General features: G+C 42.9%; 3 protein-coding genes and 1 pseudogene across 3 annotated transcripts in view; 3 read left to right on the forward strand and 1 right to left on the reverse strand.

Annotated features, from left to right (window-relative positions):
- Positions 1–3,722, forward strand: part of LOC113201459 (Fc receptor-like protein 3) — a 13,741-nt gene extending 10,019 nt beyond the window's left edge. The window contains exons 10-14 of the mRNA XM_026415217.2: positions 1,078–1,105; positions 1,917–2,035; positions 2,585–2,653; positions 3,463–3,494; positions 3,579–3,722. Of these exons, the coding sequence (XP_026271002.2) occupies positions 1,078–1,105; positions 1,917–2,035; positions 2,585–2,653; positions 3,463–3,494; positions 3,579–3,722 (392 nt within the window). The remainder of the gene's footprint in view (positions 1–1,077; positions 1,106–1,916; positions 2,036–2,584; positions 2,654–3,462; positions 3,495–3,578) is intronic.
- A 39,153-nt stretch (positions 3,723–42,875) lies between these two features.
- On the forward strand, positions 42,876–58,441 carry Fcrl4 (Fc receptor like 4). Its single transcript, XM_077791624.1, has 11 exons — positions 42,876–42,909; positions 43,117–43,353; positions 44,401–44,655; positions 44,953–45,237; positions 46,446–46,733; positions 51,756–51,869; positions 53,309–53,336; positions 54,235–54,302; positions 54,535–54,618; positions 58,204–58,235; positions 58,325–58,441. Exons 1-11 carry the CDS (start codon positions 42,876–42,878, stop codon positions 58,439–58,441), a joined length of 1,542 nt encoding a protein of 513 aa, XP_077647750.1.
- Positions 58,442–77,854: 19,413 nt separating this feature from the next.
- Positions 77,855–78,860, reverse strand: LOC113201464 (hydroxyacyl-coenzyme A dehydrogenase, mitochondrial pseudogene; annotated as a pseudogene).
- Positions 78,861–80,157: 1,297 nt separating this feature from the next.
- Positions 80,158–116,262, forward strand: LOC113201460 (Fc receptor-like protein 5). The gene is made up of 17 exons (XM_077791625.1): positions 80,158–80,287; positions 82,989–83,177; positions 85,117–85,371; positions 85,605–85,889; positions 87,427–87,666; positions 88,392–88,670; positions 91,845–92,123; positions 101,769–102,047; positions 104,506–104,784; positions 108,367–108,645; positions 111,654–111,932; positions 112,386–112,502; positions 113,192–113,219; positions 114,157–114,239; positions 114,437–114,505; positions 116,064–116,095; positions 116,173–116,262. Exons 1-17 carry the CDS (start codon positions 80,158–80,160, stop codon positions 116,260–116,262), a joined length of 3,192 nt encoding a protein of 1,063 aa, XP_077647751.1.
- Positions 116,263–144,179: the final 27,917 nt, after the last annotated feature.

Consider the following 144,179-nt stretch of genomic DNA (forward strand, 5'->3'; position numbering starts at 1 on the left):
ACTTTTTTTTTTGTAGTTATAGATGGACAGCAGGCGTTTATTTTATTTTTTTATTTTTATGTGGTGCTGAGGATTGAACCCAGTGCCTAGTAACGTGCTAGGCAAGCACTTTGGCACTGAGCCACAACCCCAGCCCATAACTTACTTGCTAGCTTCTTGATATTAGGAAAGTCACTTATACTCTCCAAACCCCAGTGTTTTTCATCTAGGTAGTGGTCATAATAACAGTAGCTACCTTTGACAATGTAGGCAAACTGCTTAGTAGAGTTCCTGGCCCACATGTCCTCAGGGAAGACATGGTCAATAGCCACCTCTTTACATCTCAGTTTTCTTTTTACAGTGAGGAGATAGACTTCCAGACCCATCCTTACAGACAAACTGCCCAGGGAAGACACTGGCTGTGGGTGGACGTGGGTTCTCATTGTCGTGAGGACAGAGACACAGGCCTAAGTCATGATCGCACACTTCCAGCTTCTCTTTCCTCCTTTGCATCAGAGCGTTGCATCAACTCCACCTAGATCCAGGCACATAGGACTGGGTAATATTGTAATTAGTCCAGATAAGTTGAAATTAGCCAGTGAAAGAGATGGAAAGAAAAGGGATGGAGAAACTGCCGAGTGCCCAAGTGATGTGCAGTTCAGCGTTTCTTCAGAGGATCTGCAGGGGTCACAGAGTAAAGCAGACAGCGTGTCTACCACCTACCGCGAGAGTCGCAGTTTGGTGTCAGTGTTAAGCTGCAGTCACAGTGAACAAGTGGGTGTGGAGGAAGACCTGGGCCCCGAGTTAAATATCGCCTCGTCTCACTTCTGCTTCCTGGCCACAGCTATTTAGAATTTCTTTTCGCATGGCTGTTACGGATTGAAAAATGATTCATAACGAGTGTGATTCTGGGCAGATGTCCTCCAAGACCCCGCCTTCCCTAGGTGTAACATGACATGGGGGCATGGAAGGTTATTCCCCAAGCTTCTCCATGTCTGAGATCTTACAGTGAATCTGACTTCGAGGAAGGAGTGTTCTGACGCAGCCCACTGTCCACACAGCTCTCTTACCCTCAGTGTTCCTTTGTTCCTTTTGTAGGGAGACTTCCGGCCACGGGGACACCTAGGTAAGGTCTCGGATTCTTGTGCTGCTTGGGTTCATTTGCATAATTTGTTTACAACTAGGATGATGTTCATTTTTAAAGTTTTGAATGGACTTCCTACCAACCTTGTAACGTTCTTACAAAATTAAAAAAAAAAAAAGTGATCAGAAAACCAGTCCCACTCCTCTTTGGGGACAATATTATGTCAACTGACATACGGAATGCATGCTGTTGTCTGGGTTTATTTATCGACCTCCGAGCTGCAGTACAGAACTGACCACTGACGTCTTAATGACGTCACCCTGCATAGGGCCACCGTTCATTCACTCCCTGTTTCTCTCATTCTTTCACTCATTTAGGAAGTGATACTAAATGCCAGCATTAAATTAACAGTGCACAAGGAGGTGATTTTTTTGAGGAAACTTTATAATATCTTACAGGGAAAGTGGAGTCTTACCACACGAGGTAGAAAATTTTTAAAAAAGACAAAGGTCAAGTTACATGGGAATGCAGAAGACCTTGCGTATCAACGTTTAAACATTAATATCTTTAAAAATAATCTTAACAATTAGACAAATATAAGTTTTATCCTCTCAAAGGGACCTGAAGACTGTGTGGCTTCTGCCCTTGGACTTGGCCTCAGCTAGCTTCCCCTGGGGTCCATCTTGCACCACACTTTTTCCAATATTTTCTTGAAAGAGTCATGAAAAAGTGTCCGTGATAATTTTTTTTTTATGTAAATCCTGCCAGGCTCTAGGTCTTCCTGGATACCAATTTCTCTGAGACTCTGTGTAACTCACAAACACTCTTCGTCCATTGTGTCTTCTTGTCACAGTTACAGTCCCAGTGAACATCAGGAGACTTCCGGGTTTGGGCCCTCCAGCCTAGATGCCCAGGAGCCCCCCTTCTCTGAGCAATTAGTCCAACTGGAGCTGCAGCCAGTGTACAGCAATGGTAAGGACTTCTTAAGGGACACAGGGTTCTAGGGAAGTACCAGTACAGAGGAAGGACTGAGCAACAACTCAGGGCCCTTTCATAGCCAATTTAAATATGACATACCTAACATTATAGGGATTAAAAGGCAGCTATAAATTTGGTGGCTGTAAAGGAGTATTGGTCTGATTTTCCTTACTATGATGAAACACCCGAGACTGGGTACTTTATAAGAAAAAAAGTTTTATCTAGCTCATATTTCTGGAGGTTCAAGAGCATGGCACTGGCATTGGCTCTGGAGAGGATGTCATGGCAGATGGCATCACAATTTCAGGAGTGCACATAAGCAGGGAGATCATGTGGCAAATAGGAATCCAGAGTGATGGGAGGTGCCAATCAAGACCTTTCCCTAGACCCCACCTCTTAGAGGTTCCACTACCTCTTCACGTCACAACGCAGGGGACCACTCTTCTGATAGATGACCCTCTGGAGAACAAACCAAATCCCAAACTAAACCATAGCAGGAGACTCTCAGATGGGGGCCATGTAACATCTTCTGTTTTCTCACAGTGAATCCTGAAGAAGGAAACCTGATTTATTCTCAGATCAGGAGCATCCCGAATACAAACGGAATTTCAGGTGAGATACCTTTCAGACAAGTAGAGGCGAGGTGGTAGGTGGCAGTGCTCTCAGATCCAGACAAGGGTCTTTGATCAAAGAGTCGTCTCAAATGTGAGCTTAACATGGGAGACATGGCCTGCTTCTCCTGGGCCCAGTCCCTGTTATCTGTCCTTGCCGACCTTTCAGGACGTGACTCTCATCATCTCTTCCCACGATCACTCTTTGTGGCAACAGCAGAGTTCAATAGGCATTTCTGGAAACCTGTTGCGTTGGTTTCGATGTCCGTTTCTCCTTTTCGAACTCATGGGCTCCTTGGTCATATGGACTGAGCTTCTGTCATCTCTGCCTCCTTGTAATGTACCTAATGTTTAATAAGAAGCCACTTTTCAATGAATGCTTGTTGGCTGAATAAATAAACAAGAGAGACACAAACAACTCTCTGGAAGGACAGAGGAACACACAGTGAATTTTCTTAATGCTCCACTGCAAATCTTTGGCTTCCTGGGGGAACTGCTGTGTGGTTTAGACGGCGGGTCTCTCCTCCAGCCTTCTCCAAATTCCCTGTGCAAAGAGAAGTGAGTGCTGTGGGCCACTTCCTCCCAGATGGTCAATACGGCCACAGAGGTGCCTTGTTTTTAGTGTGCATATATCTTGTGTGTGGAGGGGAAAGAGTGCTTTTTTTTTCTGTGAGGACTTAGAAAAAGTCAGCAGAGAAAACAGTCAAGAGATGAGCAGGAGAGGTGGAGTGGACTGGGAATGCACTGTGAATAGGCTGTAAATTTGAAATGTAGAACTTAAAACTTTTCTTTGCTATTCCCATCCAACAGCCAATTCACCGCGGACGCCTAGGAACAGTAAGGTGAGATACATTTCCTGGCCCTCTCTCTTCTCTGCTCTTCCTCATCTGTATTTAGGTACTTAAAATTTGTGGGTTTTCCACCAGGAACCTGTGGTCATTTATTCAGAATTGAAGAAGGCACACCCGGAGGACTCTGCAGGACCGGCCAGCCGAAGAGGCAGTGACCACGAGGACATTACAGAAAACTATGAGAATGTCTCATGGGCTCCAGCAGCCTCAGAGCACTAGCTCCTCACCAACAGTGGCCCACAGAGAGCCCAGGGAACAGCTGTGTGCCGTGGACTAGAGGAGGAGGACCGTCTAGCCAGGGTCACAAAGGCTTTACCTATAGAATTGCAGTAAATACACAGAAATAATTCTAAGGCTTAAGCACTATAATTTCTGTTTTGCAGATGAGTCAGAGGTCCATAAAGGTGAAATAGGCCCAGAGAGGCTATCCAAGGTCATATGCAAACAAAAGCAGGATCCAAATGCAGATGTGATCAGCTCTGAAATCTGTGCTCTTAACTACTGCTCTACCTTGTTTTCTCGTCAGGAGGATGACAATAGAATTCAGAAGGATCATACATGATACGGAAGGTGAATTACATGCTATTCACCAAACAGATGGCTTAAGCATGTATAAGTGATATTCAGAATGGACCGTAAGCCTGTAGTCCATCCCACCACAGAGTATTCGGCTTCTGTTCTCTCATTGTCTTGGTTTTGCATTGTTCATGGGTCTTTTTTCTCTTCCCTCAGTGATCACTCTGTGTGCCTTTTGCATCAAAATGTTTTTTATTTTTTTCCCCTTCTGTCAGTATCTGAATGTTATTGGCAAAGTTTTCAGTCACTCTGGTTGACAGTGTTTAATGTACTGAATTCGTTGATCTCCTGTCACTGGATCAATCATGCTGCCTGCCTGTAGTAGCTCAGTTGTGCCACTTAACTGCAGCACTTACAGTTTGAAGCTACTGAAGCATCAGTGCCAACCCCAGAATCTCAGGAAATCCAATGATTCACAGAACTAGAGCGCAGCCGTCATGTTCCTCAGGAATTCTTTTTTTAAAAAAAAAAATTGTTCTTTTTAGATATACGGGACAGTAGGGTGTATTTTGACATATTCCATTGTTTATAGATACCACATCTTCTTTATCCATTCATCTGTTGAAGGGCATCTTGGTTGGATCCATAGCTTTGCTATTGTGAGTTGAGCTGCTTTCAACCATTGATGTGGCCACTTCAGTGCAGTATGCTGACTTTAAGTACTTTGGGTATAAACCAAGATGTGAAATAACGGGTCAAATGGTGGTTCCATTCCAAGTTTTCTGAGGAGTCTCCATTACTGCTTTCCATTCACTCAGGAGTCCTGGTTACCTGAGCTGACAGTGGAGCAGAAGTTGTCAAACATTAACTTGTAAGCTCAGACCAGAACTTCTCATCTGTCCCCCAGTTGGCTGAGAAACATTGTCTATCAAGGACTCGGAATAAAATAACAACATGCTGTTGTGCTTAAGTTTCAGGAGAATGGACAAAATCACTTAAAATTTCTTCAGAGGCAGAAAAGGGGTAACTGAAATGGTTAGCCTTGATCACCTGGCATTACACTTCTACAGCTTTCAAAACAATAGGCCTTAAGAAAAAGAACCTAGTGAATTTCTTGATGCATATGAATGGATCAATTTAACAACATCATGGATTCTGCAACACCCATTGTTCAATACTTTATGTAAATAACACAAGAGCACTTTGAAAACCTTGAAATAGTTCAAGCATAAAAGTCCACAGTGTATTTCAGATTTATGCTTGGGGTGTCAATAACGTAGACAATAGAAAGAATAACATGCAATCTAATTTGAAGCTTTTAATCTTAGCCTAATGAATTCAATCAGCAACTGAAGAAAAAAATCCATTTTTTTCTTGTCGAAGAAATGTGTATTTTTTATTATGAGAGAAGGGCTTATATGTCTTTTTTCATATTACTAGGTGCAAAACACAATCCAGGACAGGGGCTGGGCCTGTAGCGGGGATCAAATAATCCAATGGGAATCTGTGTGTGCTTGAGTTTTCTCCTAATGCCTTTCTACTGGGGGCTCCAGGAAGGATAAATTGTTTGGTTTGAGGGGGAAAAGACATGTCAGTGGGCGCTTGTTGTAGGAAACCTATGATACAAGGAGAAAAATTCTCCCATTGACTTTTGAGAGATAAAAGGTCTAGGGGAGGAAGTTAGGAGAGAGGCAGTGTGCTACGGACATTCTCCAGGGGAACGTGTTGGTGGTGCAGGTAGCACCAAGGACAGCAGCCCTTGGATAGGAGAGAGTTGGGGACAGGTGGTGGGGGGCAGCTACTGTGCACAGAATAGTTCTGAGCATAATGGGGAACGTCCCTACCAGAGCACCTTATTCAGATCCCCCAAACCAGGGAAATAGTGGTACCTGTACATAGTCAGGGGGAGTCTAAGGAGTGTTAGTGGAGGATCTAAGAGGAAATTGTTTCCAACTAGTCAAGAAGGTGACATTAGAGATTTTGGTATCTGGGGCATTATTAATTTCTTTCTTTGCATTCTATTTATTTTGTTTATAATTTTATTGAATAACAATTTATGCAAAATAAATTACATGTATTTAAAGTGTACACGTGGATGAGTTTTGACAGATGAAATCACCGAACGAACGTAATCAAGATCCCAAACACTTTTATCACCTTCACAGCCCCTCCCCCTTGAGCAAAGATTGTTCCCTTTCATCTCCATCCCATTCAATTACTGCCATGCTTTCTGTTGTCATTATAGATTATCTTTTCTAAAAATATACATAAATGGAATCACATGGCGCCTGGCTTCTTTCACAAAGCAAAAAGATTGTGAGGTTCATTCATGTTGTTTCATTATTTATTTTTTTTGCTGAGTAATATTCCATTGTATAGACATATTTGACGATGTATTTACCTGTTGATGGACGTTTGGGTGATTTCACTTGTCATTGTTAAAAATAAAGCTTGATATATATAAGTCATTTTGTGAACATGTTTCCATTGCCCTTTGGCAGATCCTGTGGAGTATAACTGCTGGGTCACATAGTAGATTCATGTTTAGTTTTCAAGGCTGCATGTTGTTTTCCTAAATGGCTGCACAATTATACATTCCCATGAATGGTGCATAGGCTCAGTTATTCCACATCTCTGTCAATACTTGAAATTTTCAGTCTTTAAATTCAGTCATTCTAAGGAGTATGGAATACAGTATAAGGTGACATTATGATTTAAATTCTCTTTTTCTGGATGTTGAGCATCTCCCAAGTCCTTATTGACTTTCTGTAGATCTTTTGTGATTTTTCTGTTACAACCTTTCATCACTTCTTTTTTGGTAGTCTTTTTTTATTATTTGAGTTGGGTGAATTCTTTATATATTCTGGTCTGATTTATGTATTTATGTATAGCTTGATTTTTATTCACCTAATGGTGTCTTTTGATGAGCAGATGTGTTTAGTTTTGATGTCATAAAATTTATGAATCTTGTCTTTTCTGAGTTATGCTTTGTGTCTCCAATGTGAGAAAATTTGTTAAGCTCCAAATCAAAAGATTCTTTCTAGAAATTTTTCATTTAGGTCTAAGATCTCTATATAGTGATTATTTTTGTGTGTATGTGTTGTGTGCAATGCAAGGAAAATTATTCATTTTTTTTTCTTAGAAGTTTCCACCACTTGCCTTGGTAGGTGCTCATAGCTTTTTGTGTGTGTGTGTGTGTGAGATTTGAGGGAATAGCAAATGCACATTTTTAAAATTTAGAATGCATTATAATTGTATCAGATCCATGCTTATCAAGTATTTTCTCTCAGTTTGTGACTTTCAAAGTACTAAATTTGATTGAATTTACCATTTTTCACTTATAGTTCATATTTTGTATATCCTGTTTAAGAAATACTTATCTGCCCAAATGCCATAAAGATTTTCTTCGAGGCTGGGATTGTGGCTCAGCGGTAGAGCACTCGCCTAGCATGGGCGGGACCAGGGTTCCATCCTCAGCACCACATAAAAATAAAGGCATTGTGTTGTGTCCATCTACACCTAAAAAATAAATATTAAAAAAAGATTTTCTTCTAGAAATTTAATATTTTTATCTCTTGTGTTTATATGTGACACATTTCAAGATATTTTCTGTATACACCTGAGGTCAGGGTTGATACTAATTTTTTTTCCTATTCAGATATCCATTGTTACAGGAGTCTCCTTGAAGAGCATATCATTTTCCCTTTGAATTATCTTACCACCTTTGGCAACAACCTATTGATAATATAGGTGTGAGCCTACTTCTAGACTATTTTGCTTTATTTATTTTATCTTGGAGTAGATCATAAGGCTCTCTCCTTAAGCCAAAACACACAATTTCTTGATTACAGTTGCTACATGTGAAGCTTGAAATCACTTGGTATAAATCACCGATTTTGTTCTTTTGTTTTTCCCAAAATGATTTTGGGTAATCTGAGTCTCTTGCCTTTCCATATACATTTTTACATTGACTTGTCAATTTATTTAAAAAAATTTTTGATTAGCATTACACTGAATTTCTACATCAATTTGGGGAGAATTTCCATCTTAACAAGACTGAAGCTTTCAATCCATGAATTTCACATGACCTTTCCATTTCATTAGGTCTTATTTAATTCTCTTTCACATATCTTTCAGTAAATTTATTTCTAATGATTTTATGTTGTTTGGTATTATAAGTGCAGATTTTAGTTCATTTTTTAATTGCTTATTGTTAGTGTAATTTGATAACTTCTCTCAGTTTTTTGAGAGAATTTGCATAGGATTGATATCTTTCTTGAATATTTGATAAAATAAATATTTGATAAAATAAACCAATGAAGCTGTTTGAACTTAATTTTTTTCTTTGTGAAAAAAAATTTGATATGATGGTGTGAGGCGGAAGAGAAAAAGAGAGAAATGTGTCACAGTAGATTGGGTAGAGAGAGGTGAGAGGAGGGGAGGGGAGGGGAGGGGGGATAGGATAGAATACAACAGACACTAGGATTGCCGTATGTATAAACGTGGCTGTATAACCAATGTGATCCTGCAATCTGTACACGTGGAAAAATAAGAATTCATACCTCATTTGAATCAAACGTATGATATGTCAAGATCATTGTATTGTCTTGAGCAACTAATAAAATTTTTTTTGATAATGAATGCAAGCTCTTAATAGATATACTACTACAAGTGGAGCATCCCTAACCTGAAATCTGAAATGCCCGCCAAATCTAAAACTTTTTGAGCTCCCACAAATGGAAAATTTCATATCTTGATCTCATGCCGCAAGTAATAGTCACAAAGAAAGCACACCAAAAATATTGCACACAACACTTCAACAACTGAACCCAGGGACGCCACCGGGGAGGAAATATCAGAGGAAGAATTTCGAAAGTTCATAGTTAAAATGTTTCACAAGTTAAAAGAGGGTGTAAGGAATGAACTTAGAGAGGAAATGCAGGAGTGAAAGATCATTTCAATGAAGAGAAAGAGATTCTGAGAAGGAATCAAGTAGAAATTCTGGGAATGAAAGAGCCAATAAATCAAACACAAAATTTAATGGAAAGCATCATCAATGGATTAGACTACCTTGAAGACAGATTCCCAGGCCTAGAAGACAAGATATATAATGTTGAAAACAAAGTCAACAAGAAAGAAAAGATGTTAAGAGACCATGACCAGAATATTCAAGAGATCTAAGATAATATTCAGAGACCCAATTTAAGCACCATTAAATGGGTCAGAACAAAGCTTTGAAAAACAAACTAAAGGAATGCACAATCTTTTCAATGATATAATATCAGAAAAATTTTCCAAATTTTAGGAATGAGATGAAAATTCAAATATAAAAGCATATAGAACTCCAAATAGGCAAGTTCAAAAGAAATCCTCTCCAAGACACATTATAAAGAAAATACCTAACATACAGAATAAGAATAAAATTTTAATAGCTGCACGTTTAGAGGCAAATCAATTCAGATTTCAACTGATATCTTAATCCAGACCTTCAAAGCCAGGAGGGCTTAGAATAATATATGCCATGCCAACCAATATTAAATGGAGGCCAACCAATATTACTGTGCCCATCTAAATTATCCTTCAGAATTTAGAATGAAATAAAACATTCCATGATAAGCAGAAATTAAAAGAATTTAAAAAAAACTAAGCCTACACTGTGAAACATACTCAGTGGAATATTTCAGGCAGAAAGACTCCATTTACAATTTCTTATAGTTTTTTGGCAATGATTCTCTAAGGGTTTTGTTTTGTTTTTAGTTTTCTGCATTTGTATTTGGTGTTTTGTTTTGGGGTACTAAGGATTGAATTCAAGGGCACTTGAACACTGAGGCACATCCCCAGCCATGTTTTTGTATTTTATTTAGAGACAGGGTCTCACTGAGTTGCTTAGTGTCTCGCTTTGGCCAAGGCTGGCTTTGAACTTGCAATCCTCCTGCCTCAGCCTCCCGAGCTGCTGGGATTACAGGCTGCACCAGCACACCAGGCTGGATGATACTATTCTATGTTTGAAGATTTTGTTGCTGCTATTATTATTATTATTATTATTAGGTACTGGGGATTAAATTCAGGGTGTTTAACCACTGAGTCACATTCCTAGCCCTCTATTGTATTTTACAGGGTCTCCCTGAGTGGTTTAGGGCCTAGCTAAATTGCTAAGGCTGGCTTTGAACTTGGGATCCTACTGTCTCAGCCCCCCCCCCCCCCCCGCCCAAAACAGCTGAGATTACAGGTGTGCAGCCACTGAGCCCAGCTGAAGATGTTGTTTTTGCTGTGTATAGAAAACTGGTTTGAAATTTTTTTCTTTCAATGCTTTAAAATGTTGTTCCACTATCTTATTGTGCCAATGTTTTCCAAGAGAAGTTTGTGTTATTCAAATCATTGCTCTAAAAATAATACAGCATTTTTATCTACTTTTAAGATTTTGTATTTAGCTTTCAGCAGTCTGATTATTATTGTCTTGGCTTGGTGGTGTTTGAATTTATCTTCTTTGGAGTTCATTAACCTTTTCAAATTGGCAAATGGATGTTTTCCACAAAATTTGAGAATAGTTCAATTGTAATGTTTTAAATTTATTGGTTTTTAAAAAAATTATACATGACAGCAGAAGCCACTTTGATATAATTATACAAGCATGAGATAGATCGTATTCTAGGTAGGACCTCATTCTTGTGGATGTACATGATGGTGAGATTCACTGTGATATTTTCATGTATATATATATATATATATATATATATATATATATGAAAATTATATTACATTTATTCCAATGTCTTTCCTTTTCCTATTCCCCGTCCCTATTTTATGTCTCTCTTGCCTCCTGCTTCAATTCCAATATGTATATGTTATACTTTTTTATATTGTCCCACATATCCCTAAGTTTCTGTCAATTTTTTCGACTTTCTTTCAGATCAAATAATTTTTTTTAGGGGTGGTGCTGGGCCTTGTGCCTGTGAGGCAAGCACTCTACCAACTGAGCTACATCCCCAGCCCTCAGATCAAATAATTTTTATCAATACATTTGCAATTTCACTGGTTCTTTCCTCTGACCTACCCATTCTGCTGTACACCCTATTTGATTATTTTTTTAAATAATAACTATATTTGTAAAATCTGTTTCTCTAAAATTTGTGTATCTCTACCAAGATTTTCTGCCTTTTCATTCATTCTGTGTGTATTTTCTTTCACCCCATTGAGTGGCCGTTATTAAATTCTTGTCAAATCATTTTGACCTCAGAGGCATTTGACGTTGTTGTTACAAGTCATCTTTATCCTAGAAAATCGATCACATGTTCCGTGTTCCTTCTACATTGTATAATTTTTTATTACATCTTGGATGTTACAAACTTTAGGTTGTGTGGCTTCTGGGTTCTGTTACCTTCATCAGAAGAATGTTGGTGTTGTTGTGTTAGCCAGCATTTAATCCAGTTAGACTCTGTCTTTCCTTCTGTTGGTGGTAGCTCAAAGCTTAATTCTGTTCTTTCCATTCTTTGCTGTATTGGGGCTCTGAGACTGTCCTGCACCTGCGCACGGAGTCAGCCTGGACTTCAGCACTGTTCATACAGAGAATTATGGGGCTTCCTCCGCTTCTCCCATTCCAGAGTCCTACCCTCACTTCCCAGTATCTGCAGTTGACAAGCCTCCTTTCCTTCGTTCCTCCAGCTAGAAAGACGGTGGGATTTCTAGCAAAGTGTGACTCACCTACAGTGTGCTTCCTCATGCTACAACCTGCACGCCGGTGAAACCCACTAGAAACCATAAAACTCATCTGTGTGCCAGTCACTTCTCCAACATTCAATTCCTCTCCACAGTCTGGCTGCTCTTTTTAATTCTGCAGAATCCCCAGGTATTTTCTGTTTATCCAATTAATAATTGTTACCAGCTGTTGGGCTTATCTGTAGTTATTTGACAAATATCATATCAGAAATGGGATTCCAGCTTGAATATAAATGAATATATTCCTACTCTCTGGTTAATAAAGTGGTGATTCAGGATATATATTTACATACCCACTTGGACTTCAACTGTGTTAAATACTTGTTCATTTAATGTGTCTGGACATGTTTCATGCTTTTAAAATCATTTTCTAAAACATAAACAATAGTTTTATAATACTATATCATCTAGATGTACCCCAATTTACCATTCTCCTTCTTTTGTATATTTTATTTTCTATTTTTATAAAAAGTTTAAGATGAAATCTTTGCATCTCTTCACTTCCTCACAATAAAGTTTTATTGAGAAACAAATTACAAGGAATTTTAAAGATTCTTTTTTTCTTCCTTTCCTTTTTAAAAAAATTTATTTATTCTAATTTACTATACATGATAGCAGAATGCATTTCAATTCATAGTACACATAAAGAGCCCAATTTTTCATTTCTCTGGTTGTTTAAATACCTTTAATCCAGAAAACTTTTACACTATGTAGTCCCAAAATATTTTTGAAAGTTCCAACACTGTGTGGTTTTTCTTAATTTTACAAAAATGTTGACAGAAATTAAATTTAATTGCTTAAATTTTAATTTATTTGGTGGTTAGTAAAGTTTAAGATAATTATATGCATTTAAGGCAGTGTACTTTATTAAATCAATAGTTCAGCATAAGAATTTTTTCACATTTCAAATAAGTGAAATATTCTTTTCCTAAAGAGTTACACGGGTTCTTTATGAACTTAGGACATTAACCCTTTATCTGTTAGGCACTGTGTCTTATTTTCCATTTTGCTGATGGTATCTTAACATGCCAAAGTTATCCAGTAGATCACAAATTTGTGTTCATGTACTAAGACAGCTCTCCTAGCTCTCCTCTCTTAGTTAAGGGACACATGGACGTGAACCAAGACTTCTCTAAACATGAAACTAAGTCTCCATCTGTATCTGAGAGGAGGAGAGGATATCCCGATCGAGTACCATGGAAGGCAAGTCACTTGTCAGGTTGTGCTCTCAAAAGCAGAGTATTCTGATGGCCAGAACAGCCTAATGTTAGGTGTTGGAGAGAATGGATTAAAGTAGGGATTGCTAACAGCAAAGGACCATTTCAGAACCACAGACTAAGGTTTAAGAAAACCAGAAACCTTGGCTGCTTCAGTCTAGAGACAGCTTCATTTTTCCAAAAGTGAGTGTAATGGAATATAGATTAAAACACCCACAGTTTATTTTAATGTACTGTACACTTAGGGGAGAAAACCTCTTAGTCTACATGGTCAAAGCAGTGCCTTGCTGATCAATAAAGAGACCGGCACATGGAGACATAACTGACAATGCTGGATCCCCTTTCAGGTCCCCGCGAGTCTCCACTTCCTGTCCCGACTGTCCTTTTTTTTTGTCAGTGAAATACTATTTGCACACTATTTTTTTTTTTCTCTTGACAAACGTAAATTCTTCACTCTCCCGTCCTTGGACTGAAGGAAGTTGAATGGGCCTCTCTGTGCCAACTGCTCTTGACGTGAAAATGTCCCCTCTTCCCTGTCAGTGGGCAATGAACAGGATTCTTCTTCAGCAGCTCTCATTCCCCAGCCTACCAGTAGGACAGGGCTGCTTTACATAGGGTAAGAAGAGTCAAAAAGGGACCGAGGGAAGTAGTCACCAAAAGAGGAAATAGTGGTTAGTGGGTTCTTCAGACAGTCCTCAGAGGTTACAGATGAAAAATTCTGGAAGATTAATGGTTCTGTGCTCCTCTTTAGTTTTTTGCTTTCCTCTCTCTCTCTCTCTCTCTCTCTCTCTCTCTCTCTCTCTCTCTTTTCTTTACAGTTCCAAGCAGAGGAAACACGTCTGACTTCCTCTGCCACCTCTTCCATGACCCGGCTCTCTCTGGTGGGCACAGGGGAGGCTTGTGAACCTGCTCTACATCTCTCCTCCGACAGGTGCAAGAGTGTGGTCCCCATGGCCTCGGACCACGGAAGCTCTGTGGTTACACTCGTCTCCCTCCTGGTCACCTGTTTGTCATTCTGTGTGATCAGGGCTTGTCCTAATAAGGAAGTTGATCTGATGAGGAATGCCCGTGAGCGACAGAGACGAGATCTTCAGGGGAGAGGACAGACTTTCTAGGTGGCTGCTGATGGAACCATGTCTGAGCCCTAAATGTCTTCAAGGTACAGCAGTTGACCAACCCCAGTGAGATGGTCCCTGAACACAAATCTACTCAAGAAATTCATATTCCTTGTTTAGAAAAAAATTAATATGGTGCTCATCATCTGTGAAGCCCTGTTACTCAGCTTCAGATTCCAGTTGACTGGGTCCCTCAACCATTTCTTCATGAACACTCCACTGTCCCTCGGTACCTGACGGAAAGAAAGCCCCCCCACGCCCCACCCCCAGTGCTAATTCTTTTCATGCAGGTTTAAATCTCCTGAAGGTGGGAATTGCTCTTTTATCCATTATTTATCTATCTATTTTCTGGTAGCAGGGGGCATGGGCCAATATCTGTGACCTTAAGTAGAAATGAGAATTGATCATAAAGAAAAGGGGGTGGCTTTTAGAATACCTGGGCGGAAAGGTGAGAAGCAGAAGGTGGAGTGTTGTTGGGAATCTTGGGACTACTCTGCCCTTGCGTCCAGACAGACTCCTCTGCCTGCCATCTGTGCCCTTGGACAACCTTCTCAACCTCCCTATGCCTCGGCTTCTTTATTTGTAAGATGAGAATAATGATGTCTATCTCATAAGACTGTTGTGAAGACTGAGTGCATTAACACAAATCAAGGGTGTGGAACTACACATGGGATTTCCCTACCCCTCGAACCACCGTTGCTGCTGTCTCATTCTGTGTGACCAAGTGTCTTAATTTCTTTTTTTCCTGTTTTTTTTTTTTTTTTTGCCTTTGCTTAAGGGGAGATTTTGTTTTGTTTTGGGTACCAGGGCACCAGGCGAGGGAACTCAGGAGCACTCAGCCACTGAGCCACACCCCCAGCCCTCTTTTGTATTTATTTAGAGACAGGGTCTCACTGAGTTGCTTAGTGCCTTGCTGTTGCTAAGGCTGGCTTTGAACTCGCAATCCTCCTGCCTCAGCCTCCTGAGCTGCTGGGATTACAGGCGTGGGCCACTGTACCCAGCTACATGACTCAATTTCTATTTTATTTTTAAGCACAGAACTTTCCACTTTCTGAGATTACCTTGTTGATTTACTTGTTTGTAGAATCCGTCTTCTCCACTGGCTTATGACCGACTCCCTTCAGCACCTTTGTTATGGTTTGGGTATGAGGTGACCTGCAAAGCTCCTGTTAATGCAGAAATATTCAGAGGTAAGAGCATTAGATCATGGGAGCTGTAACCTAATGAGTCCATCCTAGTGTGAATGGACTAACTGGGTGGTAACTGTCAGCAAGTAGAGGTGAGGAAGAGCTGGCTCACTAGGAGTTCCTGAAGGGTCCGTCTTCCCTCTGCTCCTCCTCACCCCTCTCCTCTCTGCTTCTCCACCATGCTCTTCTGACATGATGTTCTGACCACCCAGGCCCAGAGCAAGGGACTCAGATGGCCATGGACAGAACCTATGAGACCATGAACCAAGGTCAACGTTCTCTCCTCTAAGTTGTTCTTAACAGGTGTCTCGGGCACAGTGATGCAAAGCTGACCAACACAACTTCCTTTCAAGAACCATCTAACCTGGGTTTGTGATGCTGTTGCAATCTGCTTCCATTTCTTGCCAGTATATCATACAAAACCATCAAGAAGCAAGCCCCAGGGCTGGGGTCGTGGCTCAGCGGGAGAGCGCTCGCCCAGCACACGCAAGGCCCTGGGTTCGACCCTCAGCACCACATAAAAATAAGTGAATTTTTTAGTTGTGTCCAACTACAACTAAAAAATAAATATATTTATATATAAAAAGAAGCAAGCCCTAGTTTTTCTTCTTTAGTTAACGAGTTCTGTGAATATTGTTTAGCCATAAAGAAGAATGAAATAGTGTCATTTTCAGGGAAAAGGATGGAACAGGAGATTATGTTAAGCAAAATAAGCCAGATGAAAAACGAGTATTGCATGTTTTCTCTCATATGTGAATTTAGAAATTAAAAAAAAAGTGGGGGGACTTTAGGTAAAGAGAAGGCTAGAGGGAAGGGAGGAGAAACAGGGAAATATGCAGGTAAGAAATTGTCACAGTGAATCTCCTTATTTTGTACAATTAATATACACTAATAATCATAATTTTTTAAAAAAGAAATTCTACATGAGGCTATAGGTGTGGACTGAGAGAGGAAGGCTATGCAGCCTATGTATGTATACATACATACATACATACATACATACATATCTATTTCCTTTTGAAGAACTGCCACTCTTCATGCACAACCTTGTGGCTAGGTAGCACCTCACTCAGGACAAGCCATACAAGTTACACGGTCACTTGCTATTCCACGGCTAAGCATTGAGTTTCTAGTAAGATAGTGTCGAACTAGATACTATTTCTCAAAAGAATGTTTATTTCCAGAAAATAGAAGAGTTTGTTCTGAAACTCTAGGAGTCTGCGCTTTAATCCTCCTCCGTTCCTCCTTTCAACAGGCGTTGACGTGACACTTCAGGTGACACCATATCTGCCGTATCATAAATCTCAAATGGTAAGCTGCTTCCGTGGCAATCTAGAACACTGCAGAGCTCTCCCTTGCCCCAGGCCTCAGTCAAAACTGAATCAAATGGGTAAGAGAGCAGTACACTTAGAATATGTTGCCTCCAAAAAGACCTTCCGAGTATTGTACCTCTTCTTTAGCAATAAAGGGGCACAAGGCACAGCAATTTTCTTTAATTTTGGAGATGTCTTGACATAGGAATATAATCTCACTTGTGGGAGTTTATGAGGGGGAAATGAGATACTTAGTTCAACCCATGACATTAAGTAAGTGCCTAATAGATATTAACTGTGATGATGTTTATTATTGTTACTATATCTGAAATTCAAGCATGACTACATAGAAAAAAGGACTTTCAGACCTTCAAAATCTCCCTTCCTCCCGCTCGCTCCTGACTGTAATTAGCAAAGTCAGAGAGGAACAGACCTAACATCCAATTTACAGATAACTGCATCCGTATCTCTTCATCAAAAGCAGTCTTCAAATTCAAGAAGCCAGCTCATACCTGTGCAAACAGCTCTTAGGTGTCTGCATCGTTTTAAATGTAGCAATCTGTTCCAGGGAAGCCCTGGACTGCTTTATGGTTTCTACAAGAATCCGACAGGAAACATCCTCAGTCCATACCTGCTGCATCCATGCGTGTAAATGTGGGGCCGGGCTGTGAGGGAAAGGAAGGGGGAGTAGTGATTTTCAGGAAGGAATACAGGCTTCAGGGTTCCTAGGACTGAACCCTTCCTGATCCGAGAAAGAACAGACAGGGCTCTTGGGTTTCTTTGAATTAGCCCCTCTGTTATGGTGTGGATCTAGAAGGTTCTCCAAAAGGCTCATATGTTGAGGGCATAACCCCCAATGCAGCAAGGCTCAGAGGTAGGATTTGGGGATTAGAGCTCCAACCTTATTGGTGGATTAATCCATTGGTTGAATGAACTACTGAGCAGGTAGGGTGTCGCTGTGGAGAATGGATCATTGGGGGGCATGGCATGGCCTTGGGGGCTGTCTGTCCCTGGCCCCTTCTCTCTCTCTCTCTCTCTCTCTCTCTCTCTCTCTCTCTCTCTCTCTCTCTTTCTCTGACTCCTGACTGCCATGAGCTGAGCAGCTCTCCTTAAGAGATAAACTCAAATTTGGAGAAGGGAATGAAGATCTCAAGTTCAGAGGGCACAGGCAGTAGTGGAAGGATCTGGAATGAGACTCAGGAAAAGAAAGGGAGGCTTTAGGTCAAGGAGGGATGTGATCATCTGCTCCTGAATAGATAGAACTCTTCAGTATCCTCCTGATCCTGTTTCTAAAGACCCACCTGTGTTCCAGAAAGTTCTAGAATGAGTTGACTGTGGACTCCACTACTGGGAAGGGCGTTGTACATCCAGCAGTATGCCTAAGCAGAGGACCCACCCAGGGGCACTGATTCCCAAGGAAGCTCCCCTGATACTGACTGGGATCAGTGTCATTTACAGGCTTCGGGTATGGAACACTCATTTACTGTCCAACTGACACAGGACGCACCCTGGGATACTCATGAGACCTATGGGACCACTGAGACCCACTAGGTAGACAAGGAGCTAAGTGCATATACTCTGAAAGTGGATTAGAATAATTTAGTGCATGCTGAGTTTGAGACTGGTGGGCATGTCTTTTCATCTTTTTATTACTTATATGTACCAGTCACCATTTTGAGCATTTCAAATATTAACTCAATTAATAGTGATGAAAAGGTTAAGATTTCTGCTCAAGGGGAAAGCCGATGGGCTTTAGAACATATGAGTCAGTGTGTTTGCAAGGTAGGGGCAAAGTAGAAACTATAGAGAACGGACAATGGCAGATAAGAAATACTCTGCCAAAATGCATGGTGTTAAGGTTTTGGATGCTAACGAGACTGCAGAGGGCATGCTGTTCTCTGGAAGTCTTTCTTCAGTCAGTAGTGAGCATCGAAAGAGAGCAGAAATCAAGTAAACTTTGGACAACACTCTACAACCAGTGAAGTGAAACTCAACTAAATAGCCCAGCACACGATACAGGAAACACTCAATAGATAATAAATGTGTGAGTGAACGATGTCCTTTAGACACAAAAGCTGAGACTTGAACTGTTAACAGAATAGTAAATCTTGAAGTCCCAGGCTAGCCATAATATTGCCCTGTATTTAAGCAGATCTGAAAATATTTCCTATCCTTCGGATCCATAATAGAGGAAGTGGCAATTAGCAAACACCAAAACCTTGACTTCTCTTTTAAAAAATTTCTGGCAATGTCCATCGGTCCCACAGAGGATAGCTTCTGTCCTCAGACTTGAATTGTATGGTAATTACCAAAAGAACCTTGCTGGGAGTCTCCTGGAGCAGCACACCATGCCACTGTATTTGTGGGTGGTGGGGGTGCTGGTTCTAGGTGAGCAGATGCCAGGGAGCAGGACCTGGATTGGGTGGACCCTCTGCATTCCCCAGAGCACGAGTCTCACTCAGACGCTCCTGAAAGCTTCCCTCCTGAATCTTGCCCTCAGGGCATCTTTAGGCTTGGGGAGGGGGGGGACTGGGCAAGCTTTCCTTAGATGATGAGCTCCTAACCTCTTAAATAAAAAAAAAATAGCAGCACATAAGAGTAAAAATAATAGTGATAATAGAAATACTAACATTTATTGAAGGCTCACTAGCAATGACGAGCTAATCATGTTCATCTCTATGCTAACTACCACCAAGTAAGATTCATACTAGAATTGAAGAATATATGGAGATCTGCTGTTATTCTATAAAATCCCACATCAAAATGCTGGATAAAAGAAATCGTACGATGTCAACAGGTGCCAAAGATATTGTAATAGTTATTAAAAAATCAGTATCTAGGGGCTGGGGTTGTGGCTCAGTGGAGAGCACTTGCCCTGCATGTATGAGGCACTGGGTTTGATCCTCAGCACTACATAAAAATAAATAAATAAAGCTATTGTGTCCATCTGGAACTAAAAAAAAAAATTTAAATAAAAAAATCAGTATCTATTCCTAAAGAAATCATCTCATAATTTGAAAGAATATTTACTTAACATGATAAAGAATATGCTTTCTAGGGCTGCGGTTGTGGCTCAGCGGTAGAGCGCTTGCCTAGCGTGTGCGAGGTGCTGGGTTCGGGTTCGATCCTCAACACCACATAAAAATAAATACATAAAAATAAAGATATTGTGTCCAACTACAATATATATATATATATATATATATATATATATATATATACACACACACGCACACACACACACACACACATATAAAAGAATATGCTTTCTAAATTGATATCCAGTGTTACACATAAAAGGATAGAATTTAAAAATGCTGTCTAAAATGGAGGGAGCTAGGACCAAAATGTTTACAATTATCATATTCAATAGCTTTTACATCCCAACAGACACACTAGAGTGGGAATAAAAATAAAAGGCATGCCTAGTGGAGACTAAGATTTTAAAAATCGTTATTCATTCTTTATTCATCTCACCACACTTCTTTAACACTTGCTTGTTTGCTCTTATTGCCATGAACCACCTGCTCTTGACCATGTCATCTATGTGGAATAGTTAAAAACACATGAATTATGCCCGATGTGGTGGCACATCCCTGTAATCCTGTGACTCAGGAGGCTGAGGCAGGAGGATCACAAGTTCAAGACCAACCTCAGCAACTTAGTGAGACCCTGGCTCAAAAGTTAAAAATTAAAAGGGCTAGGGGTGTAGCCAGCAGTAAAGTGTCCCTGTATTTGATCCCCAGTACCTCCAAAATCTGAAAAACAACCAAAGAAAGCACAAATACACATTAATTAGAAATATTCAAGATAAATATAAAAAAACAATGAAATCCTTGAATATTATCCATCACCAGTTTTAGATTATAATAAAGAAGTTCCATCCAAAATAGCAATGAAAGTGAAAAACAGTGGAAATGTTATAAAAATGTTGGTTCATTTCAAGTACATTTGTACCTTCTGTAGAATTTTGAACTACCTGCAGAGTTTTCCTTAGAACTCAATAAAATATTCAAAAGTCTATCTGGAAAAGAACATGGGTGAGAATGTCAAAGGATAGATTATCTTAAAAGAACAATGATGAAAATCTACTTCCATATAAATATACATCCATGGAAAATAATCTAAACCCAGAAATAATAATATGAATAATATAAATCTAGAAATAAATCTAATTATATATTCCTTAATGCATGATAAAGAAACATCACCAAACATATATTTTCAGGCTCTACTATAAATTTAAAAATAAACTTTGGATGATTATAAGATAAGTAAATTCTTTTTTTAATTTTCTAAAACCTGATGGAAAATTAAGGCTATTTTAAAATAGATTATCTTCATAAACATTGATGTTGTAGAAAAATCAGAGATTCTATAATATAAAAACTAAAAAGTTATGTATTAAAATAACAGAACTAAAGTAGAAACTAATTTTGTGTTGGAAAAAAAATTTACAGCAAATAAATCAAAGAGTTGAGATAGAATATAAATAATTCATATAAACTGGTAAGAACAACTTGAAAGTGTTACTGAGTAAATGGATAAAGAGCATGATTATATAATACAAAAACACTCCCGCCAGCTGCTGCTGAGCTGACAATGAGCTTCACACGAACCATTTTTTATCCCCCAAACCTATCAAAGCATCTAGCACATACCTTACAGTCAATAAATATTTCTTCTATGAATGAATGAATCCATTCAAGAAATAGGAATGGAGGTGCAATCTACCGTCATTAAATTTACAGCATCAGCAACCACTCCAAAAGGCTAAGTGCTATTTAACCAGTGTAGGGAGATTGGCTGAGACTGGCAGGTTGCGACATTGCTGCTGGCAGTGCAAACGGTAAAGCTCATTTGGAAAGCCAGTGGGCATGTATTTTGACCCAGTAATCTCCGTACCGAGAATCTAAAATAAGTGTGGAGAAAAAGATGTACATAAGGATGTTCATTATAGTTATTATGATAATACCGAGGAAATAAAAGCAGAATCCTGTATCTTAACACTCATTAAAACGAGATTAGGACAAATAAAAATTTTTAAGAGAACTAGGTTATAGGGGGAGATATGGTTGAGTGGCAGGGTACTCGCCTAGTGTGTGTGAGGACTTGGGTTCCATCCCCAGCACTGCAAAAAATAAACATAATCTAGGTTAAAAATCATACATATACAAATAGCAAAACAGTTCATGAAACAAGATGAGCTGCAAAATTGAGACTGTTTTACTTTTTAAATGTAACTAATATTTAATGTACAAAAAAAAAATGGTCTCAAACTTCATCATATTAGGTTTAACATTTGGACTCTATGCCTGTAATATCCAGGCTGCACAAATGGTCTTTTCTTAAACAGTCTAAGAGCAGTTGCGTATTCTCTTCAGTGCTCTTGAAACCCCCTGTTTCCCACTGCCGTCATTCTATCACACTGGATTATAACTGGTTTCTTACTTTGAATTTCCTTTGTTAGAATGTAAGATTCTTGAGGGTAGGGACAGTGGTTCACTCTTCTTGGTAACTACGATATTCACACCCGGGATGGCACAGTAAGTATTCATCGATCTATCTGTTAAAGAATGAAAAAACATGAAAATTGTCTCCACTGAGTTCTCTTGCAAAGTTGCTGTCCAAACCCTCCTTTGGACAGTAAAGCCAACCTGCAGTGAGGGAAGATCACCTGCCAAGAAAGGCGAAGGACTGGACTTCATTCTCCATTGTCTTCCTATCTCTGTGCTATTCCACATCAGTGCTGGGGACCAAGAGAGGGAAATCGGAGGAGCCTAGCAGTCCTGCTGATGGACTGGGGAAGTATCCGTCAGCTGTCCCCTGCTTCTGGGTGAAGGATAAACCTAGAAAGGAGAAAGATGCAATGGTCTCTGGGGAAGCCATGAGCAGGTGAGTTTTGTGGGGAAAATGGGTTTAAGATATCATCCACTGTGGAGAGGATATCAAGCGAGATATCTGTGCAAGGTTTCATCAAGCAGGGGAAATCAGGGAGAGAATTAAGTGTCCTCCGTTACACACCTGCTGGTTCTCCAAGTCCCCCTTCCTAACTCTGAAGGAGACAGAGCGATTCTGAGATGCCAGGCAAGAGAGAAAGAGAAAATGAATGAACTATTATTTCAAGAAAGGGAGAAATGATGTTTTTTTTAATAAGAAACTCAAGTTTCAACCTACCAATAGATCCTCAAGCAACATAGTGGCCTCCCAGCTGTGACCTGTGTGTGTGCACTGCTTCTTGGGCAGGTTTATGTATGGAGCAGAACTTCAGATCTAAACAGATCCAAGTTCAAGGCAGTGGCTACCCGCTAGGTGACCGCATTAGATGCAAACAAAGCCTATAGAGGGTTGGACGACAGAGTGCCCATCAAGGTCTCTGAATGTCCAGTTGGGCCACATCAATGGCACATTGATTTGTTTCTAAATGACCTTCTTGCTGATGCTGACTGCACCAGGCTTCCTTCAAGGAATTCTGAGCCTCAGTGTCTAGGGATGGTCTCTTCTTTCTTCTCTCTTGAGCTGTTTCCACCTCCAGTCCTGAGGCCAGCCTCAGGTCTACCACGGGGAGCCCAACGTGACCCTGAACATGAGATTGGTTTTTCTCTCTAGGTCAGCTCTCCAGTTCCAATTCTACTTCTTCGGCGATGCCTGAGCCCTGGGATCAAGCTGAAATAACTCCCTGGTGCTCCTGGTCACCACCATACTGGGTGAAGACTCAGGGTCCCGCGGGTGTGAGGCTCAGAGACTTCCATGTCCGGAAACATATCAGAGAGCCTGAATTCTTGTGCAGAAGGAGTTTGATGTAAAAGGACATTGAGACTAGAAAGAGAAGAATAGAGCAGGGCTCTCACTTGGATGTTAGTTCTTTCTTTGCCTGGAAGGTGAGAACAGAGATTTATTCCAAAGATTAATAAGTTTAATTGGGAATAAACACATTTGTTTATTTTTAGGAATACACATTGCAATGGGAATACACATAATGTAGTTTACTATGCGCACATTCAAGAAAGTTGAAATGGGAGAGACTTTTAAAGGTAAAATTGGGAATTACATAAATTGTTTTGAAATAATGATCCTTGGCTATGAGGATCAATAACAAGGGTAATGTGCATGTAAGGGTGAACAGGCCTTTGCTGGTCAGATGTCCTTGCAGAAATAATTTCTGTGTGAGATTGAAGTGGCCTTTGTGCAGGGCTAGGGTTCTAGGAGAGTCTTCTGTGATCACTGTTATATGTGTATAAATTAAGATCTTCTCGTTTATAACCTCCCAGCTTTAGTTAGTTGGTTAGTTAGTTAGCATTTGGCATAAGCAACTCCATTTTTTTCTTTTTAATGTTGGTTGTTCAAAACATTACATAGTTCTTGATATATCATATTTCACATTTTGATTCAAGCGGGTTATGAACTCCCATTTTACCCCGTATACAGCTTGCAGAATCACATCAGTTACACTTCATTGCTTTACATATTGATAAACTCATGTCTGTTGTATTCTGCTGCCTTTCCTATCAACTCCATTTTTGATTTTGACATCTCTCACACCCTCATGAGTCCCATGTAAATAAATACACTAAGCATAATAATATGGAGTAAGTAGTTTCTAACTGGAATCGGAAAACTAGTTGTGAAGGGCAAACAGTTGAGGCCACACTCCACGTCCACAGTGGCCTTTTATATCCATCCACTTATGCTATAGTCATGGAATGACATGTGCTGTACTACATCAACATAGCTTGATTACATGAAGGATTACTCAAAGCCTTTGGGATCCTGGTTAAAGGGTTTCCCTTCCTCATTCTGCACCCTCTGCTTCCCATTCCTGGAAAAAAATTCTTTTGTTGTTGTTGTTGTTTGCTTGTTTGTACTAGGGATCAAACCCAAGGGCACGGCACTTTACATCTCCAGTCCTTTTTATTTCTCATTGTGAGACAGGGTCTTGCTAAGTTGCCTACTCTAGCTCTGAACTTGAGTTCTTCCTCCTGCTTCAGCCTCTCGAGTCACTGGGATCACAGGTGTGGGCCAGAGCACCAAGCGGGATAAGTTAATTCTTAATACAGCTTCTAGATTAACTTTCAACTTGACATCAACTTAAAAGGAAAAAAAAATGAGCATTTGACTTTCTTAGGCAATGTGGGCCTGAATATTTTTCTTTCTTTGCCTCCACACTCCATCCAGCAGAGTTTGTCTCTGTGCTTTGAACTTAGCGATCCTGACATACTGTCACTGGTCAGCTCCAACCAATAAGTCATGAAAACAAGATCAGGGGCTGAGAACAGCTAGTTACGGGTACAGCGTTAGGAAAGACACCACAGAGTCTTGAAGATACCATGAGGTCTGTGGTGTGTACTTAGGGATAGATTTTTTCCCCTCTCTGTTTTCAGAAGAGTCAAGATGTGGCAGAACAAAAAGAAAACAGGATTTAAACCAGCAAAAATGCCAAGTGTTGCTTACTAGTTGTTTGATCTTGGAAGCTAATTGTCTCTCTGAACCTCAGTTGTCTTATCTGTAAATTGGGAATAATTGCTCCTCTCTCATCAGGATTGAAAGATTGCATGAGACCCTCCAAAACATGTCTGTTGCAAAAGCAGTAAATGATAACTGGTACCTGTAATATCCAATCATTATAATCATTATTATGGAAAATACTGTTCCTTATAGAATTTCTAAATTCTATAAGAATTTAGAGATTGCTAATGACTTTAACCATGTTGCTGCCACCACATTTTCTTCCATACTGAATCTCCAAACTCAGAAACACAGGTGGGGTCCTCATATGCACTCATAGTCCTAATCAGGGGAACAGACTCTGCAGATCTTCAAATCTTCAGGATATTTTAGTTGGGTTTCTTGGGTCTAGCAACAGAAACCAATTCTGGCTGTCTTTTTAAAAGGGGGATAATTTACTGGAAGGACCTCAATGACTCAGAAAATTGGAAGAAGAATAGGCTTTAAAAAATGAATAGAACCCAGAAGGAGTTGACAGCCCAGGCCACAGGAACCCTGCAAATGTCATGCTGCAGAAAGTTGTTCTCCGCATCGTGCAGAGCCATGCACCACAGAGGCTCCACACCCTGATGTCACCAGCTCAAGCTGCAAATTCCTGGGATAAAAACCTAACTGGCTGAGCCAAGGTTCCATGCCCAGGCTTTGACGGCATTTGGGTGGGGAGTGGAAGAATCTCACAGGCTACACTATTTTCCACCGAGTCCACGAGCAAGGTGATACCGCCTGAAAACAAATAGAAGTGCTAATTGGAGGGCTGTTTTGTTCCCAAGACACGGAGTAAGTAAATGACAAGAATCTGCTAAAGACAGTGACCTGGGCATCTAATACTCTAAGTAAATCAGTAGTTTTAATTATATTCTTCTTCTATCCCTGGGCACCTTAATGAAAGTGCTAAGCTATGGCTAGTTTCAGTTCCCAGTCTTTTTTTTTTTTTTTAATCCACAATAACCTACTCATTCCATGATGTGGAGACGATGCTGCAAGGGAGGTTACTACAAAAAGCAGCCTGGGAGTCTGAGGCAGGAGGATCCCAAATTCAAGGCCAGCCTTAGGAATTTAGTGAGGCCCTCAGCAACTTAGCAAGATTCTGTATCAAAATAAAACAATCAATAACACAAAGAAAGAACCTACAGAATGGGAGAAAATCGTTACCACACACACCTCAGAGCACTAATCTCCAGGATATATAAAGAACTCAAAAAACTTAACACCAAAACAAACAAACAAACAGACAAACAAAAACCCAATCAATAATGGGGTAAGGAACTACACAGACATTTCAAAGAGGAAGAAATACAATCGATCAACAAATATATGAAAAAATGTTCAACATCTCTAGCAATTAGAAAAATGCAAATCCAAAACTATTCTCAGATTTCATCTCACTTCAGTCAGAATGGCAATTATCAAGAAGACAGGAGCAGTAAATGTCAATGAGGATGTGGGGGGAAAGGTTCACTCATATATTGCTGGTGGGACTGCAAATTGGTGCAACCACACTGGAAAGTCTGGAGATTCCTCAGAAAACTTGGAATGGAAGCACCCTTTGGCCCAGCTATCCCACGCTTCGGTTTATACCCAAAGGACTCAAAATCAGCATACTATATTGATATAGCCATGTCAATGTTTATAGTAGCTCAAGTCACAATAGTTAAACTATGGAACCAACCTAGATGCCCTTCAACATATGAATGGATAAGGAAAATGTGGTACATATACACAATGGAATATATTCAGCCTTAATGAAGAATGAAATTATGGCATTTGCAGGTAAATGGATGGAGCTGGAGAACATCATGCTAAGCAAAACAAGCCAACCCCCCCTCCAAACAAAAGGTTGAATGTTTTCTCTGATAAGCAGATGCTGATCCATAATGGGGGTGGCTAGGGAAGAATGTAGGAACTTTGGATTGGGTGGAGGGGAGTAAGGGAAGGGGAGAGGGTGAGGGGGTGGGAAGGATGATGAGATGAGATGGACATTATCACCCTATATACATATATGATTGCACGATCCGCCTATGACTCTGCCTCATGTACAGCCAGAGGAATGAGAAGTTGTGCTTCATTTGTGTAAAATGTATCGAAATGCATTCTGCTGTCATGTATAATTAGCAGGAGATTGCTAATGACTTTAACCATGTTGCTGCCACCACTATTCTAAAAAATAGAATAAAATAAATAAATAAGTAGAATACAGAAAGGGCTGGGGATATAGCTCAGTGGTGAAGTGCCCAAGTCTTCAGTATCAAAAAAGGGAGACAGTCCAAAACTTTAGGTTCCGGTGGCAAAGAGATTCTCTATTCAAGCGGGAGAATAGCTCATCATGCTGGGCTGAGGAAGCTTTGGAGAGAGCGCTCTTTTGAAAATCTCCTTCAGAACACCTCTGCCTCTGGCCTTTCTGCCATCTGTCTTCTCCTTTTCTTCCCTGACGTATTCCACAAATCCTGAAGCTGGGCCAAAGGCGAGACATGGAAGGGGCTTGTCCTTCCCTACCTATGCCCCTATTAAGGATCCTATTCTATCATTTATTCAAGCATTCACTCAACTTGTCTGCATTTGGGCCACTTTGCTTATTACTCTGTATTGACACTGGGGAAAATATTAAATTCCTACTACACACATTTTCACAAATGACCACATTGCTGGCTCATATGATAATTCATAAATTATATACAAATTAAAAGTGAAGAGGTTTAACATTAAAATACATACTTTGAACTTCTCTTTAAAAATCGGAAAAATCAGGTAATAGCTGATCTTCAGAACATGTGCTATTATCAGCTATGGATAGCAATACTCTGTAGCCAAATCACAGCTGCTACCTTTAAGTGGAGCACACGTTCTCCAATTGGCCATAGTCTCTGCCACTCACTATTGTCTCCCAACACTGAAGACAAGTGACAATTACCGCTTATTCTCACTCATGTCCAAGTGTCTGACTTTCAATAGATTGAAGAAGACAATGAGCTTTTATCTGTACCTGTGAGAGAATAAAACAAAAGAGAAGAACTTGTGGTTTCATGAAAAGAAGGGAAGAGATTGTTTCTTTGTGAAAGCAGAAAAAACGTTCATATATATATATATATTTATATATATATATATATATATAAAGTGATTATTGTTAAAGAATTATGACTAGAGAAAATAACTGTTGAAGAGCTTCATGAACTAAAAAATAAAGAATTGAACTTTGAACTGGGTTTCTATAAAGTGTTTATATATTAAATATAGCTATGATAAAGTGGATTTATGTATTAAGTAAAAAAAAAATTCCACAGAAGGTAAATCTGTAATCTATGTCTGTTTTTTAATTTTTAGTGTTTATTTATGACACAAAGATTATGCTTTAATATATGTATGCATTTTGAAGTGGCTAAAGCAAGCTAGTTAACATGGGCATTATGTCATATATTTAACTTTTTTAAGGTGAGAACCCTCAGAACCTATTCTCCTAATGAAAACAACACAGTAAATCCCACCATTGTGTACATCCATAAGAATGGAGTCCTAAATAGAAAAAGATATATTCCATACTTGTATAAATATATCAGAATGGACTCTGTTGTTATATATGACTAAAAAGAACAGATAAATGAAAAACAAATTTTCAAGTATACAATGTATCATTACTAACAGTCACCACGACGTACTGTAAATCTCCAGAATTCATTTATCCTATTGTGAAATGGTGAAGCCTTTGAGCAACATCTTCCACCCTCTCCACCCCAGACTGGTACCATCTTCCCACTCTCTCCTCCTCCTATGAGCTTGAATGTTTAGAGTCCATATATGGGTGAGACCGTGCAGGATCTGTCTTTCTGTGCCTGGCTTGTGTCACTTAACAAAATGTCCTCCAGGTTTATCCAGGTTGTCACAAAAATGACAGGATTTCCTTATTTTTTCAATAAAAGGCCAAATAGTTCTCCATCGTGTGTTTTTACTACATTTCCTTTACCTGTCTCTCCATGGACAGACAGACACATTGATTCCACAGCTTGGCTGTTGCAAACGATGCTGAAATGAACATGAGGATGCAGATCTCCCTTCCACAGGCTTACTTCACGTCCTTGGCCACACACCCAGGAGGGAGACTGCTGGGTCACAGGGTCATTCTTTTTTTTTTTTTTTTTTTTTTTTTTTTTAAAGAGAGAGTGAGAGAGGAGAGAGAGAGAGAGAGAGAGAGAGAGAGAGAGAGAGAGAGAGAGAGAGAATTTTTAATATTTATTTTTTAATTCTCGGCGGACACAACATCCTTGTTGGTATGTGGTGCTGAGGATCAAACCCGGGCCGCACGCATGCCAGGCGAGTGCGCTACCGCTTGAGCCACATCCCCAGCCCGTCACAGGGTCATTCTATTTTAAATTTTTCTAAAAATCTGCACATGTGTTTCTACCATGACTGTACTAAAGAATGCCAATCAGCAGAATTATGATTCCAGGAGAGAATCAACCATTGGCTGATACTCGGGAAATTGAAAATGTGACTATAGAACTGAAAGGCTAAGTGTGTGAAAATTTTAAAGTAACTCATTTCATTTTTCTATTGCAATTTATTAGAATATAAATATAAACAATAATGCTTAGGTTAACTATGTTTATCTCAATATCATTAACACTCTAGATGGGACTGAATACTTTGCTCCTGGTGACCATAGCATAGTAAGGTAAGTCTTTCCCGTTAATAACTGTGTGTAACCACACCAAAATTTAGTGGCTTTCAACAACAGCCATTTGTTTATCTCATGATTCAGCCATTTGGCAATGTGGGTGGGGCTCAGCTGGACAGTTAACTGGACTCTCCTGGACTCACTCATGCATTTATGTTGTCAGCTCACAGGTTCGAGCCATCTTGCTTGTGATGGCTTCCTTTGGATTGGCTGAGGTGACTGGGTCCTCTCTCCAAGGCTTTTCATCCTTCAGCCTGCTAACCCAGCTTTATTCACATAGTAGTCAGTGTCTTCCAAATAGTGAAAAGGAGGCATGCGAACCCTCCTGGGCACCACATTCAGAACTTTCACCACATTGCTTCTGCCACTTCTATTGGCGAAAGCAAGACTGGAGGAAAACTGTTCCGTTCATGCACTTCTTACCCCAATTGTGTGGGTTTCTACACCAAGCAAGCTTCTAGTTCTCCACAGAAACAAACCGGGTGTCCTACAATTTAATCTACCTAGAGTTAATGCAGAGCCCCCAGGTTAAGTGTTCTGTCCAGTGAGAATGCTCCGCACATCAGATGCTATTCACCTATATTAGTTGTCCAGAGTACCCACACTTCTGTCCAACATGGCTACAAATCAGTTTTTCATCGCTGTGACCAACAGATCTTACAGGAACAACATAGAGGAGGGAAAATGTATGTTGGGTCACAGTTTCAGAAGTTCAGTTCCTGGTCAGCTGGCTTTGTAGCTCTGGGTCTAAGGTGGGCAGACATCTTGGCAGAGGGGTGTGGTGGAGGGAAGTAGTTCAGGACGTAGTAACAAGGAAGCCAAGAAAGAGCTCTGCTCGCCAACCAATGGCATACCTCCCTGTGACCCACCTCCTCCGGCCACTCCCCACTTCGCTACAGTCACCATCCAGTTAATCCTTGTCGGTGCATCAATCCACTGATTAGGTTGCGACTCTCATAATCTAATCTTCTCGTATCTGAATGCTCTTGCATTATCTCACACATGAGCCTTTGGGGAATCCTGCATATTCAAACCATGTCAGATTTCCACAAGCCCCTCATAATAATTGTTAATTTGCTAAAATGGCTCATAGAACTCAGTCAGGGAAGCACTTAATTTACCTTCACCAGATTATTATAAAGCATATGATAAAGAATACAGATGGAGAGCCAGATGAAGAGGCACCTAGGGTGAGGTCCGGAAGAAGTCAGAGCACAGGAGCTTCTGTCCCCGTGGAGTGGAGATGGGCCACCCTCCCATCACCAAGGTAGAGGCTCTCTGAACCCTGTACCAAGGGGGTTTCTGGAGGCCTCACCACATCACGTGATCTACTATTAACTTCATTTCCACTCCCTCTTCCTTTCCTGGACTAGTAGGTCGTGTAAGCTTGGGAAGGTAGAATTGAAAATTTAGGCTTCGATTTATGACTCAAGGCTTCTAACTAGATCCTTTCCAGATACCATCCAAGAACCCATCAAGAGCCACCTTCCTAGAACAAAAGGTGGTCCCAGTGTCTAGGAAATTTCAAAAGATTTAAGACTTTGGTGTTGTGAGCTGTAGTTAAAGAACAAATATTAGAATAAAAGATGTTCCTAGCTCCCCTGTCATTCAGGAAATTATGAGTTTCATAAGCTGTGTACCAGAAACCAAAGTATATTTATCATGTCACAAAAACACAAGGTCAAACCATGTTTAAGAACTATAAAAATGGATTCAACTTTTTGGGAGAAGCTGCAAAATTACACTGTAAGCATATGGATACAGGGAGGGAAATAACTTATGGCAGAATCGAGATGTACCCCTACCATGATCTGTATTAACATTGAACGTGTTAGGAAGTTTAAATTCAAGATGGCAGTGTTTTGCCATGACAGAGGATTTAAATCCATCGTCACATCATCCAAAGCCATCACTCTGTGCTAACACTTTAGATATAGAATACATATATATCAAACTCAGTAATAGAAAGGGGGCATGAGCTCGATAAGTTCTCGATGTTACAGAGAGATAAACACTTTATGTGATGAACAAGACGTAGAATATGGAGATCAGCCACACAGGGAGTTTAGGAGGTACTATGTCACTATGGCTATAATTTGAGGTTAGTCAGCTTTTTATGGCTGTGATACCTGCACAAAACAACTTAGAGGAGGAAAGATTTATTTTGGCTCCTGGTTAATGGGTGTCAGCCCGTGATGCATTGCTTTGACTCTGAGGTGAGGCAGAGCATCATGGTGAAAGGGCACGGCGGAAATATGCTTTCAGCTCGCAGCAGCCAGAAAGCAAAGAGAGAGCGGGGAAGGGCCAGAAAGACGACCAACCCTTCCAGGGCCCACCCCCAGTGAGTTTTCTCTCAACTCGTTTCCACCTGCTAGAAGTCCATTCAACCATCAATAAATGAATCCACTGAGGAGCCCAAAGCCCTCATGATCCAGTCGCTACCCAAAAGCCCCACCTCGGAGCACATGAGACATTCCAGATCCAAGCCACAAGAAGTGTCTTCCACAGGTCCAGGTTGGGAGGACTGGGGATATAGCTCAGCACCTGCTCAGCATGGGAGAGGCTCTGGATTCGATCTGCAGTATCAATCAATCAACCAATCACAAAGGTATATATATGGGCTTGGTCTCCAGGGTGGAGATATTGGCAAGTGCTGTACTGGGAAGCAGGTCTCTCCAAGTGGGAGGTCCTTAGGTCACTAAGGAAGTACCCTTGGAAGACAGTTTTCATGTGACACATTGGTAGTTCTCATGAGAGGACTGATATAAAAGCCCAAGTTTGGCTCTGCCCTTCCTCTCTCAGTTCCGGGCTTAAGGTGTAACCAACCTTTCATTCTGACACAGCTGTCCCTGTTGTTGTCCTCTGCCACCCTGACCACAAGCAAGCCAGTGAGGTGCTGTGCCTTTGAACCTCTAAAAACTGTGAGATAAACAAATCTTTCCTTTACAAGTTAGTTGCCTCGTGTATTTCTTTGTAGTACAGGTGGCTTACTTGCAGCATGGTGAATTAAAAGGAAGTAAATGGTTTATGTCATCCACTGAGCAATCTTCTTACCAAAGACCAAATAGTGGGACTTTTAGCGGACAGTGCCTCCCCTTTCGGCACGTTGACTACTTCTGAGATAAGCATTTACAATTACCCCAAATTATGATCCTCTTCATTGAAATCAGTTTCCAGAAATAAAAGGAAAGGATTGAACTACATATCCCAAATTGTGGAATCGAAAAATGAGTTCAGAAAGGAAAGATCTGAAAATAAACCAGTAGGGTTGAATTTGCTTTTTTTTTTATCAATTAATATTGATAGTGAGCCTGAAGAGTCACAAATAGAAATAATTGAGGAGTAAGGCGACACTGAGGAACAATATGGCAATGGAGGACTGCCAGGATTCTACAAAGAAGAAGTCCTCCCAAATATAAAAACGATTGTGCGCAGTTCCTTCCCATGGTCAGAAGTGCCTACATTTGCAAATAATTGTTTGCCTTTATAAAACAATAAAACTAAATATGGCAACCGTTTAAAGAACACAAAGCTGAATGCTACGTTGCATATACAATATGAAATGTAAGTTCTCACTCACACTAATTTCTTGGTGCAGAAGAAGCGATGTCAGGTTTCCAGTTCCTGACTAAAAAATAATGACTACCGAAGGAAAAACTTTATGTCTGCATGACAATCTGTACTTTTCAAGTTTGGATTGAAAATATAGTCTCTAATACATTCCTATATTGTTACAAGCATATCCAATAGTTCAGTAAAAAATAATTGAATTTCATTGCATTCTGGAAGTTGATTATTCTAACATGTCATTCCCTTCTCTCTACATTGCTGATCCGGCTCCCACAGGCTTTGAATTTGCAAAGCCTATTTGAAATAGACTAAGTCGGATTAAAACAAATGCCAGCGGCACCAATCTATGAAAAGCAATCAAACCAGAATAAATCGGTAAAATGTGAACTCACTCCACTCCCATAAAGTAAAGAGAACCCTCCAGTGTAATTTTTTAAAATAGGCCTTTCTAAAACGGGCTTTTTGTTAATTTTTTTTTTTTTTGTGGTGTGCAGTTCAAGCTAAAAATGGGTTGTCACAGACAGCATTCAGACGTCATTTAATGCACAGTTTAATGTTGTGTCCTGGTGAATTGGTGATTTTACTTTAGTCTCTAAAATTTTAAGTTCTTTTATATTCGGTTTTCCAACAAATTACCTGATTTGGTAAATCATAAAAGCTAATGAAGGTTAGAGTTTTAAATGTTTTATTTTGGTGATCCTTTTTCAAAACTTATCTTTTAGCCAAAGGAAGAGAAGTAGTAAGAAAGTCAGTTGCCCCATTAAATAAAAGTTCATGGAAAATCAGCACCACCTCTTTGCTTTCCTGTAAGTGTTATGTGCCTCCCTAACTTTTGAAAGGGGCCAGGGCAAGAGTAAAAATGGATGTGTATATGCATGTGTGTGACAGTATATATGGCTGTCATTTCATAGTTCTATTAGGAAAATACAGAGTGCTCCTCATTTGCTTCTAGGTCCATTATCCTTCCTTACAAGAAGGCCAAGGGTCATTTATTTGGAGACATGTAGGATGATGGTAATGGGGATGGTGACTGCCTTCCTCCTTCACCCATGCTGACTCCCAGTTCAAGAATGACATGCCTGCAAGTTGAATGCCACTTCCACTAGGAAGGCTCTCCTGATTCCCCATCCCAAGTCAATTTCCCTCTCATCAGAGCACTTTCACTCTGTGTCTCATTCCCTATTGACAGTCTGTCTCCCCCACTAGAATAAAAAGCTTGTTGAGTCCCGATTTCTGCTCTGCTCCCGGCACCCGGCACTCTAGCTGGAATACACTTTTATAAACAACGTATCGGTCAAGACATTCCTGTAGCAAAACTCAGATTCTAGGACCTGAAGTGGAAATTCACAGTCTCGTAATCTAAGAAGAGCAAGATGGGGCTTAATTTCCTTTTCAGTTCATCTCTTACTCAGATCACAGGTTGTGGCTCCCCCTGGGAGAGATGAGTCAGGATATTTTCATACATGTTAGAGGTTAGAGTTGTCTTGTGACTAAGAAATTCACTATGTGTCTAGACAGCCAGCTGAAGGGGTGGGGCCAGCAGAAGCAGTAAGGGTCAGGGGAGGGCATTTCTGACCAAATGGAATGTTCTCCATCTCGGGGTGTTTCAGGTACATCCTTGGATGATGCGAACCTCAGGAAGACTTCGGTCTTGCCTGTTTTCTGGTATCAGAGAGGATCCACCTGTGATCTATCTCCTGGAAACACAGAGCCAGAAAGTTTTGGAAATGTGACAGCTGCAGCTGGAGAAACTCCCCCTACCAGGATGTGAGTGACAGCAAACTCCTCACACCAAGACGCCAGAGCAAAGCTTCAATCCTCCTGTCAAATACTGACTTTCACTTTCTGGGTTCTCTTGCACTGGGCAACATGGTATTTTAAGAACGATCGCTCCACTTCTGTTTTTCACTTCATTAAGCAACTAGCTCTACTCAGAGAACCACTCCTGAACTCGCTTCTGGGAGCACACAGTGTGGATACACGCTGCTTTGACCGTCTGGGCTGACCGGGCGTGTCTCCTGAGATCTGCTCCTTGTCCAGCTGCTGGGGCAGGACTCCATGCTGCTGTGGATGTCCCTGCTGGTCCTCGGTGAGTAATGAACAGGTGCCTGGCCTGAGCCTCCTCCCAAGCAAAGGGCCCCCCCTCCTGGCTAGTGAAAACTGCAGAAAATGAACAAAAGGGAAGGTATTGAATTAATGCTATGAGGGAAATAAACAGAAATTGATTTCCAGAGATGTGATCTTCATCCACTTTGGCTTGTAGTTGCCTGTGGGAAATCCCTCCCCATTTTTGTTTTCAAATGAAAACAAAACAAACAAACAAAATAACTAGATTTGGTTACCCCCTTCCCATGCAGCTCATGAAAACCCAGAGAAAAATATAATCTGAGATTCTAAGGACCATATATATTCTAATTGTGAGCTGGGGCAATTGATGCTTTGCTGAGAATAGCTATTTCCTTCTCTGTATCCTACAATCAAACCATGAGAAGAGAAAAAAATAAAATGGTTTCCCTTGGCCTGCCCCGACCCCCGCCCCTGCTTCTGTGTTATTTGACAATATTTGTCCACATGAGACACTGAATTCCTAGTAGTTCACACTTGGGAATTTTAAAAGTCAGTCTTGTGTATTTGTTAAGTGTATTTGTCTTGCTCCAACTTGGATCCCCTGGACTCTAACTTGGGGAAGATTTATTATTAGTGTGATATGCACCTCATGGGATCAGCAAATAAAGAATGGATGGATGGTGTCAGCACAGCCCAGAGCGGAGCACCTCAGAGAGTAGAGAGGCCTGCAGATCACAGCCTCTGCCCTCAAGAGCTGACACTGATTAGAGCATCAAAGTTCCAATGCAAGAACCTTTGACCTGCCAATATCAGAGAAGTATTACATACTGGGTCACGGCATGATGGGTGATGATGACAATTGCTTCTTGCTAACCCCTATGTCTCAGACACCCTTCTAGGAATACCCCCATGTTATTAATCTATCCAATTCTTTAATGACCCATAGCTTGGAACTATTATAACTCACATTTACAAATGAGGAAACTAAGGCACAGAAACTGTGGTCTCAATACTTAGATTCATGCAGCTAGAATTAGTGGTGGTGTCAGGATTCAAACCCATCATCTGACTTCGGAGACTATGCATTTAACCGTCACCCCATACTGTATGTTCAGTTCTGAGCTTCAAGAAGCTCCAATTGTCAGCGTCCTGAGTCAAAGGAAGAGAGAGCTTGCTTCAGCCTCGAGACACCTGATCAGGCTTCATGAGGAGGGAAGGTTTCATTTGGACCCTAATGCATGGATGTGACTTGACTTAACTTGGTACTGAAGGAGAAGAATACTCCAGGAGTCAAGATCAGCAGTAGCCCCATACTTAAAAAAAAAAAAAATGACAGCAGCCATTAATTGAGGACTTACTAATTCAATTCATTACAATAACACCACGGAGTCACTTTTATGGTCCTCATTTTTCAAAAGAGGAAACTGAGATTTGGAAGTCTATGTGGTTTGCCCAGGGTTTACATGGCTAAAATGGAAACCAGGTTGTCTGAGTCCATGACGTGAGGTTTTGGCCACCATGTTACGTGGAACTGCACGTGTTTCTCTTCCTCTTGTTTCGTCATAGAATGTGGCGTGCGGGTTCTCAGGGAGACATGGTTGGGCACACCCTGCCTTTATTGATACCTGGCTTTTTACTCTCTTGCAGCTCCAGCCCATGGACAATTTGGTAAGTCCCCGTTTCTTTTCTCTTTCACATCTGCAGGTACTCTAATAACTAGCCTCTAACTCTTGTAAGAAAGACCACCTTGTCTCCTTCCTTTCTTCTCTGAGCGCTGCAGGGACTTAAAAATACCAGTTGTTCTGGTGATTCTGATGCTAAGCATTAGACTGTTTGGAAGTACCTTTCTCCATCCAAACCCGCCACGTGTTGGATGAATGTGGAGGGTTGGGGCACGTGCCACCAGAGTTCACGGGAGGTGGGGGCATCACCTCACCTAATGTGGGATTCTGGCCAAGGCTGATGTTGGAATGCATAGAATTTTGAGAGGGAAAGATTTTTAAAAGCCATTATTACAAAGTGGGAGGCTGGAGCTCCAACTCTGTCCCTACCCATGTGTAACTAACTGTCTGTGGACACTATTTTCTAGTAATAGCTCAAATTATGATAACTCTGAGCTCCCATCCATCTGCTATTCAGCAGAAAGCCAAGTCTGTCTGTCTGTATTTCCTTTCTCTGTCTTTCTTTTTTTCTTTCTTTTATGCTGGGGATTGAATCCAGAGGTTTATGAATGCTAGACAAATGCTGTACCACTGAACTACAATCTAGTCCTTTCCAATATATATATTGGAAAAGATATATATATATATATATATATATATATATATATATATATATATAGAGAGAGAGAGAGAGAGAGAGAGAGAGAGAGAGAGACAGGGTCTAAGTTGCTGAGGCTGGCTTTGAACTGGAAATCCTCCTGCCTCAGCCTCCCAAGTCTCTGGGGTTACAGGTGTGCACCACCGCATCCTGATAGAAAGTCCAGTTTTTATAGGGAACTATCTCACAAATGTTTGGCAACCACCGTGGGATTCCTTCAAGTGTTCCAAGCACATCCTGGGAATCGCTGGTGGTTGTCCTGCTTGAGCCAGCAGGAGCCAGAGCCCCCCGGGTATACACTGTCTCTGTTGCTCTCCCTAATGATGTGATGGACACAAACCATTTCCCTGTCAAAGTGAGACAGGATTTTAACTCAGCAAGACCTTGCTAATGGATCTAGGATGAGGAAATAAACCAGAAGTTCTTACGTCAGCCCCTGAGTGTGGTTGATCTCAGGACCCAGTGCCAAACGTCACAAAGGCCCTGACGAGGGATCTCCTCCTGGTCACCTGCCAAGGCACACCAGACGGGCAGTTTACCTGAACCAAAGAAGAATCCAGTTGAACCCATCAAAGGAGGGAAGGTCTTCCTTCCTTCCAGGAAAGGACCTGCTGCCCAAGTCCCCGTTCCCTTGCCCCAAGCTTCCTAGGCACATGACAGGTGTTCCCTAGAAATAGAACATTGCTCTTCCCTTCAGGAGAAACACAACACATTCCCATTGAGCACACAGGGCACGCTGCCCAAATATTTAAGATAAAACATTTTATCTTGTTTTATTGGTGCATAATAGTGGAATTCATTGTGGTGCATTTGTATGCATTTTACATAATCTGATCAATTTTATTCCCTGGTACCTTCCCTTCAGAGAATTTTTTTTTTTTTTTTGGTACCAGGGCATGAACCTTGGGGTACTTAACCGCTGAGCTACATTCCCAGTCCTTTTATTTTATTATTTTGAAATAGGGCCTCTCACTAAGTTGCTGAGGCTGGTTTTGAACTCTCTCTCTTCCTGCCTCAGCTTCCTGGGATTACAGGAGTGTGCCACTATGTCTGGCTGAGAAATTTTTTTTTTGTCAAAGTCTGCAAAAACTCTCGAATGTTTCACATTACCAAACAGAAACATTTAACCTCTTCATCTAAAACATGCATTTAAGTGACCTTACAGGTTATTTCCCCCCTAAACACAAGAAAGGCCTTTTTGTTACATTTGGATATCATTAAAAGACTTATTTGGGATGTTCTTCTAGGAAAAAAGGTTAATAATACTTAATATCTCAAGCTTTAAAAAAGCAATTGCTTATAAGCCCTTAACTCTAGACACTTCCCCCTTATCTGAGCATGAAAAGGTAACAAGACGAAAATCCATGTAAAGCGATTCCACTGCAAATTGGATAGTAATTAGCGGCACCCCAAAATTGAGATTTTTTTTTTTTAATTTTTGAAAAACAAAGTAATCCCACTATAATTTGTTTTATTTTCTACTTCACAGAAGTTAGACTATCACAGGCCCTGTGTAGAGCGAAGCCTGGACCTAGTATTGGGTTTTCAAATGTGGCATCGAGGCTGTGTTGGAGACAGGAAGGGGGGAGAGGCAGCACAGGAGGGGACTGAGGCTGTCAGAGGATCCCCACGTGCCTCCCTTCCTTCAGCGTAAAGGCAGACTTTCCCCGGAACCCACAGTCCTTGATGTCCCTTAGTTTTATTCCTCTGACAGCTTTTCCCCCAGACCTGGATGGAGTAGCGAGGAAAGCCAGCTGCTTCACTTTTCCAAGCCCACGGGGGTGGGGGGCAGCAGTCTAGAGGGGGCATCGGGACCCACCTCCAGGAACCAGACCACTGCTTTCCTTGTGATGCATTTCTGCTTTTTCATTGTCAACAGATCTGCTTTTCACCTCTGTGTTTGTTGCCAGCCATCAGAACAGCGGTTCCACATAACTTTTCCAACTTCATGAAATACTGCATCTTAGGCAGAATCTGCAATAGCGATCCATTTTTCACTTTATACCCATCGAAAGATTAGCTGACCAAGCCACTCATCTTTAAGCAAGCCAGAGAAGAGCATTGCATCCGGAAGGATGTTTCTAATAATGGGTAATTTTGTTGTTAGCTTCACCACCTCAAAACTACAGGACTCAGAAAATAAACATTCAGGTTAAAAAAAAAAAAACCAGGAAGCCTCAGTAATAATTTCTTGTCAGGGAATTAGCATTAAAAATGAAATCTCCTCCCAACCCAGAAATCTTCTCTATAAATGGTAATAGATAAAGGAAAACACTTTATTATTGAATAAGTGTTAAGCCAGAACGGAATGCACCTCATAGGAAAACCACTAAAAGAGCAAAGACAGAAAGGAGTTCCATTCCTCTATTTAGTCAAGCAGATAATCCAAATATACGTGTTTTCAACATAAATAATAATTGGTCTTCCAATAAAATAACCTGACACGTAGTTTATCTTAACTATGATAATTGGGAGGACCACCTGTGTTAGCGGATTGGCTTTTATCATAGGAGAAAACATTTTTATAACAACAGGTAGTTTTGCATGTTGGAGTCGGGGGAGCCCAGCAAAGTTAGACTCAGCCTCCTACAGGAACCAGGAGACAGAGGAGCGTCTTTCCATATGCCCATCTCCCCCAAACCAAAAAGATAGCATGTCAAGTTCATGACCCCGTTGTGTCAGGGCAGTGGGGCAGGTTGTGAAAAGGCCAAAGAAGATGTCCAGAGATGGCATGTGAGACATAGGATCAGTGACAGTTCAGGAGGCTGAGGCAGCAGCATTGCAAGTTTGAGGCCGGCCTCCACAAGTAGTGAGATCCCATCTCAAAGTAAAAAATGAAAAGGGCTGTGGATTAATTCAGTGGTAAATCACCCTGAGTTTAATCACCAGTATCAGGGGTTGCGGGGGATAAGTGACTGCTCCAAGAAGAGTTCAGTGGTGGCAGCCCCTCCCTCAAGCAAGCCCCTCCTTCGTCCCTCCCTCTTGCTGTTTTGTCCAGTGGTGCCTGGCTCGGGAGTGATCTGTATTCCTTCCACGGGGCTCTCAGTTCCACAGCTGTCCCTACGCAGAGGGAGGTTTTATACATCAGTTTGCAGCAGCAGTGACATCAGCGGCTTTAGTTTGCTTGTATGAGCAGCATATCAAGGAGCAACTTTCCCAGCCTATACGGAAGAAAGGAGCTTCTGACAGATGGCACTAAATTTCCCTGGTTTCCAGTGTGCTCCCTTGACTTGGCTGAGCTTTTGGAAAAAGAAGGGGGCATCTGGGGATGATGTTTTACTGTCCCCCACCTTTTTTTTTAAGGATAACACATGGCACCCAGGACTTTCCTGGGTTTGGAGACTGGCCAGACTCTTGTTTAGCCATTATAAAATTTACAAACATTTAAACGGGACAGAAAAAGAAATTCTGAAAGAAAACAGAAATCTCTTCCCTTATTTTCCACAGGGAGCTAATGCTAATGTTTTTTTTTTTTTTTTTTAAACTTGTTATTGCCCTGGATTCTCCAGCTCTGTCCACCCATGTTTCAAAGATCTCAGGGTCCAGTTTCATGCAAGGTCAATATTTTCTCGCCCTGAGAGTGTCTTTGAGGTTTAGAGTGTTGGGAGCACCTGTCTCCCTGCAGTCTTACCCTTTGTAGCTGTCTAGACATACTTCACACCTCAGACAGCAGCCTGCTCCCCTCTCCCACACCTGCTTCTCATTGATATTATTACTTGAGTCCTAGGCCAGAGGCCTGACTTGGGAGACCCCCCAAAATGAGGTCCAACCACTCACCCTAAAAACAAATAGAAAAGGAAATGATAGAAAGCATGAAAGGAATTTTAATCAGTGTAGCTCTGCTGGGAAGAGAAGTGGTCCATCCCTTTAGCCCCATCTTCAAGAGACTGACAATGACTTTGAGGTTTTTAAAGAGGAGAATGAGAGGCTGGGGCTGTAGCTCAGTGGCAGAGCATTTACCTAGTACCTGGGAGGCACTGGGTTCGATCCTCAGCACCGCCTAAAGTAAAGGCACCTAGTTCCCCTCTCTTTAAAAAAGAAGAAGAAGAAGAAAAGAACAAAGGCATGGGTGGGGGTCTGCATAACTAGAAAGTTTGCAAAGATACCAAAGCAGGTGATCCTGATCAGGAGAGGTCTGTCTCCATATTATCTCATTATTTCAAGATTGGTCAGGTCTGACCATGTCAGGTTTAAAAAAAAAAAAAATTACTGTTGCCTGGCAGGTAGTTTCAACTCATCACAAGATGTTTACTGAATCAGATCCCATTCCGGAAATCAAAGGTGACTTGGAGCAAAGGGAATAGGTGTGAAATGGAGGTGGGAATGCCAAGTCTTTAATCTTGCTCTTAGCCACCCATCAAACATTTGCAGGCAGAAGTGAAGAGTTAAGTCCTTGTTAGAATATGAGTAAAAATACGATTTGGACTTTTTAAATACCAGCATAATTAATCTCCAAATTTCTGTATTTCTTCCATCTTTAAGTCCAGTCCCGATATAGGCTCATGCCGCATGTAAGGGAGGGAAAAACAATTATTTTTGCTTTGTCTCATCTTAGGCTCACTAGCTGGGGCTGATGAATCAAACTGGTAAAAGATGAACAGGAGAAAAAGTAAGCTTTAATTACACATGTACACATGGGAGATCACAAAGTCAAATGTGGCTCAAGGAGGAAGGCAGATAATCGAGGTTTACATATCATCTTAGGCTGAACAACGTTGAGGGGTTTGAGGATTCTGGAGAGCGAGAAGCGAGTTATGGGGCGGTGACAAGGAAAAGCATGGTAACAAGGGTTGTTTAGTATGCTTTGTTGTGCAGATCTAAGCCAATATCTTCTCTACTAAGAAGGTCCGACAGAAGGAGATGCCTTTATCAAAGCAAATTTTCTTTAGGAAAAGAAAATATATGCCCTATTTTTAGATTTTTCCTTTTTTTTCTGGTAGTTCCCAATGGTCTTTTGGTTCAAAATAATTCATATATGAAAGAAACATATTTGGGGATGGCATGTGCTGGTACTCTTCACTCACACACACACACACACTCATCTTAGAGAGGAGCTGTAACATGCAGTTCCCTGGAGGAAGGAATACATGCTGGAGAAATGCAATGCTCAATTATGTCCCTGAGGATCTGCTTCACCTGAGAAGGCAAGAGGATTTGTAAACCTCCCATCATTGATCAATCATGAATGGATCCCGCTGGGGTTGCCCTCTGAAAGGTCAGTCTGCTCCTGGAAACCCCGGAGCAGCCACGGCACCTGGCAGTAAGGTGAGCCCAACTGGAGAACCTGCAATTTGGGGAAGCAGTAGCTCTCCCCAGGACCCAGGGGATTCTTCAAATCCAGGTCCTCCTGTCGTCCCCACAGGAACCTCCGTGGCAGGGATTGCAGGGACCACCACCTCAAACTCATTTCTCTTCTTCTCAGCAGCTGCACCCAGACCTGTGATTTCCCTCCAACCTCCATGGACCACAGTCTTTCAAGGAGAGACAGTGAATCTGACTTGCAATAGATTTCATTTCCATGCACCAGAGAAAACAGAATGGTACGGGAAATATGGACACATAACAGGAGATACCCTGCAAGTCCATGAATCGGGAACTTACAGATGCAAGGTCCAGGGCTCACTTCTAAGTGACCCTGTATCCTTGACCTTTTCTACAGGTGAGAGAGAAGGTGAATTGGTTAAGATCGTAGCTCTCTGCAGTTTTTAAGCACTGGGGTCCTTCCTTCCTCTCTGTCCCTCAGCCTCAGCTGCTTTCAGTTTTACACTCTTCCTCGTTGTCTGCAAATGTTTTTCACTTGAAATTCGAGTTGAAATGGTTCATATTAATCAGCATACATTCTCACACATTTACATTGTCCAGGAAATTCGTTTGTTTAGTCAATACAAAGAGGAAGCTGTCTGAGATGCTACCTGTGGAACTTCACAGCCTCACAGGGAGAAATCACACACACGGACATGCTGAGCATGAAGGAGAAAGTCAGAGATTTCAAACCTCTGGCCTTTCATCCCTGCCTGTCCTGGTATCTGTCCCTTCTTCCTTTCTATTTTTCATCTCTAATTTGCAAAATGCCCATATCCCTTCCCGTGCAATTTTACCTCTTTTAGACATAATGTTCTGGATCCCCTTCACAGATGTGGCTCTGTAGGAGGAGGTACTCAGGATCTAAGACGGAATTGATACAGCTAACCTCAAGTCACAGCCTGCACAGCAGGAAAATTTCCACAGGGGACCACATTCACATTCAATCGAACCTAAACTTGTGTCTCTGAAAATAGTTCTTCTCTCTAGCATCCCCCAATGCACTGCCATGATTCCTTGCATATTTCTCCAAAGGCTTCCTCTTTGATAGCACCTGCTTGGAGATTCAGTGAGCAGACTGGTGTTGATTTTTGCTCTATTATATGACGTCAGAGATTTTGATCACACCTTCTTTGGCTTTTCTTCTCCATATTAAAGTCTTTACATTTTGAATCTGTCCTTACATGATTGAATACATGTGTTTAGAATTTGTTTAGGAGTTGTATCTGAAGTATGCCTCACTGAGTTGGGAGGAAATGAATAGACTTTGGTCAGGAGATTAAATTCTGATGGGGACAGAAAACAACAACAACAACAACAAAAAAAAAACCCAATAAAGCCTTTGTAATTGAAGGGACATGGAGAAAGGAGGTAGTGTCTTATCTTATCTCTGTGTTGTTTCCAGGCTCCTTAATCCTACAGGCTCCTTATTCTGTGTTTGAAGGAGACATATTGGTTCTGAGATGCCAACAAAGGGGAAAAGAGAAGCTGACCTCTGTGAAATACACTTGGAATGGAAAAGTCCTTCTCGTTTCTAACAAAAGCTTGGATCTTTTTATCCCAAGAGCAGGTTTAAATAACAGTGGCTTTTATCAATGCATTGGATTTAGGAACCAAAAATTGGCAGATAAGTCAACTATCGAATATATTGGAATTAAAGGTAAATCCTTCATTTCCTATAGATTCATTTAGTAATGTCAGGGTGGAGAAACTGGGCAGGAGGGATTTATAGGTGAATATTGGAACCCTGAATACTGGAGACTTATGAGTCCCTCCCGGAGGCAGAGAAAGTGGAGTGATTGGACTTGAATTGTCCTAGGAAAGAAAAACATAATCCAGAGCTTGATACATTTAATCTTGTATGTCTGAAGTTTCCGGGGACAGAGAATCCAAGCCTGTTCCTCCCAGAGTGCTAAATACCCTCCTGCTCAGAACTTGATTTTCCTTTTCTCTCTAGAATTATTTCCACGTCCGAACCTGAAAGTCACAACCCTTCAGCCCACAGAAGGGAACTCTATAAACCTGAGCTGTGAAACGCATCTTCCTCCAGAGAGACTGGACACCCCTCTTCATTTCATCTTCTTCAGAGATGACAGAATCGTCCTGTCAAGTTGGAGCAACTTCTCAGGGCTCCAGATCCCCACCATCTGGAGAGAAGACTCGGGAAGGTATAGATGTGGGGCTGCAACTGTGACCAGCAGCATCCAGAAGTTCAGCTCCCCCCAGGAGATCCTGGTACAGAGTAAGTAGGCAGGGCCAGGGGGCTGGGTGGGACTGAGGCAACTTTCCCACTGAGTCTCTGGGCTCCTTCTGGCCCGTGGGTATAGGGACTATCCAAAAGAGATTCGTTTTGTCATTCTGATAGGGGCATCAGGCTTAAAGTAAGAATCGAGGAACTATATAATAAAAGAAATAGGGGATTTCATTTCTACCTTCATTTCCCTAACAACTTAGTCTTCCTTTCAAACTCTTTCATGTTGGAGTGATAGAGCTGATGCATGGAGTTAGATTCAAGATCTGGCGTTAAAAAACAAGAAAACGAGGTTCCCTGTTATTGAGTTGGCAGATCCAGCATGCCAGAACCCAGGGCAAACTATTTAGAAGACAAATACCCACCTCTTCCTAATCAATAGCCAAAACGATATACTGTCTGTGAGGTGTGCGGCAGAGGTGAGGGAGACATACGCATACAAAGGGAAATACACTAAATACCATCTTGTCTATGTTTACAGGTGATTGGAATTGGACTTGTATTTCTTTAGAAGAGTTAGTAAGCCAGAATGAAAAAAAGGGCCAGGATTTTTGTTGTTGTTGTTGTTGTTGTTCTTTTGTTTGTTTCTAAGGCAGGGTCTTGCGAAGTTTCCCAGGCTGGCTAGAACTTGCACTCCTCCTGCCTCAGCCTCCTGAGTTTCTGGGATGACAGGCATGTGCCACTGTACCCAGAAATGAGAGGGCCAGTTTCGTTAAACATTGCCTTCTCAAAGAAATTTTCTTCTTAAGGGACCAAAAACTTGTATGTCCCTTACACTGGTGGCCTATTTTTTCCCCTGATATTAAATAAAAATTGTCAATCAGCCCAAAAAGAAAAATATCATCTTGTCTTAGGTACCATCGCAGGACTTCAGGTATCGGGTGTGGTCCAGCTGAGTCCCATAACAACCACTATTTCTATTACCTATCTCTAGAAACAATTCAGACCACCAGCTAGGTCAGACAGAGCTCAAATGCTTCTCCAGGAATGGTCGATTTTTCTCTCCTGGGGCTTTGTGTGTTAGGCCGGAAGGGTTAGCATATTTAGTGATGTTCTAGATTCCAAATCCATAGTCCATTGATCACAGCACTAGTATCCGCTAACGGAGGACACCTTAAGTCACGTGAAAAGTGACTCTGTCTGAAACCAGTCCTGCCTTCCCCACACCTGGCCCTCAGCTTCTGCTCCTGTTCCCGCAGGGGTCCCTGTGTCTCAGGTCTCCTTGGAGACCCAGCCCCCAGGAGGCCAGGCAATTGAGGGGGAGATGCTGGTCCTTGTCTGCTCCGTGGCTGAAGGCACAGGGGTCACCACATTCTCCTGGCACAGAGAGGACACGACGGAGAGTCTGGGGAGGAAGACGCAGCGTTCCCAGAGAGCAGAGCTGGAGATCCTAGTTGTCCGGGGGAGCCACGGCGGGGGATTCTACTGCACAGCCGACAACAGCTACGGCCCCGTGCAGAGCCAGGTGGTGAACGTCACCGTGAGGGGTGAGTCTAAATCACCACTGATCCTCTTTATTCTGAGCGTATTTCCTCAAATCAGGAGTGGGCCTCACCAACGTTAACTTTCTGACTCATCTTTATCCGACTTCTTTTTCCATCCTTTCCATCAATCTCCAGACAATCTCTTTCCATCAGAATGTTAACAAACCAATCGGGTCAGTGGAAAGTAATACAGTGAGGTAAAGCTGGCCAGAAGCCATCTTTGCCTCTTGGAGCTGATTTTGTGTGTCTGTTCTCTGATCCTCTGTGCGCTGATCTCAAAGAGTAGCCTGACCTCACTGGCAGCGTTGTAGCTCTGTCACCTAAGTGTCACCTATACCTCTCCTTTCAGTAAATGATTCATTGCACATCAGATCGGTGTCCTCGAGGTGGACAGAACCAAAGGCATAAGGCAGCCCTCTGCTTCGTACTGCAGGCCTGAGGGATTCCCAGCTTCACAATTACATGCAGGAAACGCCTAAGTATGGTGAGCAGATCCAGAGTCCAGCCTTGTCCCCTAGGCAGAAGAGCCTTGCTTTGGGATCCTCCAGGTCTAGTTCATGTCGTCTTGTGTGCCCAAGAAGCCACAATGGGCCAAGCCATGTTCTCAGTCAACACTCTGCTCTAAGGATGTGGTTTCTCCTGGGCTTCAGCTCCTCTCCCACCCCGGGCTCAGTGCCTCCCTAGGCTTTCAATAAACCGTCCATCCATGGAGAAGCTACTGGAAAACTAGATTTCCTTGCTTTCCTTTCCAGTAAAACTCCTCAAAAGGAGTTCTCTCTACTGGCTCTCCTCACTTCTTCCATTTCTCTCAAACCCTCCGCTCTCAGGCTTGGCTCACTGCACTGAGTTACTCTTATAAAGGTCACCAGTGACCTCCAATGACCTCCATAATGCTGAGGCCGGGCGACGCTCGGCTTCCATTTTGCTTGATCTTCCTCCAACTCTTGACTCAAATGATCCCACTTTCTTGAAATACTGTCCTTAACTTCTGGGGCACAACTCTTGGCTTTTTATCGGACACTCCTTTTAGGTTTCTTTTCAGAGCCTCATCATATTTCCAACTTGTCCATTCTGGAGACTCCTCCTGGGGCTCTGTTCTCAGACACTCTGTGCCCAGACTCTCCATCATCTCACCCAGTCTCATGGCTTTAAATGCACTTATGACTTCCAGGTACTGAGGACTCCCAGACTCAGCCTATAGCTAGACCTTCAGTCTGACCTCAAGATCCATCTACCCAAGTACTTAAACCATGCCCTTCACAGTTCCAGTTGGCATCTCAAACTTAACTCAAAAGCCCCAAAACTTACCCCTGAAACCAAACTCTTGATTTTCACCTGAAACAGTTTCTTGCTTAGAGCATCCTCCTGCGACACATGAAGCTTCCTCTCCTAGTTTCTCAGGTCAAAAATCCAGACATCATGCTTGACTCTTTTTTTTATTTCACCCTCCATGTAATCCACCTGCAAGTTTTAACAGCTTTACTTTCAAAATATAGCAAACGCTTACTACTTCTGTGGTCACCACCAGGGCCAGGCCACTAGCCTGGATTCTTGCCATAACATTCTAACTGCTCTTCCACTTCAGTCACTGCTCTCCAGTCTAATTCTGTCTACAGCATCAGGAGGAGAACTTAAATCAGATCACATTACTCTTCTGTTCAAAATCCTCCTCTGGCTTCCCGTCTCTTTCAGGATGACAGCCAACATATCCCAAAGACTCCCCAGGCCCTCCATGATCTATCCTTCCTGTCATTTTGAGCTCATCTCCCAATACTCTCCCATCTCCTTCACTCTGGCCACCCTGACCCTCTGTTTCTTCCTCAGATTTTCCAGGAACACTCCCCGCTCAGGCCTTGCGCAATGCTCTTCCTTGATATCCTCGTGCTCGCTCCCCATTTGTTCCAGGGCTCTGGTCTTCTCAAGGAGTCCTTCCCCCACCATCCTTCATAACAGGGAGCCCTTCACCGCAGCACTCCCTCCTCCAGTCCCTCTTGAGTCTCCCCCGACACCCTCATCACCAACTATCATGTAGTTTCTTTGCTGTCCTCTCCCCTCCTCTGGCCTTAGCCTCAGGACAGCAGATCCATGTTCCGACCACTAAAGTATCCCAGATGCTGGAAACAGTGCTGGCGTAACTCAGCCATTCCATCAATGCTTGCTGAATGAGTGAATTTCTCATCCATCCTCTCTGTTGATTGTACTAAGAGTCCTAGAAAATAAAGACATGACCATCTGCATTCTACCGACAGGGAAGGTGGAGCTCAGAGAGGTCTGGTCGTGTGCATAGTCACAGGGTTTAGACATGGCAGCCCAGATTTGAACCTCTGCTGTCAGAGAGACGACAGCAACGTCAATGTTCTCCCGAGGCCACACTGTGGAGTTCCTACACTGTCAAACATGCTCCATAAGCAGTCAGCTCTGACAGTCAGAGCCGTGAACCTGAACAGTTTAGACAGAGGCTGCGGGAAAGGGTGGCTAAGCTAATGGCCCAGCTGCTGCTCAGTTTTCTCTGCAACTCCCTTGAGGCAAGTCCTGAGATGAAGCAGGGGTCCTCCCAGGTAGGGCACTGATGTCTTCCCAGAAAAGAAGGAGCTGCATCTCCGTCTTAGAACAGCTTCAGGACGTGAAACACTGGGTGTAATTCCTGGCAGAAAAGGACCGAGACAGAGTAGGTGGCATTTCAAGAATCAGCTTGGGAGAAGGGAGAGAGGTCAGGAAAACAGAAAGCCACCAGATCACACTCGAAAGACTCCCAGGTACCCTGAAATCCAGGGTGGCTCTGAAGGCAGGAGGTGCCACTTCTCCAGGAAGCCACCTGTCCTGAAAAGTTTGCCCAGGGAGCTGAGGTTGTGATCCCTGTGGAGGGTAGACGTCAATCCATTGGCGACTGACACTCAAGTGTAAAATTACTCTTCTTGCTTGGGGGGTTAAGGTAATGGGATGGATTAGGCTTCTCTGCTCCAGGGAGTGAGCTGGTCGCTTCACACAGGTAATTTCATTTTCCTCTCTCACTTCCCTGCATGTGTGGGCTTGGCTACTTTCTCATATACTAGGGAAACATCATCTCAGAGAGTTAGACAGACGGCAAGGATGCAGTTGATGTTCGATGGAGTGAGATTTCCTTCTAAATTTGTGGACTTAATGCAAAAATCTCTGTGCTCAGAAATGGGCAAATTTATAACAAGACATTAATTCTGCAGTAGGCTTAAGGTAGGCTGTCTGGGGGCAGCTCAGGTCACCATAATAAAATTCCTTCGACTGAGGCTGGGGTTGTAGCTCAGTGTAGTTTTTCTACTAACTGTCTGTGTGGTAAGTAGCCTAACATGCATGAGGCCCTGGGTTCAGATCTTACGACTCAACATCTCGTCATACGTGACTTAAACCACAGAAAGTTATTTTCTCACTGGTTTAGAGGCTGGAAGTATGAAATGAGGGCATCGACAGGGTTGGGTTCGGGTGAGGGTTCTATTGCTGATTTGCAGATGGCTGCCTTCTTGCTGTGTCCTCACGGTGGCAAAGAAAGAGGGAGGGAGGGAGGGAGAGACAAGAGCAAGTTTTCTAATGTCTCTTCTTAGAAAGGTATTAATTCATCATGAGGCTCCCCACCCACATGACTTCATTGAAGTTAACTACCTTCCAAAGGCCCATGTTCAGATATGACCACCTTGGGGTTAGAGCTTCAACCTATGAACTTTGAGGGGACATACTGCAAGGATTGATGTTGGCTGCTGTGGTGCTACAGGGGAGCAGGCCTATCCTGTGGGCTTAAGAGCTCATGCTGAGGTAGACATAGCACTTACATGTAGACACTGTTTGTTCAAAGCACTCAACAATATTAACTCGCTTAACCCGCCAACAACAGTAAATAGATGTTAGGGTCCCCATTTTTCAAAGGAGAAAACAGAAGTCCAGAAAGATTAAATTATATTCCCTGGCCACACAGTTGGTAAATGGAAAAGCTGGAATCCTAACCCAATAATCTGGTTTTAGAATCCTGTGCCTTTCTAAGACAAATTTCAACCACATCCTCAAGAGTAGCCATTTCTTCTAGGAAACTGGGATACCAGAAAGGAGGGATAATTTGCTTTCTACCCATTAAATCTGAAATCCTAGGCCTGGGTATGGTTGAAATTCTGATTTTGCTCAAGTAGATACCCCGGCAGGCAAATGAGGAAAGATTCTTTCTTCTACTCTCCAACCATCTTTAGCAGTCGGGATGAGGAGGCTGGGCTGGCTGCCCCCTGAACCCTGCTTGTAGACGGAATCACTCATGGGTCCGATGGCAGGTTTGTTAGATTTGTCAGGATGGAAAAATAGAGACAGAAATTTCCCTCGATGGCCGCCAGCCATTTATTTTGTTCCAAGAATCATAAATGAAATAATTGGAAATTACCATTAGCATTGCTATGTTGTGACATCAGGGTGTCCTCTGTTTGAATCTGAGACACTTGTCCGTGTCTGAAGTTGACTTCCCTGGGGACCTAGATCTGTGTGAAAAGCCCCACCCACTCCTGTCCTTCCATCCTGCATTAGTTCTGTGGCCTTTATAAATTTGTTTACTGTCTGTCTCCCTCACTAGACCACAGCTCCCAGAAGGCGGGACCTTTTCTATCATTTTTTCACTGCTGTATCTTCAAGGTTTAGATCAGTGCCTGGCGTGTGCTGGGCACGTTCGTTGGGTGAGTGGAAGAACTGAGTGGAAATCTCTCTCGCTGTGGATGACAGGGTAGGAGAGTGGGCCCTAAGGAAAAATCAGAAACGTCCAACAACTCACTTTGTTGCATATGGAAATATGGAAAAATTCCATATTTTCCGTGTTACTCCACCCTGGACCACACAGGGTGAATTTTTCTGGCCTTATCTTGGCCCATAATTTCTCTCCCCCACCCCACTTTTTAGACCCATAATTTCTCATCCCTCTTCCCCTCCCAGATGAGTTAAGGAAAGTTTCCAGGATGGGAATGCATGGTGATTCCACACCCTAAGCCTCTCCTGCCTGGGCTCACACAGCCTCTCTCCCCTTAGTGATTCCCAGCAACAGAAATGCCCTCATCGCCGGAGGAGCCGCTGGGGGACTGCTCAGCTTGCTTTTCCTGCTTGGGGCCCTGCTGTTTTTCCAGTGGCACAGGACGAAATCAGGTTTGTGTCCTCCTCTTGCCTTTGCCAGGGTCCCTGCCCTGTTCTTGCGTCAGACACCCCAGCTTTGGTCAGCCTCAGTAACCACCAAGCGGCTCTGCAGGTCTCCTCCTTACAGCGCAGTTCCCCAACAGACCAGTGTGTGAGGGCTGCTTAGACCTAGTCTAGCTCACTAAGTGTCAAGTGGAAGGAAGGCAAAAGAGAGAATCTCTAATGAATAAAGTTTCAAACACTACCTTAACAGCTCTGGGGGGCAGTTTCTTTGGTTCATACAGGTGGACCAACTAGGTCATTCAGCCCGACCCAAATCTATAAATGGATCTTCGAACTAAACTGAAAGGCTCTGGAGAAATGATTCTGAAGGTTTCCTGGGCCTTATTGGCTTGAACCTGCCCTGGCCTTGCTCTGCATGGGTCAGCCTCCCCTACCTGGGGAGAAGGTCTCTCCCAGGCACTGTCGACCATGTGCTCCCAAAGCCTTCTTTCTCAAGACCAGGTCAAACTAGTTTCAGATGACAGAAAACATGGTGTAAACGATAGGTGCAAAGCCGGGCACAGTGGCAGACACCTGTAGTCCGAGTGACCCAGGAGGCTGAGGCAGGAGGATTACATATTCAAGGCCAGCCTCAGCAACTTAGCGAGGTCCTAGCACTTAGTGAAAACCTGTCCTAAAATAAAAAATAAAAAAAGAGATGGGGATGTGGCTCAGTGGTAAAGCCTCCTGGGTCCAATCCCCAGTACCAAAAAAAAAAAAAAAAAAAAAAAAAAAAAAGAACAGAGAGGCTTTCAGTTCTAGAAAATTACCCACACCCTACAACTCTTTCTCTTAATTCATTCAATTCAATTGAGCCCTCCAGATCCTTGGGAGCACTTCCACATACCATGTATTGAGCTGGAGGTAGGGAACTTTGGACCTCTGATGAGTCTCCTTAATATGCTTGAGGCAGAGCCTGAGGTTCCTCTGGACACAGCCACAGATGTTCCTTGAAGTCTACCCTCAGCCACTTCTCTGCGAGGGTGATGATTTGGTCACATTTAATATTTCTTGAGTTACAGTAACACAGCCTTAAACCCTAATAAAGTCTCATATAATGTGACTCAGGAATGTGTAGCACTGGCCCCAGCAAGTTCCGTCCTTTTATGCCCTTTTTCCATCCCTTTTCAAAGTATATTGATGAGAACCAGGACTCGGCTAGTGTTTAAATGGTGCCCCCTACACACCTCCTCCCCTCCCCCACAACCCCCTCCCCCAACCCTCTTCACCTCCCCCTCCCCCCACCTCTCCCCCTCTCCCCACACTTCCCCCCCCCCGCACCCCCCCCCCCGCACTCCCCCCACACCCCCCGCACCCCCCCGCACCCCCCCCCAGTAGCTCGTGTATGTGAAGTCTTTGAGAAAGAGCTCCCTCTGCTGACATGAATGTGCCTTTGCTTTCTTTTGCAGGAGGTGGTTTCTGGACAGCTGAAACCAGGTGAGACCTCAGCTTCTGCAAGTGCCTTTTTTGCTTCCCAAGTACACAATATGCAAAACTGTGTGGTTGCAAAATTAGGTCAAAATATTTTTCTTAGACCTTGTGGCTAAATGCTTCCATTTTCATGTTCCTTGAATCAGTCAAAAATGAGCTTCCTAAAGCCATTCTGTCAGCTAAAAGTTATTATTATAGATTTTATGTATATTTGGATTTGGTTTCTTATTTGAAATTGGCACATTCATTTAAAAGGATGATGCCAAAGGTTATAGATTTTCTTGGGTGGGTACAAAATACTTCCGTACCAATAGCTCCAGAGTTAGGCCATACGTTATTAAATATATGTCCAAGGGTTAGATTCTAGATTTTTTATAAATGTTCTAGATTTTCTGGAGGTATATGCTTTTATTGATCTTATTTTTCTCCCAGACATACAAATGTATTAATTAGACCGTGTTCTTAATTTCAGTTTGGAAATATGGTCCTCTTCTGTCAATATCTCAGTCGTAGGTTGTACCCAGGAACTGGAACGTGGATCATGTCTAATTCCTTCTTAAATTTCCCAACATAACAATGTGAAGACATTTGGTCACTACTTCCTGAGGAGAAGACCAGTTTTTATCCATCCTGTCTATGAGACAGTGATTGTTACTGTGATGTCAAAGACTTTGGTCTTATCCCAAGGTAGCCTTCCCATACCAAAGCTCCCCAGTTTCTTTCAAAACAACAATCCAACTTAATATGGACCCACTGAAGCTTCAATTAAACTCTTCAGGGTTCCCAGTTCCCTACGGACTGCTGGCTTCCCTCCAACCCACTTTCTCCACCACCTCTGCCTAAACATCTCACCCTCAGGCATGTTGGAATGCTCCAAGGATTATCATGTATTTCTGTCTCATAGGAGTCCTCACACCCCCGGCCTGGGACAGTCCTTTCATTACATCTGCTCTGCCCAGGTGGAACCACACATCTCCTGTGACAATGGTGAGGTTTCCCCTATAAGAAGCTGCTCCTAAGACTCCACCAGGGAAAGATAAATCATTTTGAGCCCCCTGGGAAATGCCACTCTTCTCCCTACAGTACTCTGGAGTCAGATATTCCCAAAGAATAATCACTTCATTGTGTGTCTAAAGAGAGTGGAAGGAATGCTTGGGAAGAGGCATCTGCAGAACATAACAGACAGAGACAGACTGGTAATATTGTCTTTTCTTTCCAATGCACCCCAAAGAAGGAGATTTGGTATATGCTGAGATCCAGACTACTGACCTGGGAGAAGAAGGAGAAGGTATGTTTTTAAACGATTACAGCTACAAACTATACTCATTCATTCAGCAAATATTTATGGAGTATCTCCCATGTGCTAGGTGCTATTATAAGCGTGGAGAGTCGCTCAGCAAACAATTCCCCACAGTGTGGAGCTTAGATTCTAAAGAGGGAAGACAGACATGAGAAAATGTATACTATAGCTGAGGTTGTGGCTCAGTGGCAGAGCACTTGCCTAGCATCTGTGAAGTACTGGGTTCGATTCTCAGCACCATATAAAAATGAATAAATAAAACAAAGGTCCATGGACAACTGAAAAAAAAATTTTTAAAAATACATACTATATCTTTGCTGATGATCAGAACAAAAATTAAGCATCCTTCTGATAAATATTGTGATCTTGAAGGTTTGTGTACTAAGGTGGCCTATAGGTCTGAATGAATGAATATTTGCAACATACGTACTACTATGATAGGTATTATGTTGAGAACATTTATATATAAAATATTGGATACAAATTTACAATGGAGTTATGTCCCAATAAGCCTGTCATAAATGGAGAATATTTTAAGTTGAAAGTGTATTTAATATTACCCTACCAAACCTCAAGTTTAGCAATCATTCTATGGTGCACCATAAAGTACCCATTGTTTACTCTCCTGATTTCATGGCTGAATGGGAGCTGTGGCTTCTTGTTACTGACCAGCCTCACAAGATAGTGTCATGGGTGAAACTGTCTTGGCTCAGTGGAAGAGTGTTTGCCTAGCATGGATAAGGCTCTGGGTTCAATCTCCAGTGCTGACAAGAGAGTATCATACCACCCAGCACTAGCCCAGAAAAAGGTAAAAATTTTAAATCTGAAATATGGTTTCTCCTACGGTTTGTGCACAATTGTAAGGTCAAATGATTGTAAGTAGGAGTCTCTCTCTCTCTCTCTCTCTCTCTCTCTCTCTCTCTCTCTCTCCCTCCCTCCCTCCCTCCCTCCCTCCCCTCCCCCCCATAGATGATGATAGATAGAAGGCAATTTTTTATAGGATGCTGAAAATGTGAATTTTACCATTTAATATTCCTTAATTTACTATTGAACTTGGAATTTTGTTCTGGACCAAGTTAAGTTACTTGGTACCAATTGGATCCTTTCAAGGTTTGTTTTCTTTTTTAATTTGTTTTAATTAGTTACACATGACAGTATAATGATCTTGACATATCATACATTTGACTCAGATGGGGTATAATTTCTCATTTTTCTGAGTGCACAGGTTGCAGAATCACATTGGTCATGCGGTCTCAAGGCTTGCTTTTAAGCTTCATTATGGCAGGTCCCGAACAACCTTTAGAGGAAGGCTAATCTATCCCTAATACCAAAGCAACATTTCTGAGGATTCTACACCAGTTGCCCCATCTATCACGAGATCTGCACGAGCATCTGGGGTTATTTTGCCCGTTCCTTTCTGATGGTCCTTACCCGGCCCAAGATAGTTTCCTCTCTCATATGTAGTATTAATATTCAGCCAAAGACTTGAGGCTACATACCTGTCTGGAGATCTCTGGAGCTTTTGATCTGCCTTGCTGCTGTCTCTCTAGTACTCTGTCCTAGAAATTCTAGCGACTAAGTTTAACAGGACTGTTGGTCTCTGTCACTTGAAGTCAGAGAGAGCGGACCAGTCTCTATTAGGGCTCTCCAACCTGTGCTGCAGGGTAGAAACTGCCCCCAAGTGGCAAGACTGTGCAACTGCAAGGCTCCGCTGTCTCCTGGCTTTCTTTTAGGGCTCCGGGTCCTGGACTGCCTGTTGTCAAATGCCTGAAAAACATTGCATTATCTGTTTGTTTGTTTTCTGGTGGTTGAAAATAGAAAGGTAGATCCAGTCCTGTTAGTCCCTTTTGGCCAGAATGAGCAGTCCTTCTTCATTTCCTTGAATCTCATTCAGATCCCATTTCAAGACCCTCAAATGAGTGGAGACCTGCTGTTAGACATTACTGTGGTCAGTTGTAACCTGTAGTCCACTTTGTTTTGTTTTTTTGGTATACGTTATTTATTTTCCAAATCAGGGAAATCACTTTTCAGTTTCTAAGATGAATCTCTGAAGGCTCCTTCACCACGCTGGGGGCTTATAAAGTATCATTTCCCCATTCCCTAAACACACACACACACACACACACACACACACACACTCCCAATAAAGCTTCTGGGTAGAAACTCATTGCACAGAAACCGATCTCTCCTTCTAAAGAAATCTGTTCAACAATTTTTTAAAAAAAATCTCTCTCCATATTTCGTTAATTTGGTTGATTAACCCAGACTCTTAGAGTCAAAGAAACAAACTATTATTTTTTAATAAATCTAAATATGGTATCTCATCTCATCTAGTATCTTTGTGCCTTGTGGGAATTTCATTCATAATCTAACACTGAACCTGTTTTGCAAATGAAGTGGTGGTTAAGTCCTTTCCCAAGGTCACAAAGCCTGTGAAACACAAAGATAAGACAAACTCTTCTGTCTTGATTAAATATTTGCTGCTTGTACAACCGATTCCTGCTTGACCAATAATGTATCACCTGATCATCTGCTTTGTCTCTTTGTTCCCTGAGCCAGCCATTGGCCAGGACCCTCTGAATAGTAGAATTAGAACCATTATCAGTTTGTTTGGGTTGGTTGAGTGCATCTATCTTACACAGTTTCCTCAATCATCTTTCCACTCTATCCTTAACATATTGGCCCAAACACCATTTTTATTAATGGATTAGTTATATTTCAGGCACTTGATGTATTAATGAGCTGTAGAAAACCCTTTTCACTTGTTCCTTGAGGTTTTCATAAAGGCCCTGAGATCATAAGCAAAGCTCTGTCCATTTTTAGGAGGAAAGTGTGCACCACTTTTATCACTTCACTAACAACGTCTGTAATTCCAAAAGTGTATGGGTAAGAACACGGTGAAACAGAAACTTCAGGTTCCCCAAGATATATCTCCTTTTCATGTTCTAGTTCTCCGTAAAATTATTATGGTGCTTTAACAATTTACCTTTTTACCCGAGACTCTTAAATCCCAATATTTGTGATCCAAGAAATCACATCTGCTACACTTTCTTTCTCTGTGACTCCACCTCTAAAAAAAACCATATAGCAATAAAATCAAGAACTAGAACATGCTAACGTGAGAGTTTTCCTCACCGGGCAACACATATGGAGAGTTTTATGAGAACTTGCCAAACCATCCAGGACAGTGTGGTGGATGTACTCTAAATTAAAAGTACACCGAATTAAACAAGGAGAAAAATATTCTCTCAACATCTGGTAGAAGAAGAAGTGAAGTTTCTTCATGTGATGAGGGAGAATTTTACAGATCAATGAAGCTTGAGAAGAACTTGCAGAGGGCTTAGTTAAGAAATGGTAAATTAAAAAAAGAAATGGTAAAATACCTAATGTTATGCATAACTAATAGGATATGAAGTAATAAGAAAAGAAAGAAAGGTAAAATAGAAAATCAAAAGATGTTGGGGTGGGGAAGACACGACATTGATGGGGAGGGCCCAGTGACCCCCTAATCTAGGAAATACGTTGGCAGACTGGGTTCTAAGGGAATTCTTATGGTTCCCTTGTCCTCCACAGGTAACACCCCCTGGATGCCTCCAGAGGACAAGGTGAGCCTCATTTCCCTCTGTCACCACCACCCCCAGCCCTTTTCCTTCTCACCCTTTCAAGTTCCTCCGCTGTCTTCTTTCCATCCCAGCATGCCTTGATTGTCTACTCTGAGGTGAAGACACAGCTGCCAGTTAACTCAGATGGAAAAGTGGGTTCCAATGATGAAGATGCAGAAGGATATTATGAAAATGTCTTACTCATGTGACTTGACCCTATCCAAAGCCCCAGGCCCAGTGCAGTCCTCCAGGCCCTCGGAGCAAGCAACAGATGCAGCTTTCTGACACTTATACCACATGCACTCACCCCCAAGATGCCTCATTATCCACCCTGAAGCGGTGATGGGATGACCTCTGGCAGCCTTTGCTAAAATGACTGGTTCTTGTCCAGAGCTAGAAGAAGACTCTGTACACTTGCTCTGGGTCTGACCTAATGTGTTCTCCAGAATCTGATTTAGGGAAGGAGAATAAGGAGAGAGAGAGAAAGAATGCTCTTGAAAAATAGAAACATACATTTTCGTGAATTAGGATTTGTACAAAGATAGAAAAGACTGAGCAATGTGGTTCTCCTTTTAATGCCTTTGTGATTCCGTCAGTGGAGAACCCTTGACATCCTTTGGTGTAGCTATGAGCAGTTGCACTACAGGGACCTGAACAGCCCCTCCCCACCTGCCTGCAGTTTGCTCTGTCAGGATTCAGTTGAAGATGAAAAGATCCACTTCAAATGGTTTATGGAGAAAGGATTTTTTTCCCAAGATTTTAAACACTTACAAAATCTTCAGGAGAGCTAGAGAAGCAGGCTCTAGGCTAAACTTCCCAAAGCAAAAGTGATTTATGTTACTATCACTTGCAACACAACCTTATAGCATTAGAGAGAAAAAGATATAATAGAAAATTAAAAAGCAACTTTGCAAACCTAAATTTGAATTTGAAATATCAATATGAATTCATGATAAACTCCGCATTTTTTAAAAAAATGTGCACCTCGAGGTTCATCCACTGAAAAGACACAATCATCAGCTAAACAGCGATAAGCACCCCTTGCAAAGGTGATAGTCTCTAAACACCCTTTCCTCCTCAACTGAAAATAGGGCTGCCTTTCTTGTAGGAGTTTTGTCTTTGAGTTATCAAATAGTTACTGAGAGAATAATTCTTCCAAAAAATAAGAAAACAGTGAAAGAAAAAGGAAATCAGTATTTCTCGTGGATGTTTCATGCTGCCCTTACTGGTTAACATGAAAAAGAAAAACCACAGCCAAACAACAAGTGGCTTCTGGTGGAATAATACAGTACAGTACCACCTACGAAGTACCGATGCCCCAAATATCAAAACTGAATCCCAGGGTTGGGGATGTAGCTCAGTTGGTAGAGGGCCGGCCTCTCATGTCTCATGCACAAGGACCTGGGTTCAATCCCCAGCACCAAAAAATAAATAAATAAATAAATAAAAATAAATAAAAACTGAATCCCATCAAGTCTTTAGACCTAATTACTAGTTTATAGGAAATACATGAAACGAAGGAACGGGTTAGAATAGCATCAGGGGATTGCAACCAACAAAATGCAAACTGTGGGAAAATTCTACAGGACCAATGACCTGGTTTCCTCACTAATAATGGGAAGGAAGGGAGGGAGGGTGGGAGGGAAGAAGAAAAGAGAGAACGGGAGAAAAAGAAGAGCAAGATAAAGAGAAAAGGGAGAAAATCATAAATTAAATGGGACTCGAGACCTATCAACCAGAAAGAATGAGCAGGCCCTGTTTGGAACCTGATTCAAACAAATCCAGGGAAGAAAGGGAAAAAAAAAAACACTTATGAAATACTAAGAGAAAATTGGATGCTAATATTAAGAAATTCATGTGTTTTGGATAGAAGTGATAGTATGGTTATGTTCTTATAAAAACAAAAGGCACTCGTTTTTAGAGCTTATGTTGAAGTACTGAGTGCAAGGTGTTAGCATAAATTCAATGCACATTAAAGAAGTGGATTAAATGACAGATTTGACTTGAAGGAATCAATGGGGGAGGGTGGGGAGAAGAGGGCAGGGATACCGGACCCGTCATGCGTCCCCCATCTCTGAAGCTGAGTGATGGGTGCCTTGTGTGGGGGAGGAAGTGGGGTTTATACTATTATTATTCCTACTTAGACTCTTCCATTCTTTTTGTGTTTTTAATTTTCCACAATAAAATGTTAAAATCTCTATGCCCAGAACTGCACCTCCTTTGTCACTCCCCGATTCGATCCCTGACTCAGGCAACCCTCACTTCTACTGCAAGAGTGAAGGAAGGTCTCCTCTCTTTGTTCCTTTCCTCCCCCAGGGTTTATTGACTCATCCCTCATCCCCACAGTCCTCCGGGGACTCCTTGCATGAGGCCACAGGGCTGCATGGTGACCTCCAGCTGATCCTGGCATATCTAAACCAGGATAGATATTTTTCCCTCTGTCAACTGATCACGGGAAATTTATCACCAAGCCATGGTTGTGGGGTTAGAGAGCAGCACAATATGAACCAGTCATTGTTTATTCAATTTACTGTTGCTTTCGGGTCATGTCAGAACCCTGCCCATTATGTCCACGTAAGGAAGGAATGATCTTGAACATGTGTGACTTTTTGGTTTTTGGATAAGAAACTTCCAGTTTGAAATGAGCAGGTCAGCTCTCTAGTGAATCATGGTGAAGCATTCAGTGATCATGACAACCCAGTTCTAGCCAATAGCTTTCTTTCTTTTTTTTTTTTTTTTAACAAAACAAAGACAGTTATTTTAAGAGGGCACAGTTTTGCTTCAAAACTATAGGGTCTCCTCTCAAAGCTTGCTGCAGACTTTGCACAACATCCTGAATAGCCACTGCACTCCTGGGTCTTTTCAATATGCTAAATTATAAAAGCCAAGAACAGAGCTGGCAGCACTGTAGCCTAGACAAGCTAAAGACCTCTTGTTTGCTCAAGGGCCCACTCAAATTAGGGTTTCTTTCTTGATAAAATGGCAACAACAACTTAATTTTCTTTGAAAGCGCTTTCCTAACCTGCTGTAGAGAGCCAACTACATAGTAAAACCTAAGAGAAAAGGGGTTAAATAGACTTAGAAATAAAAAATAATTTGCTAACTTATAGCAGCAAAAATCTGGATATTTTGCTAAGAATAAAATACCAAGGATGGAAGAATAGAACTCTGTTTGAGGTTAAATAAATCAATATACTTGGAAAAGATTCTGAATGCTAGTACTGGTTCAAGCATCTAGGAGAAACCTTAATTCGTTGCTTTCTTGGTGGATCAAAACCTGTACTCAATGGTGGCCTGAGATGAATTCAGCTGAGATACTAATTCCTTGGCCTAAAGTAGAGGAAAGATTCAAAGATGTATAGAGATGAGATTATTGAAGTGAACCCATCACCTATGACCCATTCACGTACACCCTATGTTCGCTAAGAGTACATTACTTTCCACACAACCCTGAAAAACACTTTGGTGATGAAAAAAAATCAAATACTAGCCTCTTTGAAAAGCAAAACAGAAACAGGTCAGAAATAAAATTAAAGATGCTGCTACTAAAATGGACTAGGGGGCCCACAGCATAGCTACCATAATAGGAAACAAGGCCCAGATAGCAATCAGAATACTGGACTGACTAGGACTTTGGATAACGGGATCAACAGGGACCAGCAGGTCTTATCTGTATAAATGGAAACCAACTCAAAGCCCAGCTCGAATCATCAAAGTCATGACCACCCCACTTTTGTGCCAATTAGTGTGAGTCACAGCCCAGAGCAGACAATGGAATCCAGTCTAGCTGACTGAGGAGGAAAAAGATTTAATGCAGGACATTGAGGAAAGGGCTGGAGGGTGGGGTCCTAGGCTGAATGAGCCTCAAGAAAAACTCCCAGGAGCAAACTGCCAAACTGGGCTGGCAAGAGAGCAGACACCGTCACCAGCTGACTCAAGATCCACAGAGCCTCTGCTGCCACTAGGAACGTCCCCAGATCAGGAAGCTGCTGCTGCTGCCGCTCAGCACCTCAAGATTAGAGATGGACCAAGGAATGAGCTCAGAGGAATCAAAATACCCACATCTATCACCCAGCTTCCAGAAGACCCACTGGGTCCAAACATCATATTCAAAGTGGCTCTCAGTCTTGTAGATGGTCTCTTTAGTGGAAGAGAGGAGACATGCAGGAACCCTGGATGTACCCTTCCAGTCCCCGTTGAATAAGAAGCCACTCTAGAAAGAGGCTGGGTTGGTCTTTAGAAAGCCATTCCTCAGTTATAATTCACAATGATTCTTTTAGAACGGAGTGACTAACAAAAAATGCAGACCGAGGGAACCTATGAAGAGAGAACATGGAGAGAAGGTCCTGGGGAATAAGATTGATTGAATTATGCATCCATGTACACATATGGCATAACAAATCCCACTGTTATGTATTAATAAGACATGGATAAAAATTTTTAGAAGTACAAGATGGTCTTTTATTTTTACTATTATTTTTAGTTAACACACAATAATTGTACATTGAATGCATGGATAAAATGTACAATTGATTCAAATGTACAAATGATTCAATCAAGGTAATTGTCATATCTATCACCCCTCCCCCCAAAATTCATCATTTCTGTTGGACATTCATCATTAATGTTGGACACATTAAAAATCCTCCCTGCAAATTGTTGTCAGCCACAGCTACCCTGCTGGGCTGTTGAACATTGCAAGTTATTCCACCTAATCCACGGTTCCCTATACTCACAGTTTCAGTTAGCTTTTTATAGCTGTGACCAAGATATCTGACAAGAACAATTTAGAGGAGGGAAAGTTTTTTGGAGTTGGTGGTTTCAGAGGTCTCCGTCCACAGATGGCCACTCCATAGCTCTAGACCTGAGGTGAGGCTGAACATCATGACGGAAGGATATGGCCCAGAAAAGCAGCCCAAGACATGGCAACCAAGGAGCAGAGAGTGCGTTCCACTCACCAGGGACAAAATATAAACCCCAGAGGCACACACCCCTATAATCCACATCCGTGGATTAATCCACTGATTAGTTTCAGGCCCTCGTAACCCACTCATTTCACCTCTGAAAAATTCCTGCATTGTCTCACGCATGAGCTCTGGGAGGATCCCTCATATCTAAACCATAGCATTCTGCTCCTGCCCCCCCCCCCCCAAACTTATGCCCATCTCACAATGCAAAGTACATTAGTCCATTTCCAAGAATCTCCGGAGTCTTAACAGTTCCAGCATTGCCCAAAAGTCCAAGATCTCATCAGAGACTCACGGAAAACTCTTAGCTACAAAAGTAAAGATTAAAAGCAATTTGCATATATCTGATATTTAATGACAACGAGTAAACGTTTCCATCTCAAAAAGGAGAAAGAGGGGCACAGAAGGAAGGGATGGGATCAGAAAAAGACTGAAGTCCAGTTGGGCAAACAAGTCCTGTGGATTCATGGCCAGCATCTAGGGCACATGGCATTATGATGCTCCTTCCAAAGACCTTGTGTACCCACTAACAATCCTCTCCCTAACCCCCACCCTTCCCAGCCTCTGATAAACACTATTCTGCTCTCTGCTTCTAGGACATTACTGTTTTAGCTTCCACATAGGAAAATATACAGCATTTTTCTTTCTGTGCCTTGACATATTTCATTTAAAATCATGTCCTCCAAGCTCACCCATGTTGCTACAAACCACAGGATTCTCTCCTTTGTATGGGTAAATAGTATTCCAGTATATATACAGGCCATATTTTCTTTATCCATTCTCCTGTTTTGTATAAGTTATTGTTTTACAATCTTTATTGGTACATGACGGTGAGATTCATTGTAATATATGCACACCTCCACATAATATAATTTGATTAATTTCACTCTCCAGTATCTCCCCTAGCTATCCCCTCCTGTCTCCTGCGATGACTTTCCTCTGCCTTCTGATCTCCCTTAGATTTTTATGAGATCCCCTTGTTCCCTTTTTCTGACTCCCACAGATGAGAGAAAACATATAACTCTTCACTTCTCAGAGTCTTGCTTATTTCATTTAACATGAACCTCTCAACGAGCAGGAGTTTTTCCAGTCAAGGTATTCCAAGTCCGTAACGTGTTGCTTGTTTGCTTTAAGCTCTTAGACAAGTTACAGGTTAATTTTCTGGGGTCCATTTCCTTCACTGCAAAATGAAGGTCATGTCTGCCTCGTGGAGTTCTTGGGGGAACAAGCCCCATTCAGGCTTTCGCACCTACTGTTCCTTTCCTATGAGGTCTTCTGTGACCTCCTGTTTAGTTAGCAACCTGCCCAACTCCCATCAATACCTCTCATCCATATTCGTATTTCTCCAAGGACATTTCAACTTCTGATATTCTATTTTTTTCTTCTTTAGCTGATTTCTCCACCAACAATTGGTGCTCTAAAAGGAAAGGGACTTTGATCTGTTTTGTTCCCTGATGTATTCCCAGGGCATCTTCTCAGAAACCAACACGCAGTGAGCACTTAGGTAACATTTGTGAATTATGAGGATTATATAAAGCAATAAATGCAAGTGCCTGATAGGGAACTTCTCTCATATAAGTACTCAATACATGTGAATTGATAGTATTACTATTATTGCACTCACATTTTGTAACTCAACAAATATTTATTGAGCACTTAGTAGGCATCAAACACAAAGATTGGTCAGAAAAAGTGTCTCTTCTTAAGAAGTTTCCAAAGTAATGTACTGAACGAGATAGATATATTTTTTAAAAAAACTTTCACATAACATAGAAGTAACATTAGTATGTACTTAGCCTGTGTGTTAGGGAAAATAACATTAATAATTATAACTGATGACCTCAGACATCTCAGGAGCTCTCTAAAACAAAATACCAACCTTTGCATCCAGGCTGAAGGGGATGGTTCTGCTCTATACCATCATCCTGGAACCCAGGGTCCTTGCATCTCACAGATCCACTCTGCTCAGGGTTCCAAATTCTCTGCAAAAGGAAAGAGTGTGTGGACTTTACAGGTCAGCCCTGAAAGTGGTATGCATTCCTTCTTCCCACATTCCCTCTGCCAGGACTTAGCCACAATTCCCTGCCTAATGAAGATACAGATATGATCAGCACCCTAGTTAGTCGTTGCCACATTCAGCCAAGGGAAATACTCAAGGACATTTTCCTGGGGGAGGCAGCAGACACAGAAATCACTGACGTGTGGAGACAGGAAAATATGAGTTCAAAGCTAGGTCACAGTTAGTAGCTCTACAATCTTGGTTAGTGGCTATGTGACCTTGCTGAAGTTACTCAAATTCTGACCTACTTTCTAGCTCAGAAAAAATGGAAAGAACGATAGAAATTTAATTGATGTGAACTCAGAGAAACACATGAAATTTTAAGAACAGTGCCTGGAACATAGTATTTAATAAATGTGTGAAATAGATAATGCATCAAGGCATAAAAGAGCAAAATGTGTTCAGGACATTGCAGTTGAGTAGCAGAGTTGCATAATATACTGCTGTATTGAGGACCTTGGCTTCTAACTATCCAGGGCCACTGGAGTTTTAAAGTCAATCAACATTCAGATTAGCCCTTCAGACTGGCCCTCCTGGTGCCTGTGTAAAAGATAACTGTAAGCGGGGAAGACCTGCTGGTGACAGGGAGAGATCACTATCATCAGGTTAGCTGAAGGGGACCAGAGCCAGAGACTTGTTAGAAAGGTCGGGTGCAAAACTTGTTTTGTGGGAAACTCAGGAAAAGCAGTTGGTTGATTGGAGGTGAAAGAGGGGGTTTAGAATGACTCCCTGGACTAAGTCTTGAGTGACCAGGGAAATGAGGGAACACAAAGAGACAGGCAGAATCCAAACCCACGGGCCACCCTGCCCTTGCACTTGGTTCAGATTTTCCCAATCAGCTCCCACAACAATTTTGAGATGCCCTTCAGCTTTCTTTTACCCGGCACGTTACTTTGTGGCCTCATTTTTTTTTTGCTGCTTTGTACATAATATTATACATAATAGTGGGGTTTATTATGCTGTATTTGTACATGCACCTACTGTCGTTTGATCAATTTCATTCCCCCTTTCTATTTCCCTCTCCTCCTTTCTTCCTTGATTCACTTTCTTTACTGATCCCTTTCTATTAGTTTTTTTTTTTTTTTGTACCAACCCAGGGGTACTTAACCACTGAGCCACATCCCCAGCTCTTTTTATTTTTATTATTATTTTTTTTTTATTTAGAGACAGGGTCTCACTAAATTGCTTAGGGCCTCCCTAAGATGCTGAGGCTGGCTTTAAACTTGCAATCCTCCCGCCTCAGCCTCCCAAGTCACTGGGATTAGTGGAATGCACTCTGCGCCCAAACTATTATTCTAATTTTAATGGGTGCATTATAATCACATACAAAAGCGAGATTCGTTGCGATGGACTCGTACCCAGATGTAACATATCTTGGTAGCTTTTTGTTCCGCAGTACTTCCCCGTTTCCACCCTCAACCTTCCTCTAGATCCCTTTTCTCTGCTCGGTTATCTCACTTCTGTTTTTGTGAGATCCCCTTTTATTGAATTCCTTTTCTCTCTCTAGCTTTCACATGAGAAATTTTTAAAGACTTTCGGATGCTTCTGACAATTCCTTGCCTTTCACTCTTGAGCCAAGTTAGAAAGTTTCCCTGTATCATTTCTATGATCCTTTTAGTTCCTAGGTGTCACGGTTCCCTTTTATCACGACCTTCCTCTGTACCCAGAAACTCCATCCCAACTCTTGCTGGTCCTGTTTAATAACATCTCTAAACTCAAGTATGAACTTGAGGTAAGATATATAAAAACAGCCCCCACCCAAACGTCGGTCCAAGAGCCACAGAAAGAGGAACCCCAAGATAAATATATCATTCATGTTTATGCAAAACGTGTGTTGGGTCATCGGACTTCCCAGAGGCATGGAAAAATAATACCGCAAACATTTACATAAGTTGGAGGGTTTAGTGGAAAGCCTCAAACCCACGGGCTTCTATTACTTTCTGGTTTAAAAAATCAGGATTTTCATTAGAAAAGGAGATTGGCTCACCTGCACAGGGTCCTCCTTTCAAGAAGCCACAATTCCTCCCAGGGAGCTGCCCAGGGACTACAGAAAAGATGACAAAATTAGATGCAAAACTGGTTACGTAATTTATGGGGCCTGGTGTGAAATTAAAATGCAAACTCCCTCGTTTACAAGGCAAGAAAATAAATGTGCCATTGAAGGCACTAAAATATAACAGGGCCTGGTGGTACATGCCTGTAATAACAGCTCCTTGAACCCAAGTTTGAGGTCAACTTAGTGAAACCCTATCTCAAAATAAAAAAAAAAAAAATAGAAAGGGTGGAGGATGCAGCCTTGGGGTACGAGGCTCTAGCTCCAGTACTGTACACTCACAAAAGTAATAAAATATGACGCTTTTTCCTCTTCTTTCATAGACCTTCCCTTGACTTGTCATAATCCTTTTATTTCCTATCTAATGTCATCCTATGAAAAGAAGAAATAAAATTATAAGTCATCAGCCTGAATGTTCCTTCAATGCCAATTTTACCTGCCAATAGAAGAGCTTTTAATTAATATGTAGATGGGTGAGTCAGCTTTGTGTTAATGGTGTTAGATGTGTTAGTTGCTTTGACCAAAACCTGACAAGAGCAATTTAGAGGAAGAAAAGTTTATTTTGGCTCATGGTTTCAGAGACCCATGGTGGGAGGGCATGGTGGAGGGGCATTGCTCCATTCATGCCTGGCCAGGAAGCAGGGGGTGGGGAGCCACAGTGAAGATGTACCTTTCCAGGACATGCCCCAGTGACATACCTCCTCCAGCCCTGCCCCCAGTGAACTGCCTACAGGTAACCACCCAGTTAGTCCACTCCAACTAGAAGGGACTGATTAGTTTACAGCTCTCATAATTCAGTCCTGTCACCTCTGAATATTCCTGCATCAACACCGGAGCTTTGGGAGGGCACCTCGTACACAGTGGAATCACCAAAATTAGTTCTTATTTTAAACTTTGTACAGACAAAATGCATTTTGTTCTTATCAGAAAGGTAGAAATGCTGCAGATTTAAAAAAAAATACTCAACTGTTTATATTCCATTTCTTTAAGATGGTAAGAAACATTTTTCTTTTTAAATTATATTTCCTATTCCCCCCACCAGACTTTTTTTAAAATACTTTTTTTTTTTTAGTTATAGAACAACAGAATGTCTTTATTTTATTTGGTAATTTTTAGGTGGTGCTGAGGATTGAACCCACTGCCTCACGCATGCTAGGCAAGCGCTCTGCCACTGAGCTACAGCTATGAGCACTTTCTGCCTTTAGTTTTCTGATGAGTAAGAACTTAAAGGCAAAGCAACTCCAGCTTGCCCTATTTTCCTTCTGTGTTATTTTCGTCATAAGCAATTAACCAATGCAGAGAGGCAACATAAAAGGGGACAGGAAATTGATCGTTCATTGTTTTCTAGAATACCATGTCCTTCTTGCTCTGTGGTGAGCTAGTTCTAGTTCCAATGGAAAGTGCGACTTCCCCGGGCTGTCAATCATCCACATTCCACAAAGAATAGTTCTGAGGCTCCTTGAACTCCCATGCAAGCTGGGTCCACCTGGGATTCTGTGGCCACAGAATATCACTCATGTCATTTGCAAACTGGCAGCAGGGGAGGCAGACAGGCATACTGCAGGCACCTCCTCAGCACACGCTCAGCCTGGTCCCCGCAGATTTCATTTACAAAACACAAGTTTTCGAAGTTAAAACTATTAGTAATTTCAAGATGGCAGCAGCAGAGTATTAAACCAAGCTTGCGGTCCTCCTGAGCATGGGGTCCTATGGGACATGCCATATCCCATGAAACTAGCTATAGTTAGACATTTTCATCAAGTTATAAAAGGCTGGTCAGAAGCCTCTCCAACAGAGAACTGCTCTGGAATCCAACAGGCTCTACACAGCATTATCTACCCTCAAACAAAAAAGTCACTCTCTACAAATTCTATAACTAACTGAACCTACATTGGAATATTTAAGTATGCTAGTTCTGGGTTTGGAAGGCTAACTGGGCCCAAAAAAACCAAACTAGAAACAGTTTTGACTAAACAGTTATGTGAATGAGAACAGCTAAAAGCAGTGTTGGCAGGCTAACAAACTTCATAACTGCCTCTCAGGCATATCTTTGGGGTATATTTTGTGCACATATTATTTAATCCTCTAGGCAAGTATAATGCCAATTTTATAAATGAGGAAACTGGGGCTCAAAATCTTGCAAAATTTGCTCCAAGTCACTCGAATGATAAGCAACAGAGCTAAGACTATTTCATATCTGAATAATTCAAGTATCCATGTTATTCCTATACAACAAGCGTCCTCACTGGTTTGTTCAAAGAATCAGAGTCTGATCTTAAAAGGCTGAATTGCAAAAGTACTACAAAAAGAAGGGTCTTAGAGATTTTAGGTGAGATCCACCTTGGCAGATCCAGCATGTATTCTAAGAGGAGGGGAAATCTGCCTGAGAAATCTAATGATAGGTGCCTGTGTCAATTTGTTTTTCTAAGTACAGCCAGGTAGCCAAATTATCTTTTTGTTTGTTGGTTTCAGTGCTAGGGATTGAACCCAGGGCCTTGCACATGCTAGGCAAGTGCTCTACAACTGAGCTACATGCCCAGTCCAGGTAGCTAAATTAATAAGGAAGAAAATTGTATACAAACAGAGTGATGGGTGATATCCAGGGGTTGGCTTAGGTGGGGGAATGGGTACAGATGAGAGAACTAGCAAAGAATTTGAAGGCTGGAGACTTATGGGCCCTGGAGACCCATGCAATTAAGCAAGGATGGAGTACACAAAAAACAGGTCCAGTATTCAGAGATAAAAGTCAAGGGTCAGATTACTCTGACGTAATATCCCTCTGGATGTCGTTAGGGAAACAGTAGCCAGAATGCAAAGTAACCCAAAAGCATAGTTAGCTTGCCCGGAAAGAGCAGCTGCTGATGGTGGATATCAGACATTTTCTTTCTTCCTTTTCTCTGTTATCGTTATTTATGAACCTTCGATTGTGGTGGGCAGTACCCTAAATCCCACTAGTCTTTAATAAATCTTGTTGTACTGCTCAAGAAGATTCAAGCTACGACATACACATCAACAAAGCACCGAGGCTTGCTCCAACGTGAACAGACTAAGGAACATTTCACCAAGTGAAAGAAGACAGACCCAAGAGAATCATATACTGTACCAACCCGTTTCTATGCTCATAATAGGCAAATCTACAGAGAAAGAAAGTAAATTATTAGTAACTAATTTCCTGGATCTGTGGGTGGGGGTTGAAAGTGATTGCAAATGGGTACTAGGTTCTTTTTGGGGTAGAGAAAAATGTTCTAAAATTAAATTATTGTAGTCTGGGGGATAACCCCGTGGTATAGCATTTTCATAGCATTGCATATGGCCTTGGGTTCAATCCCCAGCACCATAAAAACATAAAAATGAAAAATAAAATAAAAATGAATTGAAATTGGTTTGTGTTGATAAAAACAAGGGGCTGTATTTTAATTAATTAATTAATTAATTTTTGCAATGCTGGACATCAAACACAGGGCATCATGCACACATGCTAGACTAGTGCTCCACTGATGAGCTGCATTCCTATCCTCAAACAAGTGATTTTTCTCATTAAAAATTATACCTCAATAGAGCTGTTAAATATATATTCATTCACTCAGTTATCTTTTAACAAAGCATCCATCACCACCAGGTAAAGGCAACTTGGTATAAAGGTTAGAGAGGAAAACGTAATCTTTGAAAGGGCAACAGATTTTGTGTCACCTACATTCAGGTTCCGAATAGGCAAGGAAAACATTACCAGTTTTGATTTGCATACCTACCCAAGGTGGGTAGGTATGTGGCACCTGTTTTAAATCGAAGAAAATAACTGTGATAATTTGTCCAAGGTCACCCAGCTGGTTGGTGGCAGAACCTGGTGACGGAGCCTGTGTTCCTTCGCCCCTCTGTCATGATAGTACATTGTCTGTAAGATTTTTCCTCCAGAAAATGATGCAACATCGTTTAAGAAATAATGCCTTTTCTTTGTTCTGATTTGGTTTTGCTGCCTGGATTTTCTCTTCTGTATCGACTCTCTCTCCCTCACTGTATTATATGACACTTGTCTCCCAGCCACTATGCCAGAGCATCTTCTTTGTCAACATTTAAAATTCTCCTCATCACTCAAAGAGCTCCTAAGAGGTTCTGGCCCTTCTCCAAATTGATGAACAGAACCCCAAGAGATATCCCAGCCCCACCCAATGATTATGAGATTTCTATGGCTAATTTCCTACCTCTTGCTTTAAATATGCCCTCCAGACACCTTTGAGTATTATCTGTATGTTTTGTAAATAGTTCAGTGTTCATTTTTAAACTTCAGAACACTGAGTTTCCATTTCCTGTCACCAAAAATAGCCCTTAACAATTGCTCTTGAGAGGTAACTCTTCAGCCATGAAAACTGTCCCCGCTACAGCCAGCTTTAGGACTTGCATTGCATCTGAGTTCCTGTTCAAATGCCTGTGACTGTTGTATCTTTTTATTGAATTTGCTAAGGCTCGGGCAGATCTGGATTCTGGTCTTGGCTTTGCCATTATAGTCCACAAGTCTTTGTCTTACAAAGCCAGAAATTGAGAGCTGAGGTAAATAAAAATCATAAGGATATAGATTTGAATAACATGATTAACAAACTTGAGCTGAAGAAAAAGACTTTAAGAAAAAATCATTACTAAGAATAAGAATATATTATAAGATATATTTATAAGATATGGATAGCAATATCTGCCTGAAAGAACACTGCCTGGGTTATTTCGCTGTTTAACTTTTTTAGTGTGGAGGCAAAGATTTCAAAAGGTAATCTTTACAAAATATCCAATGTGGTTACAGTAATCATCCAATCAACGTACCTATTATTGGACTAAGAATCTTTCAGTTCAGAATAAACACATATCTACCACATTTTATTTTTCTGAAACCAACCACAAACGACAAAAAAAGAAAAATGAAACTTAATCTTCAATGAAACTTTTTAAAAGCCACATCCCCAACCTACTTACTCTGAAGAACCAGAGGGAAATTCAAACGAAACCAAGAGAAGAATGAAGTTGACAGTGTGTCATTTATTTAGCTTCAGGATAGAAGAATTTAACACACATTCAGTGTGGTCACTTATTAACTATGTTGACTTTATAACTCTAGTATTCTTCTGACTCTAAAATTCTAAGATAATTGCAAAGATACTTAAGCAGTCCTGGAGCACATAAAAAAAATAAAACTAGAAGGATTCTTCCTTAATAAAATCAGATTCACTTTGAATGAAGAATACTAAAATAATTTCCAGGAAGGCTGGGAAATGTATGATAGTTTAGAATTGTTCTGATAGTATGCTTGAGGAAAGGACAGTTTGTGTAATGTTAATAATAATCGACCCCCAAAATTGAGTGAATCAACACATAAAAGCTGACTTTAATCTCAGTTTCATGTCCAATGTGCCTCAGCAGCAGACCCAGGCAGCGAGAGGCTTCACCCTTTTATGAGTCCACTCTCTGAAACATGCACGCTGTGGTCCAGTAGCCAGGGAAGGGCTGATGAACATTTCCTACCTGTTCTTGTATATTTCAGCCTGGAATTAGTATGTACCACTTTCACCCACAGTTTATTGGACACACAAATCATGTGGTTCTCTATTATTAGGGAGCTGGGAAACGGTGAGAATACGGCTATTCCACGAGCAGTAAATGCCTCTGCCATATAGTACCAGCCAATGAATAATCATCAGGAGAAATAAAACATCATAAAAATTGTTAATGCACTCAAATTAAAACATACATGCATAAAAACCAGGAGCCATAAAAGGCATACAAGAAATTGAGAGCTGAGGTAAACTAAATCCATAAGGATATAGATTTGAAGAACATGATTAACAAACTTGAGCTGAAGAAAAAGACTTTAAGAGAAAAATCATTATAGAGAATAAGTTCATTGGGGGTTAGGGGTACTAGGGATTGAACCCAGGGGAATTTAACCACTGAGCCTCATCCCCAGCCTTTTTTGTATTTTATTTAGAGACAGGGTCTTGCTGAGTTGCTTACAGCCTCACTAAATTGCTGAGGCTGGCTTTGAACTCACGATCCTCCTACCTTGGCCTTCCAAGCCATTGGGATTACAGGCATGTACCACTGCTCCTGGCTGGGTTATTTCTTAATGATAAAAATGGCCTTCTTAAGAAAGATAGAACAAACCCATCCCGGTTAGCTCTTGCTGCCTAAAAAACCACACAAAAGCCAGGTGACTTAAAGCAATGGTTCTATAATTGGTCATGCTCAGCCAGGCACCTGGCTTATCTGGGGGTCATGAATGTGTCTATGTTCATCAGGGAATATAACGGGGTGTAGGAGAATCCAAAATAGCTTAAGTCACATGGTCAGTGCCTTATCTGAGTTGGCTGTACCAGCTGGGGCTGGCTGGGACTCTCCGATGTGGCAATTAGATTTCTTACATGATAATCTGGGGTTCCAAGAAAACACAAACACTCTGCCAAGCTTCTGAAGAATTTGGTTTGAAATTTGCCCAGCTTCATTTCTGCCACATCCCATTGGTCAAGCGAATCATAAGCCCAGCTAGATCTAAGGGCGATGAATACAGCCTTCCTTCTTGATGGGGGAAACAATATGCACACACAAGTATGACAGGAGTTGTTACTAGTCATCTTAGGAGACAGTGCATTCTCTGGCCACAAACGTTTACATTCTCTTCTATAAAAACAATGGACTTATCACCTCTAGAGATACCCAGACTCATTCAATCCAGCATCAGTTTCAGATTTAAAGGAGAGCATCCAACCATCTAAATAAAGCCCAAATGTAGATGAGATTCCTCCAAGGTGACTCCTGGGCAAAAACACAGAGACTTTTAATAATGGTGTGTCACACTGTCACACTCACACCGAGGTAACAATTCTAAATGAGAATGCATCTCATAAAATAATTTCAAAATATAAAAACAAAAAAAAAATTGACAGAAAAAAATGAACAAACAGAAAAATCCAGAATTATGATGGAAAGCATTAAAATAATTCCTTTGGTAATTGATAGAAAATCATAAAGAAATATTAAGAGTATAGAATATTTGAACAATTCAGTATAGAATATAGAACACTCTAAATGACAAAGGACATACTGCAGCAACACTTGCATAATGCAAATTCTTTTTTAAAGAAAATTTAGAATATTTGTAAAACTTTTCAGACACTAATCTATAAAGCAAACTTCAACAAATTTCAAAGATAGATTGAACTACAGAGAGATTGAACTAGAGATCAATAATAAAAGAAAAAGAAATCATTAAGTATTAGGAAGTGAAACAATACATTTCAAAATAATCCATGGGTCAAAAAAGAAATCCTATAATAAAATATTTAATCATTTTGAACAAAATCATCACAGAAATATGACATATCAAAACATGCATATTGTAGCTAAACCCACATTTACGTTAAAAATATATAGCATAAATACATATATTAAGAAAGAAAAAATCAAATAGCTAAATATCCCTGTAATATGTTTTATAAAGACAAGTTAAATCCAAAATGGTAGAATGGAGAAAATATAAAAGAAAAGAGCAGAAATTATTGAAACAGAAAAATAAACCTACAGCAGAGAAAAGTCTGTAAGACCAACAATTCTTTGAAAAGGCTAGTCCCCCCGATAAATCTCTACAAAGACTGATTAAGAATAATAATTTTAAAAAAAGAGGAAAGAAAAAGCACAGTTATCAATATTAAGAATGAAAAAGGGAATGTCACTACAGATCTCAGAACTATTAAAAAATAACATGAAGACATTATAAATAATGTCATTATGTTTGGAAATGTAATTGCACACATTCCTGGAAATATATAACCTATGTAAACTAGCACAAACAGAAAGTATCTGAATAAACCTGTTTGGATTTCAAAGTCAAATCTGTCATTAAACACACATTCACACACACAAACATTCCCCAGAGAAAATTCAGGCCCAATCAGCTTTACCACTAAAATCTTCAAATGGGTAAGGAAAAAAATAACAACAATCTTAACACAAATTCTTTAGGACAATAGAGAATGGAGGAACTTGTTTTATGAAACCAATATAATTTGATACTAAAATTTGTCAAGAAAGAAAAAGTATAGGTCCACCTTTCTCATGAACACAAATACTAAAATCCCAAACCAAATTAAAAGTCAAATCCAGTAATTCATAAAAAAAGAACAACTCGTCATGGCCCAGTTGAATGCAGAGATGATTTTACATACATCATCATCAATGTGATTGACCATAAAAAAAGAAAAACACGATCATTTCAATAAATGCAAAATAGGTATTTACTGTGACTCAATGTCCATCATATAGGAAAAAAGAAAAATTCTTAACAAACTAAATATGGAAGTAAACTTACTTATTAATCTAATGAAGACTTTCTACCAAAACCACCTAAAGAAAATATACAATTTAATGATGAAATATTGAGAACTTTCCCTGTGTGACTGGAAGGATACCTGTTATCACCCCTTCATTCAGGATTATGTTGAATATTCTTGCCAGTGTAGTAATTCAGAGGAAAAATTATTTAATACTAAAAAGTTTTATATATATATATTTCTAGATGATAATCTACAAAAATATCTTCATGGTCTTAGAGTAGACAAAATCAGAAGGGATTATAAAAATATCTAACCATAAAGGAAAAGATTGATGAATTAGGCTCCATCAAAAGTTTAGAATGATCATTAATCAGAAGGATCTATCAATGAGCAAGAATAAAAGCCCAGACTGAAGAAAGACATTTGCAATATCCAACAAAGGATCCATATCTAGAGTTTAAAGAACTATAAAACATAAAGACCAAAAATAGGTAGATATTTGAGCAAACATTTCACATAGAGAACAGATATCTAAAGCACAAATTAGAAAATTAGATGACTCTCATAATTCACCAGGGACATGAAAATTAAAATCTTATTAAGACGAATCCAACAAAATTGCTAAAATTCCCAAGATGGCAATACCTGCATTAGCAAGGACTAGAGCATTGAGAACTCTTGGTGGAGTGTGAATTGGCACAATCGCTTTGGAAAATAGCATGGCCACATTTTCTAACCTGGATACTGTCTAGGCATGCCTGATGAGCCGGTAATTCCACTCCCAGGTATTTACCCCATAGAAATCCATGCACATGTACTGAGATCTATAGAAGAATATTCACAACTGTTCTATTTGTTTTAGCTCCAAATGCAGGCAGAGACTCTGTTCCCCTTGAGGGTCCCCTACTGAACTGAGATGGATTCGTCTCTGTTTACCCTGTATGTTTTCCTCAGGGCTCGGTAATTCTAAATGTGGCATCATATGCCAAAGGTAATGTGCATTAGTAGATACAAAGTTAAATGTCCCTTTAGGAGGACCAAGGTGTGAGTCCAGAGAGAAAAGGTAGGGAAAAATATTTCAAAGAGAGAAACTGACATTCCTTATGGCAGCTAATATCTTAGGGGCCTTGTTTGACCTGTGTACCAGCACAGAAACCTGATTTTTAAAAACTTATAGAAGCAATTCATACACATGATGCATGTAAAACAGGATAGATACACACAATGAAGTGGCTCTTTCCCACCAATAATACATCCAATATAACCATTTATTAGTGTTTTCAGTGAAAAGGTATATTTATACTTATAAAAATACATTTATACACATGAATTCAATTTTTTTCCATCTATAACAAAGAAATAATACTGCAAATGCCAATCAGCACCTCATGTTTTGTCCTCTCCCATTAATCAGAGTGGTCTAATCTTAGCATGTGGAGGTTTGCCTCATTTGGGGAAGAGGTGTTAACCAGGGACTGAACTCAGGACACTTCACCACTGAGCCACATCCCTGCCCTATTTTGTATTTTTTTTAAAATTTTAAATTACATGTTTATTTCCAAATTTTCACAGATTAATAGATTGCATTTTCTTAGAAGACAATTTATAGGAGTTTGCAGCACTGATTTCTTATTAAAAAAAAAAGAGACAGTAATGATTAGGATTTGATGATTAGGATTTGTAGATACGAATGACCATGAAAAGACGTCTTCCTGGAAACCAAACATACACAGATATTCCCACCCATCCAGCAGCAGTGTCTTGATGATGAGCTGAATAAAGACATAACATCTTAGGTCTCACCCAGATGCAGGATAAGGCTCAAAGCTGCAGGCAGCAAAATATTCTCAGAAAGGCAAGATGCAGGCATCACGGACTGCTGTCCCTCACAGATGCCCATTGTGCGTTGCTGGCTCCTCATAGGAGTGCACAGCAACATGAAGCCAGCAGCTCACTCTGGGAGGAAGGGCCTCTCCTTTCTCAGTGACTCAATCAATGCATTACATAAAAGACAAGGTTCGAAAGAAACATTTGCTCCAAGGCACTGAGGGTGTGAAGTTTTTTTTTTTAGAAAATACATAAAAATGAACAGACTAAAAAAAGAAGTTAATTATCAATGGAAGAATCTATCATTACTGTGACGAGTGAAATAATTGCCTCAGATAGATTATAATTGAAATGCACATTGAACAGACTGCACAGAGAGGGATTGCCTGACCAAAGGGCATCCCCGTGGCTCTCGGGGCTGGTTAGAGCACACTCACGAAACTTCTTCCTGAAGCCAGAGAAGCTGTGCATCGTTTGTATTTGTAATATCCTTCTCCAGTCTTCTTGCCCAGCTTCTTCTCTGCTACCAGCTTATTTAGTGATGTGCTGGGCTGAAACAGTGGGTTCTTGGCATCCATTTCATGCCACCCATCCAGAATGAACTTTGTAGTATCCAGTCCAACATAATCAAGAAGCTCAAATGGACCCATAGGGTATCCAGCTCCCGACTTCACTGCAGTGTCAATGTCTTCCTTGGATGCATCTCCTCATTCATGCATCCTGATCGCTTCTATAAGGTATGGCACCAGGAGACAGTTCACAATAAACCCAGGAGTGTCCTTGCAAGAAACAGCATGTTTTCCCAAGGCTTTGCTAAAGTCCACCAGAGATTCAAATGTCTTCTGGCTTGTCATTGGTGTTTTAATGACCTCTACGAGTTTCATCAGGGGCACTGGGTTGAAGAAATGAAGGCCGGCAAATCGGTCTTGTCTGGTGGTGGCATTGGCTATGCTTGTGATCTGCAAAGAGGAAGTGTTGCTGGCAAAAATTGTATGTTCAGCAGCAAACTTGTCCAGCCTTTGGAAGAGCTCGTTCTTCACCTTCAGGTTCTCCACGATGGCCTCCACCACCAGGTCTGTGCTGTGGGCGACAGATGCTGCATCTGTGCAGGTTGATATGCTGCTCAGGGTCTTTTCCACAAACTCATCACCAGCCTTAGGATTTTCTGCAAACTTCTTCTTTGACATTTTCCTAAGGTTTTCCTCAATACTTTTTTTGGATTTTGCCAGGATGTCCTCTGTTTGGTCCACCAACACTACTGTGTGGCCACTTGCTGCAGCAACCTGGGCTATGCCGGCACCCATCAGCCCGCTGCCGATGACCGTCACATACTTGACGATAATTTTTTTCGCCTCCGAGGCCGAAGGACAAAGAAGACAAGGAGGGCACGAACTGCCTGGTTACGAAAGCCATGAGGCAGGGAAGGCTCTATTTTGTATTTTACTTAGAGACAGGATCTCACTGAGTTGCTTAGCTTCTCACTTTTGCTGAGGCTGGCTTTGAACTTGAGATCCTCCTGCCTCAGCCTCCCAAGCTGCTGGGATTATAGAGGTGATCCACCACACCAGCTAGGTTTGCCTCATTCTTAATAATTTGTAATTGTACAGATGGATTGGAATATTCTTAAACAGCCCCATGCTTCCAGTGTGCAGGTAATAATGAATGATGTTACAATAAACATTTTTTATAGAACTATCTTCACATACTTTCCTTAAGGTAATTTCCCAACAAGAGAAATATGGGGTCAATGGCATGTGGTTTTTTTTTAAAGAACCCTAATCTTTATTTTCTCAATTTGATCAGAGGACAGGAAATCCTGATTGGTAGTTAACCATGGGTACTCCCACTTCCTTGTTTCTAATTTACTAATGCATTTTGCTCTCTTCAAAAAAGCATTTTCTCAGATGTGCTACTTGAGGCCGATGTGAACAGTGTACTGACTGTAAGATCAAGACCAAACCTGCTGTTTATGAGAAGACTTGTCTTTGGGTCTCAGGTCTTGGTGGTTCCGGTCTTCATGCTGCTGTGGGTGACTCTACTGGTTCTGGGTGAGTAGATGACTCAACGTGAGTCTGGGTTGGGGTCTGGGGAGCTCCTCTCTCCACCTGGCCCTGGCCCTTTTTTGGGGCCCAGCACCTGCTCAGTCTTTCCCACATAAAGATACTGTATTTTAATGTTTTACTGTACAGCTCAGGGTTTCCTCTAGTGGATTCAAAGACAGTGGTCACAGGTGGAAAACAATTCCTTCAATCTTACAGAGAAGGAACCCATAGCGCTCTATGAAGGTTTCACTTACATTTCTCTTTAACAGACACTTCATGAAGCCTTAGAAAGATATCTTGTGTCTGCTTGTTCTTAGTGTTTGATTCTGGGAACAGTCTACCCTCTTTCTGCAAAGGAGATGCATTTGTTCCTTGTATGACAAGGTCAGATCCTGGTGCTGGGCATGAGAGGGCAAGTCACAGCAGTGATTGACAGATTAAGAACACAATAGGGACAGGGGTAGACAAAACTTCAGACACATGACATTCTCATTGTGCGTGTGCATAAGTCTCTGTGAAGTCATAGCTATGAAGTGGATAGTTTTTTTTTTTTTTTGCCAAGGTTTAAAGGTCAGAATTAAATGTTTATTAATTTGTTTGGCAAAACAAAATTTCAGTTATTGTCTATGGATAGCACTATCCCAGGTACTGGGGAATGATGAGAAGACATGGGAGGTACCATTTCTGAGCTCAGGAAGCTCAGCTTTAGACGAGCTCCCAGCGTAAACAGTGTGCAAGAAATAGCTGTGGAACAGGATCCCAGTGAAATCATTGTGGAGGCAGAGTTTCCAACTGATGGTGCAGGCAGATAATAAACTACACAACAAATGCTGATAAAGACTTCATGAGACTCAGAGGGACAGCGGGACGAGGAGGGGGAGGCAGGAGGGACAGAGTGGATATGATGGAGGAAAAGAGATCCCTACAGCTAGAAGGTGTGTGGGATGCTGGAATGTTCCAGAGGCAGAAGCACTTCCTGGTGTGGCACCACACAGAGGGATAGAACAGGAGAATGGCCAGGGGCATGCACTTTGGGTTCAAAACGCCATACTGTCGCCTATTTGCTGCTAAGCTTTCTGGCCTGTAAAATGGTTATAATCTTGAATAATCCAGAGAAAGGTCCCTTACTGGATGAGCAATCTGGCAACATTAAACATCAGCACTCTCGCCCTGCCTTCTAAGGTGCTGCACATCTTGTCCCATCAAAGGATACCCTCTGTCAGAGTGCTCCATCTAAGTGTCCAATTCTACCTTGTCACAATCCTCCTTGAAAACTTTCCATGGCTCCCCGTGGCTTCTATCATAAAAATGGACCTGCCTTCTCAGGCCCTGCATTCCTTTTTAATCTTATTTTCCCCATGGTGCCTTCCAGACACCACCCCCCGCCCTGACCCCCCTCTCCCTACCCCGCAACTCCTGGACCAGTGTCACTCTTCACTCCTGTGCCCTTCCTGTTTTGATTACTCTTCCCACCATCTGTTGCCACACACAAACACTAACCCTCCCCTGGCTGATTCTCATTCATAGTTTTCTCCTCCTCCAGGCGCTTCCATGATCCACTCACCCTCTTCAACACACACACACACACACACACACACACACACTCTCCACACCCGGCTGGGTAGCCTTCCATCCTCCAATACCTCCCGTGTAATTCTGTGGTTGTACTTAGACCCTGGGTTATATCACCGGGCATCACGATTCTGTTTCTCCCACTGCTCAACGTTTTGCTAGCAGATACCATTTTTATTTGCTCTTATTAGTTATGCATGAGAGTAGAATGTTATTTTGACATATTATGCATATGTGGAGTATAACTTCTCATTCTTCTGGTGGTGCGTGACTTAGAATTACATTGGTTGTGAAATCATATACGCACATAGGAAAGTGATACCCGGTTGATTCATTGTCCTGTCTTTCCTATTCCAACCCCCTCCCTTCCCTTCATTCCACCTTGTCTAGTCCAAAGTATTTCTATTCTTCCCTACTCTCCTCCCTTCATGTGCATCCTCATATCAGAGGGAACACCTGGCCTTTGGTTTGGGGGGATTGGCTTATGTCACTAGCGTGATAGTCTCAGATACCGTTTTTAAATTTGTGTTAGAAGTCTAAGCACTATGTTGTATATGAAGACATTTGAAAAATAACAATATTTTAGACATAATTTTCTTTTAATGGAAGAAATAATAAATGGATTGGGGAAAGGTATCATCCTTGAAAAACTGAAGAATCCATGCTCTGTGCTCATCTCTGGCTCTTTATTTTTATTGTTTATTTATTTACTTACTTACTTATGTGTTTATGTGTTTATTCATTTATTGCAGCTCCTGTCAGTGAACAACTTGGTGAGTTCTCTCTTTTGCTCCTCAGTGTGTCTGGATAAGAGTGTCTCTCTAACATAAAACATTTGCCTAAAAACCCCTCCTCTTTTCCATTTCTTTGCCAAGGCCGGCAAAGATGTAAAGATGACACCCGGTCTCTGGGCATTGCGCAAGGGTTAGCATATCTTCATGGTCACCCTCTGCCGCTCCCTGGGTGAAGTGTTAGATCCACAGTCACTGACCTCCGCTGGGCCCTGATTTTATTCCTACTAGAGCTGGACCCCACTTATCCATGAGGCACTCCTTCCACTCCATGGTCAACGTGCAGGGCTGGGGACCAGGCCAGGGCTGAAGACAGGCTGCCTGTATCAACATTTACTTTAGTTGTGACTCATATCACTCTTGGGGCCAGAGGGTGTCTTGGATATCTGAGAATCCATGAATAGCAAGAACTCCCCACATTTCCTCTCCTCATCCCAAATCAGCTGCTTCAACTGTACCCTAGGTCACCTCTGGATTCCAATAGATAATTTATCCATTTCTTGTCCTTCCATAATTAGCTATGCGGGGGGTTTTCTGGACATTTGAGTTATCATTTATAAAATGAAGCTGTTAGGCAACTTGATCTCTGAAGCTTTTCTCGGTAGCAAAAAATCCCTCGATAGAATTATCTATTCTTTTAAGGAAAAGTGCAAAATTGTGATTTTTAACAATGCTTGTGTAAGTTCTGTCTGTAATCAGATAGGGAACGGGAATTAGCTGAGTTTTGAACTTAAGATTAAGACAAATGAAATTATCTACATAAAACTCATTCAGCCATCGGGCAGTGACTCCAAGTAGCATATCCAGAGGATGTAATTGTCACATAACAGCTAAAGGCTACAGACGACACAAACACTACAATTTCTTCAGAGTGAATTAATGTCTCTAAACCTGTGGTGTGTGTGTGTGTGTGTGTGTGTGTGTGTTTGCACACACACAAGCACACATTCAGGAATGTGATGACAGGGGTGAGGGTCATTTTCCCATGACCCACTTCCACCACAGGTAACTAACCACAGACATCGAAGTGAATCCTCTTGAATTCACATTGTTCTTTGCTACTCTCTCTTCCTCCTCAGTAACTCCATCCAAATCCATAATTTCCCTTCAATTTCCATGGACCGTTTTCTTCCAAGGAGAGAGCGTGGATCTGACCTGCAACGGATCTAGTTCTCACTCCCCATGGACAACAAAATGGTACTTTGAGGAAGAAGTATTAAGAAAAGCCCCCAAAAGCACCCTAAGGGTTCGTGAATCTGGAGACTACAGATGCCAGGCTGATGACTTGCCTGTGAGCGAACCTGTGCACTTGGAATTCTCTGCAGGTGAGACAGAAGTAAAAGAAATAAAAAAAAAACCTTAGAAATTATTTCAGACCATTTTCTCTCAGGCTGCTGACACCATTCACTTGGGTCGACTCTTGAATGGACATTTTTGTTCCACGTTATAGTAAAACAAGGAGGGCGTTCACAGGCTCTGTGTGTAACCAGACAGGGAACAGAATTAGCTTCTTAAGTTTGAACCTAAAAATTAAGAAAATTGATACTATCCAGATAAAATTCATGTAGCCCAATGGGCCGAGACTCCGAGTAGTGTATCCAGAAGGATATCATTGCCACATAACAGCTCAAGGTTATGGATGACCCAAACACTACCATTTCTTCAGAGTGAATTAAGGTCTTCACACCCAGGCAGGATGTGGAAAGGGGGTGTTGTAGTTTCATGGTTTTGTGGGAGGGTTGTTTGTTTGGGGTATGAGGGAATGGAACCCAGGGCCCTCTACTACTGAGCCACATCCCTATCCCTTTTTTTAATTTTTCATTTGGAGACAGTGTCTTGCTGAATTGATCAGGCTGGCCTTGAACTTGCATTCCCCCTGCCTTGGTCTCTTGATTCATTGAGATTACAGATATACACCACCATGCCCAGCTAACCCCGTGGTTTTCAAAATTTGACCTCAGTCAGAAAGCTTGGGAAGGTTTTGGGTTTGGGGGTTTTTTTGGTGTTGTTTTGCTTTGTTTTCGTAGGGAGTCGGTACTGAGAATTGAATTCAGGGGCATTAGCCCACTGAGCCACATCCTCAGCTCTATTTTGTATTTTATTTAGAGACAGGGCCTCACTGAGTGGCTTAGCACCTCACCATTGCCAGGACTGGCTTTGAACCCTCAGTCCTCCTGCCTCAGCCTCCAGAGCCACTGGGATTACAGGCGTGCACCACCATGCTGGGGTCTGGGAAGGTCTTTAATCATACTCAGGCCCTACCTTATATTTACGGAATCCATATGTATAGACTTGCAGGGCACAGGGGACCCTGCCTGCAATCACAGCTACTTGGAAGATTGAGGCAGGAAGATCATAAATTCAAGGCCAGTCTGGGAAACTTAGCAAGATCCTGTCTCAAAATAAAATTTAAAAGTGCTGAGGATGTTGCTCAGTGGTAGAGTGCTTATCTAGAATGTACAGGGGTCTGGGTTTATTCCTCAGTATTTCAAAAGAAACAACTTATGGGAGTGCAGTCCAAGAATTAATATGTTTTATAAGCTGCTCAGGTGAAAGGAAATTTGGGTTGAAATTCATTTGAACAGTTCCTACACACTAAGGTGTGTAGTTTTAAACCATATTACTTACTTGAAATAACAAGTGGCATGATGATTTGTCACATTTATAGCTATAGATGAAGAATTTCCTGTTTGTCCTAAACCCACCTGTTATAAAGTTGAAGTTATATCATCCCAGTTACAATGCCCTTTAATTTAGTGAAAAAGGAAACAGTGTAGTAACATAACAATTTCCCTCTTAAACATTTACCTATTAAAGGGATCATAAATATACATCCCCCAAAATGAAAGACCCTAAGTGACCAAGAGACAAAGATTCATTAAATGAATTACAATGCTGCCCCTAAAAGAAAACTGTCCCCCATTGAAAATCAAGCTCAGTAATGAGGGAAAATATTCTGACATAGTAAATAAAGGGCAATTTATCAAATATATAAATACTATTCCAATTCAATAAAGAAGAAAAAATACACAGAGACGCTCACATATTTGAACATGGAAGAAAAACAATTGGAAGCATCTCTGGGCAGTGAGATGGTAGATACTTTTTACTTACATTTCTACTTCCCAGCTTTTCTCAATTGCATATGTTCATTTTAAAATCCAGAAGGGAAATGATAAGTATTTTAAGAATCCTTGGAATAATAATGAAAAGAAAGAGGAAACAGTGGGATGAACCAAATAACTGGTCTTATTTTTCCTCCAGCTCCACTGATCCTACAGGGTCCACCTTATGTGTTTGAAGGAGACTCCGTGCTTCTAAGGTGTCGGACACAAGCAAAAACTGAACTGAATACTGTAGCATTTTTTAAGAATGATGAACGCCTGATGTTACCTAATAATAGCTCTGATCTGCACATTGATGGTGCCGATCTGGTGCACAATGGTCACTATCACTGTAGTGGCTCTACACACACGTGCTGTACAGCTTCTTCCAATAGAGTCAACATCCAAGTCCGAAGTAAGGCTTTCATTGTTTTGTAAGTGGGTTGGTGAGAAGGAGGGCACCTGAGGTTGCAGAGGTAGACTAGGAAGAAGAGGGTGGGCTGGGGTGCCCTTGAGAGAAAGTGCGACTGTGCTGTTTGTGCTGATGGATGGCAGAACTCAGAAGTGCTGGTGCCACAGAGGCACTGTTCCCTCCAGTGCCTTTCCAAGCCTCACTCTTCTGGGGACTGCTGTGATCTTTCTTTCTAGTGCTGTTTCCACGTCCCGAGCTGAGCAGCAGCTCCTCTGAGCCCATGGAGGGAAGTCCAGTGACCCTGACCTGTCAGACTCAGCTCCCTCCAGAGAGGTCACATGTCCAGCTCCAGTTCTGCTTCTTCAGAGATGGTCAGGTTCTGGGGTCAGGCTGGAGCAGCTCCCCAGAGCTCCGGATTCCCGCCCTGGGGACAGAGGACTCAGGGTCCTACTGGTGCCAGGCAAAGAGAGTAAATTCCCACGTTCTGAAAGAGAGTTGGAAGATCTCCATCCCTGTGAGGGGTGAGTCTCAGTGGGTCCTGGGATGGACAGGGGACGGGACTGGAAGAGTTGTGTGCAATCGCACATCAGTTTGGTTCGTGTGGAACGTGCTTCTTCCACGTGTGAGAATGGGAGCTGTGTGACAGAAGAGACCTCAACTCTTGTGGATATCTTAGAAGAGTTTAGAGAAAAAAAAAAGTCCAGGAAAAGAGGGACAGGGCTCATTTTTCTTTCGCTGCCTTTAGATACAACTCTTTTCTTCTTTGAAAGCTCTCTTCCCTGATGCCCTGTATTTCCTGCTAGGTCTATAGTCATAAGCCATGGCTGGGCTGACTGGACTCTGCTCAGCCAAATGGACAGACTTAGAATACTTGGTGCCTGGAGCAGAGCGCTGAAAGACAGGGAAATCCAAGGACAAAGGGTTGGGGAATAAACGGTTCCAAATTGATGTCCCTAGGAATGGTGGTGTGCCCATTTTCATTTTTTCCCAAGTTTCTAAAATTGTAGACATTTTCAAGCATGACTCTCATCCAATGGCCAAATGGTTCCCTTTATGAAACTTGGTCTGTCTCCTGGAAAATATATTTAAGCATTAGGAAGAGTGGTGCCCAATTTCCTGAGTGAGCCGGGAACGAAAGTGATAGCATTTCCCGTAAATTCATCCCTGTTCCTAAGAAAAACAAAAGTTCAATGATACTTTCTTCTAAACTGACTAAATCCTATTAATCTTGCAGTTCCAGGAAGCAGAATTTTCTAGGGTCACTAGTTTAAGGACAAACAGTCCAGCGAAGGTGGAGAGAGGATTTATGGTCCAATAGTTAAAACGCAATAATTCCTGATAAAGTTTTCCCCCGACCTCAGGTTCTTCTCCCCCTCGGTTTAATGATCTTCCTTTGTTCTTAAAGACCTGAGGATAACTCAAAAAGCACTGCCCTAAGCCAACATCACGACCGAAAGCCCATCACAGATGAGCCTACTTGACGGGACTGTCCTGGCCCCCAGTCCTTTGACCTCATGTGTCACATGCTAGACAGGTTAAGAAGGGTGTGCTCAAGGGCAAGCCTACTAAACATGTCAATAGTGTTCCTTTCCAATTAGCTGTTGCTGTCACTGAATCCCCAGGACAATCTCCTTTGATGCCAAGTCTCCCTGCCCCCTGCACACCCTGGTCATTTTACTCAGCTGTTTGGGCAGCAGATATCACCTCTGGGATGACTGACCATGTTCTATCAAGGTGTGGGTGGACATGAGAGCAGGATAGAAGACGGGGCTAACTCTATTCCTAGGCTGGACTCTCCACAAGAACATTAGGAAGTAGAGGACCTCCCTAGCCAAGCAGGGACCACAGCCTCTCCAACCGTCTCCCTGTTCCCAAGGACAAGGTAACTCCACTCCAGGCTAACCTCATGTAGGGAATCAGCGGATTCTGCCATTTCCAGCCTGTGACTCCTCTGTCCTCGAGCACCCCACTGCTACGAGGCTCATGTATATACATTTTTTTTTTTAATTTACTTAGGAATTACTGTCAAGGTCCAAGTTCGCACTGACCCAGCCTTAGGACCAGTGTTTGAAGGGAAGAAGCTGACGCTCATCTGCTCAGTAGACAGGCTCCCGGGGCCCATCACGTTCTCCTGGTATAAAGTCAAGCTGGGGAAGGAAACAAAGATTCACACATCCTCAGAAGCAGAATTCAAGATCTCCATGGTGAAAGACAGTGACGCTGGGGACTATTACTGTAAAGTCAACAGTAGTCACAAAAGTTTTACCAGCAGGCTGGTGACCATCAAGCCACGGAAAGGCAAGTGCTGCTGAGTGTCATCCAAGGAATGGATTACCAAACTGCACACAGGGGTCCTCGGTGCAGACCACAGGCAGTCGGGTGGGAGTGGACCTTGGCATCCAATGCTCTGAGAAGCCTTCCAGAAGTTAGTCAGAGTCTAGCAGGAAAGAGCTAAGGACAGAAAGGGCTGCGGGCCGTGGGAAGTTTTGGAAACTCTCAGACATAGAGATTAAAGAAAACGTTCAGTGGTGAGGAATATGTCTGCGCCCTTCATATTCACCAATCCCTTTGCAGTTTAAGCAACATTCAGTGCCTCTTAAGAATGAAAAGCAGAACAATTAGGATGTTAGAGTCAGGACTGATCTAGGGCCACGTCTCTTGACTTACGGATCTTCAGGGACCCTCCCTGCACACATGTAAACAGAGATGGTCAGAGAATGGCCACGGGCAAAGCCTGGAGCCCAACCCTAATGAAGTGCCCCCAAGGACATCATCTCCTCTGCAAAAGGGGGGCAGGTCACCTGATAAGGGGGACAGGAGGGAAGAGGCAGGGGTCTGACCGAGAAGGAATAGACGGGAGCAGACCAGATGGAGGATGGGGAGGGATGGGGAGAGAAGCCTGGGAGGTTGCTGGACCACCCTGCGGGCCAGGAGAGACTAGAGTCTGGCCGTTTGCTCTGGCCACAGATGGGAATCACAGGGAAGAGGCAGAAGTGACGGTTGACTCATTTTCTCTCCCTCAGCCGCTGTGTCTCGGCCTGTCCTCACCCTCAGCCCTGCTAACAACCGAGTTCGTGAGGGAACCCGGGTGACACTTCACTGTGAAGTCCAGAGAGGTTCTCCCCCGATCCTGTACAAGTTTTATCATGAGTCTGTCTCCCTGGGGAGAAGCTCAACCCCCTCTACAGGAAGAGCATCCTTGGGCATCTCTCTGACCACAAAGCATTCTGGGAACTACTACTGCACTGCTGATAACGGATTCGGTCCCCAGCGCAGTGAGGCTGTGAGCCTGTCCGTCGTCAGTAAGCCGTGGTTTCCTCCTTTCACCTCCCCCCCCCTGACCCCTCCCCAAATGTGCTCCCACTTCCCAGTGTCCTCTGCTTTTTCCTTGGGAAAAGCCAGTGTACGCTCCACTCCCCTCTCCAAACCAGCCATCCCCCCTGCTGCTTGTATAGCCTGGGTGACATCACACCTCTGGATGTCACACAGCTTTCTCTCTCCTGGCCCCTCACCAGGAAGAACCCCCAATTCTCCATTTCTCTCTACTTGTCCTGTGGATCCTCAGGGAGGAAAATCAGACAGTTGTTCTAAAATCAGTTTCCAGAGCCCAGAGGTATCTCGTGTTCGTTTACTATCAGACATTCGTTCAAACAGTGTATCAAGCAGCATAAGATATAGACGGGATCCCTGTTATCCAAAATGTCCCTCTTGTTGGAGCATTTTTAAGAGTTGATTAGGCAGTGGTATGAGGAGGCAGAGTCAAGGGAGGGGCTGGACACAGGTCAGGAGACAGCGTGACCTTGGTTTTTTTGGTCTAATGACCTGAAGGCTCTTGAAGGTAGTTCTCATATAATTCAAATGGACTCTATTAAGACTTGAATGTCAGTTTTGTGCCATCCACATGACAAAATTCCAGGCCCCATTTTTAGGGAGACAGCGTGATTTTGGGACTGAACTGATAGCAGAGAGTCCACTTTTGGTGAAGTCTGGAATCAGCCTCGGTTTGACCTCCTCTAATTCAACAGACCCATTCTGGAAGAGAAGGCAGAACCCAGTCCCTCTCACAATAGATGTGCAAGTTATGAAAGAAAGGACCAGGGAACCCTGCAGAGAGCTCTCACATGGCAGAGATAGAGTGTGTCCCTGACATTCAGAGACCAGGAAACTGGAGACAGTGATATCATTATCAAAGGTGTTTAGAGACGTTTGAAGTGCTCTGTGGTGGCCCATGTGTTCACCTCATATTGCCTGTGGGTGTGTTGCACTGACATCTAAGGATACATCAGGCTGCGCCACGTGGACCCATCTTGGGGTCTAATAGCAGATGCAGACGAGTCGTAGGACAAACGTCAACCTGAGGGACAGAAATACCTGGAGGTGGCAGAAGCAAACCTGCAAGGCCCACCAATCTGACCTGGGAGATGAGAGGCATTTTCTTAGGAGAACTATGGCAACTTGAAAACCCCTTCTGTGTGAGTTGAGACCCTAAGATGAAAGAGAACATTTCAGGAAAAGAAAGGGAGGGTGGGAGGAGAAGTGAGAGGCTGGGTTCCAGGCAAAGGCATGTGCTAAAGAACCAATACTCGGGGAGCCAGCAGGAGGTCAGACCCACTGGCCGCAGGATGGAGTGAAGACTGGGAGCGAGGATGAGGAAGGGAGGGCGGCTGGGCCCGCCTGGCCCTCCACACTAGGAAAGCCTGTGGGCTTTATGCAAAAGGGTAACCTGGGATGCAGGAGGAGTTTTAGTGCTGGGGAAAATCACCGCAGCTGTAGGATGAAGAATGGATAGTAGAAGAGCCAGTTTGGGGACCAACGGGGAGCAGATGTAAGAACCCAAGAAGAGAAGGTACTGTTGAGCAGAATCCCCAGGCCGGTCTCAGCTGAGGAGAAAGGACACCAAAAGGGCCCCCGCTGAGGGACGAGATGCTAGGAGAGGGTTCACACAGACACTAAACCAAGATCCTGCTTTAAGCAAAAGATAGTGGGCCAATTCAGAGGAGGCCAAGCTGGAGGTGATGGAAGACAAGAATCCAGCCTCAGGCTCTGCATTTAGCCACAGAGTCCTATTTGGTAGAACACAGGCTATAACCGGAGTACCAGGGTTTGACTGTTGCCTCACCACTTATTACCTGTATGACAACCTCGTTGAGCCTCAGTTTCCTCATCTGTAAAATAGGAACAGCTAAAGTGCTTACCTCAGGGAATGGTTTTGATGGTTAATGTCTTCACACATGTAAATATCTACATATTACACATGACAGAGACACATATATGCCAGACCTATAGTTAAAAGAACTCTACTGTCGTAATAGCAAGTATCTTTTGTTATTATGAATAGCATCATTATTGTTATATTCATAAACAGAAAACCTCAACTTTAGTAGATTTGGCATAAACACCAGTGGTAATAAGCAAGAAATGAGATTGAGGTACAGCAGAGAGCCAGTAAATGTAGGTCATCTCTTCTAGAAGCCTGTCCACAGGAAAGAAGAGAGAGAAAACACTAAGTGCAAGCAAGGTTGCTGTTATATTGTTTTGTTGTTTTTCTAACATGAAGAGGGTCCAACAAGATCAAACAACTCCAAATGAGGTTTGGAGAAAGCCGATACAGGCAGAGAATTTACATCCAGGATAGAGACAGGTGTGCATAGGGTCAAGAAACAGGAGAACCCACCTTGGGCAGTCAGAATCAAAATGGAGTCACTTTCATCAAGCCCTAGGCAAAACAAACTAAGCCAGGAAGTTATGAGGAGGGGAAACTCATGCATGCCCACCTGATAACAACAACTATTCATAAAATGACTCCAGAAACACAGCCTTGCATAAAGATCACTGTACCCTTGCACAAAAAAAAAATATTTTTGTATGAGCATTTGCCCAACAACTATTTTATCTTGGACAGACACCACCCTTATTATTCATTTGTATAGTCAAGGGTTATTGTTTCAGAACCATCTTATGTAATTCTCCTCCTTTCACCCCTAAAAACTCCCCTTTGCCTCAGCCTCCTTGGATAGGTTCCTAGTTTTCATGCCTATGTATCCCCTTGCTGTGCTCTGCTGGTCTCCCATACACTTCATCTCTAGAGAATCTCTCTCTGTTATTTGGATTGACCCAAGGAATAACTCTTCCAAGGTCACAGAGCAGAGGGGAGGAGCCAAGAGCTGATGGGGGTAAGGATGTGGGTCTGGTGGCAGCAAGATAAGCGACTTCTTCCCCAAGGGCTTCATCTCTGCAAAAGGGGGGCAGGTCACCTGATAAGGGGGGCAGGAGGGAAGAGGCAGGGGTCTGACGGAGAAGGAATGGACGGGAGCAGACCAGATGGGGGATGGGGAGGGATGGGGAGAGAAGCCTGGGAGGTTGCTGGACCACCCTGCGGGCCAGGAGAGACTAGAGTCTGGCCGTTTGCTCTGGCCACAGATGGAAATCACAGGGAAGAGGCAGAAGGGACGGTTGACTCATTTTCTCTCCCTCAGCCGCCGTGTCTCGGCCTGTCCTCACCCTCAGCCCTGCTAACAACTGGCTCCTGGAAGGAACCTGGTTGACACTTCACTGTGAAGCCCAGAGAGGTTCTCCCCCGATCCTGTACAAGTTTTATCATGAGTCTGTCTCCCTGGGGAGCAGCTCAACCCCCTCTACAGGAAGAGCATCCTCGGGCATCTCTCTGACCACAAAGCATTCTGGGAACTACTACTGCACTGCTGATAACGGATTCGGTCCCCAGCGCAGTGAGGCTGTGAGGCTCTCCGTCTTGGGTAAGCCCTGAGTTCCGGCTAAGCCCATCCCCGGTCAGAGCCCTCTCTCTCAGGCCCCTTCACAAGTCTGCGGGAACCTTCCTGCTTCCTATCACAGTCAGCCTAACACCCTTCTCGACTCTCAGCAAACCCAGGCCTCAGGGCTTATCCATCCCTGGCTCAACCTGACCCCATGACAGCTCAGAGACCCCCCCAGCTTTTACCCAACACATTTCTTTTCACAAATCATCACTTCGTGCCCTCTGTCTTCTGAGCCAATTTTTCTTCACTTGATGCACAGATGCTTCACCTGTTTCTCCCTAACACACTTAGTTCAGCTGCAAGCACCGCCATGCGGGCAAGTATTGGGCAACACCATAATTTCTCCAAAGAGGTCTCAAGAAGTTACAGCTCTCACAGTAGGTCTGCAGAGGACTGGATGTGAAAGGAAAGAATATGACGATTCCAAAACCAGAGCCCCCGGCCTTAATGCATCCACTAACCCATTATAATGTTTTATTATGTCCTCACACTTAGCAATATCTAAATCCTCTCTACTTTCTGTTCCTTGTCTGTCTCCCTCAATGTCAACGGGATATAAGCTCTAAGAGTACAGGACCTCATGGTATAGGTCTTCCCTACCTCCCTGAGCCTAACAGTGTGTGACACTGGGCATTTGGAACTCTTCTATTCTTGTGCAAGAACAGAATAGTGTTTATCAGAGGCTGGGAAGTGGTCGGGGGAGAAGATGGTTAATAGGGGTGCACTTGGAAAGGGGGGTTATTTCTAATGTTCTATAGCACATTGGGAGGGTACCTATGATTGACAACAACTAACTGTCTACTTCAAAATAATTAGCAGAGAAGATTTTGATGTTCCCAACACAAAGAAATAATGAATGTTTGAGGTAATGGATTAACTAATTATCCTGACCGTATACATGTATCAAAATAGCACACTATGCCCCCAATACAGATATGATTACTATGTCAATTAAAATTTTAAAAATTATAAGGAGAAAAGAAGATGACATAGTACTTTTATAGAAGAATTGCTACAGAAAACAGGAAAAAAAAACCTCTCAAATTCTTCTAGATAGTCTCAATACAATTAGAGAAAATATGGACTCAAAAAAGTTCAAAAAATAAATTAAAGAGGTCAAAGAAGAGATGATAAGACGATAAAATAATAAGAAGAGATAAGAAAACCATTCAGCAGAATTCGGGAGAAACAAAGAAAATTATAAAAATGTTTTAGAAATAAAATCCAAATGTAAGGCAATAAGAATAGAAGAGATACCCCTAAAAAATGTTAATTGAATGAAGAATCATTATGAGAAAACAATACAGAATGCAAAACAGAAAAAGAGGCAAAAATATAATATGGAAATCAGACATTAGATACCCCACCCATGTTTGGATAATTAAATGCTTCTAGTGGAAAAACAGTTTAAAAACATTTTTTAAAATAAATAACAGATTTCAAAAACAGATTAGAAAACCAAACTGAAGGGAAAAACAAAACTCAAAGATGTAATTTGAAAATTTCCTAAAATGAAGAAAACATTAGCATGTACATAAGATTATCTCAATTAAGTTTTTGAACTTCAGAATTAAAGGGTGTGTGTGAAAGAAAGAGAGAGAAGAGAAGCAGAGGGGAAAGGAAGTGGGGTGGAGCGAGAGAGAGGGTTTTTGGAAAAAATGAGCAGTCAACTCAGAAAGAAAAATATCCAGTTGGTCCTCGACTTTGCACAGTAGTGGATGCCAAAGAGAGAAGTGTGGTGTCCAGACTTGGACCTCGAGGAGAGGCATGAGAACGGAGAATTTTATATCAAACTGAAAAGTCACTGTCAAAAATTCGGAAACTCAGGGAATTTAGTGCCCTTTAACCATTCTTGAAAAAAAAATTACTTCTTGAGAAAATCCAGCCCCTCAAGATGTGAATCAACATAAAGGACATATAATGAGGGAAACGTGATATGAAAATACAGACTGAACCTAGTAGCTCAGAGTTTCCCAACCCTGGCTGCACATGAGAATCACCTGGGAACTTGGCAAAAATACCTGTCATTAAGCTCCTCTCCAAAAATATTAAATTCAGAATTTCTCAAGTAAGACTTGAGAAACAATATTTTTTAACACATATTCAGGTGAGAATATTGTACCAAGAAGGTTGAAAACCACATATTTCGATGCAGAAACAGTGGCCAACCAATTGTGAAAACTATGGTTATGAATAGAAAACCAGGGTTGGGGCTGTAACTCGGTGGTAGAGGGCTCGCCTAGCATGTGTGAGGCACTGGGCAAAACTCAGCACCACATAAAAATAAATAAATAAGATAAAGGTATTGTGTTCATCTACAACTAAAAAATCCGTTAAAAGAAAGAAAACCATTACAAACACTGAAAATTTAAAAAAATATGTGTGTAATGAAGAAAAATCATCTGGTCAGAAGCAGGAGAGGAAGTAAAATAACAATTATTTTCTTGTGATCACTATTATTTCATAATGGGCAACAAAAAAGAATTGACTTGACAATTTTTTTAAAAAATTAATGTTGCTTCCAAACAAATAATCATCTAAGGCAACAAACACACTAATTGCCCTAATCTGATCATTACACATTGTATACAATATCAAAATGTCACACTGTACCCATAAATATGCACAATTACTGTATGTCAGTTAAAATGGAAAATGTTTTATAAAATTAATAACAAATTTCAAAATTTCCATTTTATAAATCATTTCTGAGTATTTTTAGAAATTCATTAATGGGTTAGTAAAGTTACATGGAAAACCAACTAGCAGCCTGTAGAGTCACACAGGAGAGAATGAGTGAATTATTCAAGTGGAGTGACTAGAAGAAGAGAATAAATAATAAATATAAACCTAACTGAAAAAGGTATGAGGAAACAGATACTTATTTGCCCCTAGTGCAGGTGTTAATTGGTCCAACGTTTTAAAGAATAATTTATCATTATTTAAACTGTTCATATACCTCCTCCAAGAAATTCTACTTCTGAGAATTTATCCTAATGCATGCACAAATATATAATTATATATCTACAGGATCATTTAATGCAGTACTACACAAACTTTTTAAAATTATGACCTAAACATTCATTCAGAAAGAATTGCTTAAGTATATTATAGTAAATAAACACAATGGAATATTCCGAGGTTTGTAAAGTAGGTAATATCTGTACAAAATTTTACATACGTAAGAGTTGCACTTTATTGTATATAAAGAAATATACTTTGAGGCTGGGGTTATAGCTCAGCGGTAGAGTACTTGCCTTGCACTTGTGAGGTACTAGGTTTGATTCTCAGCACCACATAAAAAGTAAATAAATAAAATAAGTAAAGATATTGTGTCCACCTTTAAAAAAATTCTTAAAAAAATATATATACATATATATAAACTTGGTTCTTTTAAGTGAATGGTGCAGATTGTTGGTAAATACCACAGAAAGAGGCTCAGGGTAGGTTGCTAAGGCAGAAAGCAGGTTGCGGAAGAGTGTGTATTGTGATCCCCTGGCTGTGGTTTTCACTGTATTTATGTGTTGATGTAAGTATATTTGTACATAGAAACGGCTTAGAAAGTTATTAACACATACGCAACTGAGGAAATCTCTGAAAAATAAAAATAAGATAAATGATAGAATGTTTCTTATTTATTTTATATAATTCTGTAAATTTAACATTATTTTAATGGGGAACTGCTTGAAAATTTTTTTAAAGAAGACACTAATGTCAGCTAACATGTTTTCTCTCCTCAGTTCCATTGTCCCGCCCTGTCCTCACCCTCAGGGCTCCCCTGTCACAGCCTGTGGTGGGGGACGTGGTGGAGCTTCACTGCGAGGCCCTGAGCGGCTTACTCCCCATCACATACACATTTTACCATGACGATATCACCCTGGGGAGAAGAGTGGCCCACTCTACAGGAGGAATGTCTTTCAGACTCTCTGTGACTGCACAACATTCTGGAAACTACTTCTGTGAAGCCAGCAATAGTGCTCAGACACAACGCAGTGACACAATGACACTCACTGTCAGTAAGTTGACCTTTCCCACTAACAGCAGCAGAAGGAGCAGACCATAGCCCACCAGACCATGTAGGCAAGACTGGAGCTCAGAAGCACCCCCTGGGGGCTGTCATGGCAGGCCTGCTGCCTGCACAGCCACATGGAGAGCAGGTGTGCCTGGATTCTACAGGTGGAGGAGCGTGCACCTTCCTTTCCCAGCTGGACTTTCCTTTCTCCAGCTGTTCTTTGATTTCTCCAGCTGTACCTTTCTATCTCTAGCTATACTTTCCTTTCTCCACCTGTACTTCCCTTTCTCTAGCTGTACTTTCCTTACCCGAGCTGTTCTTTCCTTTGTCTAGTTGAAGAATTATTTCTGAAGCACTACTATACTTGTAATAGGTGTTCTTCCCTTTCTCCAGCTGTACTTTACTTTCTCCAGGTGTACTTTCCTTTCTCCAGCTATACTTTTCTTTCTCCAGCTGTACTCTCCTTTCTCTATCTGTACATTCCTTTCCCCAGCTGTACTTTACTTTCTCCAGCTATACTTTTCTTAATCTAGCTGTACTTTTTCTTACTAGCAGTGCTCTGAAGCCATTGTTATGAAAACCCACAAATTTCTCCCTAGCTTCTCCTGCACAGCTGCCAGAGCAACATGGGTCCCATCCAAGACCCCTGCAAGGAAATTTCACAACTTTCCTACTCTTGCTTCTTTACACGCCCCTTTCCATTCAGCAATATCACCAAATCCCACTCTCATGAGCTGAGCATCTGGTCACATCTCACTGATCCACCTCCACCCATTGCTTCACCATTGCTAATTCTGAGAAAAGACTCAGCTACCGGGCTGTATCACAAAGATTACTAAAGACATCCATGTACTTAGATCCCTTAAACATTTCCATCCCACCTTCATTCCATGACTCTAATGACCACATGTCTATGTCCATGACCAACACCATGGCCTGTCCTTTTCCCACATCCATCATCCACCCCACATATACACAGGCCTCCAACCCTAAAAGACATTTTAAGCACTTACTACTCACCATGACCTCCTGCCCTTCCAGCAACTCCTTCTGTCACTACTCTCCTCAGACCTCAACAGAACTCCCAGTTCAATCACTCTCCTTCTCCCTCCCTCATCCATCTGCCAAGAACACCTCTGACTCCTACCATCAAATTGAGTGTTTGTCTATCTCTCCACCCAGTCAGTAACTATGCCCCCTTTCCCCCAGGTGTGGAGCAGGGGACTCTTCTCCCGGTGTCAGTGAACATTTCCATTTGATCTCTACATTCCATCCTCTCATGCATCCTCAGAACCTTCAGGAAACCAACTATCCCTTTCTCACTCATGACTCTCAGCATCCCTCCTCATAGGCTCCTTCTGTGGGCATTTGACTTGCTCCATTTCTCTCACAGCTAGAAACACCACTGCTTGATCCTGCTCCATCCACTGCTCATCACACTTGCTCCACCCAAATGCACAGGCAGAAACTGGGGGTGTTCCTTGAATCCTCTCTATCTCTCTTGCCACCACCCTAGTCAGAGCCTTCATCATTTAATGACATTTAACTAACCCTCAATTTCACCTCTGCCCCCACTACTGTCCTTTTTGCATAACCAGATCAGAATTCTCATACCATTGCTTAGTGAAGAAGGATCAAAATCCTCAGCATGGCGTGGGAAGCCCTGCCTGGCTCTCCAGCCTTCCCCCAGTGCTACTCCCACCTATGCCCACCTTCTTCCCAACCCAGGACCTTTGCACATACTGTCTACCTGCCTCATGTCCTCTTTCCTCCCTTTTCCCATGGTTAATTTGTAATGCCATGAGAAGCTTCCCGACTCATCTGTGCTAGATCCAGTCCCAGTATTCAACCTTTCTTAGCACCTGATCTTTGGTGTCAATTATCAATGCTTTGACTCTAAATTTCTGTTTTGTTCAGTTTCTGCCTACCATTTCCCCTGCATTGGAAGCTCTGAGAGCAGGGTCTGTGTCTTTCTTACCATTGAATATCCATTAGATACAGCCATTGTGGAACTTATGGATATCTTGTTTTCAGTAATTTGTGAATAATTAAATATAAAAATGAGCAAATACACTGCAATGCCCATCCTCTTGTGAGTCCTGTTTCTAATGTAGCCCAGACTCAATTCCATCCCTGGTTATATATGCAACAGCTCTCTCCTCTCCTTCACTTTCTGTTGAGCTGCTATCTCCTTCCCCCCTTCATCCTTTGACTTATCAGATGCACAGGTTTCAATTTTATCCCTTCAGATCCCTCAAACATGCTTGGGTTTGTACATCTCAGTGCTCCAAACCACAGGTAAGAACTGCACACATGTCAGTGTTTCCTGAGGTCTGAATAAGGTTCTGAGAATGTGTAAAGGATGAGCTCTCATTTGTGTCTCCAGGTCATTAGAAAACAAGAAAATCACTTTCCTGTTTGAAATGTCTTTAGTGTGAAAGAATATATTCAATCAGAAAGGTTAATGGCTGCTTTTTCCTCCCCCAGTTTCATTGTCCCGCCCTGTCCTGACACTCAGGGATCCCAGTGTCCAGCCTGTGGTGGGGGACGTGATGGAGCTTCATTGTGAGGCCCTGAGAGGCTCCCTCCCCATCACATACACATTTTACCATGACGATATCACCCTGGGGAGAAGAGTGGCCTATTATAGAAGAGGAGCATCCCTCAGTCTCTCTGTGACTCCAGAACATTCTGGAAACTACTTCTGTGAAGCCAGCAATAGTGCTCAGACACAACGCAGTGACACAATGACACTCACTGTCAAAAGTAAGTTGGCCTTTCCCACTAACAGCAGCAGAAGGGACAGACCATTGCCCCACCAGCCCCAGTAGGCGAGACTGGAGCTCAGTTTCCACAGAAGCACCCCTGGGGGCTGTCATGGCAGGCCTGCTGCCTCACAGCCACATGGAGAGCAGGTGTGCCTGGATTCCACAGGTGGAGGAGTGCGCCTCCTTTCTCACCTGTACCTTCCTTTGTCTACCTCTACTATCCTTTCTCCACGTGTACTTTCCTTTCTCCAGCTGTACTTTACTTTCTCTAGCTGTTTGTTCCTTTCTCTAGCTGTGCTTTCCTTTCTCCAGCTGTATTTTCCTTACTCCAGCTGTTCTTTTCTTTCTCTAGCTGTACTTTCCTTTCTCTAGCTGTACTTTCCTTTTTCCAGCTGTACTTTTTTCTCTAGCAGTTTTTTCCTTTCTCTAGCTGTACCTTCCTTTCTCTAGCTGTACTTTTCTTACTAGCAATGCTCTGCAGCCATTGTAATAAAACTCACATATTTCTCCCTAGTTTCTCCTGTTTTCTGCCAGAAAAACTTCTGCTCCCATCCAAGAACCCTGCTAGGAAATTTCCCAACTTTCCCACTCTTGCTTTTTTACACGCCCCTTTCCATTCAGCAATATCACAAAGTCCCACGGTCATGAGCTGAGCATCTGGTCACATCTCACTGATCCACCTCCACCCATTGCTTCACCATCTCCAAATTTGAGAAAAGCCTCAACTACCAGGTTGTATCACAAAGATCACCAAAGACCTCCGTGTATTTAAGTCCCTTGGCCATTTAAATCCCGCCATCCTTCCATGACTCTAATGACCACATGTGTATGTCCATGACCAACACCATGGCCTGTCCTTTTCCCACATCCATCATCCACCCCACATATACACAGGCCTCCAACCCTAAAAGACCATTTTAAGCACTAGCTACTCACCATGACCTCCTGCCCTTCCAGCAACTCCTTCTGTCACTACTCTCCTCAGACCTCAACAGAACTCCCAGTTCAATCACTCTCCTTCTCCCTCCCTCATCCATCTGCCAAGAACACCTCTGACTCCTACCATCAAATTGAGTGTTTGTCTATCTCTCCACCCAGTCAGTAACTATGCCCCCTTACCCCCAGGTGTGGAGCAGGGGACTCTTCTCCCGGTGTCAGTGAACATTTCCATTTGATCTCTACATTCCATCCTCTCATGCATCCTCAGAACCTTCAGGAAACCAACTATCCCTTTCTCACTCATGACTCTCAGCATCTCTCCTCATAGGCTCCTTCCGTGGGCATTTGACTTGCTCCATTTTTCTCACAGCTAGAAACACCACTGCTTGAGCCTGCTCCATCCACTGCTCATCACACTTGGTCCACCCAAATCCACAAGGCAGAAACTGAGGGGTGTTCCTTCAATCCTCTCTATCTCTATGGCCACCACCCTAGTCAGAGCCTTCATCATTTAATGACATTTAACTAACCCTCAATTTCACTTCTGCCCCCACTGCTGTCCTTTTTGCATAACCAGATCAGAATTCTCATACCATTGCTTAGTGAAGAAGGATCAAAATCCTCAGCATGGCGTGGGAAGCCCTGCCTGGCTCTCCAGCCTTCCCTCAGTGCTACTCCCACCTATGCCCACCTTCTTCCCAACCCAGGAGCTTTGCACATACTGTCTACCTGCCTCATGTCCTCTTTCCTCCCTCTTCCCATGGTTAATTTCAAAAGCCATGAGAAGCTTCCCCTGACTCATCTGGGCTAGATCCAGTCCCAGTATTCAACTTTTCTTAGCACCTGATCTTTGGTGTCAATTATCAATGCTTTGACTCTAAATTTCTGTTTTTGTTCAATTCCTACCTACCATTTCTTCTGCTTTTGAAACTTGGAGAGCAGGGTCTAAGTCTTTCTTTTTTTTTTTTCCAGACATTTGTTTATTTATTTTTAAATATAATTTTGGAGTAATACTAACAATATGTTAAATCACTTATACCCCTCTGAATAAGGATATCATTGCGAGAGACTAATGAAATGTATTTCCCTATCTGGTATATAGCAGTGGATAATTTATGGGTTTTGATTAATGTAATGGAGATTAGTGAAGGATTTTTTTTTTTGGAATAGCAACAAGCAGTTCCTGAAATAATACTATATTTAATATACATAAATAAAATATATAGATATAAAAATAGGGATGTTCAGATATGTGTGTATGTGTATATTTATATAGGAAGCTATGAATAAATGCTGTTCAGTGATTTTAATTTCCAAATGCAGACTGCCGTGTCAGGAAAGTGAGACATTTTTCTAGACAAAGCTGCATACAGGGAGAGAGAAGCTTTCATACAAATTGTGTAAGTCTTTCTCACCACTGAATATCCATTAGATACAGCCATTGTGGAACTTATGGATACCTTGTATTCAGTAATTTGTGATGAATAAATATAAAAATGAGCAAATGCACTGCAGTGCTCATCCTCTAGTGAGTCCTGTTTCGGAGTTAGCCCAGACTCAATTCCATCCCTGGTTATATATGCAACAGCTCTCTCCTCTCCTTCACTTTCTCTTGGGCTCGTTTCTCCTTCCCCACTTCATCCTTATTAGATGCACAGGTTTCAATTTCATCTGTTTTCAGAGCCTTCAGATATGCTTGGGTTTGTGCATCTCAGTGCTCCAAACCACAGGTAAGAACTGCACACATGTCAGTGTTTCCTGAGGTCTGAAGAAGGTTCTGAGAATGTGTAAAGGATGAGCTCTCATTTGTGTCACAAAGTCATTAAAAATTCCCATTTCAAATGTCTTTACTGTGGAAGAATATATTCAATCAGAAAGAGCTAATGGCTGTTTTTCCTCCCCCAGTTCCAGTGTCCCGCCCTGTCCTCACCCTCAGGGATCCCAGCGTCCAGCCTGTGGTGGGGGATGTGATGGAGCTTCATTGTGAGGCCCTGAGAGGCTCCCTCCCCATCACATACACGTTTTATCATGAGGATGTCAACCTGGGGAGCAGAAACGCCCATTCTACAGGAGGAGTATCCCTCAGTCTCTCTGTGACTCCAGAACATTCTGGAAACTACTTCTGTGAAGCCAGCAATAGTGCTCAGACACAACGCAGTGACACAATGACACTCACTGTCAAAAGTAAGTTGGCCTTTCCCACTAACAGCAGCAGAAGGGACAGACCATTGCGCCACCTTAGATGTACTCTCCTTTCTCTTCCTGTACTCTCCTTTCTCTACCTGTACTCTCCTTTCTCTACCTGTACTCTCCTTTCTCTATCTGTACTGTCCTTTCTCCAGCTGTACTTTCCTTTCTCCAGCTGTACTTTCCTTTCTCCAGCTGTACTCTCCTTTCTCTAGCTGTACTCTCCTTTTTCTACCTGTACTCTCCTTTCTCCAGCTGTACTTTCCTTTCTCTATCTGTACTCTCCTTTCTCCAGCTGTACTCTCCTTTTTCTACCTGTACTCTCCTTTCTCCAGCTGTACTTTCCTTTCTCTATCTGTACTGTCCTTTCTCCAGCTGTACTTTCCTTTCTCTATCTGTACTGTCCTTTCTCCAGCTGTACTTTCCTTTCTCTATCTGTACTGTCCTTTCTCCAGCTGTACTTTCCTTTCTCCAGCTCTACCTTTCTTTCTCTAGCTGTGCTTTTTCATGCTAGCAGTGCTCTGAAGCCATTGTTATGAAAACCCACAAATTTCTCCCTAACTTTTCTTGTGTTCTGCCAGAGTAACCTGGCTCCCATCCAGGACCCTTGCTAGGAAATTTCCCAATTTTCCTACTTTTCCTGTTTTACATGCCCCAATCCATTCAGCAATGGCACAAGTCTCACTTGTCCGGAGCTGACCACCTGGGCACATCTCACTTGATCCAACTCCACCCATTGCTTCACCATCACTAAATCTGAGAAAAGACTCAGCTACCAGGTTGTATCACAAAGATCACCAAAGACCTCCATGTACTTAGATCTCTTAACCATATTCATGCCACCTTCATTCCATGACTCTAATGACCACATGTGTATGTCCATGACCAACACCATGGCCTGTCCTTTTCCCACATCCATCATCCACCCCACATATACACAGGCCTCCAACCCTAAAAGACCATTTTAAGCACTAGCTACTCACCATGACCTCCTGCCCTTCCAGCAACTCCTTCTGTCACTACTCTCCTCAGACCTCAACAGAACTCCCAGTTCAATCACTCTCCTTCTCCCTCCCTCATCCATCTGCCAAGAACACCTCTGACTCCTACCATCAAATTGAGTGTTTGTCTATCTCTCCACCCAGTCAGTAACTATGCCCCCTTACCCCCAGGTGTGGAGCAGGGGACTCTTCTCCCGGTGTCAGTGAACATTTCCATTTGATCTCTACATTCCATCCTCTCATGCATCCTCAGAACCTTCAGGAAACCAACTATCCCTTTCTCACTCATGACTCTCAGCATCTCTCCTCATAGGCTCCTTCCGTGGGCATTTGACTTGCTCCATTTCTCTCACAGCTAGAAACACCACTGCTTGAGCCTGCTCCATCCACTGCTCATCACACTTGGTCCACCCAAATCCACAAGGCAGAAACTGAGGGGTGTTCCTTGAATCCTCTCTATCTCTATGGCCACCACCCTAGTCAGAGCCTTCATCATTTAATGACATTTAACTAACCCTCAATTTCACCTCTGCCCCCACTACAGTCCTTTTGGCCTAACAAGGTCAGAATTCTCATACCATTGCTTAGTGAAGAAGGATCTAATTCCTCAGCATGGCATGGGAAGCCCTGCCTGGCTCTCCAGCCTTCCCTCAGTGCTACCCCCACCTATGCCCACCTTCTTCCCCACCCAGGAGCTTTGCACATACTGTCTACCTGCCTCATGTCCTCTTTCCTCCCTCTTCCCATGGTTAATTTCAAAAGCCATGAGAAGCTTCCCCTGACTCATCTGGGCTAGATCCAGTCCCAGTATTCAACCTTTCTTAGCACCTGATCTTTGGTGTCAATTATCAATGCTTTGACTCTAAATTTCTGTTTTTGTTCAATTCCTACCTACCATTTCTTCTGCTTTTGAAACTCGGAGAGCAGGGTCTAAGTCTTTCTCACCACCGAATACCCATTAGATACAGCCATTGTGGAGCTTATGGATACCTTGTATTCAGTAATTTGTGATGAATAAATATAAAAATGAGCAAATACACTGCAATGCTCATCCTCTAGTGAGTCCTGTTTCTAATGTAGCCCAGACTCAATTCCATCCCTGGTTATATATGCAACAGCTCTCTCCAATCCTTCGTTTTCTGTTGAGCTGGTTTCTCCTTCCCCCCTTCATCCTTTGACTTATCAGATGCACAGGTTTCAATTTCATCTGTTTTCAGATCCCTCAAATATGGTTGGGTTTGTACATCTCAGTGCTCCAAACCACAGGTAAGAACTACACACATGTCAGTGTTTCCTGAGGTCTGAAGAAGGTTCTGAGAATGTGTAAAGGATGAGCTCTCATTTGTGTCTCCAGGTCATTAGAAAACAAGAAAATCACTTTCCTGTTTGAAATGTCTTTAGTGTGAAAGAATGTATTCAATCAGAAAGGCTAATGGCTGTTTTTCCTCCCTCAGTTCCAGTGTCTCGCCCTGTCCTGACCCTCAGGGATCCCAGTGTCCAGCCTGTGGTGGGGGACGTGATGGAGCTTCATTGTGAGGCCCTGAGAGGCTCCCTCCCCATCACATACACGTTTTATCATGAGGATGTCACCCTGGGGAGCAGAGAGGCCCATTATAGAAGAGGAGCATCCCTCAGTCTCTCTGTGACTCCAGAACATTCTGGAAACTACTTCTGTGAAGCCAGCAATAGTGCTCAGACACAACGCAGTGACACAATGACACTCACTGTCAAAAGTAAGTTGGCCTTTCCCACTAACAGCAGCAGAAGGGACAGAACATTGCCCCACCAGCCCCAGTAGGCGAGACTGGAGCTCAGTTTCCACAGAAGCACCCCTGGGGGCTGTCATGGCAGGCCTGCTGCCTCACAGCCACATGGAGAGCAGGTGTGCCTGGATTCCACAGGTGGAGGAGTGCGCCTCCTTTCTCACTGTACCTTCCTTTGTCTAGTTGTTCTTTCCTTTCTCCTGCTGTCCTTTCCTTTCTCTAGCTGTACTTTCCTTTCTCTAGCTGTACTTTCCTTTCTCTAGCTGTACTTTCCTTTCTCTTGCTGTACTTTCCTTTCTCTAGCTGTACCTTCCTTTCTCTAGCTGTACTTTCCTTTCTCTAGCTGTACTTTTCTTTCTCTAGCTGTACTTCCATTCTCTAGCTGTACTTTTCTTTCTCTAGCTGTACTTCCATTCTCTAGCTGTACTTTTCTTTCTCTAGCTGTACTTTTCTTTCTCTAGCTGTACTTCCATTCTCTAGCTGTACTTTTCTTTCTCTAGCTGTACTTTTCTTTCTCTAGCTGTTCTTTCCTTTCTGTATCTGTACTTTCCTTTCTCCAGGTGGACTTTCCTTTCTCTAGCTGTACTTTTCTTTCTCTAGCTGTACTTTCCTTTCTCTTGCTGTACTTTTCTTTCTCTAGCTGTACTTTTCTTTCTCTAGCTGTACTTTCCTTTCTCTAGCTGTACTTTCCTTTCTCTAGCTGTACTTTCCTTTCTCTAGCTGTACTTTCCTTTCTCTTGCTGTACTTTCCTTTCTCTAGCTGTACTTTCCTTTCTGTCGCTGTACTTTCCTTTCTCTAGCTGTACTTTCCTTTCTCTAGCTGTACTTTCCTTTCTCTTGCTGTACTTTCATTTCTCTAGCTGTACTTTCCTTTCTCTAGCTGTACTTTCCTTTCTCTAGCTGTACTTTCCTTTCTCTTGCTGTACTTTTCTTTCTCTAGCTGTACTTTACTTTCTCTAGCTGTATTTTCCTTTCTCTAGCTGTACTTTCCTTTCTCTAGCTGTGCTTTTCTTTCTCTAGCTGTACTTTTCTTTCTCTAGCTGTTCTTTCCTTTCTGTATCTGTACTTTCCTTTCTCCAGGTGGACTTTCCTTTCTCTAGCTGTACTTTTCTTTCTCTAGCTGTACTTTCCTTTCTCTTGCTGTACTTTCCTTTCTCTAGCTGTACTTTCCTTTCTCTAGCTGTACTTTCCTTTCTCTAGCTGTACTTTCCTTTCTCTAGCTGTACTTTCCTTTCTCTTGCTGTACTTTCCTTTCTCTAGCTGTCCTTTCCTTTCTCTTGCTGTACTTTCCTTTCTCTAGCTGTACTTTCCTTTCTCTAGCTGTACTTTCCTTTCTCTAGCTGTACTTTCCTTTCTCTAGCTGTACTTTTCTTTCTCTAGCTGTACTTTACTTTCTCTAGCTGTACTTTGCTTTCTCTAGCTGTACTTTCCTTTCTCTAGCTGTACTTTCCTTTCTCATGCTGTACTTTCCTTTCTCTAGCTGTACTTTCCTTTCTCTAGCTCTACTTTCCTGTCTGTAGCTGTACTTTCCTTTCTCTCACTGTACTTTCCTTTCTCTCACTGTACTTTCCTTTCTCCAGCTGTACCTCCCTTTCTCCAGCTGTACTTTTCTTATTAGCAATGCTCTGCAGCCATTATTATGAAACCTCACATATTTCTCCCTAGCTTCTCCTGTTTTCTGCCAGAAAAACCTCAGCTCCTATCCAAGAACCCTGCTAGGAAATTTCCCAACTTTCCTACTCTTGCTTTTTTTGCATGCCCTTTCCATTCAGCAATATCACCAAGTCCCACTGTCATGAGCTGAGCATCTGGTCACATCTCACTGATCCGCCTCCACCCATTGCTTCACCATCACTAAATTTGAGAAAAGACTCAGCTACCAGGTTGTATCACAAAGATCACCAAAGACCTCCATGTATTTTGATCCCTTGGCCCTCATTCCATGACTCTAATGACCACATGTCTATGTTTTGTCCATGACCAACACCATGGCCTGTCCTTTTCCCACATCCATCATCCACCCCACATATACACAGGCCTCCAACCCTAAAAGACCATTTTAAGCACTAGCTACTCACCATGACCTCCTGCCCTTCCAGCAACTCCTTCTGTCACTACTCTCCTCAGACCTCAACAGAACTCCCAGTTCAATCACTCTCCTTCTCCCTCCCTCATCCATCTGCCAAGAACACCTCTGACTCCTACCATCAAATTGAGTGTTTGTCTATCTCTCCACCCAGTCAGTAACTATGCCCCCTTTCCCCCAGGTGTGGAGCAGGGGACTCTTCTCCCGGTGTCAGTGAACATTTCCATTTGATCTCTACATTCCATCCTCTCATGCATCCTCAGAACCTTCAGGAAACCAACTATCCCTTTCTCACTCATGACTCTCAGCATCCCTCCTCATAGGCTCCTTCCATGAGCATTTGACTTGCTCCATTTCTCTCACATCTAGAAACACCACTGCTTGATCCTGCTCCATCCACTGCTCATGATACCTCTTTCATCCAAATCCACAAGGCAGAAACTGAGGGGTGTTCCTTGAATCCTCTCTATCTCTATGGCCACCACCCTAGTCAGAGCCTTCATCATTTAAACTACTTAATGACATTTAACTAACCCTCAATTTCACCTCTGCCCCCACTACTGTCCTTTTTGCATAACCAGATCAGAATTCTCATACCATTGCTTAGTGAAGAAGGATCAAAATCCTCAGCATGGCGTGGGAAGCCCTGCCTGGCTCTCCAGCCTTCCCTCAGTGCTACTCCCACCTATGCCCACCTTCTTCCCAACCCAGGAGCTTTGCACATACTGTCTACCTGCCTCATGTCCTCTTTCCTCCCTCTTCCCATGGTTAATTTGTAATGCCATGAGAAGCTTCCCGACTCATCTGTGCTAGATCCAGTCCCAGTATTCAACCTTTCTTAGCACCTGATCTTTGGTGTCAATTATCAATGCTTTGACTCTAAATTTCTGTTTTGTTCAGTTTCTGCCTACCATTTCCCCTGCATTGGAAGCTCTGAGAGCAGGGTCTGTGTCTTTCTTACCATTGAATATCCATTAGATACAGCCATTGTGGAACTTATGGATATCCTGTATTCAGTAATTAGTGAATAATTAAATATAAAAATGAGCAAGTACACTGCAATGCCCATCCTCTTGTGAGTCCTGTTCCTCATGTAGCCCAGACTCAATTCCATCCCTGGTTATATATGCAACAGCTCTCTCCTCTCCTTCACTTTCTGTTGGACTCGTTTCTCCTTCCCCACTTCATCCTTATCAGATGCACAGGTTTCAATTTCATCTGTTTTCAGATTCCTCACATGTGCTTGGGTTTGTGCATCTCAGTGCTCCAAACCACAGGTAAGAACTGCACACATGTCAGTGTTTCCTGAGGTCTGAAGAAGGTTCTGAGAATGTGTAAAGGATGAGCTCACATTCGTGTCTCCAGGTCATTAGAAAACAAGAAAATCACTTTCCTGTTTGAAATGTATTTGGTGTGGAAGAATATATTCCATCAGAAAGAGCTGATGGCAGTTTTTCCTCCCTCAGTTCCAGTGTCCCGCCCTGTCCTCACCCTCAGGGCTCCCAGGGCCCAGCCTGTGGTGGGGGACGTGATGGAGCTTCACTGCGAGGCCCTGAGTGGCTCTCCTCCGATCCTGTACAAGTTTTACCATGAGGACGTCACCCTGGGCAGCACAGTGGCCCCCTCTGGCGGAGGAGCCTCCTTCAACCTCTCCCTGATGGAGAAACATTCTGGAAACTACTCCTGTGAGGCTGAGAATGACCTGAGGTTCCAGCACAGTGAACTGGTGACTGTCATCGTCACAGGTGAGCCGGCTGTGCCCACCAGCAGCACAAGCGAGACCTGCGGGTGCCTTCCCTTCCAACAGCACCAGACGAAGGTGCAGCGCTCCCCGGGCTCCTGTCTGGTTGCCTTCCCAGCCTCCTCCTGCCCGTAGAGCCCCTGTTGAACATCTGAGCTCCCTCCTGAGGTAGAGTTTCGGGAAGCCCGACCTTCCCAGCAGCACAGCTCTCCTTCAGTGTGATTAAAGCTCTCTCTGAAAATCCCGAGAAGACATTCTTACAACACAGACCCCATCCTGACCTGCAATGATGATACGAAGGAAATGCCCAAGAATTCTGAGGATGGGTTTCTCTGCTCCCCCCAAATATCAGACCCTTCCTTGCCTGGGTTCTTCTCTCCTTGACTTCCAAGAAGCTTCTCCTCATGAGCTCACTTCATTCCCAGGAATAGAAGTTTTATCCATATTCCATATTAAAACCCTCTGCTAACATCAGCACAGCCTCTCAGACTTTGGGTCCTTAAAGGATGGGCACAGGTGACAGGGCAGAGGAGGGGACAGCAGGGTGACATGGGATAAAAATCGCCCCCATCAATTAAATTTGTCTACTCTAAGCTGTCCTTTCATCCCTTGCCATTAAGTGTAATAACCAAAGGAAAACTGCTTCTGTTGAGCTTTTAATCTGTTTGGCGATGACCTTTAAAACCTTGTTTAGGGAGACCTAGGGTAAAGAAAAAGTCTGCTTAGGGCTGTTACGATGAATGTTCTAGACTTGGCTTTAAAGATTAACTGCCTATATGACCTTCACCAAGCATCTTTCCTATACTGACCTCAGTTTCCTCACCCGTAAAGTGAGAAATCCAGCTAGATGGAAATTGTGTCATAATTTCTCTGTCCTAGATGGAAATTGTGCCATAATTTCCTGGACAGGGAATATAGAACATACAGACACAAAGTTTCCTAGAAGGATTCATGCAAAAGGAGAAGAGGGTTGTCCCTACCTCCGGGATACATCCCAGGAACGGGAGACTATGCTATGGTGTACGATTACCCCCTGAGTCAGGTAAAGCCAAACATAGGTCTACACTCTTGGTCTTTCTTGGCTGAATCCCTAAGTATCTTAAGGAGTAGAGACAAAGTTAAAGAAACAGGATAATTCGGGACTGCTAGCTCAGGATCCAGTCTCTACTCGAGGTAGCCAGTGCAGTGATCTCTAAGTCCCCGGGAGGTGAGCTGATTTGAGGTGTGGTTTCTCCCATTCAGCCAGTTCATTTGTTCTCTGCTCTATGTTCTCTCCTGTCCCAGTAGCACCTGCCTCAGACAGTTTTCCTCTGAACTGGGACTGTTGATCATCCTTCTCCCCTTGTTCCTATGATTCCCCGGCACAAACACCTGTTATTCTGCTGCTATTATCAACCTAGCTAAAGAGTTTCCTGAACATCCTGGATATATTGTGTGTGAGTTCCAGAGCTAGGACCCAAGTCACGGAGAGCAGCAACCACCCAGAAGAGCAGATTGGGAGGCAGTTTCTCCTCTCTATGACGTGTGTCCTAGTTTCAAGATCCATATCATGAAATGTTATCTGAATGTTAAAAAAATCCAGTATTACCAAAGGACCAACGTTGTAAAGGTCTACTTCTTTCTTTCTTTCTTAAATTTATTTGTTCTTTCTAGACATACATGGCAGTAGAGTGTATTTTGGCATATCATACCTACATAGAATTAAAATAACTTAATCAGATAGGTCTGATTCATCCTACTGTCTTTTCTATTCCCATATCGCCTCCCTTCCCTTCATTCCCCTTTGTCTGTCCAAGGAACTTCTAATCTTCCCCTTCCTTGTAGTGACTTAGCATCCATATATCAGAGAAAACATTCTGTCTTTTTTTTTTTTTTGGAGGGGGACCAGCTTATTTCACTTAGCATAATATTCTCCAGTTCCATCTATTTACCATATGCCATAATTTCATTCTTCTTTAAGACTGAGTAATATTTCATTGTGTATATATACCACTTGTTTTTTTAATCCATTCATCTGTTATAGTGAACCTAAGTTGGTTCCATAGCCTGGCTATTCTGAATTGAGCTGCTGTAAACATTGATGTGGCAGCATCACTAGAGTATGCTGACTTTCAGTCCTTTGGATATAAACCCAAGAGTGGGATAACTGGGTCAAATAGTGGTTCCATCCCAAGTTTCCTAAGGAATCTTCATACTTTTTCTGGAGTGGTGGTACCAATTTGTAGTTCCAACAGTAATGTATAAGTGAACACAAAGGTCTCTTTCTAACTTCACTTCTCCTAGATATAACTACCTGTTAACTGTTTCATGAGTATTTTCCATAAATATTCTATGAACATTGAGGCACAGAATTTGTTTACCCAAGTAGGATCATATTACACATATAGTTACCCAATTTCCATTTTTCACTTAAAAATACACCTATACATCTTAGCTATCTTTCGTTATTGCATTACTTGGTCTACTGGGTCATTTCTGATATTTAGCTATATACAAACAATTTTGACCTACATTATGTCAGTATCCCTAAAGGAGATGGTCCTAGACATAGTTTTGCTGGGCCAAGCTTTCAAAGTGTTTTAAATTTGGTAGATATTTTCAAATTGTCAAAGAAGTGTCTTAAGTTTGCTTTCTCACCTAGTCAATAACAAGGTGCCTGTTTACCTTGTAGGCATTATCCATCCATTTGGGCTGTGCCAATCGGGTGAGAAGGAAAAGGAATTGTATTGTATTCAGGTTGTTTTTACTTGCATACATGTAATGTATTCATAATGAAGATAAAAGTCTTTTTATATTTACTGACTATTTGAAGTTTTCATCACTTTCTACATTTTCTATGGAATATTACTGTACATGAAAAGGAATTTATGCATCAAAGTCATTAACTATGGTTTGTTTTAATCCATTTTCAGAGTCTGAGCTCTGACTTTTTCCGTTTGTTTATAACACTTTTCTTTTTCTTACAAATATGTTAGAAGCGGAAACTGCCATGGACATTTTGTTTTGTCTCAGTTCCAGTGTCCCGCCCTGTGCTCACCCTCAGGGCTCCCAGGGCCCAGGCTGTGGTGGGGGACCTGGTCGAGCTTCACTGCGAGGCCCTGAGGGGCTCTCCCCCGATCCTGTACCAGTTTTATCTTGAGGACGTCACCCTGGGGAACAGCTCGGCGCCCTCTGAGGGAGGGGCATCCTTCAACCTCTCCCTGACTGCAGAACATTCTGGAAACTACTCCTGCGAGGCCGACAATGGCCTGGGGGCCCAGCGCAGTGAGGCGGTGGCACTTTTCATCCCAGGTAAGTTTCTTATGCCCAGGGCACAGGTGTGAGCCAAAAATTTCCTCCAGGGACCCTCTGGTCATTCTCATGGGCTTTACCAAGAGGGTGCTTCCCAGGTCCACTAAGCTGGCGGCTCTCTATAGACTGATAGATTTCCAAATGCTTCTCCAGCGATGGCACTTGTGGTGGGGGCAGGGACAAAGAGCATCATGGAATTCAGGGTTTACCTGCTGGCTCTTCTCTCACTGGCCACTGTCCATCCTGACCCTCAGCCCTGTCTCAATCATGGCAACGCACTGCCTCACAAAGCCAGGAGCCATGTCCTGTGCCACACCAACACCCGCTTGGCCTCAGGGATTCTGGGCCTCTAGGCTCGTCCTGTCTCCCAGGCCAGGCACCAGCTTCAGGGGTCAGAGCAGCGGAAGGCCACAAGCCTCTGTCTTGGGCTCACGCCTGGCGTCTCCCCGTCAGGGCTAACGGAGAGCCAAAGTGGTCCTGTGGCCCCAGGAGTCACTGGGGGGCTGCTGGGGATGGTGGTCCTGGCTGCTGGCGCTCTGCTCTTCTACCATTGGCTTTCGAGGAAAGCAGGTAAGAAGCTCCTGGCTCACCTCCGCCTGAGCCCCGCCCTCCTCTGCCTTCCTTCAACCTCATGCCGACTGTGTGACCGTACCCCAGGCTTTCAAATCCTCCTCTCCTTCCACCCCACAATCCCTCTTCACCTTTCCCACTGGGTCCCCCAAAGCCCTCTTTACCAAATCTGAAACTGCTGAAAGAGCCGTGTTAGTGGAGCAAGGCTGGGTGACATGCAGCTTATCCAACCCCCCAAATTGCAACATGCCTCCCTCGGTATCTAAAAGACCCCCTAAGCGATGGGAAGAGGAGGACATCAACTCTGAGAAACAGAAATGAAAACAGAAGCCAAATAGGAGTAGGTAGCTTACTGATTTTTTTTAAATGCACAGTATGTTTGTAGATGATAAAGTCTCTTTTCCTGCCTTGCAGCTATTAAACTGCCTGCCATTTTTAAAGATCACTCTTTAAAAACTCCAAGTTCAAGGCCTACAGTTGGTGGACTCCTATTTCACATTATAACCATACTCCTTTGGAGGCCAGGGTCAGTGGTTTAGTAGTTTGGGCCCCATATATCACCCCCCTTGGGAAGGATTCAGACTTATCGACAGCAGTGCCTGGTGATTTCTATGTAAGTCTCCTGCAGCTGGACCCCTTAAGAAGGTCCTCTTTTCCTAAACCAAATACCTCTGTGCTTTCTTTCACAGGGGGACGGACCGCCTCTGACCCCTCCAGGTAAGACCTGGGCTGTGTTTCCATGTAGTTAATTCCCATGGGGTATACAATGGAATTGAACCTGATTATCACCAAGAGCCCAGTTTCTGCTGTATGATGCTGAGATGGGTGGTACCCGCTTCACACCGCCACTTCTGTTGGGATACCTCAAGGCAATTCCCAGGACCTTCCCATCCACCACTTCAACTGTAGAGGCCTTCTTCTCACATCAAGTGTCCACTACTTTTTATTTCTCAGCTCACATCCTTATACAACCACCCCTAGCTCTTGGCTTGTTTGTCTGAGTGACCACTGTGACCCCTGAGTCCATCCATGTCTTGAGATGACTTAGCTTAATTAACCTGGAAAGCTCTGGACTTGGCTAACCTAACCAAGACCTGTTGTGATGACAGCCAAGAAGATAGAGCCACATAACTTGGTCACCCAGTGAAGTCACTCTGCCAGCTGAAGAAGGGCCACTGTCTTGGATCCTTCAGGCTGACTTCAGTAGCCACACCGTGGCTCAACACTATCCCTGGGCAAGCCCCTGGTAGCAGTGGGAGTAGTATCTAAACCATCCAGAGTTCCTAAGACCTTTTCTGATTCTGATCTCTGTGAAAGTAGAGGTTCTGGAGCCTGGTTTGAATTTTGGTTTTTCCCCTTTCTGGTCACATGGTCATGGTCAGTCACTTCACCTTGTAAAACCTCCATTATTTTTTTTTACCTGTAGAATGGAGATAAAATAGAACTAACTTTCTATTGCTCCAAGTACAGTGCCTGTTACATACCTGGTGGCCGTAAAGTCTGGGAAAACATATGGTATGAATTCCTCATGATTCGTAGTCATGAATATGATTCCAGGCTTGACTGCCCGTCTGGGGTAAAAACTCACTGAGAGGGATCACCACAGCCACTGTGTCAGGCCCCTGGGAAACACCAGTGTTCCTGTGTCTCACAGGCGCTCTTCAGACTCCAACCCCCAGGATCCCACCTACCACAATGTGCCAGAATGGATAGAGCTGCAGCCGGTGTACATGAACGGTGAGGACCAGGGACATGCTGTTTGGCTGGGCCACAGGGTCAGTGTGGGAAAGAGCTGGGATCGGAGGTGAGGAGGGACAGCCCACAGACCCAGAAGGTTTCGTCCTTTTGGACAATAAACAGGCTGGGGAGGAGGACAGGGCTCAGATAAGAGGCAAGCTCCTTCCTGTCCTCTGACACGTCAACTTCTCTCTAAGTAAATTCTAGAGGAGAAGACGTGGTTTACTCCCAAGTGTCGTGCCTCCAGAAGGAAAGCAGAAATTCAGGTAAGACCAGAGGGAGCACCTGTTCTGGCCAGCCTTCAACGTCGACAGCCTACTACTCCATCTCCTCCTCCCCAGAAGGTCTGGGCCAGCCAGACACAGAGCCAGCTGCCCCCCAGCCTAGTTCACAGGGGCTTCTCAATTTGTGCCTACACTGTTTGGGGTTAACCCAAGCCCATCATATGGTACTGCTTTCTCTGTCCTCAACTGATGGCCTCAGTACAACCTAACTCAGTACAGAACCATCACCTTGGGATGTCACTGAACCCCTCTGTAAATTTGGGATCCTATACAGAATACTATAGACTGGTTGGCTTACAAAATAAGCATTTATTGCTCAAGTTCCCAACATGGTCAGGTTCCCCTCTTCCTCTTCCTGGTTTGCAAACAAGAGCTTTCTTGCTATATCCTCTCATGATAGAGAGATCATCTTTCTTGTGTCTCATTTTCTAAGGATGCCAATCCCATCATGGTAGATCTAAGATACATCCAAGATATATATATATGTGTGTGTATATGTACAAATGATCTAATATATATTTAAGATATACATTGATGATTGATAGATTGGTCGGTAGACAGATCAATCCCTTAGAACAGGGCTATATAGGGGTGTAAATAAAAATTGTGTATATATAGAAAGAGATCTTAGAGAGAGATACATATATATGATCTAAGATATATATTTATATCTAAGATCTCAGCTATATATTTCCTTAGAACTAGGATACAAAAATAAATATCTATAAATACATATTTATCATATGTATAAATATCTTAGATATCCCTTAGAACTGTACCTGTAGCATATATAGATATAGAAAGACATAACTGTAGTATACTTGCATATGATAGTTTGTTTTCTTTTTTTCAATATTTATTTATTTATTTTTAGTTGTAGGTGGATACAGTATCTTTAATTCCTTTTTACATGGTGCTGAGGATCGACCCCAGTGCCTCACGGGTGCTAGGAGAGCACTCTACCCCTGAGCCACAACCCCAGCCCCGAGTTTATTTTCTTTAGAGCACTCAGAACTGTACCTGGCACACAGAAACTGCTCAGCACATGACAGAGGATAGGAATTATCCATCTAAAACCAGGTGCACAGTATGTGCCTGTATCACATAGATGCATACATCTCTGCCATAAGCCCAGAGGCAGATGACATGCAGATTCCCATCATAGAGACGTGACAACTGAGGCAGGAGAGGTTGAGTGACTAGCCCCAGACCACCAGGGTGGCAAGGCAGACCCAGGGCTCCGTCCCAGGGAGACAGGACTCGGAATCTTCTCTCTAAAGCCTGCTTCAGACAATGCTCCATAATATGTGACATGACTCTAGGGTCAAGGGACTACCAAGGTCAAAGGTGAAGCCCTTCTTTTGAGAGCTTCTGGAAGCTCAGAGTGGGGAGCAAAGTGTGAGGTGGTGCTGAGGAGGGGGCTGGTCAGCGCTCCAAGGCTGAGGACAGAATGGGCAGTTGCTGGCAGGAGAGGTAGCACGGGGCACAGGGACAGCTCTGAGTGGGCCTCCACAGCTGAGCGCTCCCCTTCTTTCCACAGCGGCCTCTGCACACAGCCTCAGCCATCAGACGGTGAGTCTCCTGACCTGGGTTGCCTCGCCCGGGGGCCCAACAGCTCTGGCCCCCTCCTAAGTGTTCCTTCCTCCTAGGACTCCTCTGTCATCTACGCCAAGGTGAAGAAGGCACACACCCCAGCCTCCGGGCCCCACCAGCTGGCCTCCCCAGCTCCTCACAGATGAGTCCACGCATCTCCCCGACTGCTGTCTCAGCCTCTGAGTCCCAGTGCTCTCCGTGGGGAAGAAGGAGCAATGAAATGGGAAGATTGAAGCCACCCCAGGCCACATCCAGCAGCTTTTGTGTCAAATGCTCTGTCTGCACTGAGCCCAGAGCCCTGCTGGACTCCCACTTATTTCCTAGGTTACAGCGTTGCCCTCGTGGCTCCTTTTTTAATCTAGTGATAAGTTGCTCCCAACTTGGGGCCCATTGCATCTCCAGGCTTCCTTAGTGAGTGTCAGCTCGGGGGGGTTCTGACCCTCCTCAATTCCAGCAGGGAGGTCCTGCCCGCGTGGGTACACTTCTCAATTGCTATCAGCCTCCTGGGACGACTGCAGGAGCCTGCCAGATGGGAAGCACACGCCCCAAGGATGATGGACGCCACATGGATGTCCTTCTAGTGGACTGCACTTCATGCTTTTCAACCTGTCTGAATCTCCAAGGTCACCTGACTTGAGTCTAACTTCTCTCCTGCTCCTGTGCCAACATCTATTCATCCAAGTGAGTGGAATTTGCACTCCGGTTCCCAGGTCTTCCCCAACCTTCCAGAAGTAACGCCATAAAAATCAAGCCCAGGATGCCCAAGGACACTGCTAGAATGCATATTGGAATATATGCAAATTACCATTTGGCTGAATGAATGAAGAAGAAACTATGGGTAATCAAACTGGCATCTGATCTAACTTAGCATGCTCCAGAGAAAAATTCAGGAGGTACTTCTGTTTCCTCTGAGCAAGAAATAAAAGAGAAGCAGGAGGGGTGAGGAATTTGGCTTATCAAGAAAGAGGATTTCTCAGACTTTAATGTGCCTCCGGAATACCTGAGGATCTTATGAAATTGCAGATCCTGGCTCCGTGAGGCTGGGTGGAGCCTGGGATTCTCTGTAACAAACTTCCAGGTGACGCTGATGCCACAGGTCCAGGAACCGTACTGAGAGCTGAGGTGCAGGAGGCCTGGCTGCCCTCCATGTAACTCCACGGGGGGCTTGCACACAGATCACACTGTTCCTGAAGCTGTCCTTCAGCCAGAGCACCGCCAGCTGCTGTGGCATACAGAACTTCTCTGCAGCATATTGTGTTTTATCAGCCACCCTGGGTGGGGGAAGGTGGCTGCTGCCATCTTTGTTTCCCCACACTTTCCCATGAAGAGTGAATGAACACCCTATGCATCAACATGCCCTCCAGACCCTGCCCCTAGTTGGGAGGTGCTCTTCTCCATTTCCTAGCTCAGCCCTTCTGCAATTCCGTCTCCTGAAAGGCCTTTCCCATCGTCTCCATCTACTGTAATTCTGCCCTTTCCCTAAGCCCCACCAGTATCCACCCACCGTCTCTCCTTTGGGCACCTGTGGCACTTTGACTGATTTATAATTACCATTGTCAATATTGGGAGAGAACTGAAAGTTGGTTAGGACAACCCTAAATTTGCTGCTAGAAATTGAGAACCAGAGAATTGGGAAGAAACCAGATGATGATGATCACATAGCCAGGTAGTAGCAAAGCCCAAACTAAAGTAAACCCAGGGCAAGACCACATTCTTTCCTCCACATCTCTCTTCTGTTGCAGAAACATGGGGCTGGGGGCATTTCTGGTTCTCCAACAACTTCGAGAGGCCATAAAAGCAAAGCACAACTCCAGTTGATGTACACACAGAGCCCAGCATGGTGCCTGGCATACAGCTGGCTTTCAATAAATCATTGTCAAATTGAATGTTGGGTAAGTCTCCCAATGAATGCTGCACATCACCTCCACAAATTTATCCATATCTTTACTGATTAACTCTTATTCCAGGGGAATGCAATTCATGTCCTCAGATCTCAGAATGTTTGGGGATACCAATAAAATAATTTCCATCAGACCAACCTGTCAGTCTGGAGTGGACTTTTTAACTGTTTTTAACAAAACCAGCATTGCCTGCAGGTTGCCTGACACTCAAAGAAAAAAAAAATAAATCAGATGAACCACAAATTTTTTTTCTTTCTCTCCTTACTCCTTCCCTCCCCCTCCCTTCCTTTTTCCCCTTTCATCTCCTTCTTTTTAGCTGAAGCCACACCTCTGTCCCAGTCACCCCAGCCAGGAGACACACAGCTGTCTCTGGCTTTCTACCCTGAATTGGTCACCCAGTCCAATCCATTCTGCTGTCTGTCTTATGTATCTCATAAATCGTGTTCCCTCGGCCCCTGCCCTGGTACCGGCTCTTGTCAACCATGAGGACTATTGCAGTCACCTGAGACTGGTCTCCCTACCTCCAGAGTCTTCCACCCCCATTCATTCCCAGTAGGATCAGCAGGATGAACTGTCCAGCCTGTTGATCCCTCTGCTGGGGTCCTCTTGTTTTCCACAGAGCTCACTCTTTCCTGTGGGCACAAGGCTCTTTGCAGTTTAATTCCAACCCAAACTTGCAGCTTCATCTCCAATCCTTCCCCTCCACCACAGGAACAGGCACCCCACGCTCCACACACACACACACACACACACACACACACACACCTGATTTCAAGTGGCCATACCTTTCCACATCTTTTCCAGTAACTGCTCCCTCTTTGTCTTATCTGTGGAAGTCACTTGTCCTGCAAGACCTAATTCACCTCTCAGGGAAGCTTCACTTTCTTCCTCTGGGTCTCTATAACTTTTTTTTGCATCTATTTTTCTTATCATCCTTACAAGAGAGAAAGAGAGAGACAGGCACTGAGACAGAGAGACAGACAGAGAGAGACCCTCCCCAATTCTCACATCACCGCAGCCCACAGTACAGGACCTGGTCAGTCAGATGCTCAGCTCTTAGTGGATAAACGTATAGAATGGGACTTTGCCTGTTTTCTCAGAATAACTCCCGTGGCCCCAAGGCTGAGGTCCGCAGTTGACAGTTACCCACCAGGTTCTGACGAGGAGCTTCTAGACACATCCCACGGGACCAACAAAGGGCACACCCACCCTCGGCACTTCCAGATCCTCAGGCATCCTCATCAGTGACTTGTAGGGTTCATTAAGGAGATGGTGACCCAGTGAGGGTGCTGGGCACCTGCCCTCCTGACCCAGCCAGGGAAGGCAAGACTCCTGGATAACGGCTCAGAGAAATGACAAGGGTCCTTCACCACTCAGCTCAGGAATCCACAGGCCCCTCCTGGCGTGCCCCCGAGCCCTGCCCACTGAGCTTTCAGGAGATCTTGACACGAGTGCCCTGGAGCTTGGGTGTCTGAGGGAGAAGCATTTCTCACCACTCCTGATGTCCCCACCCTGCCGTGGGGAGGGAGCCCATTACACCATACCCCTGGTCCCTCTCTGCCTTACTCCCCCGATAAGGAACAGCTACTTAGCTCCCTGAAGAGGATGGAAAGAGAGTGTGGGCATGTGTGGACCGGCCAGTCTGCCTCCCCCTATGTCATGGCCAAGGGCATCTCACAGGAGTTTGTGTTGTCCTCTGTCCTAAGTTCCAAAGGACCCACTTCTGGCTGCAGATATAGCTCAGTGGTAGAGTGCTTGCCTAGCATAAGTGAGGCCCTGGGTCAGATCCCTGGACACCGCCCCCCCCAAAAAAAAATGTTGAAAGGACCCACCTCCATAGATAGGTGCCTGCAAGGTGTCAAACCTTAAGAAACAGGGGAGACTTCAGAAGAGCAAATGCACAGGAAGGATAGACGTTTCTGCTACGGCCATGGTGGATGCTTTATGCATCAGTGGTATTTACCTGGCGTAGGCCACGTTGGGTTTTTACCATGGTTATTTGCAATAATTTATTTGGAACTGTCATCTGGAGCTGAATTTGATTTTGGCTACTGAAGACCTCTAAGGCTCTGGCTGCACTGTTTTTTGGCAGGTCACTAAGACTTTGTCTTAGGGCTTTGGTGCTTTTAGAATGCACACACTGACCATTAAGCAATGCTGGGCAGGGGTGCTGGACTGCTCAGGCTGGAGTCACTGTAGCCACAGGTCGCACTAGTTCTGCTACTGTGTACTCAGGATGCTGCATCTGCCAGGCAAGGATCCCAGTTTCTCTTGGCATGTGGGAGCATGACCCAATGGCACTTCCCTCTTGTATACCATGTGCCCCCACCTCCACTCTGGGCCACTTGCTGGAGGTTGATCTTGACAATGGGATAGTAGAGCCAGCAGATGGATTTCTCTGCTTTACCACCACCAAATGCACTGCTCAAAGATGGAAAAGCTTGATATGGGAACATCCTGAGACCAGGCAATCAACTTGTGGCATAGCTGTGACCAAGTTGGGAAGACACACCTTTAGATGTGTTTTCCTTACTTCCTAGCCTCTCCCATTCTCTCATTCCTGCTCCCTGGGATTAGGCTCATCCATCATGTGGTTAACACATGAACTTCTGCTTCATGCTATTTTCTAGGGATCAGGAGCTAAAACAGCAGCTTCGAGCCACAGAGTTACAGCCAGGTGGCAGTCACATGGAGCCCAGCAGTCACAACCAGATATGCAGCCACAGAAAGTGGGAGCAGATGGAAAACACCTTGGCAGAGACAAGAGTCTTGAAAAGATGCCCACTTCTTAAACAGATGTTGCTTCCCTAAACAGTCAAGGCTGTTGCAAAGGTTCAACTATTTTAAAAAATTTTGTCATTAAAGTCTTTGACCTGGTGGAATTCAGAGCAGTAGTTCCTGCTTTCAATGTAATACAGATGAGTTCCATGTGTGCCACATGGTGTTCAAGCTTTCTGGTGCAAGGGCCTGGCCTGGATCAGCAGGGCCAGCTCTGCCAACCCAACCCAAGCTGAGCCTCTCCAAAGGAAGCCACATCATGTCACAGGCCTGCGCCTTGTAGAGCACAAAGCAGAGACAATTGTCTTGATTTCAGAAATGTAGTTTGCCATAAAGGTGGAGCAGGAGAAATTTTTTCCAAAAGGGCAGGGTTCTTAGGTCTAAATGAAAACCCAGAGAGGATAGAACAAGGGCAGTTCAAGACTAAAAACTTATCTGCTCACCATCTCTTCTAGAGATCTTGTCACCAAATAGCTCACACCCAATACAGTGCTGAGAAGACTTCTGCACCAGGCTCCAGAGAGGAAATTTAAAAATCCCTCCTTAGGAAAGAAAGGTACCTCCTCTGTGGACTTCTACTCCCTGTCTCCAAAATGATAAGTGCACAGGGCAAAACAAACTTGCTGGAAGATTTCTACCACTCGGGTTAAAGTTATGGGGCACAGACTCCAGATCAATGTCCTTCTAATCAGACTAACGTTAAAGAGATCTTTTCCATTCACCCTTCCTGATTCAAGTCTCTGGCAATGCCACGTATGAGACTCTGACGATGTGATTTTCTTGGGATCATTGAGAGGAAACTAATCCAAGACCTGCCCCTCGAAGATATCTCAAAACTGTCAATGTCATGAAAGATGGAAACAAAAAGGCACTGAGACTCGGGGAGCCTAAAGAGATCTGGCAACAAAATACGGACCTTCACTGGATCTGGATCCAAGGGGGGAAAAGCCACTGAAGAAATTTTTTGCGACAATTAAGGAAAATTAAATATGGACTATGTAATATTGTGGGTACTATTGAGTCAATAATCCCATATTACTTTCAAAATACTTTTGATAATATTTTAAATACTTTCAAATGGTCCCATAAAAATGTGTTTTTTTTTAATTTTTAAATTTGTTTGTATTAGTTACACATGAATACATTTATGCAATTTGATATATCATACATAGATGGGATATAACTTCTCATTTTTCTGAGTGTACATATTGCAGAATCATATTGGTCATGTAGTCACACATGTCCATACAGTAATAATGTCTGTTTCATTCTACTGTCTTTCCTATCCCCACATCCCCTCCCTCCCCTCCCATCACTTCCCTCTACCTAATCTAACGTAATGCTATTCTTCCCTAGTGCCTCCACCTTATTGTGAATTAGCAGCCACATATTAGAGAAAACATTCAGACTTTGGTTTTGTGGGATTGGCTTACTTTGCTTTACATGATATTCTCCAACTCCAACCATTTTCTGGAAAAATGCCATAATTACCTAGGTATCCCTAAATAGATGAATGGATAAAAAAATGTGGTATACATAAAAATTTTTAAAGTGTGTGTGTGTGTGTGTGTGTTTGTGCATGTGCATGAATGTGCGTGTGCATAGGGGGGTGAAAGAAAGTAAGAAAAAGCAAATGTGACCCTAAAAAAAGTCACTAATTGGTAAATACAGAGAGGGCACACTGGTAGCTATTCTTTCAATTTTGGAGAGATTTCAAAGTTTCTAAAATAAAATATTAGATGTTGAAGAATGGAGAACATCAGACACTAGGCTTTGAATTAGGAGTCTCTGAGGTGCTGGTAGAACTTCACCCTCCCTGTCCACTGAGAGTGTGGAAAGAACCCACACTTGGCCTGGGCAGTTAGGGGCTTCCTGGCTAAGACAAGACACTGAGGACAATAACTGGAGTTTTTTTTTGTGTGTGTTTATTTTATTTAAATTATTTTACTTTAATGTCCTTGGGAACTTAATCTTGGAAATGCAATTCTTCCCTGGGGAATTGCATAATGGAATGAGGTTTATTTCAGAGTTCCTTGGTATTGTGAGTTATGATTGGAGTTGTGATCAATGATTGGATCTCATTGCAGAATCCCTGATAGACTGTTAGGAAATATTGGTGAAATATTTGGGAATGGATGATACGACAAAGGGCAAACTCTGGCCATGAGTATGGGGTGACCTGGGTGGCCTGTCACGAGTTGGCTCTCTGTTTTAACCCATATCAGAGTTCTCAAGGGACAAACTGTCCCCGGCCTGGCAGTGGCCTCGGGAGGTCTCCATGACAGAGAAGCAGTACAGAGTCTCCTGCCCACCACAGCCCTGGTTGGCCACAGGCTCACTGGGTAGTATGTATCTGTGGTCAAAAGAACCAAAAGACGGGGAGTGTAGAAGTTTTCCTTTAAAATCGTCTTACTGCTCCCCAGCTCCCTAGAGACCCTTCTCTCAGATGGACTTTCACTCAGGTGGCACCTCCCTCAGGTGGCACCTCCCTCGGGGGACACCTTCCCTGGAGCGGGCTATCTCAAGTTTTACCCTGGAGAGCAGGCACTTGGCGGGCCCGTTTGGCTCTCAGAGTTCAGCTTTGTTACCCACCACCTCCACCAGAGTTCTCCAGACAAGCAGAACCACAGAGGGTCTATCCATTAGAAGTGAGTAGGCCTTTTGATTAGGTCTTTTGATTGACAAGCCCCGAGATCCACAGTCAGAAAACTAGAGACCAGGCAGCCATTGTGTGATCCCCGTTCCAAGGCCATCAAGCTGCAGAGCCAAGAGGAGCTGTTTCCAGTTTGCGTCTGAAGGCAGGAAGCCGGCACTGGGCAGGAGGGGTCAGTCCCCTTACTCGAAGGAGGTCAGTCCTTTGTTCTACTGAGACCTTCAGCAGATGGCATGGGCCACTCACATCACAGAGGGCAATCACTGGATTTCGTCTATGGATCCCTACGTTAATTTCACCTGGATTTGTCTTCACAGAAACACCCAGAATGTTTGACTCCCTGGAGACGCCCCACGGCCCCATCAAGCTGACCCTTGAAGTGCACAGTCCCGATCACCAAGGTGTTCTGTTGACTCTGCTGTCTTTCTTGCTGGTTTCTCATTTAGGTCAGGACTCTGATAGGAAGAGGGCGGTTATTGGGGAGGGGGCTCATTAAAAAGGTAAGGAGCTCTGTTTCCCTCACTTTTGTGGTTAAAAACCACTAACAAAATTAGGCCTGCTTTGTCTTTAGTCCCTCCTGGAAGTCCGTCTTTCTCTTTCGCCTCTGACACAATGTTTCCTAATTTAATTTTACTCCAGCTAGCCAACCTTACATACAGTCTGGCCTCCTCTGATACCTTCGGATCACTGCAGCGTATACAACAGAGACCTAACTCTTAAGAATAGCTACTAGGTATTTTTTAAAAATTAGTGAACATCAGACATCATGCTAAGTTTTCTGAGTAAATCATAGATAATGTTTTCCACAACAAGCCACAGTCCCTATTTTACAGATGAGGAAACTGAGGCTTAAGGAAATTAGTTTAACCCAAGGCCACATTTGAGTAAGTTGGACCTACGACTGTCCAGCACCAATGTCCAGCACCTGCTCTTAGTTACTTCACCAGATGTTCCTGGATGGGTTTTCTGGGTCCCATCGGGGTAGAAGCATTTGTGAAGAAGTAGAAAAACTTGAGACTTGGAGTCAGGAAGTCTGGCTTTGGTTCCACTCGCTCTTTACCCTCTCTGATCTCTGATTACCTCACCTGTCATACAAGGAAAATAAGAACAGCTGCTGACTGAACTCCATAGGCAAGGAGAGGAGGTTGTGCAAACACCTGCAGATGTTCACAGAAGCAGGTCGGGAGGTGCTGGTGTTTATCACAAAGTTCACTTCGGCTTCCGTTTGACTTTATTTGTCCCTCCCCCATCATTATAGTGAAGCAGCTGCTTAATTGCCCCCCCCAAAAAATATGCTTCGGAAGAAAATGAGAGGAAATAATCTGGCATCCTTTTTAACATGAAGGGAATGGGATAATGAGGCGGGAAGTGTGGGAATACCCAGCATTTCAGAGATGACCTTTTGTGATTTGGGAGTTATTTGACCACCGTCCAGGGAAATAAAGACGAGATGGGTGACTTCCTAGAGCACTCTCCCGGGTGTTTTGTTGACAAAAGAACGTGTTGTTGGCTCCTGAGAGCTTTCCCACAAATGCCCGTTCCTTGGGTGGGGCCCCTGGCGTGTCCTGCAGCTCTGGTTACCTGGCACCAGGCGGTTCAAGAGATGAAGGGCAGGGATGGAAAGAGAGCAAGGGAGAGAGCTCAGGCTCCTGGCTTCTCAGGGCTGTCTCCTCCACACCCAGCCCCCTCCCGAGTCTCCCTGGCTGCTCTCATTCACACCTTCTCCACACCCTGAATACCACATCCACCTCTCTGAACCACAGTGCAAACCCCATAGAAATTTCTGTGCACGGTTGGTTCTGTGGCTATTGACGAGTGAGAGGGAGAGTTGGGAGAAATGAGAGAACGAGGCTGAGAGCAGGTGCCTCTCCCTCTTTCCATGTGCCCAGGGTGCCCTCTCCCAGTGAAGGAACTGTCACCTCGCCTGACCAAAAACAGGATAAAGGAGTGGGTGGGGGAGGTGCTGAGAGAAGCCCAACTGCCTCCCACCTGCAGGGTCAGGGATCCCAGGACTGAGACTCACTCGGGCTTTGAGAGGAGGAATGGTCAGGCAGAGGCCAGCTATTTAATTCTCATGGCTCATGATCAGAGGAGACCTTGAGACAGCACTCAGCCTGTGCTGGAATCCTGAGCCCCGGAGCACCCCAAAAGCCTGGAATCACAGGAAGTGAGAGTTGAAGAACACCCCTGGCGCAGCTTTAGTGCATGCTGGAGGGGGACGTCTTTACACTTCCTGTTGCCCTCTTTGCACCCTGAAATCTATCTGCATTAAGAAGATCCTGCTCCCTGGACTTATCATCGAAAGTCCTCTTCCAACAACTGGACCAGGGGAGCAATGGAGTGCGGGGGAGAACCTCCTCTGTCCTCAGGGTCACTGCTGGCCTGTTCTCTGGTTGTGTGCTCAGTGTATACAGCTGAGCCCTTCACACCTTTGCCTTGGCCGGCTTCCCCGTGAGCACTTCCCTGACTACCTTATTTATAATTGCAGATGGCCAGCGGCCTCAGAGGGAGGACGCCCAGGGAAGAGGGCACAAGCCATAAGACAGGATCACACCTGACGAGTTTGAGGACAGACAACAGAGAGCAACAGAGTGGAAGCAGACAGACCAGCCAGGAAACCACCATGAGATCCAAGGAAGAGATGATGATGGCTGAGATGAGATGAAAACGGTGATGGTGGTCAGCAATGGCGGGATACCGGCCATATTTTAACCGGAATTTCCTGGTGGATGAGATGACAAGTACATGAGAAAGAAAAGAATCAACATGACTCCAAAATATTTAACCTGGGCCCCTAGAAGGATCGAAATTCTATCCTAACATGCTAAACAGCCTGAGTGGAACAAATCCGGGAGAGAGGATCAGAGTTCATTTTCAACAAGTTCCACTGGAGAGGCACAGGGGACATGCAGGTGGAGCTGTCAAGCAGACAGTCCATCACCTAAGTCCAGGTCCAGGAGAAAGGCCTGGGGATGCATCTGTCAGTCACTGGCATAAAGACAGCATGAGATCATCAAGGGAAGCATGGTGGGTACAGTGTCCGAGGTAGCCTTTGTGACCACTTCAGAAACATGTGTTGGCTGCCAATTCAACATGGTCAAAGGAGCACACCAATTGACTCCTCTCAAAAGCCAACACAATATTATTTGATCATTTACTGGTCTCTGTCCTACAATACTGTATGCATTATCTCAATAGATCCCTGAAATTATCCCTGAGGGAGTGACATTATGCCCATGTTTCAGATGGCATGGTGCTAAGTTCACACTTTTGTCAAAGATCAAGGGTGAAGCTAGGTTTCAAACTCAAGAGGTCAGCCCTCTTTTTTAAAAATATTTTTTATAACTTTATTTATTTATTTATCTTTATGTGGTGCTGAGGATCAAGCCTAGTGCCTCACCTGTGCTAGGCAACCTCTCTACCACTGAGCTACAGCCCCAGCCCCACAAGGCCGGCTCTTAGCCACACTGTTATACAGACAGAGCATGCATTCTAGCAAATATAAACCTTAGCAAAATAAAATAACATTCTTAAGAGAAAAATACACAAGATCCCTAAAAATGTGGGTGAAAAACCTTCCAAGATGACAGCCACACAGCAGCCCTAGACAGCAAGTTGTCCCCAGAAAGTCAGGGGACTCTAAAGGTAGTGTTCAGGTGAACCACTGCCACTACAGGAACTATACAAACAGGCACTCAAAGTAAAGATCCTAAGACATTGTTGATCAATTCTAAGGGATGAGATGAAGATATACGAATGTTAATAGAGATTTTAATAAGAAGAAAAATAGTAATTAGAGACCCTGGGAAAAACAAGACAGTGTAAGAAAGAGGTGGTTCAGATTGGATGCAAACTAAAGTATGGGGTAATTGTGGATAATTGATGGAGTGGAGAAAAGAGACCTTCATTCATAGAACATTCTCCTTCGAGTGCCCAAGGCTTAATTATACAGCATTTTATTTCCTTTTCTGTGGGCCTAATCACAGTACTTGGTTCTTCAGTGAATCGTGTTTACTTAATCATAATGTCTTAAATACCATTTAAGGGTTTTCAGTTTTTCAAATCAACCCCAAGCACAAAACACTTAATTACCATAAACATGCTCAATATGAAAGTGATAATATGACTGACAGAAATCTGGAGGCAGAAAGTGGAAAGAAGTCTACGTATAATAATTTCCTTGTTTTGTGTAGTGAAGAATCAATAGATCTTGTCTAACAATGGTAATCAAGAAGGAGATTTAAGTATATTACTTTTAAATTTTTTATTAGTAATAGTGCATTATAGTTATATGTAATTGTAGCAGGCATTTTGACATATTTATAAAAGCATAGAACATAATTTGCTCCATTTTAATCCCCAGAAGTACATTACTTTTAAACATAAGTCTAACCACTAGGAAAACCTAGTAATATTACAGAATAAAACCAGGAAGGTAGAAAAGTTCTAAGTCATTTATCTTTCCCACACGTGGTTAATAATACCATCAAAAGTGAATAAATTGAAAGTTTACATACATTATCATGTTATAACTGTGTGCTAATGGCTGGATGATAAAAAGTGGAATTTTAGGGAGAAATATGGAGGAGAAACTTTACCCCCAGTGTATGTATTTATCAGCTGTTTGGATTTTTAAACATGAGCATGTATCCTTTACACACACATGTGCTTACAGGATTTAGTATGTAGGTGAATCCACACAACCACAGCACTTGAAAAACCCAAGCCCAGCAGGTGCCAGAGGCAGGAGGATCGCAGGTTCAAAGCCAGCCTCAGCCATTTAGCAAGACCCTAAACAATTCAGTGAGATCCTGACTCAAAATAAAGAGCTGGGGGGATGTGGCTTAGTGGTTAAGCGCCCTGGGGTTCAATTTTGAATACAAAAACTAAAACCAAAAAACCTTCAAGTTAAAGCTGAAGTTCTAAGTGATGGCCACGAGGTGTCACTGTCTGATCGTCCTGGGGCCAAGCGTGAGAGCAGAGCTGACTCATCGGAGCCTTGACAACCCGGGAAGAGGGGCTCCTGGGTGGCTTGCTGGCAGCAGGAGCTGGCTTTCTGCACACACCCAGACCTGGGTCCTCTCGGGGTAAACAGCGGAAAGTGCAGGAGGCAGGAGCACATTCAGCTGGCACCCGTGGCAAAACTGCCTGGGCAACACCAGGTGGCATCACCAGGAGAGAAACTGCCTGATGGAGTCGGTCAGGGCAGGGAACAACCGGAAACCGAGGTCCTAGAAAAGCCATTGCACGAAGCGAGACTCAGGAAGCTCAAGTTCTTTAGATCTGTGCCTTCTCGCCCTGGTGGTGGCGCCCGTCTGTCATCCCCCGCGACCCCGGAGGCTGAAGCAGCAGGATCGTGTAGCTCAGTGGTAAGGCAGCCCTAGGTTCAAATTCCCATTACTACAGGAAAAAGAAAATTTAAAATGATCTACATTTAGCAGCTTTGTGACCTCTGGCAAGCTGCTTAGCCCAAGAGAGCTCAGTACCCTCACCTGGAAAGTGAAATGATAAGAGTAGCTTTCCTAGGTTGGCAGTTTCCTATAAAGTTAAGCACACACTTACTATACCAGCCAGCAACACCACCCAAGTTATTTACCCAAGTGAAACGAAAACCTGGATTTATATAAAAACCTATATCTGTATGGTTTTAGCAGTTTTTTGTTTCCCAAACTGGGAACAACCCAAATATCCCTTCACTGGGAAATGAATGAACAAAATGGACAAATTCTATAAATGGAATCCTATTCAACAGTCCTATTCGGAAACACACAACATGAATGAATTTCAAGTGCATTATGCTACGTGAAAGAGTTCATTCTCAAAATACTACAAACTGCATGATTCTGGGATTTTATTGGTCCATTATGATTATACATAATAGTAAGTTTCATTATGCCGTATTTTTACATGTACATAGCATAATTTATCAAACTCATTCTCTAGTACCTTCCCTTTGCGTGGTTCCATTTTTATGATTTTTTTTTTTTACAAGACAAAACTGCAGGAACAGCCATACATCAGAGGCCACCAGAGACTATGGTGGGAGAAGAGATTCACAACCAAGGAACACAGAAGAATGCTTGGGGGTGAGGGATGTCCTATACGCAGCTGGTTATATGAATGTGTGTATTTGTCAGAGTTCACTGACCCTGTACTAAAAAGAATGCAAATTTGTAAATAGGGAGAGAGCTGTCTCTCAGCCAAGTTTATTATGGCAGGGGGCCTATGCCCTTGCTGTGACCTTGGCTGCAACATTCCTTCCCTGGAGCTTTGCAAACTGATTTCTGGGCTATACTCAATTTTCTACTCAGAAGCCATTTCCGAGAGAGGTGGCTCAGAGAGAGAGAGAGAGAGAGAGAGAGAGAGAGAGAGAGAGAGAGAAGGGAGGGAGGGGCCGTGTTCCCTCACAGCCCCACAGTCACACACTGGCCAGCACTCCACTCACTGTCCCTTTATTGTGCCTTTAGTTTCCTCATGGAACTGACACTGCATGCCTCACCCCATGAAGATTTGCTTCTTGTTTATCTGCTGTCGACCCACGCCAGGTGGGACTGAGTCTGTCCTTCTCTGCACCGCCCCCTCTTGGAGTAATACAGTCAGTTCTCATAAAGTATTTTCCAGATGGTAAATGAATAAAATGCTTAGACCAATGCCAACACAAGAAAGGAACTCATTTAACCATAGTCACTACTACTGCTGTCATTCTATGTCACCAGCACATACATGTATCACTACGGTAGGAGTTATAGTTACAGTACATGCTTTGTTAAAATGACAAAGGGCACTGGGGTCTGAAGTGATCCAGGTTGATCTGAGTCCACCATCGTGCCCACCAGGGGACACTGGCACACGTTTAAACCCTCTAAGACACATAAAGTCACAACAGTCAAGCAGGCAACCATTTCCTCAGTAGGACTCAAAGCTTCCCCAAAGCTCGGGAAATAATACCAAAAACTAATAAGTGGGACAACTTCTTCGGCACAGCAAAGGAAACTAGAGTGTGAAGAGAGAATCTACAGAATGGAGGGAAATCTTTGCCAGCTACTCTTCCAACAGGTGACTGATAGCCAGAATGTACACAGAACTTGAAACAACTTAATAACGAAAAATAATAAGAATAATAACCCATTCAAATGAAGTAAGAAGACACTTCTCATAAGGAGACATTCAAATGGCCAATAAATACATGAAAAAATGGTCCACATCCTTAGCAATCAGGGAAATGCAAATCAAAACTACACTGAGATTTCATCTCACCCCAGTTAGAATAGCAGTTGTTGAGAATGCAAACACTAATAATGCTCGAGAAGCTGTGGAAGAAAAGGAACTCTTATATGCTATTGTAGAAATGTGAATTAGCACATCCACTGTGGAGATCAGTGTGGGGTTCCTCAAAAGACTAGGAATAGAATCACCATATATGGGTCCACATATGCTACTCCTTCATATTTATACAAAAGAATTAAAGTCATCATGCTGCAGAGCAACATGCATATCCATGTTCATAGCAGCACAATCACCATAGCCAAGTTAGAGAACCAGCCTAGGTGTCCATCCACAGATAAATGTATTTAAAATGTATATAAACACAACAGAGTTTTACTCCGCCACAGGAAAGAACAAAATTATGTCATTTGCAGGAAAATGAATGGGACTGGGGAGCATCGTGTTAAGTAAAACAAGATTCAGAAAGTCAGGGGTCCTGTGCTTTCTCTCGTAAGTGGAAGGTAGGGAGAAAAAAAAGAGGGTAAAAAGGATCTTCTGAAAACAGATGGTAAATTAATAGGGTAGAGGAAAGGTAGTAGGGGGAGGAGGAAGGGAGGGAATGAAGGATTCTGCGGACCAAAACTGATCAAAGGCGTGAAAACACCCTATTTCTGCCTTGGGGTGCAAGAATCCTCCTCTCTTGCTGCCACCCAAGACATGCTCTGTCAGTAAGCCCCTAATTGCCCTTTTTTTCAATCCTGGATTTTCCCCATTGTCCTTTGATCTTTCAGCACCATCCTCCTCTGGTGGCCTGCTCTTGTACACCAGATTTTCCCAAAACAGAGGTGATGATGTCAGTGGACTTTTCTTCACCAACTGAAGGACCACACAGGTCGCAAAGGCTCAGCCAAAGATGGGTCATATTTTTCTAGTCAGCCAGGGAAGAGAAGTTGCTATAAAAGCCATCACGCTGTCCTGGGCAACTCCTACCTTCTCCCGTGAAGAGGGACATTGCTTGGGTACTGGGAGTTCAGCCATGCCAAGAGGGGACAGGGTCCTAATGGGGCAATGAGATCTCCTGATTCTTTGCTCTCATCTCTTGCCCTGACTCCAACCTCAGAGCCCCAGAGATCTTTCTGTCCATCCTCAGCTTCTACACACCTCTCACCCACACGCATGCACACACCTCACCCACACACGTGCATACCACACCCCATACATACCCATGCATGGCAGGTAAGAGTTCTGATCCCAAAAGGTAGAAAGAGCCTGCACCCATACCAAGTAACACCTCCAGTGTTGGATATTTTTTAATGTTCTATTTTATCATCTGTGGCTCACGCTAAGGTCAACTGATTAAATGAAGTCATGTTCTGAGAAATAATGCAAAGGAAATGATTATAACTCTAAGGAGGCCTAAAAGAAAATACTGCCTCTTACCACAAATATTTTGAGGTAAAACAAGAACCTCATGGCTCATGTAATGAGATAACCGGCACCTTTTCAGCAGATAACCCACTGATAATGATTACGAACATGCATTTGCCAACCTGGTTTCTGGCCTATCTTCCTCTCATATTTCCTTTCCCAGCGTCTCCAGCTTTTCTTTCTCACTTTAAAGTCCCCCTGCCCAAAATGTCCTCTCCCCATCCTTCTTCACTCTCCTCCCTCTTTTTTTTTTCTGTTTTTTAACCCAGAGATTGAACTCAGCAGTGCTTAACCATTGAGCCACATTGGACAGGTACCTGGCCATGACCCTGTCCCCACAGGCTCCTTCACATGGGCAGCTAACCCTGGCCTAGCAGCCCGTGACACCTTTTCACACATGCAAGAAATAAACTTAGCAGCGATCGAACCTCAGATTACATCTTGAATCCTCACAAGTGGGTAACCTGCCTATTTTTGTATCCCTAGTCTGTATCTGCAAAGCAAAGACCATGTGAAATCCTGAAAAGGGGCCGGGAATAGGTAGGCATAAGGAAACTGAGTCTGAAATCAGGATCAAGGGGAAAGGAAACTCAGTTAACATGCACAGTGAGAGCTTGAAAGGGAAAGAAAACTGAGCAGCTGGGCCCTGTGGGAGGGAAGAGAAGGAGTGAGGGAGGCTGGGCCTCCTCCCTGTGGGACGGTGGAGGGACCTCAGGATCCGCAGCAAGCGTGGCCCAGTGGCTCAGACCTGTGATCCCAGTGACCTAGGAGGTGAGGCAAGTGCAAGGCCAGCCACGACCCTGTCTTAAAATTAAAATTTGTTTTAAAAAAGTCTAGTAAAGTAGCTCAGGGGTAAAGCCTCCGTGTGTTCAATCCCAAATGCCAATAAGAGGGTCTGCAGGGGGACTGGGAGCAGATTCATGAGGTCACTAGCCCTGACCAGCAGGAAAGAGTCCTCAGGATGAGCCCCCATTCCAAGGCCCTTGAGAGTTAGTAGTCCTGTGTAGTGGGGTAGGAGTGGCACAGGCCACCAAGACAGGGACAGAGGCACAACACGTGCTGGACTCAAGTGATACAGGACTTAGGGCAGCAGGGAGGCCAGTGAGCAAGGTGGGGCCAAGAGGGCCCTGGAAGCAGGCCTCGTCATGCAGCATCCTCTAAAATGACAGACGATACACGTCAGAGAGAACTCTCCATGTCAGGAAGTTGCTAAAGGAAAGGAAGAAAGCCTGAGAGACACATAATCAATCATCTCAAAACTCGCCTGGTACTGACCCCCAACAGATGATGACCCTTCTCAGAGGTTTCAGCTGCCCCAAGACCTCCCCACCCCAACCCTCCTACCTGCTCTCATCAGAAGCTATTTTGGAAAAAAAGACTAACCGAGAATTGAAACCCCAAAACTTCAAAAATGGTCATACTGTCAGGTGGGCTTGATGCTGCAGCCCTCGGAACAGCTGGGTAAAGATGCACATCACAATTCTCCAAGGTCCCTTGTGGGGAGCACCTACTCTGTCATTGTGGAGATAATAACTATTTTCCAGAAGAAAATGACAACTTTTTCATTATTGAGGACCTAAATATAAGACACCTCTTGAACTCCCAGTTTGGCTGTAAAAGGTTTTTAAAATATACTTTCTGGAGTAACACCTGTGTCCTATCCCTTGTTTTGTTTAAAAAAGAAAAAGAGTGGCGGCGGGGGGGGGGGAGGAGTTAGAGAGAGGTGGGCAGGTGAGCAAAAGAAGGAAGGAAGGAAGGAAAGAAAGAAAAAATTTTCACTAAGTTGCCCAGGCTGGCCTTGAACCTGCAATCCTCCTATGCCACAGTACTGCAGGGGGGAGTTTCCCATCTAATTCTTTCTAAACACACACATGCCACAAACTCAGGACAAATGAGAGAGATGCCCTCAGTCTGACAGACCTCAAGACTGAGGACATCCACAGAGCCACTAACAGGCTTGCGGCTTCTCTGTAGAGAATTTACACCCTTCCTCCCCAACAATTAGGCCATCACTCCAGCCTGGCCAGCCACAAGTGACTGCAAAAGATCCCTTGGTAAAACCACAGGACGCTGCCGGGTGAGGACTTCAGCATCAGTGTCAATGTCTAGGAGAGCATCCCCTTGCCTGAGCACCCTGCCAAGCGCTAGCTGTACCGGGCGGGGCTGTGACCAACTCGCCACACTGTGTAAGCATGTCAGTGTTCAAAGGAAAAGAAGTATAAGAAGATTGAACAAGTGTCCCTCTTAAAGCCTAGAAGTTTCCAGAAAGCAAACTGCTGGGTAGGGCGTGAGGGGAGGCCCAATGGTCAGCATTTCTCAGCTTCCTTATCTCCCTGGTTTGGGGCTGAGATCTGTGAGCATGTGGAACTCTAGAACTGCCCCCACCACCAGCAGCTGAGAGATGTTCAACCTGGTGGGAGAAGGGCCTGTGGGAGAAGGGGGGTGCCCTTCAGAGAAGATGGGTGTTCAGTTTCTCCCAGCTCAGGAAGCAGTGGGGAGAGTAGGGGAGACCTTCCCTTTATTAACACACTTGTTCTGTCAGCCATGCTGACTGGACGGGCCAAGGAGGGAAGTGGTCACACCCCGTAAGGTTCCCTTACAGCCATTTCTTTACCACCAACCCATCACGTCCACACCTAAGTCAAGATCTCGTTGCAGGAGAGGTCAATCGAAACTATCCATGTGAAAAAAAAAAGCTGTCTCACCGGTCATCCCTGAAAGTCATTCGCCACTAGGTAAACCACAAGCCCTGTTCACTGAAGGGCGGGTTTCCAAAAGTAGCTGGGAGTTTGTAGCTGTCCCCTGTCCCTGCATGATGCGGCCACCTCAAAATCTAAGCAGAGAAGGCCTCACTCATTCCAGAGGCCAAGAACCATCCACGATACCCTGGAGATTTGCGGAAAGCTACCTGAACATCTTTGAAAACCCACAAACTCACAAATAGGAAACCCGTGGGGCCGGCTTCCTCCTGGCCCCAGAACCACACTCTGATGAAGTCAGGTGTTTCCTGAGAATATCCTCGCACTGTAAGCCAACAGCCTTTATGTCTTTGACCAAGGCCCAAAAAACAAGGTTCTCACCTGAGAGTCACTTCTCGTCTGAAAAGGTCATCACAGTATTCACGACACTCCCTCCTCTGCCATGATGTCTGGCCACCGCACACTTTTCCTACCCAAGTCACGGGCCACACAGAGAGAGCTGTCTGTAGCATCAGGAGGCAGCAAACACCTCTGTAATTACCTTTTGTCATTGTCTCCTTGCAACCAGGAAGGAAGAGGAGTGAGGCAGCTGCCACGTGATTGGCCTTTGTTGGTTCCCCAAATTTTATGAATCCAAGCAGTCTTCATAATCCAAAACATTGAGCACTTTCTACCATGAACTCCTTTCAGGAAATCCCAGTACAACCAGATGGGGTGCTCTGCCCTGCTGTCTTATCCACAGGTGCTGCTGTAGCTCACACCTGTGAGGCTCCTCCATGTGCCAGCCCTGAGCCGGGCACCTCACTGCCATGTCCTATCTACCCATAAAAAGGAGTAGGTAAATCAGTATATTGATATCCCTGGCTTGTTTTGTTTTGTTGCTTTAATTGGTGCATTACAGCTGTACATAATAGTTGGGTTCATTTTTGACATTATCACGCATACACGAAATTTAACTTACTCCATTTCAGTCCCCAGTCTCCCCTCCCTTTCCCTACCCTCTTCTCTCTTCTTGCTCCCCTCCTTTTATTCTGAAGTCATCCAGCTGGGCTTGGGAGGTCACTCAGTAGTAAAGCAGTCACCTAGCTCATGTGCAGCTTTGAGTTCAATTCAAGAAAGAAAGAAAAGGAGAGACTAAGACTCTGGGAACTTCAGTTACTTGTCCAAATTCACCCAGTACAACCCAGGTGACTGAATGGGGTATCTGTCTGCAGAGGCCATGTGCTAAAACTCTATTCTTACAACTTCTCCAGGTCGTAGTCACCAGAGGCAGCACAGCCTGTGCCGTTCCTGGGCTGCACAGAGTCCCATCGATCCTTCTAGAACATCAGACCTGCCTATATATAGGGTCTCCTCAATGAACCCAAAGGTCAAAATCCCTGAGGAAGTCTGCAGGCTCCATGGAGAAGGTCCCAATGTCACTTGATTCTGAGGAATCTCCTGTGGAGCCCAAGCAGTTCACGTATGGAGTCTCATATAGTCTACAGTCACATATAGTCTATATAGAGTCACGTAGAGTCTCCAGCTGGGTGTTTGTAGGCAAGACACCAAATGTGGAGAGGGTGGTCAGGTCCCCCAGCACAGTCCAGGGTGGGCAGCGCCTCCCACACACAGCACAGGTTCAAGACCTGGAACTTGGAGACCTTGCAGCCAGAGATCTGACCCTTAGGAAGACTGCTGAGAAGAGCTATATATAAACCTTTTCCCCTGATCTGTTCCCAATTCTATAAATCCTGGAAGCTTGAGGCCCTTGTATTCTTCATTTATAAGACCACCTCCTTCATTTAATGAGAATTCTTCTGTTCTCCTCTGTTTTCCAGATCTGTAGAAAACAGGACAGTTTCTTTGTTTTGTTTCTAATATTTCCTTTGACTCCAGTTCCTTCCTATCTCGGGATCACCGTGAATCAGCAGCAATGTTGTAATCGGCTGATCCAAATAAAAGCACCGCGACATAGAGACGGCGAAGACGCTTTTTAAAAAGTATTTTAGTTGTTCTTTTTAGCTATACATATGACAGTAGAGTATATTTTCACATGTTGTATGTACATGGAGTGTAACTTCCCATTCTGTGGATGAACATGATGTGGGGTTGCACTGGTCATGTGTTCATATGTGAACATAGGAATGTGATGTCCCATTCATTCTACTGTCTGTCCTGTCCCCATCCCCCCTCCCTTCCCTTCATCCCCCTTTGTCTAATCCAGTGGACTTCTGTTCTTCCCTCCTCCCTGCTTATTGTGAGTCAGCATCTGCATACCAGAGAGAACTTTAGGCCTGTGGTTTGGGGGGATTGGCTTATTTCACTTAGCACCATAGTCTCCAGTTCCACTGAATGGACACTTTCAAGAAGGGGATGAAGTTGAGTGAGTCTGCGTCCAATATCCTGCTGTAGAGAAGACTGGCCACTGGCTCTGGGGAAGCCTCCTCTTCCTTCTGCCTGCATGGAACCTCAGAATCCGTACTGAATTCTGAGCTCATGGAGTCACCAGGCTATCATGAGACCAGGAGGTCTGTTAGTTCATCCTCCCACTACACCTGGAAGGCCTTTCCATAGCATCTGTGACTCTGGGCATTAGTTGCTATTTAAACACTTCTGATGGAAGGGAGTTCATTGCCCACAGGGCCTGGGGGTCAAGAAATGTTTGAGAAACCAAAAAACCAAAGCAAAACCAAAGATGGATATTCTGGCCACTTTAAGGACATTGTTGGCATTCTCTAATTGGTAGAAATGACTTCTTGAAAACTCTCCAGCTAAAAGTGGTCAGTTTTTTCCCACATCCTGTTCCCAGCACATGAAGACTAATTCCGTCCTCCACAGAATAGTTGAAGAGCCACAGGGTGGGACAGGTCAATATGGAGAATGTGGACTTGGTGGCCCCTCATTTCAAGACCTCACCAGAAGACAGACACTTATCTAAGATCCTGTTTTGAGGGGCTGGGAATATAGCTCAGTGGAAGAGCACTTGCTTAGCATGCAGGATGCCCTGGGTCCAATCCCCAGGACCTGGGAAAAATTTTTTTTTTGAGGGCGGGTGGGGAGAGTGGCATCTTTCTAGTGTTGGAATTGCCCTATCAAGAAGAAATGCCTTACCATCTGTTCAAATCCATTTTTAAATTATGTTTTTTTCTTGTAATTTTTTAATTGATTTAAAAAATAAATGACAGCAGAATGCATTACAATTCTTATTACACATATACACCACAATTTTCATATCTCTGTTTGTATATAAAGTATTTTGACACCAAATTCATGTCTTCATATATGTACTTTGGATAAAGATGTCTAATTTATATATGATGGCAGAATGCATTACAATTCTTATTACACAAATAGAGCACAATTTTTCTTATCTCTGGTTGAATAAAAAGTATATTCACACCAATTCATGTCTTTATACATGTACTTTGGATAATAATGATCATCACATTCCACCCTCATTTCTGATCCCATACCCCCTCCCTTCCCTCCCACTACTCTGTTCTATCTAGAGTTCTTCTATTCCTCCCATGCTCCCTTTCCCTATCCCATTATGAATCAGCTTCCTTATATCAGAGAAAACATTTGACATTTTTTTTGGGGGGGGGATTGGCTAACTTCACTTAGCATTATCTTCTCTAACTCCATCCACTTACCTGCAAATGCTGGGATTTTTACTCTCTTTTATTGCTGAGTAATATTCCAGTGTGTATATATGCCACTTTTTTTTATCCATTCGTCTATTGAAGGGCATCTAGGTTGGTGCCACAGTTTAGCTATTGTAAATTGTGCTGCTATAAATATAAACATTGATGTGGCTATGTCCCCGTAGTATGCTGTTTTTAAGTCCTTTGGTTATAGACTGAGGAGAGGGATAGCTAGGTCAAATGGTGGTTCCATTCCCAATTTTCAAAGAAATCTCCATACACCTTTCCATATTGGTTGCACCAATTTGCAGTCCCACCAGCAGTGTATGAGTGTATCTTTTCCCCCATGTCCTCACCAACACTTATTGTTGTTTGTCTTCATAATAGCTGCCATTCTGACTGGTGTGAGATGAAATCTTAGAGTGGTTTTGATTTGCATTTATCTATTTGCTAGCGATGATGAACATTTTTTCATATATTTGTTGATTGATTGCATATCACCTTCTGAGAAGTGTCTGTTCAGGTCCTTGGCCCATTTATTGATTGGGTTATTTGGTTTTTTGGTGCTTAGCTTTTTGAGTTCTTTATACACCCTAGAGATTAGTGCTCTATCTGATGTGTGAGGAGTAAAGATTTACTCCCAAGATGTAGGCTCTCTATTCACCTCACAGATTGTTCCTTTTACTGAGAAGAAACTTTTTAGTTTGAGACCATCCTATTTATTGATTCTTTATTTTAATTCTTGTGAGTATTAGGAAGTTGGGGTCTAATTCCTTGATCCATTTTGAGTTGAGTTTTATGTATGGCGAGAGATAGGGGTTTAATTTCATTTTGTTGCATATGTATTTCCAGTTTTCCCAGCACCATTTGTTGAAGAGGCTGTCTTTCCTCCAATGCATGTTTTTGGCGCCTTTGTCTAATATAAATAAGATAATTGTAATTTTACTAAGGTCGTGTTTTTCATGGAAATTCACCATGCAGTGGTATTGCAGTTCTGCATCTAGCCACTAGGTGGTGCTGACACTATGCGTAGCAGATGGTATTTGCCTAAGGGCTATGAGTTCCCTTTTAGATCACACACACTTCGAATTTCAATTATGATTTAAGTTGCTTTATGATCACATTAGTCAAAGATATACAAACACAAAATCTATATGCCTTATGCTTATCTCAAAACAATAAAATCAAAAGGCATAAAGTAGAGACAAAGTATTAAAAGTTGTTATAAACATTAATGTGAACAGTTATTTTGGGGCTAAATTAGTGACTTAGAATTTAGCAGGACTAATGTGCATTCAGATTTTTTGGTCCATTGGTTTAGGACTTAAATCTATTTACTAGATATACAACAGACTGACCTTTGAGTCATATCTTAAAATTCCTGTTTTAGCAATAATTTTTCAACCATCCCCCCATCCTTTTGATGAGCCAATAAACTGAAGAATTCAACCACATCAATTCACTCTTATCACATTTTTCAAAACCACTTGCATTATTAATTTATTATAATGCTTATTATAATGTTGATTGCCTTTGAAATATTTCCCTAATGAGTCATATACAAGTACAAGCCATTACAGGAACTACATTATAGGCATCCTGTGCTCTTCAGCCAGTGAAAGCCAGTCAGATCCAGGGCTATCAGATCTGCTCCATTCTTCCTGCCCCTGCCCCTGCCCCAGGTACAAACTGCACCAAGATGTGTAGCTACTTCAACCCTGCCCTGGAGGTCCTCCTCTCCTCTCCTGAGGCCCCAACATAGCTGCCTTCACCAGCTCTTGCATCAGAAAAGACTTACCCCAGACCTGTGAGCTGCTGAGGCTTGATCTTATCTATGAGGCCAAATATTCAGGTTCCCCTCCCAGCTCAGCTCAACCCAGCTCAGCTCAGCTCAGCTCTGGACCCAGGATGTAGGACCAGAAGGGGTCTTAAGCAAAGTAGCAACACATGCTGGGAATACAACTAGAAATTTGGATGTCCACTCCAGGGCTCCACCCATCCTTTGCCTCTGAAAATTAAGGTGTAGGAGTCCTGTCAACTCACCCATGCTGCCACCAGGCCTTTCCTGTGGTCCTGCTGTACGTGACAAGAAGCACGAGGATGTGGTTAAGCATCTGTTGAGTTTTTTGTTTTTTTTTTAAGTATCCAGCCATAATCCCAATATTCCCTTCAATGTTGTGCAAGAGCAGTTGGTGGCACTGTGTGTCTCAAGAGCCAAGAATTGCTTAATCCCTAGTGAACTCGAATCTCAGGCTCACAACAGTCAGGATACCCTGCTCTGCCTTTTGTTCCAGTTAAACAGATCTTTGTAACCTCTGCAGAGCTCTTCATCCTCACCCAGGAATTCCTCCCAGGAGGTTTGAAGTGAGTGGTATTTTCCAGTCTGGGGTGTTCTCCAGTCTCTGCTCCTAGAAATAACAATAGCAGTGATAATGGTTCCCAGGATGTGTTGGGCTTTGCAGAACTAAAAATGCACACACACCCCGAAGTCAAAAGGGGCACTGCTGTCACTGGGCAATATGATCAGAGCAAAAAACCAGGGCATGGGCCTGAGGAGTAAAGGTTTCCAACAATCCAGAGGAAAACCAAATGACTAGTCTGCCAGAATGCAGCTACCCACAGTCCAGTCTCTAAACTTGTCTCAGCAACTGAGTAGCTAAGCAGAAGATGCAGACAAAAAAGGGAAAATGTGGTTTTACTCATAATATCGGGGAATATAGCTCACTTGGTAGAGCGCTTGCCTCACATGCACAAGGCCCTGGGTTCGATCCCCAGCACCACAAATAAATAAATAAATATAAATGACAGATCAGATTGTCCCCATTCCAACATAAGAAGTAACAAAACAACATGAATCTGATACAGAGCTGTAGAAAAATTTTTAAAATTCTCTAAAAAGTGCAAGAAAATCCTTGTATACTTCAAAATGTTGAGTTGTCCTCCATGTAAATTAGACCTCAATTTAAAAAACAGTCTGTACCTGAATCCTGGCTCTTGTTCCCTCGTCCCTCAGGGCTTTTCACAGGTCACTCCTTCTGCCTGGACTGTCATGTCCGTCACCTCCCGACTCCCAGCTGCTTCCTTCTAGATCTGGTCTCCATCAATTGACTTGCTTTTGAGGCATTTATTATTTGCAGTTAAGGATCATGTTTCTTTACATGTGCTTCTCTCTTTAAAGGTATGTTCCATGAACACGGTTGTCTTAGCTGAGCACAGGACAGAAACTGTTACCTCCCACCCAATCTTTAGATTTCACAAAACAGAGGGACTCCCTAAGAAGACCCTGGCATCCAGAGTCTGTTCCCATCAGAATCTATATTGTTCTGAACCACCGGGGTGTCTTGTCTGTCTCAGGAATTTGACAAATTCTGTTTGCCTTTGAAGGATATATTCTTTTCTACATCATTCAAAAACCACATGATCAACATATAGATATATATACGTTTCCTTCACTACAAAAAAATTCCCTTGTAACCCTTTGTAATTAATCCCTTTCCCTTTGAATCCCCCTGAATTCAGGCAATATTGATCAGCTTTCTGACACTAGTGTTTTGCCTTTTGTAGAAATCCATACAAGTGTATCATGCAGTATGTATTCTATTGACCTATGTATTCTCTGACTTTTTTACTTAGCATGATTCCTTTGAGTCCTTCATGCTAATAAGTATATTGTCAGTTCATTCCCTTTTGTTGGCTGAGTACTATTCCATTGCATAGATGTACCACCATAGGATCATTCTTCTACCAGTTCATAGACATTTGGAAACTGCAAAGAAAGCCAACTATGAGTATGCATGTTTTTGTGTAGACATGTTTTCTCAGGTCAGCATCTAGAATAGAAATTTAAATGAGTGATTATTCTAAGGGTTGTGCAAGTGCAGCCCTGGGACTGAATGCCTCCTTAAATTTTGCACTCTGGGTAGTTCTCTTGCCTCACCTAAGCCCAGCCCTGGTTTTCATTTCTTTAGGAATGGGATTATTGAGTCAATATCTAAAATTGGAACTGCCAAATCATGTGGCAAATGTAGGCTTAAAATTACAAGAAACTGTCAAACAACTTCCCAAAATAACTGTTTCATTTTACATTACCTCCAGCAGTGCACAAAAATTCCGGTTCCTCCAAATCCTCTCCCAACATTTGGTGTTTTCAGTCTCCTTATGTTAGTCATTCTGAGATGGTATAATGGTATGTCACTATGATTTTAATTTGGCATTTCTCTAATGATTAATGGGATTAAGCACTTTTTATGTGCTTCTTTGCAACTTGTCTTTTGACAAAATGATCAGTCGCTTGTTCATCTGTCTTTCTATAGCAGCTGTTTTTAAGTAGCAAAGTAGAATTGCAAAACAACTTTGAATATTTGTAAGTTAGGTCACAAAAAGAATGCAAAATGTTTTCAGTCTGTTAGACATTCATACAGCTAACATCATGCATCCAATCTTACACAAATACAGAAGATTATTTCATGAATCAAAGTAGCCCAAACCTAATAACCAAAGCTCTCCTAGCGGATCTCTTTTCCTATTATGACGTCTTGATATTCCTTCTGACATCAATTCCCTTACAAAATGTAATGTACAAACTAGATTTTTAAACATTGTTAAAGAATGACTAAAACTCTGCAAACTGAGTAGTTGAATTTACAGAAAGCTCTGGGAAGACAAGTGAAATGAAACACAGAGTAAGAGGATCAACTGAAAGAACAGGACTGTGGCTGCCTTAAGAAGTCAAACGGCTGAATATATGCGAAGCCACGTGGGAGACTTTTTGCCATTTTTAACGAATCCTAATTCAGGAAATATGCATACTCCAGAAGAGTTTGAAAAGTACTGTGATGATATTTTAAACACAGCTGCGTGGGGAGGCCAACTTGAGCTAAGAGCTCAGTCTCACATTTTACAAACACCAATAGAGATAATACAGGCAGATTCTCCTGCTACTGTAGTTGGCAAAGAATATTCCAAACAACCATTAATACTTGTGTATATGAGACATGCCTATGGATTAGGAGAACATTATAATTCTGTTGCACGGTGTGTAGCTACTGAAAATTGCAGCGAGTTTACAAAATGTTACACAGTTGTGTTTTAGTGCACTGTGCCAATCTGAGTATTGCTACCAATTGCTAAATTGTTCTAAATGCTACTGAAAACACAAGTACCTTAAGTCAATTTTAAGAATAAGCTTACTGCCAGGCTTTTTAGAAATAGGTCAGAGATAAACTTCAACCAGTGTCCTCTTATTGGTATTTTTGAAACTTAAAAATTGATGTGGAGAATATCACTTATAGACCAAGGTGGTACCCTGTTTACTGATACATTCTTATAATTTTTATTTATATTTCATCCTGGATATTTTGTTCTGTTTAAGGATACATTTTTAAATGTTTAGAAATTTCATCCCACTATTAAAATTTTCCAAAGAAAATTTCAGTGTCATTTTTCTAGAAGTGAAACGATTCATTCTCTGTCATTGATTACAAGTGGTATTGTGATGGAAAATTTAATCAGTGCTTATAAAATGAACTTGATTGCAGTAACCTTAGTGTTGATGGGATTAGTGGGGTGAGGTTTTTATATAGCCTGTCAGTGCACCTAGGAAGTTTGCTTTAATAATTAAGAATTTTAAAGTATTTATTCAGGTGGGACTCAGCTATTAAGTTTAAAGAAATGAGACAAATTCAAAGGTAAATAGATGGTCACTGTCAAATTTAAACCTCTAAAGATTAGAGATTTGCCTTTTATTTGTGTATAACTTTAACAAGACATAAC

Source organism: Urocitellus parryii, chromosome 11 (assembly GCF_045843805.1).
Source record: "Urocitellus parryii isolate mUroPar1 chromosome 11, mUroPar1.hap1, whole genome shotgun sequence".
NCBI lineage: Eukaryota > Metazoa > Chordata > Mammalia > Rodentia > Sciuridae > Urocitellus > Urocitellus parryii.

Excerpts from the sequence above, each read along its gene's own strand:
- Fcrl4 (XM_077791624.1), top strand. The coding sequence starts at position 42,876 with ATGAATGGATCCCGCTGGGGTTGCCCTCTGAAAG. Across the intron at positions 42,910-43,116 it reads CTGGGGTTGCCCTCTGAAAG|CAGCTGCACCCAGACCTGTG; the intron begins GTCAGTCTGCTC and ends TCTTCTTCTCAG. Across the intron at positions 54,303-54,534 it reads TGCCCAGGTGGAACCACACA|GTCTTTTCTTTCCAATGCAC; the intron begins TCTCCTGTGACA and ends ACTGGTAATATT.
- LOC113201460 (XM_077791625.1), top strand. The coding sequence starts at position 80,158 with ATGGGAGGTACCATTTCTGAGCTCAGGAAGCTCAGCTTTAGACGAGCT. Across the intron at positions 102,048-104,505 it reads AATGACACTCACTGTCAAAA|TTCCAGTGTCTCGCCCTGTC; the intron begins GTAAGTTGGCCT and ends TTCCTCCCTCAG. Across the intron at positions 111,933-112,385 it reads GGTGGCACTTTTCATCCCAG|GGCTAACGGAGAGCCAAAGT; the intron begins GTAAGTTTCTTA and ends TCTCCCCGTCAG.